Source organism: Glandiceps talaboti, chromosome 14 (genome assembly GCF_964340395.1).
Source record: "Glandiceps talaboti chromosome 14, keGlaTala1.1, whole genome shotgun sequence".
NCBI lineage: Eukaryota > Metazoa > Hemichordata > Enteropneusta > Spengelidae > Glandiceps > Glandiceps talaboti.
Window position 1 is genome coordinate 9,306,997 of NC_135562.1, and position 135,637 is coordinate 9,442,633.

Consider the following 135,637-nt stretch of genomic DNA (forward strand, 5'->3'; position numbering starts at 1 on the left):
AAAAGTAAGCAAATTCATTTAAAGCCTTTAAATCCCTCAAATGGGAAAAATTGACGAGTTTGATTTTATCTCAGCTGAATTTCTTTACTTTTGTTTATGCTTAGAGGACCCCAAAAAGTCCCCCAAGTAATTTTTCTCCAATTCTGCAACCTCTCTGAAATAGAGTTATAAAAATTGGCAAATCTGGTTTAGAAGAGGCCTGTTGTACACTGTGGCAAGGCATTCTGGGGGGGGGGGGAGTTGGGAGCTCCTAATATCTTCAATCATTTCCCAAACAATACTGTAACTTTTGCTTAACTTGAGATTAGTTTTTGTTCTTAATTCCCACAATGCCTCGCACCACATTGTACTATACAGCCTGAATTGGGGGCCTCTTCAAAGTCAAATCTGCCAGTTTTGATTATATCATATTTTCGAAAGATCTTAGATGAAGATGAAGAAATTAGTGAAAATAGACCCTAAGCATAAAGAAATGCTCTCCTGCCCACACCTTCACAAAGTGCCAGGATGTGCTCGGATGAATTTCAGGGTCACGATGAGGTCACGTGAATTCATGAATGAGACATATTGCTAAACACTAGTAAATTAGTATGTACCCAAATATATGACAACAATGACGATTGTAACGAATTTGAACAGCGTTTGGTCACAAGTTATTGTTCATAATACTTTTGGCAAGTATATATATATATATATATATATATATATATATATATATATATATATATATATATATATATATATATATATATATATATATATATATATATATATTGTAGTTTGGAATTTCCGGCAGAAATAAAAAATTCGATATGATAAATTAAATTAAAAAATAGCGATCATTTCAGAAACACATTTGTGAGATTTAGCGAGCTCCCTTTACAAAAGTTAAGATTTCGATGCAGAAAATTAACCATTCTCAAAAATTACCTTAGAAATGTTTTCTGGGGACAAAAAATTGGCAAGCGAACAAAATTCAAACGGATTAATGCAAATCAACACATTGAGGCTACATGTAGGAATATGCAGAGAAACATGAACGCGTTTGATAAATTCCAGAGATGCTTTCTGTAAGTCATATATGATAATTATTGTATACAAACGTGCATGTGAAACAGTTTTGAATTGAATTGATGGCAATGACTGATTGGGACAATCATTTTAAATAAACTTATTCGAGATCTTTCAATAAATTTTTGTACCTCCGGGACCCTGTCATTTTGGGGCACGTCTTAAACATAGTTCCACTTAGTCTTGCGTCTGTCATGGATACCCATTCTACGTAATCAGCAGCTAAAAGATCAACTTTAGTACAAATTTGATCAATGGCTTTTGGATCATCTAACTGAAATCCATCATGGTGTGTTGGTTTGGTAAACAGTCCCGCTAACATAATACCAAGATATGCACCATGGTTGGCAACAGGTTTGACTATCTTACATGACTTAGCAAGACCTTTCATGACATCCTTTGATATAATGAACGCTTTGTCGTTACAATATGGAGGAAACACCTCAGATGGCCAAGCGTCTTCCGATACGTAATCGTCGCTCTCCTTGTCACGTGATGGTTTGGCGTTTTCAACTACTTTCCCTAGCATAAATTTAGTTGTTGGTCTGTTTTCTAAATCTTTGATAACATTCGGGAAATCGACATACATTGGTTGCCTGGTTATCATCAGGTATTCTAAATCAAGGCAGTTCTGATTTGCCCACGTGATTGCCTGGGCATTATCGGGTTTGTTGGCGTAAAGTTTATCTTCGTTGTCAATAATAATCACATCAAGGAACATTCTGTGTTCATTTTTCAGGAACATCATGACATTTTCATCCGTGGTTTTATCCATCATGAAGTATACCAGAATTCTCTTCTCGCTGACAATCCCAGATGTGGCCCAAGTGGTTCTCAGCCATTTCCGTACAACGTAGTCCAAAGTTCCTGTGCGAATGATGACCAATAGGAACACCGGACTCTTTAGTTGATTAGCATAATGACTGCAACTGTATTGGTCTGTGCGGTCCCAGTTGACGTTTTGAATGGCATCTCCCGGAGGAAGAGAGGTGTGTGGGTCATGTTTTTGGTGAAGAGGAGGTTCACACAAGTTGTTGGATTTGAGGTGATTGAGTTGAATCCAATATCTGTAATACATATTGGTCCACATATGATGTGAGACTAATGCTTGTCGTACCGAACAGCGATGCCGATACATTCCATGCATGTCATAATGATTGTGAGGCAAAGGTGCGCCACCAACGCCTGCAACTAAGATACCAACATACAGATCTTCCCATCTGAATGGCTTGGAGTGACGTGATGCTTCGTAGACTTTCAATGCTAGGTCACCAGACATCAAATATGCTGGTCCAGCATTGTACGTTGGGTACGTGTCGTGTGGCCATACATGTCTTGGAGTATACCATTTGTTCTCGATCACTCTCAAAGGTTCTGATCCTACCAGAGCATCGCCAAGATAGAAGTTCTTTCTTGGTGCGTCTTTCAAGTATGCCATCATGTTATCTGTGTGTAGGAAAACATCTTCATCAATCTTTAAGACGTATTTTGCCTTCGTACAGTACTCGGCAGCATAACGGTATAACATTAATGTTTTGAGAACTAAGTGATCATAACTCTCCATGAATGTTTGTTGAAGAATGTCGCCATATTTCTCGTTTTCTTCATCAACTGCTGTCTGAAGTTCGCTGTCACCAGATGGAATAGCCAGTAGAAATAGAGCAACCATCTTGGGTTTATCTGGGTCTGGATAATAGCGGCCCCATGTTTCACGGATAGAATTGCGAGTTGAGGAATTAGCTGGAGATGAAAGTATTCCAGCAAAGAGGACCACTTCATCCATTTTACTGCATGCATCAGGATGGTTGAGGCGAAATTCAAAGCTATGTGGTTTAGAGACAGCGCCATCAGTGATTGGAATAAAGTGGTTGTTGACATTTTTGTTGTCATAAGTTAGATCTGAAAAAGACGAGCTGTCTTTGTTACAGTCTTCAAATTCCGACCATTGCCATTCCCGCCAGTATCGGTAAAGGGTCAACACAAGGTCATCATCCTTGGGACATGCAATCACTACCAAGAATTTCAAATCACACATTGAACGTTCGTCACCACTTGTGTCAAAACCGACATGATTGGTCATCTTGAAACCATTCTCCTTGGCAACCATTCCAAAGAACACGTCATCCAATGGGAAGAGAGCCTTCTTTTTCATAGTAGGAAAGATATCTCTGGTGATGTCCTGTGCCATGAGATAAGCAGCGCCATTTGGATGTTTAGGGTAGACTGATTCTGAATATACCTCTTGGCTGACATAAACCTCACTTTTTGGATCTCGATCTGGTTTGCGTGTCTCTTGAATATTTCCTACGATAACTCGCATGATTGGCAAAGTATCTATGTAGCGCATGATGTTGTCTAAGTTAACGATCATATGATCTTCTGTTTTCATCATCCATCGAGCTTGTATACAGAATAAGTTGACCCATTCGAATCCTTTGGTTGTCATAAGCGTCCTGTGTTTACTGGCTTCCTTCACGTTCACTATTACAACATCCTTGTATTTTTTGTTCTCCTCGACCACCTTATCATTAACGTCATCATCAGTTGACAAGCCAACGATGAAGACAACATGAACTCGTCTCCCTGGTAACTTTCGAGTGTACTCTCCCCAGGTTTCCCTGATTGCCTGACGACGATCCCCATGTTCTGGATCAGAGATAGTAAATATAAGTAGATTCACCCTTGTGTGAATCTCTTTTTCAGAACACAAGTCACTATGGTTACTGATGAATTTGTGGTTTTTGTTGCTGTCGACGTCTGGTGCTGCTGCTAGGAGAGGCGCAACATTGGCAGGTGGGATTTCTTCTGGCGGCTTATCATTGTCTAAGCTCTGAGGTGCTGTACATGTTACGTTCTTTACTCTGGACCACTCTAACTTTATCTGTTCAGGGCTAGATACTCCCCATACAAACTCGTTTTTCTCTTTACAGATTCCAGACACGTCGGCCATCGGATGATTTACGTAGCCTGGTTTAAATCCTGGATGGAGCTGAGGGGTGACACTCAATTCTTTTAACAATAATGCAAGATAGATGTCCTCAATAGGAAACCTTTTAACTGTGAAGGTTTTGCTGTAGGCATCCAACACGACGTCAGAAGATAACAAATAGATAGGTGCCAATAGGTAGGGTGGGTAAGTCGCTGACGGCCAGTCATCTTCCGATACGTAAAACTTACTCTTTGGGTCTCTGCTAGGGCGGCCTGTACGTATCAAGTTACCAAGAGCAATTTTGTTGTCATCTTTCTCGCTTACGTAATTGACAAGGTAATCATTTATTAAGACCATTCTATCAGACACTTTCAGCATGTACCTTGCATTAGGACAAAACTCTGCAACCCATTGCAATGCACCAATCAGTTTCAGCGTTTCATTCTTTTCACTATCAACGACATCAAGTTGCAAAATATCTCTGTATTCTTTGTTTTCAGTGTCAACTTTTGATTGGTCTCCTTTATTAGGTGTGTGGCCAATGAAAAACAATATAACGACGTCGTTATATTTCTCTTTCAGTGCCCCCATCCAAGTTTTTCTTACAGCAGCTCTCAGCCTGTATTGATGTGGGGCTGACGTGACCACGACCACAAGAGGAATTTCGGGAATGTTTGCACAAACATCTGGATGGTTGAGTAGAAATTGAAACTGCCTTACAATAGGTTTACGAATTTCCGTTTCATCAGCAGGTAATTGTGCATCTTTTGCAGGAACAGAATCTTTCTTGTCCTTCGATTCAAGTTGGTTGCCATCTACGTTCACATCATTGTCAACGTCCATACGGTCAATTCTTTGCAACGTTTCTACTGATTTTGTAGATCCGGCCAATTCTTCCTCATTATTCCCTATATTATATACCATCCAGAATAAATTAAGAATACACAGAAGCAACAGAAGTTTGATTATTTGCTTCACTCGTTTTGACGACATGATGACAGTCTGACAGTCTGACCTATAAGTATTGAGTTCAAACACGTTAGAAATGTCTTTTGGATGGTAGGAATCTCATCTCATTGCTTCACCTGTAACAAACAAGAAGAAAGAGAAATTACTGACGGGGTACTTTGTCATGGATAGTATAAAACATTTGATTTCACTATCTAAAATCGTTAGCAGCCCCTATATTCAAACGTTCAGCTTTAAACTGAAAAAAAGTAACGTTTTATTTCTGTTTCAAGTTACCCTAATGTATGGACTCCTTTTTAGACATAAGATAAAAAGTGAACTACAACGAAAGAGGTATAGTCTTTCATTGAATAATTTTTTTGAGTTGCACAATTCTGCTAAAAGTGAAAGCAAGGGTATTCAAACATGGAGTTCAACCAAAACTGTGTCAGATATCTTTCATAATTTCGTCTTATGTATTTTGGACAAATTTGAAGTGATAATGTGGATGAGAAATTGGTATCTTTACTTTGTAAATATTTAAATTTTCCTATAGCTGTCTGAGAGATAACTAGTACATGCACATTGGCTGCATTACGCACGGTCATTGTACACGTTATTGTCAATGCTAGCACTTTCCAAGTGACATGTAAGAATCTCTGAGAAGTGTTCTACGAATTTATACACGAGTGTGGGCTCTGTGATTTATATAGCTTCGTGGAAAGCTGCAGGGCGGTATAGCTATAAAAAACAATGCCATGAATGATTACGTCACTATTGGCGATATATACAATGATTTAACCCCCCCCCCCCCATTCTCATTATTGACCGTGTGCCATTGTTCATGTTAGAACCAATGTCAACTTTATCGACTCGTCAAACTGTGTTTATTAGAGTTGTGTAAAGCATAGCCCATCCACCAACTGGTGACGGTCCATGTGTAAAATAATCAACGTGTTATCATAGACTCTCCACACCAACTGGTGAGGGTTCATGTGTAAAGTAATCGACATGTTATAAAGTTAAGTTGCGTCATATACCCTCCACCAACTTTTGGTTCCGGTTACTAGACCCCACCTAGTCAGTCCTAAACTTTTTAACGTGCTCGAGAAAATATAATCGCAAAATTGTGAAATCTCCCAAGAAATAATAGATGCGGAAACTGACATCAACTTAAAAAGACAATATAAAACTGTTCTTCCACTCTGTAATGGCTGTACATGTGATGAAAAGAAACGAATACTGTAACACAGAGACCATATGGAGCACATACGTTATATATATATATATATATATATATATATATATATATATATATATATATATATATATATATATATATATATATATATATATATATATATATATATATATATATATAGTTTTGCAAAACTATTACGCTCTGCCACTGCGGTATAGAGCACCGTCTTAGCAGATTGATACTTACCGAGTTATATATATATATATATATATATATATATATATATATATATATATATATATATATATATATATATATATATATATATATATATATATATATATATATATATATATAATCTACCTACCCTACCTATTGAACGTACATTTTTTCAGTTGGGCCCTATTGTTTTTGGAATGTGCTTCAGAAAAAAATCTAAACTTTTACTGTTACTTAGTTCAAGAAAACTCACCCCTCCTCAGTTCAAATAAACAAAAAAAAATCAGGGATCATGCAGGGGTTAATACCAGACAGATTATTTGAAAGCGTTTGTCACTTGTTTTTTTAACAATTACACCGTAATTACTCAAATATGTTCTATTGTCAGGGGAAGGGCGTGGCACTAAACTAGAGAGTGTAGATTTGTGATACAGATGCAATTGAAGCGAAGGGGTAGATAATTGGAAATGTTAAGTTTTTGTTGGCATGGTTATTCTGATCCCAAACATTGGTTTGATATTACAAAACATATTAGCTGTGCTGTGTATAATTCATAGGCAAAATAGAAACAGTGGTAAAAGATAATTGAAAAACGAAAAGAGAATGCGACGCTCTGTGGTCTCTTAGTTAGTCAATAGTGTTTTGCCCAAGGGATAAGAATCTTCTTGTGTGTCGTGTAGTTTTTGATGTTCTTATCCGCAAAAATGCTGTTTGTACAGTCTTTCATACAACTAAAACATCGTTACTTTTTTTCTTCGTTCACCATTGTTTTTAAGACTGACGCTGCGTGTATTTTCACCCTATCACAAAAAAATAATGGGTTCCTTTTGTACGCGAAAGTGATTACGTAATATAGTCGTACACGTAGATGAACAACGACCTGGTTTATCACCTCGTCAGTCAGTCTGTCTGTCGTTGACATAACACACAGACGACATCGACACTTAAAGTGAGAAAAATTTTACCGAAATATTTCCATGATCTATTTTTTACTTGACACTTTAAAAAATATTTCCGTTCTCTATTAGGGACGTGATGTGATTACTATACACGAGTTCCCCAAGCCCGGTGAGGGCTAATAAACAATTAGCACAGTTCGTCTTGTATTTCAGGTGCGCCCCTTTATAAAAAGGTGAGCTATTAAATGGACAAATGCCACGTAGGTTGTATGTCTCTGAAGCTTGCTTTCCCTGGCACGTAAAAAGCATCCTTGCAAGTTATACACACCACACGGTGTGGAACTGCAAATAAAAAACTATTTTCAAGTTTCAGGTCAAAATCGAAGAGACCACCAAAATAGCTAGACATAATTTTAACATCGGGCAAAAATATTGAACTTCGATTACGGTAAAGTGTACATTAAAACTGCACCAAAGGAAATAAAACTTTAAAAATCTCATTTCGACACCCACGCGGATGGTACATGCACGCAAGTGAATACCTACTTACGTAATGTCAACCAGCCATGTTTTGTTACTATTCTTTAGCTCTGTTGTTCCCCTTCGTTCAAGTTTTTGTGGCAAGGTTTTCGCATATCGCTCATCGATTAGTCAGTACTCCTACCTTTCCCCTGAGACATTTGTCAAATTCGTTATTGGTTTTCTTAGTTATGAATAAAATAAAAGTGTATTACCTCGTATAATTGATGTGGTAAACGTGTACCCAGAGGTGAAGTGGTGTGCCTTCTTTCCTCAGCTGTACCTGGCCGAGAGACAATATTCGTCACGGTGTGCTATTCATTACGTATAGGCGTGGTTCTTTATTTACGCCACTCTCGGTTTCGCACAGCACACGTCATCTAGTGTATGGGGGCGCTGTGACTCAACCAGCTCGCTGTCGGACATGGACGTCACCATTGAGTGATGTGCTCAACTTACCACAAAATTGAAGATAAGAATATTAGGAACAGAGAAACATATGTGAACGATGTATGGAAAGGAAAGATCACCAAACTGCCACAAGCAAAACGAAGAGACATGATAGAATCCTACAGGTGTTCCAGATGGCTTCAGAATCACTTCAATACACTTTATTTCGAAAGTTTTTCATAGGGTCAAATTTTGATTTCTCAGTCCAGAAAAGACGGTATGACATCAAAATTTTGGCAATGAAATATAGGGTTATTTAGCTGACGTTACTCTAAAGGCAGTACACTATAAATATTGTGCCAATAGCGTTGTAGCACAACTGGGGTAGTATAAACAATAACAAATGTTACTTTTCAGAGAGTTCGATTGGTAGGACATCTTTCTGTCTTGGTAAGATAAACAGTTGTGATATTTCCACACTGTTGTTTTGTTATTGCTATGGATGTGTCCATGGTTGCTATGCACATTTGTGCTTATATCTGTGTTTGACTATACCTCATTACTGTTATAAAAATAGCGCCAATGATATTCCTGCTCAACTGTATTTGGATGTTGCTATGGGCATAGTCTTGTTGCTAAGCATATTTGCATATATATTTGAATTTATACATTTTGACCAAAAATTAAATATTTTGACCCAAATCACACATCAGTGATGTGATCATTTTGCTTTGAACAATTTCCCAACTGGATGCCATAAGTAATGTCCCCACCAAATACCAAGGCAGTCGGTCAGGTAGTTTTTCGCACACACACACACACACACACACAGATGGACAGACACTGTACCATGCCTATAGCACCACGGAACTTCATTAGTTCAGTTGTGCTAAAAATGTCATTACTCCACAAATACAACACAACAAGGTCTACTTTTATAAGTTTCCATTAAGAAGACATTTTCTTTATTGTAAGCTGATATTAATAATAATTTATGAAATAGAGAAAATGAAAAAAAATCTCCAAATTGATACAAGGAAATGACAGTTCTATAGCCAGCAAAAGGAAAGTCAAATTTTCAGCCAATGTTAGGATCATATACCCTCCTGGAGTATCTGTCCTAGGATAAATGTAAAGGGTAGACACACTTTCAAGCAAAGAAAAGGAAAATGTTAAGCCAAAACAAGAGAGGAACAATTATACAATTATACAGTACTGTTTGACATTTTTTGAGTAGAGATTGACATTTCACTACAGTCTTTTAATTGGCCAGTAGAATCATTACTGAGCTCATCTCCATGTTGATTGACAAGTGCCAGAATTGAGTGATTGACAGCTGCCATTTCAACAGCCAATTGCATTGGATCTTGGCCAGGACTTGGATTGCTTCTTGTTTCAGCTACTATGGTACAGTCACTGGGACTCACACACTCTGCTTTCACTAGCCCACCCGCACTGCCAGGACTGGTCAATCTTGTGTTACCATTGACATTAGATGCTGCTTCTAATTCAGCTGTGAACCAAGAACAAGAGTATGGATTATTTACATGACTCATGACATAAGATATGTTATGTCGCCCCGCTGTCCCAGGGATTGACTAATGTGCGAGGGCGCCCAATCATGGCGTACCTTACAGACGAGTGAATAATGTATGTGAATAAAATTAGCAGGGTGAGTTACAGAATTATAACATCATTTTTCTATGCATGTATTTGACATCAAATATTCCAAAATCGTTCATGTCTGACCATAGTCCTCGGTATAACATTTACAGTGAAATGGGCCATCTAAGGTCAAACATGTCCATCATTTGACCCTTTATGACCTTGACAATAACGGGTCAAACTCATCCATACCTGGGGTTCTGGGTTCTCAATTCCTAGCAAGGGTTTGAACCATCCTATAAGTTATGTTTCCTCCTGCATTGACACTGAACCAACATGCTTTTCTCACTGAACTTATTCCAAAATAATACTCACTAACTACGAAAAGGGGTTTGAATTCCCACCCTGAAGACCCCTTTAAAACAACATCAAGCCCAAGTAAAGATTTTTATTGGCACTCTACGGTGTTTTTGTTAAGGGTAGTTAGTGGTTACCACAGTTCCCCTGTCATTTTACCAGGGTTCTCCACCAAAATTACGATACAGTGTATCGAAAACTATACTAGTTTTGCCACATTTCCCTTTCTGTTATCTGGGGTCCCAAACCTTACCAAAAACACCGTTCTAGTTTGTAAACAAAAAAAAATATACAAAACTGAATTTCTCAGTTTACCTATGTGTTTCCTTCTTCTCTGGTCTTTCCTTTTATTACAGAACCAATTGTAAACCTTGGATGGTGTGACTAGTTTATCTGGTGGCAGTTCATATCCTGTAAATGGATAAGAATTTCACAAGTCTTAACACATAGATTGATAGCTTAATGTTGTACAAAACACAGCTAACTTCACATCATATAAGTCAATATCAGTATATTGACCATGTTAACAGCAAAGTTTTAGCGTGTTTATCAAACTAAAGAAAATAAAACTGTGAAAAAATTGCATAGGTATGAAATTATTCTATGTGATGTCATACTACACATTTAGAAAGTCACAGGTTGACATGACAGCCTGCCATGCAGCATGCTTACTACTAGTACAACCCTGCCAAGATCGATCTGTTGTAACCCCATGAATCAGGCCTGTCACATGATTGACCAGTCATGCCCAATGCAGACAAGAGGTTAAGTCTGCACCAGCCAACATGGGTCATCTCTCCTACAGGCCTGACAGGACAGGGCAGCTGCTGCCCTCACAACTCATGCCTGGTATAGGCCTGGCAAGATGGGACAGCTGCAGCTTCCATAGGTTTTGTCTGGTGCAGGTCTGATAAGACAGGCCTGTTGCAGCTCCCAAAGGTCATATCTGGTGCAGGCCTGACAAGACAGGGCTGATTCAGCTCCCACAGGTCATATCTGGTATACGCTGATAAGACAGGGCTGCTGCAGCTCCCCATGTCTGGTGCAGACCTGAGTGACAAGACAGGCCTACTGCAGCTCCCAAAGGTCATATCCGGTGCAGGCCTGACAAGACGGGGCTGATTCAGCTCCCATAGGTCATGTCTGGTGCAGGCCTGACAAGACAGGGCTGCTGCAGCTCCCACATGTCATGTCTGGTGCAGGCCTGACAAACCCTGACTGTTGCAGCCCAGTTGTAAACCCTAAATATTTTAGTGAAGATAGCAAAACACACATGACAGATAGTGGCAGACTGATTTATATGAAGACATACTAAATCTTGGATAACTACATTTGTAAATTACAAGCATCAAGAGAATGAACATAATGACTGATTATGACTGTACACTACCTGGTATTTGAATGACTGAGTTGCAAGCATCTGCTATCACTTCTCTCTCATAGTCATCAGGGTACTGGTTTTGTTGGAAGTACTTTTCCAATATAGGAATACATGCATCCTTCCACACAAATCTCTCTCGTTTCTTTGCAGCTGGGTTGCCCTTATCATTTTTTTCACTCATAGATGTATTGTCAAAACTTTCCTCCAGTGATGATATTTGAGGGGTTGATCCATGGAACCAGGTCATACCTACAAAAACAGTAACTCTATTAAAATACACTCATCTGTAAAATATATATATGAAATAAACCAAAATGATTTGCAATTGAACCATGATTTTGAGAAAGAAATGTTACCTGGATTTGACCGAACAGGCAACTTTTTCTCTTGTATATACCAGTGATAGAGTAACCTCTGTGTATGTGACTTCATCTCTACACCCTGTACTAAGAACAAAGAGATGTAACTCTGGCTAATTCCAGTCTTTTGGGAGACATAACTTTGAGATAATTTTCTTTCTGCCATGAATTCCTTGATTTCTTCTTTTACTGCCAGTGTACCTTTCCTGTTGAAAAGAAAAGAAAAATATTACAACGAACAGGTTTTCACAAACATTTATATTCTCTTCAAAATGTAAATGCAAGTAAACATAAAACATTTTTTGTTGTGAAAGAATGAAAGTATGTCATTACCAATTATTGTAAATCTCTGTTCTAGGTATTACAGTGGAAAACATGCTATTGGCAAACTAAGACAGACATAAACATATTTTGTTGCATGGAATTGATTACACAAGTGAGTGATAGCATGCAGTGTCTTCAACTTGGTTATGTGGATATAATCACCTGTAATCAAGATAGTGTCTACTTTGAACGGGGTTGAATTTGCTGCCATGTGATGTGACAAAATTTGCTAAATGTAGAAGAAATGCTGTCCTACTGTGACCTGTCAGTTCAGTTCAGTTTATTTAGCAGGACTAGTAACTGACTCTATGTTCCTTCATGTATTTTACTACACATTTACCAAACTGACTTCTTTTACGAGAGTATCTATAAAGTTTTCAGAAAGTAGAGATTAATGTAGTTTTGTAAACTTAATCTACACAAAATTCTCTAATAATAAAATTAATCCAAGAAAGGCTTAAAGGGGTACAAGCTGAGTTTATACGCTTTGGGTAAAAGTATGTAAATTAATTTTGCTGCATTCAAAAGGTACTCATAGTATTCTATGTACTGAAATGTACATAATTGCCACTTGCAACTGACTGAACGCAAACCTGGTATCAAAATATCACTTATACATGAGCAAATGATGCAACTGTTTACACATATGAAAAAATGTAGCAAAAATTCCTACTATGCAATCAACTGTTCTAACAATGCCAGATGACAGTTGTAATGTTATAGAAGGTACAAAATGTATGTAATGACATTAACAGTGTACTAGGAGAGTTAAACTGAGATGTTATGTAAGTACATTTGTATTTTCACTCGAGTAAAAAAACATATAAACTCAGTTTGTGCCCCCTTTAATTCATTGACAAATTTTTGAACATTTTCAACACACCTTATCAACTCGGTTACTTCTTCATCTTTTGGTGTAGGTATTTGATTTTGGTTGCTGACATTACCACTATTTGTATTTTGCCATGAACTGCCATTTCCAATATCCTCACCTCTACTAGGTACTGTGTCTTGGAAAGAACTGCTATAAGTACATGAATTAGGTGTCACTTGTGAACTAGCATAGCTAACCTGTCCATGGGGGTTATTATGTGCGGCAGTGCTAACAACAGTTGCTGTATTAGTATTAGTAATGTTGCCATGGTTTTCAGAGGTGTTGCTATAGTTACTATTGTTTCTATTTTCATACTGTCTGTTGATACGGTTGTTATGACTACTTGGTCTCATAAATGATTGCCTAGTTTCAAATTCAGTGTCCAACATTTCCATGGTATCCATAGCACACAGGATTTCATCTTTACTAATTCCACTTTGACGCAGTCTTTTCAGTAGATATATCTGTTCAATTGTATATCGTGGCTCCATATCTGTGTCTTCACCAGAGACGAGTCAAGTTGATGAAACCAAAAGACAATTCTGAAGAGAGAGAGAGATAGAAAGTATAATGTTACACCTCATCATTCTTACAATTGCTGTCATTGGTCAGAATTGAATCACATGACCTTCTTTACATTTAGACTATTGCTTGCACTGTAGTATTGTCCATGTACACATTGACTACTGACAAAACTATTTCCAAAGGAATGAATTTCAACCACTGCATATCAGAACAAAGTTCTCAGGTGCTGTGTGTACGTGATGTCAATGCAGCTGCTACAGGTACATGTAGAGACTTGAGCAGAATTCATGCAGAAGTTGAAGTACAAATGAGTAGCAGTAATTGACTTACAAATTACTGTAAACTTAGTGGTCTGAGCTGCAAATAATGTCATGTTTACACTCAACATATTGAAATTTGGAAATAAATCATGATGAAATGGAACCTTTCCATCAATGATGCTTGATGCACTTTTTGGGTGACATTGTACACTGGATGAGAGTCATAATGAATGGTCAGTATTATAAAAGTATAACATAATTTATGCACTCTGGCAATATCCCAACTTTTGGCCCTCATGCTAGACTGTAAGATAAGTCAAGTTACTCCGCTTTCACGGCCAGGTTGACTAATGTGTGAGCACAGCACACCTTACATATTACTTCCGGGTAGCATTCTTTAACCAATATTTGATGGTGTCCTTGCCTCAAGCTTGGATATGACCAATTCTTTTGTAAAGCGTGGTTTGGGCTGGCATTACCTGGCAATGACATTGCCCTTGCTGTCATTCATAGACTCTGGGTTGATAGTTTAAGAAAATCTAAACTCACCTCAAGTGCAACCAATGACATTGCTTACGAGATGTCAATGAAATTTGGAATTTATTGTCCAAACATTTTTTTCGTTTATCAATAACATTAACATAAATTATTGTTTCTTTGCTATAATTTATGTATATATTCAAAACCTTGGTTAAAGGACCATTGTAAAAAAAACCTTAATGGACCAGTCCAAATGTTAAAACTGGCCACAGCCCTGGCCATACACGGCCTCACTAAAAATGCCCCATAGAACAGTACTGAATATGTGAAAAAAAAATATTTCACCAAAACGTTTTATGCATTTGACTGCATGTTGTGGTGGTATTGCCGAGTACATACGACATATTTGCATAACCATTTAAATTGCAACTAAAAAGTATCAAGTTTGAAGATTGAAAATGAAAATAGAGTAGAACAAAGAAGAAAATGCTCTCCATACTGTGAACGCATGTTACGTTATCTTTACGTTTGAGCCAATGTATTGAAAGTACAATGACTGATCGAACGCAGACAGGGCAATTTATTAGTGTATTTCTTATACACTGTACACTGCGATAATCAATAACACTGCCTTGGTTATATTTGGTATTGGCCAAGTTAAATAAATCTGAAAAAATTATACGCAAATTTCGACACGGTTCGCGATAATGTGATGACTTCAGCACTCTGATAGAAATGCTACTACTATTAGTATTGCCGAGGGCTACAATAGAAAATCTGTACGTAACCTGTCTATATTTGCTATTACCAGGTAATACTGCCATCCCTCACGAGAATAGCTTCAACAAACACTAATCGATAATAGGATGCTCGGATGTATAGTTTGAAATTATCGATAGTTTCGACACAATTAAAAATACAAACCTGTTACGTTGGGTTATCAAAGCTAACCTTAACCAAAATGGCGACTGTTGTTGGTTAATAATTGGTTATGGTAAACACTGATTAATATTCATGATATTGTTGGTTTTCCCTGGTGAGTGCTAGCAACTTTTACCACTGCCTTTATGGGTGTATTTGATGTCTGAACGACAAGTAACTTGTCAGGAAATTGCATTTTACAATGGAATAAACATGCAGTAATTTTTTTACGATGGCGAAAGGGGATATTTTCTGTTTGCAAAGAGATGCAGACATTGTAAACACGAGATAACTAGAGCACACTGAAACAAACTACATGTACTAAGTTATAACTACTTATTTTGAGTACATGTATTCGCGTACAACTCAGTATTATTAAATTTTGAGTACCTCCAAACAGATAAAATAAAATGAGAAAGGGGTAGACAAACAGAAAGTAGATTCGGAAAATAGAGAAATGTCTGTTAATATTCGAATATGACAAGTTCTAGCTGATTGAAGCCGGGTAAGGCTTTATCGAAAGTACGGATCGCAAATGACGTGCTATTTTTGTGTTCTGCTAGCTAGCTGCCATGGCCAACATTAGTGACTTACCAAGCTCTGTTAGTTCAGATATTTCGGATAACAGGTAAGATAGAAAGATGAAATATTGAATAATCCACATTTTGGGAATTATCGGTCAAAATCTTCATATGTGAAATTTTTCGCCGCACGAACAGACGATATAGCAAGGAGCATTTTAGGTTTGGCATTATTCGTACTATAGCTGTAGTGCATGTGAACGTCCACGTTTTTGGCAATGCAGAAAACATATCATTAAGTTATGTGTTTGAAGGCCTTTCCGTGCCTACACGTACACTGAAGTACCCAGTCCACAATAAGTTTACACGACGTACCACAGCAATGTCAGTCAATCCAGACACACGTGGACTGAAAACTTTGTTGTTGGAATGTATAACACGTGTTCACTTATGTCCATATTTGATTTCATATGATCTAGCCAGCTACCTCCATCTCATTGTATCTGCAATTTACAAATACAGATATCACGTTTTCATTCTCTTTACGACCCTTCCCTCTTCTTCACAATCGTAATGTCTGTCATGCATTACCACCTAAGTTATACCTCAGTAACTAAATATTGCCAGTTTTAAGTTTACCAACTCTCCGCAAAATATTTGTATTGATATAGTCACCAAGGCTAGAGGTACATCCCTAGGAAAATGTACCAAAACAGCATGTTTTTTTCATTTAACTCTAGTTACCAGTTATCTTAAACCTTTGGAATGGCAACAATTTTGCCAAGGTTTCCCACTGCAATATGTAAAAGTATAAATTAAAGCAATGCATTTGAATGGAATCCTGTTGACAATACAAGCAATGTCTCCCCTTTTATTGGGGGGGGGGGGGGGGGGGGGGGGGCTACTCCCCTATACATAATGCATGTGTTGCTCTTTGGTCTATGGGGTCTTTTTTTTTAACCTGAAGTCTAACACAGGATCCACTATTCCTTAGTATGAAACTTCTACAAATCTCAAATTATTGCATTGATTCTTTGTAACAACAATGAAAACATTGAAATGCAAATCTAAAGAACCCAAAATAAACGTATTTACAATGTAAATTTTCATTGTTTTTATGAGCAGCAAACAATTATATAACTATTCAACAGAATTTGAATACAATGGGGATGTTTATACTAGTTCACAACAATAAACGTGTCACCTACCCATGGAAAATTTGAACAACTTTGTAGAAAAATTGAATTTAATGAATATAAATCGATGTTTTTGTTCTTGATAACTAGATAAAATCTGTGAAAGTTCCCTAGGTATTTGTGGATGACTCACAATAGAAAAGGGGTTTGGAAAACAGCAGTAATAGAAATGACAATACAAGCAAGTACAGGTAGTAGTATACACTGGGAACTCTGTTCTTTATATGCACTCGTGTTCCAACTTGTAACTGAAACTTACATCACACAAGAATGTACGCGCACTCCAACTTGTAACTGAAACTTACATCACACAAGAAATTATGATTTGATCGTCTGCCGTATCGTCGGGCTGCGTGCTGATTGGTTGATTATGTATGACATATGACTATATAATGAATTCATCAGAAACGGCAATAATGTTAACAACAACAACGTATAACACAAAATATGAATCAATGAATGTAATTCATGACAGTATTTAACCAAGGCTCCCACCTAAACATCTGGTACAAGCCATCTATGTACGTTTTATCAGACTTCCACCCCACCCGGTACCCCCTACTCCTGAGTCACTGGGGTTTCAAAATCATGGTAAAAAATATATTGATATAAAAAATTGCATCAGTTTTGAAGTACTTCTTTTAAATGATTGATGTTTGTAGTGGTAACAGTGAGGACAATGAAATGGCTAAACCACCACCATCACCACTGGGGAAAGGAAGGAGGAAAAGAACAGCATCAACCAGTGACAAATCTGAAAGGGTGTATAGAACTGTGAGACGAACCATTTACACAGCAGGTATGTATCAGGGGATATGATCTGAAAGAGTATACAATTGCCAAAGTGTGTGTGTCTGTGGGTGGGGGTCTTCTTTCATGGCGAGCCACCTTTGACAAACTGAAGATTTTGCAGCAGAAAAGTGAAAATGAAAAAAATGAAACAAACAAACAAATGACTAAATAGATACATAGATAATAAATAGGTATTTATGGCTGGTTGAAATGTGATGCCATGTGAGACTTGAAGGCTTCAAGGGATTCTACTGTAACTGGACTGGTGATAAATTATTCTATTCTGTGATGGTTCTAGGGCAAAATGAGTATCAATTAATCTTGAACTGTGGAATGTGGTAGCTTTTACTGTGAAGTTGTATGGTATATCTTGATGGACATTTAAGATTCTGGGTCTTATTTATGGCAACTCTTCCTGATGAGATATTGTCATCTTATCAAGTAACATGATTATTAATTAATTCTAATATCCAGTTAAAGAGTATTTTAGAAATACAAACCATTTACCAGTAATCATGTTTTCATGTTATTCCCAAAGATGATTTGTTGTGATATTTATACGTAGTCAATAAAAAATAGTACAAAAAAGCTATATTGAAGTTTAAGTTTTATATTCCAATACATTTCAGTCATTTAAATTATGATGTATTGTTGTCATTTCAGGACGACCACCTTGGTATAATGAACATGGAGAATTGAAGGAAGCATTTGTCATTGGTAAGGATCATATACATACATGTAACAGTTTCCGCAATTCTTATTTTGATCTGAATGCTCAGTAAGTCAGCCAGTATGGTTAAAACTACATATTTCAAAGCTGGAGAAGAGTAAAATTTTAACAGTGATAAGTTGAAAAATATGAATAATTTTATCATCTCTCTTATACATATATGTCTTTGAACTTGAAAATGCTGTGTGAATGGCTAATGATTACCACTCATGTACATAGGAATAGAGGGAGAAGAAACTGTGATGTATCACAAGAAATGGTTGGGTGCCAGTGGTTTGTCAAATTGAGTTAGAAGACACACTAATTTTCATGACACAAATATAACATTGGTGAGGTATCTCTTGTAGGTTTATGTGGTGGCAGTGCTTCAGGTAAAACAACTGTAGCAAGGAAGATAATAGAAGCGTTGAATGTCCAATGGGTGACAATACTGTCAATGGACTCATTCTATAAGGTATGGAACTTGAAGAATCAAAATCCCTAAAGAGTTTTGTGTATAAAATGGTGTAATGTATATAGACTTGATAAAATTGGTTATATTTTCTGTTTGTCTGTTTAAGTACAAATTTCTAAATTCAGCATTTCACTAGAAGATTGTTAAAAGGAAATTATCAAACACAACAATTTGGGTTTTTAATTCTCGGTACCAGAAATAGAATATTATTGCCTAGGTGCATCATAAAAATTATGAACATTTGATTTCTTGGTTGGCACCATAACTTCCGCTCATATGCATTACTATAGGTGTGCTTGAGAATAAGTCAATGTTCTTCTATTTTGACCCTCTAGTATGTGGTAAAATGCTATTGCAGGTACTGAGAATAAGTCAACCTTCTTGTTCTATTTTGACCCTCAAGTATGAGGTAAAATACCAAGAATTGATTACTTTTGATTAACAGAATAATTGGATGGAACCCACTATGCTATGATAATCATGAGAAAATTTACTTGAACTGCAGAACAACTTGAGAATTTCTATGTTGAAAACAGGATAAAAAGACTTCATTATTGAAAAGAAGTGTAATTGACAAAGATGTTCTTGAATTTAAACTATTCTAAAGTTGCGTGGATGAATTGGGTTTGATTTCTAAACATATGGAGTGTATTTACACTATTTGGTAAAGAAAACTTTGATACAAACAAACAAAGTACATAAGTTTGACTGGTGAATGTTTGAATTTTAGGTTTTAAATGAGAAGGAACAGGCCCTTGCAGCAGAGAATGAATACAATTTTGACCATCCTGATGCTTTTGACTTTGATTGTATGGTGACAACATTGAAAAAACTTAAAGAACTCAAACATGTAGAGGTGAGTGATATGTTCACAATAGATCTGATAGTGTGTGTGTGTGTGTGTGTGTCTGTCCATCTGTGTCTGTGTCTGTCTCTGTCTGTCTGTCTGTCTGTTTGTTTGTCTGTCTGTCTGTCTGTCTGTCTGTCTGTCTGTCTGTCTGTCTGTCTCTGTGTGTGTGTGCCTGTGTCAGTGCATTTATGTATATTATATGCATTCCATGTTTGTATGCCTTTGTGTCTCAGTTTCTGTATTTCAACCTGTCTGTTTTATCTGTCTGTCTCTGTCTGTCTGTCTGTCTGTCTGTCTGTCTGTCTGTCTGTCTGTCTGTCTGTCTGTTTGCCAATGTGTCTGTCAGTATGTCTGCCCCTGTCTGCTTGTCAGGGTACCTGTAAGTCAGTCTGTTTGTGTCACTCCTTATCTCAGTTTGTCTGTGTCCATCTAATATCTATCATGTGTAGTTGATAAGATGAGAGTTTAACTTACAAAGATGTAATTTCCATTTCTGATAAAATGTAGGCCAGATACATAGCATGATTTTATTAACCCTCTACCAGGTATTAGACATACAAGACATTTAGCTGTAATTACTTTACTTGATTGTTTCATTTGTATGATTTATGTAGGTTCCAGTGTATGACTTCACAACACACAAGAGAAGGAAAGAAACTGTGAGTATATGATTTAAATAAGTATTGCCATACAAATTATAGTCTGGATGCCAAGTGAGTGGAGGTGTAAATCGTATCGATACAATATAGGGACTAGACTATAGAAATATTAATACTTTAATGCTGTATGTATTGATGTTTGGAAATTCCACTATTTTCCCTCCAGGTGCCACTCCTTTGCTGTGCAGAATTTATGTAGTCCCCTTATAGAAATACTGTTAAAACTAAACTAGCTGCAAACTGGACATTTTTTCCATCAAATAATGAAAGATATATTTACTAAAAATTGGTCAATTACTTATAAAAAGACATTGTATCAGTTAATTAGTGGTCAATATTACCTGTAGGTAGTATTGTGGCAAGTTTTAATCTTGAGCAAAAGCAGGATTTTGAATCTGTCACCATGTTAAAACTGTACTAGTTAATCCTGGAGTATCACTTTTTGATCAGACAACCATATTCACTGAAAATTGTTAAATACCAATAATTAGACATTGTACATGTTAATCAGTGGTTGATATTGTCCATAAGTTGTATATAAACCGGTCAAAATCATGATCACATTGAGGGTGCTGATGTTTGGGTGCAAACCCAAAAAATTAATTTGATTTATTATATATATACATGTAGCTACAAAAATATGTTCACCCACAGGTGGTACCGTACTGTTCATAGTGTACCGTATGATAGTATGAATAAGTTATTGTACCAAACAAAACATTGTCAAAAAAAGGTACTGGTTTATTGAAATTTTAAAATCACAATATAATCATTTTGCATAATTTACTAATTGTTCCTTTTGTGTTCTTGTCATTGTTCTCTTCATTTATACAGATGTCTCTTTTGTTTCAATTTGTAGAAAACAATGTATGGAGCCAATGTTATTATATTTGAAGGTATTTTATGTTTTGCCAGAAAACAACTCATAGATGTAAGTACAAATTTGTTTGATGTAGTAAACACTGAGAGATGTATTGTTCTCGGTTTCGAAAAAATAGTAGATAGTGAAATAAAGTCATATAGCATTAGTATTTTGAAATGATTGTGATATTGTGATTAGCACGCTAGGGCTTTTTAGTAGTGAAGCAGTTTGGTGGATTTCAATGTTTGGAGCTGGAAGCCGTTCGACTCCCATAAATTCACATAAGTAAAGTTGCCTTGACAAATGTGATTTCTGACTGTGTCTGATAACTTGAATTCTTGGTACCTGAAATAGAATTGTCCACTAAGGCACATCATAAAAATACTGAATATTCAATTTCCTTCTTGTCCCCTAACTTCTGCGCCATGTGCTTCACATGCACTACTATAGGCATGTGTAACAATTAGTCAACCTTCTTGTTCTATTTTGACCCTCTAGTATGAGGTAAAATGCTATTACAGGTACTGAGAATAAGTCAACCTTCTTGTTCTATTTTGACCCTCTAACATGAGGTAAAATGCTATTACAGGTACTGAGAATAAGTCAACCTTCTTGTTCTATTTTGACCCTCTAGTATGAGGTAAAATGCTATTACAGGTACTGAGAATAAGTCAACCTTCTTGTTCTATTTTGACCCTCTAGTATGAGGTAAAATGCTATTACAGGTACTGAGAATAAGTCAACCTTCTTGTTCTATTTTGACCCTCTAACATGAGGTAAAATGCTATTACAGGTACTGAGAATAAGTCAACCTTCTTGTTCTATTTTGACCCTCTAACATGAGGTAAAATGCTATTACAGGTACTGAGAATAAGCAACCTTCTTGTTCTATTTTTACCCTCTGACATGAGGTAAAATGCTATTGCATGTACCAATAATTGACCAATGATTTCAGGTACATGGTTAGTTCCTTTTCTTGAAATTACAGAGTAAATCTGTGATTTGATAAATGAGATGAGAAAATTGACAGACCACAAGCGTTGTTGTTTTACCAATGAATCTGAGTTAATTTATCTAATAATGATTCAGATACTACTTTCTCTAATGCAGTTTTTTCCCTTTCTTTCATCAGCTGATGGATTTGAAGGTGTTTGTAGATACAGACTCTGATATACGTTTGGCAAGGCGACTAAAACGTGACATATCAGAGAGAGGTCGAGATATTGTTGGTGTTCTGAAACAGTATAACAAATTTGTGAAACCAGCATTTGAACAATTCATAGAACCAAGTATACAGCATGCAGATATTGTAGTACCTAGAGGTAAGTTGTTACAATGTATACAGATATTGTAGTACCTAGAGATAAGTTGTTACAATGTATACAGATATTGTAATATCTAGAGATAAGTTGTTACAATGTATACAGATATTGTAATACCTAGAGGTAAGTTGTTACAATGTATACAGATATTGTAGTACCTAGAGATAAGTTGTTACAATGTATACAGATATTGTAATACTTAGAGATAAGTTGTTACAATGTATACAGATATTGTAATACCTGGAGATAAGTTGTTACAATGTATACAGATATTGTAATACCTAGAGGTAAGTTGTTACAATGTATACAGATACATGTATTGTAGTACCTAGAGATAAGTTGTTACAATGTATACAGATATTGTAATACTTAGAGATAAGTTGTTACAATGTATACAGATATTGTAATACCTAGAGGTAAGTTGTTACAATGTATACAGATATTGTAATACTTAGAGATAAGTTGTTACAATGTATACAGATATTGTAATACCTAGAGGTAAGTTGTTACAATGTATACATATATTGTAATATCTTGAGGTAAGTTGTTACAATGTATACATATATTGTAATACCTAGAGGTAAGTTGTTACAATGTATACATATATTGGAGTACCAAGAGGTAAGTTGTTACAATGTATACATATATTGTAATGATAGATAATAGAAGAGCTGAACGTTAGTTGGCATAGATGCGTAGTATGCCCTTGTCTACACAGATGATTTTTAAAAATCTTGTATGTTTGTTTTTGACGTTATCAATCAATTGATAGATCTCTAAGTCGTCATTGTAATACAAACATCTATTTTGTCATTTTAGGAGGTGAAAATGAAGTAGCTATGAGTCTCATAGTACAACATGTACATAGAGAATTAGAAAAGGTGAGTTGTGCAGATGCAACATGTTTTATATACTACGGTGTCCTTTATTACAATTTGCCTTTCTTGTAACATCCCCAAAGACAAATATTTTGTTATTGACCCACAGTGTGTCACTTACCTGATACCACCTACTTGGCTATTTTGTCATATTACCTGTGTACTACAACAAATGCTCTTAGACAAGGAACCTTATTAGTACACTTAATACATAATAAAATGGAATTTTGTGTCAGACGCCAGAGAGTCTACTCTAAACCCCCATTATACCTGAACTACATTTAACCCGACTCAGAGTCAACATTAACTGTTCATGTTTGTTTTATGTTAGGTAAGACTAGAGTCAAGTCAGAGTTGACTCAAATGGCTGAGTGAGAATCCCCTGTTATATCTCTGGCATGTTGATAGTTTCCTTATGTGACATTTTTATATGGATAAGAATAATGAAATGAAAGAAAACAAAGTGAGAGAACAAAAGACATCTGAGCGTCATGTCAATTCATGTCAATGACAATATTTATTTTATTTCTTCACATTTGCTGCTGATGTTATCAGAGAGGATTTAACTTTCGGTGAGTATAAATATTATCACATTTTACTTGTAAGGTTTGTGTTGTTCACATATGGCAATTTAGAGAGCAAATCCGGCTTAGTCGAAATTACATTTGTAAAGTACTTTTGGATTTGCTTGTCACCAAACAAATGAATATGTTGACTAGGTTACAACCAATGACACCCAAGTAAAGCATTTTCTATATGTACCACAATCACTTATAGCATCCATATCAAGTACAACCCATTACACCTTTGTTTCCATTTATTGTGTATTGTATCTGTAGTTTTTGCAGGTTGTCTTTTATTTCTATGTATTTGTTTTGGGTCCACGTTTATATGTGTTCGTCACCTGTGTGAATCACCTGACTTTTGTCAAAGTTAAATGATAAAAAAATGGCTTGTCTAAATACAATGATAATAAAGATGTTACACCTTGTATTGTCTTTCAGGGCTCATCTAACAGATGCACATCTTGGTCAGCCTTTACCTGACAGTTACCATGTAGTTGAAACTACTCCACAAGTCCAAGGGCTACATACATTCATCAGGTATAATTGTGTGTGTGTGTGTGTGTGTGTGTGTGTGTGTGTGTGTGTGTGTGTGTGTGTGTGTGTGTGTGTGTGTGTGTGTGTGTGTGTGGGGTGGGGGGGGGTGGGGTGGGGGAGTTTGTGGTGGTTAGGTAGATGGGTGTCTGTCTGCCTGCATTTGTTACAATCATCGTCAATTGAATGGTTAACTTCACATAAACACATTTGTCTGTCCCTGTTTGTATGCCTGTGTCTGTCTGTCTGTCTGTCTGTCTGTCCCTGTTTGTATGCCTGTGTCTGTCTGTCTGTCTGTCTGTCTGCCTGTCTGTCTGTCTGTCTCAGGGATCTCCTCACGCTGGACGGCACCGGACGCTAGCGTCCGGGACTCAGTCTTGGCGACCACTACTCAAAGTTGCCGTCCACCACCTTCAATAGGTTACCATTCGACACCCCACACACACTCACTTTAATAATTGTACTTTCATTTTCTGCCCACATGGGCGTATCGATTTAAAAGATAATGAAGTATTAAAATGTCTTTGAGAAACGAACAATGCAGACGTGAACTGACAACAGCTGACGCTATACGTTGTACATTGATATCTCGTATACAGTGAGTACGTGTGAATTACATGGCAAACACGATGCTACAGACTTTCGACTACCATTCTTCAGCGTCATAAAAAAAGTATAACAGCCTCGTATACCTTTTATAAAGTGTTGACGTTGTGTCCGATCATTAGTTTTGTGTTCAATTTTACTCTGAAAACACTTTTAGTTAGTAGTTTGACATCGTACATCGCACGACGATGACAACATGTAATTTCCAAAATGGCGGGTGGTGACGTCACAAACTATCGCGATGTCTCATGTATCACGAGATTTCGTCTAAACGCAATGCGTATGTGTGGGTATACGCAACTTTTTAGAGCAATCGTCTTTGGATATTTAGTATGAAACAACTTTAGCTTTTCTGAGAAAACTAATCAAAAAATGTGATTTAAAAAAATCGATGTACAAAGATTGAGATTAGAGTTATAAATCTGTAGAGAAATAAAAGTTGGTTTTAACTTTTTTGTTAGCAACTTTGATCACACACCATGTACTTTGAGTGTACCATTAATTTATTCATGAATATTAATTAGTGTCCGGGACTACTCTCAAGCTGGGGAGAACCCTGCTGTCTGTCTCTCTCTCTCTATCAGTCAGTACAATTCATAACATGAACATGTTTTCTTTATTACAGAAACAAAGATACCCCTAGAGATGAGTTTATATTCTACTCCAAGAGATTGATGAGGATTCTTATTGAGTATGCATTGTCACTCTTGCCATTCAAGGTGAGTTGCAAGAGTTTGGTAGATTTTAAGTGTTAGATAGAATTGTTGTGTAGAATCTGAGAGATCGGTAGGTCCTTTGTGAATGGTATATTCTTTGTGATATTGTTAGGTTCTCTGTGATTGGTAGGTTCTTTATGATTGGTACATTCTCTGTGATTGGTAGGATATTACTGTATCAGCTTTTATGGTAACACAAATAACACAATATGATTAGTGTTTGTTTTCCAATATATTATAAGACACTATCTTTTTGTTGTTACAGACGGTTTCTGTGCACACACCACAAGGTACAACATATGACGGCAAAAGATTCAGTGGACAAAGGGTAAGTAACCGATACATGTAGACACCCAGAGTACACGTAATATCTCCACCAAAAACCACTGCAAACGATTCAGTAGTTTTTGATTGTAAGTTGTTTACACACACACACACACACACACACACACACACACACACACACACACACACACACACACACACACGCGCGCACACACACACACACACACACACACACACACACACACACACACACACACACACTCTCTCTCTCTATTCATACCAAGTGAATTGTCATGAAAGCAATGAATGATTTGTGTTCACATTTATGATTTAAACAGGCTTTAAACACTCTCCATACAATCTAAAACCCAATATAAATGTTTGAATGTCTATTATTACAGATATGTGGGGTGTCTATATTGAGAGCTGGTGAAACCATGGAACCAGCACTCTGTGAAGTTTGTAAAGATATTCGACTTGGCAAGATATTGATTCAGACCAATTTAGAAACTGGAGAACCAGAGGTGAGTACAATCTTACACATGCAAGTATTGTATTACAATGTATAGAAATCACCCTCAACACCTGTCTCCACTCTGACTTTTTTTTCTGCACAGCTTACTTTCTTCTACTTGTATATACTCTAGTTATTGCAAAATCTCACATTTGTTCAAATTGATGGTATATTTCTCTAATTTTGTTTCCAATGAACTAATTTACTGGTGGTATTATAATCTGTGTACTTTCACTTGTACACATATGTGTAGAGTTATTGTAACATCCCATATACAGAAATAACAGAAAAAAAAAACCCTGTACTAACAGTGCATACTGTACTATGTATTGAAAGTATTTATAACCAAAAATTGCCCATGGGAATATTGCCATGGTCTATTATTTAGGTTGTTATGGCAATTATACATTCCTTTGTCAATAATGTAAGAGGTATGCAAAGTTTATAAATAAATAAATAAATAAATATCTGGCATTCTTTGTTTTCTGATGTCATTGTCTAAACCTAGTGACTTACAATCAAATTTGTTTCCGTAAATAATTAAAATGCATTAAAGGGGGAACATCACTTCAGGAAATAGAGACATTGCCAATGGATTTTGGCGAGTCATTTCATGATGTGACATCATCTACAATTACTTGTGATTTCAGAGAAGTTGAGCTTGTGCCTTTGTAGGGCATCTTTGCTATATGCTGTTGCATCATGGGAGTCAGTAGAAATAATATATTCAAGTTGCACATTGAGTATTCATGAGTCCCGAGTGCCTATACCCTAAAAGTGTAAAACAGCGCAAAATCAACTTGATGTTTTTCTGAAATCGCAAGTAATTGTAGGTGATGTTAAATCATGAAATGACTCTCCAGAATCCAGTTTATGAAAATGACTTCATTTCCTGGAGTGATGTTCCCCTTTAAATCTCTATAGATAAGTTGGAATGACATGTACATTGTACTGTGTACTTGGTATGTAAAACGTGATCAGTTGTCATTTTAGACTCCCTAAGGCTGATGTCTTTTGTCTCTTTTGCCAGTTACATTATTTAAGACTCCCTAAGGACATGAGTGAAGATCATGTGATATTGATGGATGCTACCGTGGCAACAGGAGCTGCAGCTATAATGGCCATTCGAGTACTGTTGGTATGTGTCAGACTTGAGAACTCATATTTTTACATATTATGTGCTTAATAAATATTGTGTGTGTGTGTGTGTGTGTGTGTGTGCGTGTGTGTGTGCGTGCGTGCATGCGTGCATGCGTGCGTGTGTGTGAATTCCTGAATGATACCCCTAGTGGTCAGTATATGCGATCTTTTGTCTTTTTAGGACTGAACAACATTATATTTATTTGCACTATTCAAGATCAGTATTATTACCTGTCTCATTATTCTGTTTAACTGTAAACTAATGTGTACCTTGCAGGATCATGATGTAACTGAAGAAAACATTTTACTTTGTTCATTGTTGATGGCTGAGTCAGGTAGGTTACGTAGTCTCTGTTGTGGAGAATGATTTCACAATGTTGTTCACAATTATAAACATATTTGAGTCATACCTTAGTTCAACCCTATCAATTGATATGTTAACAAGCAAGCATCTATTGAAAATGTTCCTGTATCACAAATATTGGGGCAGCAATATACATTGTTTAAAAGTTTCTTTGACTTTGTGAAATGATTTAAAGTATTTCTGTCTGTTTTAGGTGTCCATTCTGTTGCCTATGCCTTTCCTAAGGTTAAGATAGTGACCACAGCTTTAGACCACGATGTGAATGACCAGTTTCATATTGTGCCAGGAATTGGTAAGTTTATTGCTTGTACATTTTGATGTGGATATTGAAGGGAATACGCCATATTCCAGTGATAGGGAAGTTAAAATGGTTTGCCCACTAGGAGTGCTGTTCACAAGCCATTAGGTGGCAGGATGTGTGGGCCAGAATACAGTAAAGTATTGTAGCATAAAGACACATTACAACTCATTCTCTATTCTGATATGACAAAAATATTAGCCTTCACGTTGCCAAATCTGGTGTGCCCTCATGTGGCTTATCTGAGAAATGGCTGGAAGTTCAGTAACGGTAATATGGTGTATTAAAATGTAGTGGAACTATCATTATAGGTCTTTGAAAACCTATGAAAAATGTTATTTTGGGTTTTTCAAGGCACTTCTTTTCTAAAACGTGAAGTGAAATCAGCTTTTCTGATGTATGACTTTCTCTAGAGCTTGGCATTATGGCATTTTAGATTTCAATTGTCAATGCTGGGAAAGTATGTTATTCTATATAACGGATACAACTATTTTTGGTATGGTTGCTCTTTGATTGTTGTTGCAAATAATCAGTGCTTATCACACTCAATGATACATGATTCTTAAGGCATTATAAGCACTGTACTATTTGAAAATTGACAAAAACATTTTTTTGGTGTTCAAAATGATCTACCGGTATATTTTGTTTTTTTTGCTAGCGGCCACTTTCCATTTTACAAATGTCTTTGATTTTCACCCTAATAACAATCACTGTAAGACATCATCAATAAATAACATATCTATTACTTTCATTCTTTTCAGGTAATTTTGGAGACCGATATTTTGGTACTGAAGTTTCTGACAAAACATATACTATATAAATGAACAGCTGTGGGTATAATATTTGTAATAAAGATATTAGCAGAGACGTGTCAATATCAAGATATGACCACATGGTTAGAGTACACAGTGTATGTGGCCAAGACTGTCATGTGTGTATTATGTACAAGAATAGCTTTGTTTTTTACAAGTTTGGCAAAGGGGTACAGTCTGTAACTTGAAACAAACAAAGGAAGCAAAAAAAATCATAACTTTGTTTTCTCAAACCTGTGTTTATAGCACCATTGAACTCAGGTGCAGCTGTGCTATATAGGCATGGCAACGTGTCTGTCAGTGTGTGTGTGTGTGTGTGTGTGTGTGTGTGTGTGTGTGTGTGTGTGTGTGTGTGTGTGTGTGTGTGTGTGTGTGTGTGTGTGTGTGTGTGTGTGTGTGTGTGTGTGTGTGTGTGTGTGTGTGTGTGTAAGCAACTTACAATCAAAAACTACTGAATTGTTTGCAGTGGTTTTTGATGGAGATATTACATGTACTCTGGGTGTCTAGTTAGGAAATGGTTCAAATGAAAACCATTGCAACCACCACAGGTGTGTGATTTGGGTCAAAAATGAGATATTTTAATTGGTTAAAAAATCATTTTGAATCATGTAACTTTTATAATCAGAATCAATATGCAATGTTTTAATTCAAAATTATTTTGTATGTTCTCTACATCATACAGTAAATGTCTTCATCTACCTCACATAATCTGCTTTATTTTCAGTTTTAAAATATAGCACAAGAACAGTTTATTTGGTATATAGAGCCAAGAATATTCTTTTCTCTATCCTGAAAGACCTAGTTTGGAATAGGGTTAGACAAGAGACTGATGAGTCTCTCTGATCTATAAAAATAGTCATCTATGAGAACTATAGAAAAGGTTGATTCAAGTCAAGATAATCCTAAGTAATCCTTATGGTCCTCTGATGAGATTACCTGGGATTGAGAACATGGGATTGGATTATAGGCCTTTAAAGCTAATCTTGCCATGGCCACTATCTTGTATATGCATGGACTTAACCTGGAGAGGGATATACAAGGTATAATGGCTGGAAATAATCAAATGATGACATATTGAAATGTGATATTTTCATTATCACATATATATGATAGTTTGGTCCAGATAAAAAGAATAATCCTATGTATTCCTTACAGGCTCACTCATGAGTGTGGGAACCTAGGATTGAATCATAGACCTTTAAATAAAGTCTGTTAGCTGGAAATATTAAAATAATGAATTTTGAAATGTGATATTTTCATTTATTACTTATATGCATTGAAATATTTTGATGAAGAATTATGGGAAGAAAATTATGGCATTTGAATTGAAATCATTTCATATTGATGCAGACATGGTATATTTATTCTCCTTCTGAGTAAAATCTGAAATGAAGCAAGGCATTTATGTTTTTCTACTTATAACTTTGGGCATTTCACATGTAGAAACAAAGAAGACATGTTATTTAGAAGGGCTGACTCTTTGTCTCGGCACATGAGATTTGGAATGAGATTCATAAATGGTCAGTTATTCAGTCAATTCATTTTGTTTCTGTCAGTAAGTTGTTTTAATTGCTAAAAAGGTACATTCTTGAAATGTAAAGATCTAGTTTAACATTATTCTGCCAGAAAACACATTTTATAGTAACATTTTGAGTCTGATGTGTTACAACAATGTTTTTACTGATATCAAATCCAAAATGGCTGAAATGCTATTTACTGCTAAGAGAAGCACTCGGGTGTGAAAGTTTGGTAAAATTATTTATGTCAATCACTGATTGAAATTAAGAAGTGTTTAAATGTATTTTGTAGTCTAATTTTTTATGAGGTATATAGATAGTGTGAAATACGGTAATCAAATTAACAAGTTTTGCTAGCAAACAGTACATTTTAATGTTTCTAGTGTGTGATAAATGTACATCTTTGGTAGTGCAGGTGGACCAGGCATTCCCTTATACCTTTTACAGCTGAACCCACCACCACCACCACCACCACCACCACCACCACCACATAAACCAAAGACATAATCTAACCCCCATTCACCTGGGAAGGAAATGTGGGTAATAATTGTAAAGCACTTTGAGCACCCAGACTGGGTGGGAAAGCGCTATATAAAAACAACATTACTATTATTAGTAGTATTATTATTGTAAAGGAACTCTACTGCCTAGTGTAAACCACTGTTCCAGTATCCAAGTTTTCAGACCAAGTCTTTCTGTGGCATTAGTATGTAACCAATGTGTTTTAGTTTTTTGTATGAATTTTCCTGGGAGTACCAAGACAGCTGGGCATTATGGGATGGGATCTGTAATTGTGTTGTCAAGGTAATGGAGGAGCGTGGGGGTGGGTGGATATGGAGGAGAAGAGAAGATTGGAAGCAGAAGTATGGTTATATTTCCTTAGTCATGTAATGCTAAACTGTTTAGAGGCATTTAAGAAGACACTTTTTTTTGTGAATTTAGTTTGTCTTTTGTCGTTACAATCCATACTTTGATATGTTTATATATACGAGGTACCTGTATATGTATACAATTACATACAGATGTAGATGATATTATGCGGTTATTTTTGAGTCATAACTTCACCGGGCATTTTTGTTGGTGGACATCTTGATAGATTTGATCTTATCATATATTTTAGATTACCAGTATTCTGGTTAGTATTACTTATGCTATGTACCAGGGTATTTTAGTTTTACTGACAAGTCACTCAATGATAATATATAGCTTGCAGTCATATATATGTATATTTGTAACACTGCCCCTTTTACTTCTATAGATGTAACTTATACCTCAAGTAAATCACAGTTTAAATCTATATCCATCGTAACTTTAGACACTGTTGTATAAAGTATGTAAAGGAGAGAGTAAAATAAAAATAAATAATAGAAAATAAAGTATACATTCATGTGTATTTATTTGACTGACTAAGAACAGCACCCAGTTTGTTATTTTTCATACTGTGGTCCACATCAATTGTTTTTAGTTTGTTGTGTGTTCTCATGAACATATACAGTGTGTACTACTGTAGTCTTCAAATCATGTGTGTGTGTGTGTGTGTGTGTGAGTGTGTGTGTGTATGCGTGTGTGTGTTTGTTTGTGTGAGTGAGTGAGTTAGAGAGAGAGGAGGAGGAGGGAGAGGGACAGAGAGAGAGAGAGGGAGAGACAGACAGAGACAGGTGATTGAGATGAATTTGTAAAGGTAACTTAGGGGTGAGATATGGTACACATATATATATTCTTTGTTCATTCAAATAATACACACATGAATCACTGATGCTGAAATTATGACTTACAAATAATCCTCATACATAGATTTTTGGCAGTAGTATGGAAATTCCACATGCGATCAGCCTTCCCACCGGCTAATAATAAAAACAAAAGTATCGGTGTAATGAAACAGCGCCCTCGGTGCGAGGTCAAAGGTTAATACGAAGATGGCTGCAAACAAGCGTGTAGTTTACGTTGGTGAGTGTTTTTGTTTTTCGTGACTTTTGTAGAGGAATAGAGACTTTCACGAGAATTCGTTGACGTAGTGATTTTGAGCACTGTTTCCAAATGCAAGTATTCATCATTCGATGTAACAAACACTCCGATCATGCCAAACTCAATAACTTAATGATGGATCCAATCGATTCAGTGCATTGCCATTGGACTTGGTTGGAGGTAGGAATGACTTTCTTAGAAGTTAGAGTTACACCCGTAATATGTGATTATGTCATAGAAGTTTCGACTGACTGAAATTAAAATATCTAAGATGGGGATATCTTCTGCAAAATATGAATAAATAAATAGATAAATAACTAACTAAAAAAGTAAATAACAATAACTAAGAATAAGTAGAGAATATATATGTGTTCATTTTATCATCATAATCATTCCTACTCTTGACCCTAGTAACAATGATTTTTTCTTCTTCTAATAAAGGTGGTTTAGCAGAGGAAGTTGATGAGAAAGTACTCCATGCTGGATTCATTCCATTTGGTGATTTAGTAGATATACAAATACCATTAGATTATGAAACAGAGAAACACAGAGGTTTTGCCTTTGTTGAATTTGAAAGTGCTGAGGTAATTACCTTTATTTATGTAAGTCCTGTGGATCTGACCACTGAGGTGGTATCACAGCCACAGTCCAATCTGATTAAAATCAGATGTAGGAACATGGCTAGATTGCGTTATTTTTCCTTCATATATTGTCGTTCTTTGGATTTTGCTGTTCCTGGACGGAGTGAGTGCTTTTTCTCAGAACAGCAAACAACAATATACTAGGGAAATAGAACTAGATAAAGTAATTACCGGTAAGGCTTACGCCTACAACAGGTTTTCATCACATTGAGTCACAGTCCTTCTGCCATGATCTGACCTATGACCCTAGGGTGTATGATCTGACCTATGACCCTAGGGTGTATGATCTGACCTATGACCCTAGGGTGTATGATCTGACCTATGACCCTAGGGTGTATGATCTGACCTATGACCCTAGGGTGTATGATCTGACCTATGACTCCAGTAATGAGTATATATCCCATAATATTTGCATATCAGAATTTCATATTAAAGTTGAGTAGTTGTATGATATGCATGTGCAAGTGAAGTGCCTTTTTTTGGTTGACAGACATAAAACACTTTTTATGATCACTGTTTCAACAGGTTGTGACTGCCATATGTATATAATGTCAGGGTTCACTTTAGGGAAAAAAGTGTCTTTTGTAAGCCGTATGAATTTCTGCTCAGAAAGATTTGTTTGCATATCCCTAGTTACTGGCCAAGTGTTGGTAGCTGGGGTCCTCAAGATATGTACGTATGTGTGAAATGGACAACTGACTGAGTCTATGATGTCAGTATGTACTTTTCAATGTTAGATACCCAGGCCTACTCTTAGTGTAATTTGAATATCATTGTAAATATTGAGAAGGAAAATATGAAGAAAATCTTGTACATCAGATAAAGACTGGGCAAATATAGCCGTAGTGAATAGTCATACTGGTTCTTCAGTGGTCAGACTTCATTTATTGAATCAAAATACTTGTAGTCATGGTCCTTTCTTTCTGTTATCTAAGTTTGTTTAATTAATGTTTATTCTGTAATCTTGTAGGATGCTGCAGCTGCTATTGACAACATGGTAAGACAAAAGAAATTTAGATTATTAACTACAGAGGGAGACATTTTCAAGTAAAGCATATTTATACTGTCATCATATTTGGTTCCAAATTGAAGGTTTTCCTTTCTTATTTGAACTGGTGATCTTCACACTAGGCAGTTTTTAAAAGTGCTGAAGTAATGAGGATTACCAGTTTTCCAATGAAAAATGAATTACATTTGTGGATAAAAATATGACTGCCTAAATATATGACAATGACATCGAAATGAAAAAAAGCTGACCTTCAACAAAATTTTGGCGAAGAACAGTGATTTGATGCATGCACCACCATTATCGAATAGACTGAAATGTAATGGCTGAAGAAACTACAGTCATGAAATGATACTTATGTCAATAGTTGCGATATTGTTGAAGTTACGTCCCATTTTCGTAGAGTAATGTAACCTGAACCATTGTTTTTATTTATACATAATACATTCAGTGGTAATGAGTAGTACGTGGAACAACAATTGGACCTGTCAGACTAAGAGTAATGTTGGTAGGAAATTACTTATCCTGTGAAATGTACAACACTTTCATCAGATGATGAAGAAAAGCATTGATTTGGTGATGTTATGTTTTTAATTTTATAGAATGATTCTGAATTGTTTGGTAGAACTATCCGAGTCAATCTTGCTAAGCCTATGAAGATTAAAGAAGGAGCAACTAAACCAGGTTAGTGGACTATTAACCAATGTGTGAGGGTGCCCAGTCACGGCATACCATGCAGACTATGGAATGTCTAGCTGTAGCGATTAGAATGTATGTGTCTGATTTGTATGTAATTACTGTCCTGGTCCAGATATGGGCATCTGCTCCAGAGTATTGGTTGGTTTATTTGTCTGGCACCAACAGGTTCCAGGTAACACTTTCAGGAAACCACACCTGACTATCAAGTGTCCAAATTTGCAATTACACAAACAGTTACAAAAACAAGCTTTTGCAAACTCAAACTTGTGATTGGAAATAACCTGTTTATGAATGGATCCAAAGAGATTGATCAGCTTGGTGTCATGGTTTATGGATGGTTTTCTGAAAAGTGTTAGCTGGAGTCAGTTGGTATCTATTTATTGGCTACATTGGCTGCTGGTTATGCCTGGTTATGTATACTTAATGATTTGGGGTGGTATTAACTGTTTATGCTAGTTATTACTGGTTATAATTATTTGGTAGCATGTGTTGGTAATAAATGATTATTTATTTGGCAGTATGGGCTGATGATAACTGGTTAAGGAAACACTCAGGAGCTACTTTGAAAGAACAGGAGAAGGAAGATGAGGAAGATGATGATGGAGGCGGAGACAGAGGAACAAAGAGGAAAGAAGATACAGATGAAGTAAGTGAAAAATAGCATTCTATGGGGAGAATTCAGTCAGGAGGATTCTACAAGAAGGGTTATATAAGGAGCACTCTCTAAGGGATTATTTTGGGTCATTGGTCATTTCAAAGATGAAAAGTGCTTTCAACCATGTCACAAGGGTTAGATTGTGTAATGGTTTTATTTTTAATTTGCATGAATCTACCTCGAAGAGTCTAAGTCATTAAGATTCATGACTTGCTTCAATAACAACATGCACACTCAATTTAAGGGTTTGACAACCATATCATGTCACCATAAGCAACTTTCTGTTGGGAATATGCCAATTGACCTTGACCTTAAACTTCAAGGTCAAACATATATATGCTAATGTTTGTGTGTCTATGTGTTCCTTTGAGTCATCAGGCCCATCGGACAGTCAAAAACATGAAGGTCAAATATAGACTTGCTTATAATTGTGTCTTTATTTTAATTATTAGGTCCATCTGGCAGTCCAAAACTTGAAGGTCAAATGTTCTTGACCTAAACCTTCAAGGTCAAAAGTAAACATACTAATTTTCATATGTCTGTGTGTTTATTTCAGTCATCTGGTCCACCTGCCAAACGATCCAAAGCCAATCCACAAGTTTACTTTGATGTCAAAGTTGGTAGCAAAAGTATTGGTAGAATTACAATGTTACTGAGATCTGATGTAGTACCAATGACAGCAGGTAAGTTACTGAGATCTGATGTAGTACCAATGACAGCAGGTGAGTTACTGAGATCTGATGTAGTACCAATGACAGCAGGTAAGTTACTGAGATCTGATGTAGTACCAATGACAGCAGGTAAGTTACGGAGATCTGGTGTAGTACCAATGACAGCAGGTAAGTTACGGAGATCTGGTGTAGTACCAATGACAGCAGGTAAGTTACTGAGATCTGATGCAGTACCAATGACAGCAGGTAAGTTACTGAGATCTGATGTAGTACCAATGACAGCAGGTAAGTTACGGAGATCTGGTGTAGTACCAATGACAGCAGGTAAGTTACGGAGATCTGGTGTAATACCAATGACAGCAGGTAAGTTACCGAGATCTTGTGTAGTACCAATGACAGCAGGTAAGTTACTGAGATCTGGTGTAGTACCAATGACAGCAGGTAAGTTAAGAAAAATGGAACCTTGGTTTGAAATCTGTCTTTTAGAGCATATGTAATATTTGTTACAGCTACCCAGAACATACTAGTGATGCGTAGGTAAATGAAATAATTTGATATGTGAGCACATAAAGAAGCACAGTGACTGTGACTGTAAATATGGGAAATTTAGTCCCTTTTACATTTCAATGGCAGAAAATAATTTGATAAATATGTTATTTTTTTCTGAAAAAAAAAAGACTTGCAACATTTTCATATCGTTTATCTTGTCAGTCTTCATTGCTATTAAACATATCTCTATCTTTTTTAACAGAAAACTTTCGATGTCTGTGTACACATGAAAAAGGTTTTGGTTACAAGGGGAGTTCTTTTCACAGAGTCATTCCACAATTTGTATCCTTTACTATACAGTATTAATTCATATAGCATTGTAATATCAGTTATTGTGTGTGTGCGTGTGTGTGTGGACATACGTACGTCTGTCTGTCTGTCAGTCTATATGTATGTATGTACGTATGTAGTACCTGTATGTATGTATGTATGTATGTATGTATGTATGTATGTATGTATGTATGTATGTATGTATGTATGTGTGAGTATGATGTATGTATGTATGTATGTATGTATGTATGTATGTGTGTGTATGTATGTATGTATGTATGTGTGAGTATGTGTCACAATGCGTGTATGTATGTATGTATGTATGTATGTATGTATGTGTGTGTGTATGTATGTATGTATGTATGTATGTGTGTGTGTGTGTATGTGTGTATGTATGTATGTATGTATGTATGTGTGTATGTATGTATGTATGTATGTATGTGTGTGTGTGTGTGTATGTGTGTATGTATGTATGTATGTATGTATGTATGTATGTATGTGTGTGTGTGTGTGTATGTGTGTATGTATGTATGTATGTATGTATGTATGTGTGTATGTATGTATTTATGAATGGATGGATTGAAAATAATTTGATAAATTAAGCACAATAAATAAATTGATATGTAAATTATTCTTAGCAAAGGACTAAAGTAAATCACATAGAAACAAATAGTCGTTGGATTGAACCAGGAACATGTAGTCATTTCAGCCATTTCTGTCATCTTGACCCCGGTTGTGTTCAATTTATTATCCAGTTATCATTTAATAACTTATTATTGAATATTGTAAGATTTCCTGAACTCTAATGAACTAGATGTGTCAGGGAGGAGATTTTACCAATCACAATGGCACGGGAGGAAAATCTATTTATGGCAAAAAATTTGAAGATGAAAATTTTGTTTTGAAACATACTGGGGCAGGTAAGTTACAAACACAACGGTACTAGTATGATGTGAGAGATATAACGACCTATGTAATTGGTGGAATGAACTACACTGACTGCCAGTGTATGATTGCTAGTTATTGGTGGATTTTCATATTCCTCTCACCAACCTTGCAAAATAGTGTCCCAAGAGGGTGCCCCACATGAAGAACAGTGAGATCTATAATATAATCACAGATATGTAATATTTAAAGCATTATCACTTCATTCAAGAATATTGTCTAATTCATCTTGTACTTTATAGAAATACATGGTGTTTAGACTGTGAATATTGCCATGTACTGATATTGCATTACTGTATACAACTAATGTAAACTTCCTTCATTTCCATCAGGTACATTATCCATGGCTAATTCTGGACCTAATACAAATGGATCACAGTTCTTTCTTACAACAGAAAAGACAGATTGGTACGTAATACTATGGTTTCTAATGCACTTTTCGTGTAATCAAACACTTTTGTATGTTACATGTACTTGCCTATTTATGCTTCTCAAGTGTCAATTCTTCTGTGGTTGTAGTATTGAATTCAACTTTATTCCACCACAAAGTGAAAATAAATTTTGAGCCACATACTTAGTTCTGTTCTTGGTAGTAATTATCATTGCATAATTCCTTGGCATTTCATCTTTAGTCATAAAATACTCTAAGTAGTATTTTGCTGAATCAAGTTGTTGCGTGTCTTAAAGTGGTACAAGCTGAGTTTACAAACCTTTTCACTCAAGTGAAAATACGTAAATAAAATCTCACGTAAACTCTTCTAGTATAATGTTAATGTTGATGCATGTCTTCTATAGCATTATAATTGTCTTCTGGTGGTGTGAGAACAATTGAGTGGAATTTAGGGAGTGCCTTGATATTTTTTCGTACATATAAAAATTACATCATCGGATCAATTATAAGTTATATCTTAATATCAGGTTTGAGTTCAGTCAGTTACAAGTGATGATTAAGTGTGCTTGAATAGATAGAATACTGAGAACACATTTTAAGTGTGCAGCAAAAATTACACCGAAAAATGTATAAACTCAGCTTGTGTCACTTTAATTATATGCCTTCTGTGTGATATGTAGTTCTTCAAGTCCATCGTATTTGTCTTTGATTGTGGTGACAAACCCCCTCTGATATGCTTATTTTCCAACTAATTGAAGAAAAATATTGGATAATAGCATTATAACAAGTTTAATTTTGAAAGAAAAGAGCCGGTTTTGAAAATTTGAGTTTGATTTCAAGTACCCCCCAGTACTACAGAACCTGTGATATTTAACTTGCATGGATTACTTTAGAAAAGCTTAAACTAAATCTTATGTTCTCTATGTTAACAGGCTGGATGGAAAGCATGTTGTGTTTGGAAAAGTTATAGATGGAATGGATGTTGTACGGAAAATGGAGGCTACTGGAACAAAGTCTGGGAAACCATCACAGAAAGTTGTTATTACAGAATGTGGTGAACTTGTATGATTTCTGCATTCATGGCATCTTCATGTTGAAACCGGTTCGACTCCTGTCCAAACAAACCTGTGAAGACCTGCTGTGACTAGTTTAATCTGGTTGAGTCATGAACATATAAACCTTGATAAACTGCTTTGAGTTAATATAAACCTGCCAAGACCTGATGTAGCCAGTTTGAACTGGTTAGAGTCAGCCTGCAGCAAAGATTTGTTGTAACTGATTTTTGTATTCCATATCTTCCAGCTGGTTTATACCTTGGAAAACTGTTCCTGGTTGTTAACTGCCATTGCTGTGGTGACACTACAATGCTCAAACTAAGATGTTCATCTACATTTATTAAGTGGTGTAGAAAGCTACACAGCAATGCTTGACAAAAGAGCTACACACTCTGTGAGCCTGTTTGACAATTGATGGAGAGTCACACACACACACACACACACACACACACACACACACACACACACACACACACACACACACACACACACACACACACACACACACACACACACACATCTTTGTTCTTCCCGGCTAGAGTTGCATTTTGTATTCACAAATGGACTCTGACTCTGAGGCTGGTATTAATCTCCTGTAGTTACTGGTCATAGGGCAGGACAAAATAATCTGGTGGCTGTTTTTATGCAAATTTGACATAAAACAAAGAAGTTTGGAGTCTGAATGTTACTGTATCGCGAGTGTGCACTCAAATCACACGAGGGCCCTTGTCACTTTATTTGGGGAGAACACTGCATACCACACACCATAACCCGCAACCAGCGACACTTATCCATCAACAATAGTGCACTTCATATAAAACACAATCAGTTGTCATTTTTTTGTCTGAATACTTGTATTTTTCATCTGTACTTTTTAACAAAAAATACATAACATAATAAATTTTCTACAAAACTCCAGTTGTCTCTAGAAGTTCTTTCACTTCGTGTATGCAAATAAATACGAACAGTCCTTCAATGGCAGTAGAAATAACAAATTGTGGTTTTACACATATTTAAATTAATGTATCATAAATACACAAAAAGGAGACTGATTTTCTCTAGCCTGTGAGGGCGCCCTAACATGGCGTACCTTACATAATATATACAAAAAAAGAAAAGACTAATTTTTTTCTCTAATTTGTAAGGTATGCCATGTCAAGGCGCCCTCACACATCAGTCACCCCCAAGAGCAGGCCAATGAGGGCTGAGCAACATGATGTATCTTAAAGTCTATATTTCCCCATGTACCAGGAATTCTAGTCTGTAAGGTACGTCGTGACAATGCACCCTCACACATCAGCCAACCCCTCCCAAAGGTGAGAGGAGGGCAGAACGTCACAATGTATCTTACAGTCTACAGAAATTCTTGCATTACTTCACATTGTATACAAAATTGAAACATGCCATATCAATTCTTGATGTGATGTTCAAAAACCAGAAAAGTGTGAGTGTACATGGTTTTGATAGTAACTATTTTCAATAATAACTTTTCAAACTAAAACAGAGGAATGTTCAATCATCTTTGACATCAATTCCAACTCTTCCCCATGTCTATGATTTTAATGTGCTTCTCAAAACTGCACACATTGGTGAAACTCATTATCAAAACAGCTGACAATATTTGTCGGTAAAAATCAAACCCCATGGAAACAAAGTGAGTAAATGTACCGATAATTTCTTGATAACAAAATATTTACTTGTTCGACAAATTGCCGAGAAATTATTATAAACAAACTCTTCTCAACATGCAATTTCTGGGACATCTGAGGACAATGGGTGCCCCATAGGTACTAGGTGATTTGAATACCCTAAATTGAACTGAATGATTAAAATGAAATACAAAGTTAAACTCTGCAAGCAGGTACTCCAGACTGTGATTTGTATAGTCTGTACATGTCCTTATTTTAGTCCAATGTCCTAAACCAGAAAATGTTTCAAAGTTTTAAATTTCAAACAACATTTCCAAATTACAATTATGAGCACCATGTCTTCTGTAGTCCATTAGTAACAGCTTTACTGATTGGTCAGGGTTGATGCCACAGCACCTGCCCAACCAATGGGCTATAGTCTTTTAGGTTTACTTCCATCACTCCTTCGTTTCCTCTGAGGTTTACAGATATTTTGCAGTTTCTTAATACCATCCTTGATATCAGGTTGTACGGGCCTTTCTACCTTTGACAGCCACGTTAGTAACGCAGTAACACCATGTTCAATGTCGGAGAAAGCTAGATACAAGACGCACCTAGCTACGCTGCACTGTACTATCCACGGCACGCCATCCTGTGTGAGCACTGCACACATCATTTTCAACAGTTCAGCTACAGATTTCTGGTTTTCCGTGAGCCCGATACGACTAACAGCGCTTATGATATCAAAGACCATAATGACGCTACTACAGTCAGTGTTTGTATCTTTCATTTTTTGACTCCATTCTTTCAATATCGGCCACAAAGCTTCCCTGATCAGCCAGTTATTACTCCATTCCCATCCTTGGTACAACGCGAGTATCTCTAAAGCTTTGATGATTTCAAACCCTAGCGATGTCAGAACACACTGGTCGTCATTCACTAATACAAGTTTCTTGCTTCTGAATTCATTGATCATTCCTTGGCAAAGTTGTTCTGTGTTTCCCTCACTGTTTAGCTGCCATCCACACATCAAGTGTACATATTTACTCATAACTTGCAGCTGTTGTTGGTCGGACACTGTACTCAGTTGTTTTTGCATCACCAGTTCTAATGCACTCAAGACTGGCTGTATGTGTGTAGACTCTTTCTGTAGAATCGCTGGCCAAACTCCAACAACAGCCAGTAGTATGTGAAGAGCATCTGGTCTCTGTTGTAGAAAGATATCGTAGCAAAGTACACACACGGACTGTCTGCAGTTCAAAAGTCTAGCAAGACCGGTATAGATTCTGCAAAGAGCCAAACACTGCATCAGAGCCGTTTGCGACATCACAGCTTTGTGTAAACTCTGCATCAGGCAAACTTGAACCTCACGGGGGAAGATTTTCAATTTATTCACCAGTGCCTGCACTATTTTCTCTTCCTGTGGTGATATGACTGGTGTGTGATTGTTATTGTTCGTCATACACTTTGCAGCAATGACAGGCATCAAATCCAGACCATTAACAGCTGTATACTGAATAACAGCTTGTATTACAGAACTAACTGCCTGGATCCCTACCATACAATTGATCTTATGTAGTAAATTTTGTAGGACTTGATCAGCTGTAAACAGATTTGAATGGTTGAAACAAGGTTGTGCTTGGCTGGATAATTGTTGCTGTTTTTTCTTTTTCTTCTTCCTCTGTTTTTTCTTCTTCTGTTTAGGATTTTTATTGCATGCAATATCTCCCCACAATGTTCCTATCGATTTAGTGGCATCTATTTTCCCGGTTTTCACAGGACTCCTTGGCGAGTTGAACTCGCTGGATGGAACCCGAGGTAGTGCAGTGTAATCATGAAACTGTTGATCATCCAACAATAAGTCACTGTCTTCAAAACAATCAGCTGGTCTGGTCTTGACTGGAGATTTGATGTCATTTCTGTCTTTCTCCTCTGACTCTGCCTGTTTAATAACAAGGTTTGTTTGCCTGTTGTCACCATGACGATAACTTTCTGTCTTGCTCCCTTGATCAACAGCTGTAATATGCTCTATCACAGTTTTTGTCTCTTTATTTTGGAGTTCCTGTGTCTTCATCATGTTACAACCCCCAGTTTTGTTAGTTTGCCGATTGGTGTTACAAGTTTTCTCTGTTTGCGGATTGGAGTTAAAAACTTGCAACAGGCTTCTTGCTGCATTTGGTGGATGTGGTGTAACTGAAATTGCATCCTTTGGCACCACTGCTTGAAAATTACATGGTGAACTCAAGAGGGCAGTCTCATTTTTAACAGTTGATTGTTCAGAAACATCTCGCATCTCTTGTGGAGGTGATGTGGGTGATGCTTGTTCTCCTACGCCATTAATGGTTTCTTCTGTTGGTGATAACAGAGGAGGCATTGGTGTCTGAGGTAAGGGTGACACTATTAGTGGAATAGGGGTGACTATATCACCTATTGGTGGTGGTGGGAGTGGTGATAAAGGTGGTGCTATGTCATTTTGTAAAAAATCAGCAATAACATCGAATGGTGTAGGACTTAGTGGTGGTACAGGAATGACTGTATCACTTGCTGTTGATGTTGCTATGGCAACTGTTGATTCACAAGTTATTGAGGACACTGGATAAAAGTCAAATTCATTTTGGTTTCCTGGACTGCATTCAGTATTTTCTGGATTTAGTACTTCTGATTCTTTAGTCTTATCTGAACTTGTTGAATTGTATCTAATAATGACTGGGCTTGTTGGACTGAATTCATTTTTCTTTCCACCGGTTTCACTGGATGCAATGTTCACTTGGCCTGTTGGACTGGATGCAATCTTCTCCTTGTCTGTTCGACTGGATACAATCTTCTCCTGGCCTGTTGGACTGGATGCAATGTTCTCTTGGTTGTTTGGACTGGATGCACTGTTCTCTCGGTCTGTTGGACTAGATACAATCTTTTCTTGGCCTGTTGGACTGGATGCAATCTTCTCTTGGTTTCTTGGACTGGATGCGATGTTCTCTTGGCCTGTTGGGTTAAATACACCATTCTCTTGCTCTGTTCGACTGTATTCATTTGTTGATCCTCTAACAGCCTTAGGTGAGCATATTGAATTGGGTTTACTGACAACTGTGCCTGTGGGACTTGTCACTGTACCTGATGACTGCTTCGTCTGTTGTCTTGATTGCAAACTTCTGTCTGAATCTGTGGAATTCTTTGTACTGTCATTTACAGGATTACTGATGGATGCTTTGGGACTTGATTCTAACTTGTCAACTGACAACGTCAACTTGTTATTGTTAGAAACTAGTTTTGTTTCCACTTTAATGTTTCCATTTAAATTGCATCTTTTCTGCGTCTTCCGCGGCCTTCCTCTTTTCCTTTTAGTTGGCGGTTGTTCAGATTCTGACATCATATCTTTACTCAGTTGTTCACTAGCTGATATGTTTACAGGACTCCTCATCTCACTGCTTTCTGATTTGACCTCCCTAGCTCCCTCATTCTTTTCCCCAGTTTCAATATCAGAACTGCCTACTGTTTTTTGTTGACTGTTGAATCTATTGCTACTAATATCTTTGATGTTTTTCTCATTGTTAGATGCAGCCTTTTTTCTAACTTTTCTGTTCGTTGCAATTGTAAGGCTACTCTGTTCTGCCAACAATTTGGCTCTAGACCTTGTAACCCTGGTTGTGGTGTTCATCTCCAAGGTTTCACATGTTGCCTTCATCGCTTGTGTCTCTTTAGTCGACGAACATGACAGTGATCTTGTCAGCCTAGACATTCTTGTATTCTGTGAAGCATGTTCTTGTTCTACATTGTTCTGTGGTACAGAAAATTTTTCCTGCATGTCATCAGGTTGTGTTAGTCTTGTTTTGCTTACTGACGACATGCTATGTGGCTGTTCTTTGTTCTCCAGTGGTAAGATAAAATCTTCCTTCACTGCGTCAGATCTGGTTAACATTGTCTTTCTTAGTGATTGCAGGCTATGTAGTGGTTTTGTTTTCTCCTGTAGGGTTGTACAATCTTGGACTTTGTCAACTTTGTCAACTTTTGTTGTCTGCATAACGAGTGTTTTCACCTTGTCTTGTGCTAAAATACTATTTTCTTGCATATTCTTCAATTTTGTAGTCTGCAAGACAGGTGCTGGTTTTATGTTGTTGTCTGGTATAGTATAGTTTTCTTTCAATTCCTCAGATTTTGAAGTCTGCAAGACAGGTGGCGGTACTATCGTGCTATGGTGTAAGGCACAGTGTTCTTGCACTTCCCCTGACTTTGATGTTTGCAAGTCAGGTGAGAGTACTTTATTGTCCCCTAGTATGGCAAAATCATTTCGAAATTCATCAGACTTTGTCAACTTTGCTGTTGGTTCTGTCAGTGTTACTCTTGTTGACTGCAAAGTATCTGGTGGTTTTACAGTCTTATCAAGTGTGGTGTCATCTCCTTGCATTTCATCAGATTTTGTTAGCTCTGTTTTACCTGTGGAATGTAAGGCATGTGTTGATGCTTTCTCCTTCTGTGGTATTCCACAACTGTTCTGTATTTTGACAACATCACTTTCTGTTGAGTTTATGTCTCTCTCTGTTCTCTTTTCATTTTCACATGCACTCGTCCTCTTCTCTGAAACACTTTCAAATATTGACATCTCTTTTATCCTGTCGTCAGGCATCTGTGTATCTGCCATTTCATTGTCCTCAGAACTTGAACTTGACAGAGTTTTTTCAGTGTCTCTGAGTCCAATATGATTTTGTGACACAGTTGATATAACCACATCACTATCACTGATAACTTGCTTGTCGTCTTTCTTTGCATTTTTAGAATGTTCACATTTTGTTTTCTTTCTTAGACTTTCATCATTGATGTCTCCTGTCTCAGGTAGCACAGAGAGTATTTTTCTTTTCGGTGTTGTGATATCCAGGTTTTGTTTTTGTGATGAGGTAGTTGCACAGATGGTATCAGCATTATCAATTAGGGGTGTACCCAAATCAGAGTTATAGTGTTTGTTGATGGCAGACTTTTCATTACAAGGATAATGATTTGATTCTGTTTTTGGGCTAGCTTTCTCAAAGTCATCACTACTGGAAGAGTCTGTGCCAAGATCTGATCTTGTACTTTGATTTAGATCAACCATGTTTAACTTCTTGGGAGTCGAAGTCATCAAATGTTGAACAGCTGTTGTCATGGTTACACTGTCTTTCAGGTCATGATGCTGATTTGGTGCCATATTAGGTGTACTGGATTCCTGGGTTGGATGTTGATTGGGAGTTGTAGTTGGTATGTCACATTTTGGGGTTATATGCATTGTTTGTTTTGCATCAACATCAGACCCGCTTTGATATTTGTGCACAATACGTTCCTTTGAGTTCACAGATTCTTCAGTCTTTTGAGACTCAGATAAAGTCTGTTCTGTCACACAATCAGATGCGGCTTCATTCCTTTCACCCTCTAATTCAGATGAAGTCTGTTCAATTACACAATCTGCAGCTTGTTCCTCAACCAAGTTCTGTAATACATTCTGATCCGTACCACAATCAGACTGTGGTGATGCAGGTAAAGGCTCACACTGTAGATCACACAATAAACTGCTTTCATCTTGCTCACTATCATCCATTGACAAATCATGGTATCCCTCGTTCCCATGACTACTGCCTCCTAACACATTGTCAATTTGTTGGCAAACATCATCAAAGTCTGTGTCACTTTCACACTCTGATGCTGCAGGTGACATCGGTAAGGGCATTAACTGAGAAGGCAGTTCACTTGCTGAAAACTCTATCACAGAAACAAGTTCTGAAAACAGTGTATCTGTACTTGAAATGCATTGGTTTGACTGACTGGAACCTGGAAAGTTTCCAAAATTTCTCTGTAATACCGGATTCAGATTTCCAAAGTTTGAGTCTTCCAACTTGTTCAAAGCTTTTTCTGTTTTCGATAGTTGCCTTTGAAGTTCTTTGTTCCTTTTCTTCAATTCTTCAATCTGCTGTTTTTGTGAGGTAACAGTGTCTCTCAATCTACTGACTGTCTTTTCTTGTTTTACAGCTGCAGTGTTTGCCTTGTCAACTTCTTGTTTTGCATTTTTGCACTGACTGATCAGTTCATCCTCCTTCTGTTCCTTCTCCTCAAGACGATTTTCCAATTGATGGAACAAATTTTGACACGCGGCATGTTCGCCCTCTATGGTCAGTTTCTGTCCTAATAATCTTGAGTTCGTTGCTTTCAATTGTCCGATTTCTTGCTTCAAACTTGCACTCTGCTGCAGAGCAGATTCTAGTTGTACCTGTAACACTTGACAATCTTTGTGTTTTATATTCAGTTCCTTGTGTTTCAAATTCAGTTTGTTTGTAGCATCTTCCAGTTTCTTGGTTTGTGCATTGTATTCCTGACATTTGTGGCTATACTGTTTGATGAGTCTGTCTGTAGAGATGATTTTCTGTTTGATCGTGGTAAAACTGGTTGTGTGTTCTTCATTGAGTCTGTCTAACTCTCTTTGGAGTTTGACACAGTTTTCACAGTCTGTTACTTCCATATCCATGGTGTCAATGTACTTGTCTTCGTCAGGCTTACTGGTCTTCCATTTTCGATCTCATTTTAACAGGATACTACATTTCATTATCAGTTCTACAAAGTGAAATAAAATGAAAGGTTAGAATCAATATTAACAGTTTTTGATAAAAGTGTACTATGGAATACACTAACTCTAGCAGTTTGCTGTGCACTTGACATACAATTTTTTTTTAAACTGCAAAGAATGCTATCAAAATTTATAATGCGCCATGTGTGCCCCCGACCTATGTATAGTATACGACAACCAGGTACATCAAAGATGGTGACGGATCAACTCGTCCCAATTTCAACTCGTCCCATTTCAACTCGTCCCACTCAACTCGTCCAATTTTCAACTCGCCCCAATTTCAACTCGCCCCATTTTCAACTCGCCCCAACTCTTTGCAATATAATTTACCTGTGCATATATGAAATCGAAGCTAGTAGTACTCAGTTTGGAGGGTCTGTGGTATCTCGTATTCCACTAATGAAGTACCACTTGCGCTGTAAACACATACTACAATACTTAGTTGCGTTAACTAGGGAGAGGAGACACGTCTCCAAAACCCGTACGCGCGGAAGTCGTAAGCGTGTCAGTCACTAATATTCTCCCTGGTTATTATCATTATTATTTCTTATTTGGGTTGTAAACATTAAGTCCTAATGTGAAAAGTGATATTCCATGACTGAGGAAATTTAAAGTTGTTGTGCTAGTATAAGTTCTTTATATCTACCAAACACTTAGCCAAAACACACACTACTTTCTGCTACGAAATGTTACATTTGCTACGCTTCGACAGGCTACGTAGGTAAAATCATGTAAATGTTTCGGTCTCCGTACTTCGAGTCCATGTATCGTTTAGATTTATAAACTTTTCCTAGTGTTGTTGGGGCGAGTTGAAAATGGGACGAGTTAAAAATGGGGCGAGTTGAAAATGGGGCGAGTTGAAAATGGGGCGAGTTGAAATTGGGGCGAGTTGAAATGGGACGAGTTGAAAATGGGACGAAGTGAATCGCAATCCATCAAAGATACATGCACTATAACCAATCAGAATATGTGCTCTCCCTGTCTTGCTGCAATAATTGTAGCTTTGTTTTTATTTACAATACTTTTTAAAATTATATTTGTGTATTTTAGTTTGTGTGACTCAACATTGTTCGTTTTACAGTTTATTTTCTTACGGGGTTCTAGCGGAGGACCGGGAGCGACGTTGCGAAACCGCTACAGCATGTGTACAGTACTGCATCTCCGCCCTGACAAGCCTTACCTACACTAAAATCTATTGCATCTGTGCGTGAAAACGCTCTAAAGTACGAACATATGATACACTACTCGCAGCAACAAAACAAAACCAGTGATCGTGATGTTGCACCGGCCATGCATACCCAGGGCCTAGTACTGTAGTACGATTGCGATTCACATCGTCCCATTTTCAACTCGTCCCATTTCAACTCGCCCCAATTTCAACTCGCCCCATTTTCAACTCGCCCCATTTTTAACTTGTCCCATTTTCAACTCGCCCCAACAACACTAGGAAATGTTTATAAATCTAAACGATACATGGACTCGAAGTACGGAGACCGAAACATTTACATGATTTTACCTACGTAGCCAGTTGAAGCGTAGCAAATGTAACATTTCGTAGCAGAAAGTGGTGTGGGTTTTGGCTAAGTGTTTGGTAGATCTAGAACTTATACTAGCACAACAACTTTCCTCAGTCATGGAATATCACTTTTCACACTTTTAGGACTTAATGTTTACAACCCAAATAAGAAATAATAATGATAATAACCAGGGAGAATATTAGTGACTGACACGCTTACGACTTCCGCGCGTACGGGTTTTGGAGACGTGTTTCCTCTCCCTAGTTAACGCAACTTAGTAATAGTATTGTAGTATGTGTTTACAGCGCAAGTGGTACTTCATTAGTGGAATACGAGATACCACAGACCCTCCAAACTGAGTACTACTAGCTTCGATTTCATATTTGCACAGGTAAATTATATTGTAAAGAGTTGGGGCGAGTTGAAAATGGGGCGAGTTGAAATTGGGGCGAGTTGAAAATTGGACGAGTTGAGTGGGACGAGTTGAAATGGGACGAGTTGAAATTGGGACGAGTTGATCCGTCACCGTATTACAGTACTAGTACTTCTACTGTGAACGTTCACATTACGTTAGACTACACAGTTCACTGCACTGAGCTGCATGCAGTCGATCAAATGAACTAACATGTGTATTTCTTCAACATATTTACAAATACTAGACATTTAAACCTCGGTATGACAAAAAGTGTGTACTGACCATTAGGTGTAAGGTCATCCAGTCTTCAGTTTCACGAGAATAACGATGATAACTCGGTGTTTGTATTGCGAATAGTCTCACGTGTGTATGGCGACCTTCCATATTTGTAACCTTTCACCCGTGCAGCCGTTGTGAACAAGAATTTTTTTTTTTTTGCATTTTAAACTTTGAAAATAATATCCATTATGTATTTCTCCCTTATATCTTAGACATAGAATATATGTAATGGGAAATTATTAAAAGAAAATATGAAACATTTACTGATTTTTAAAAATATTGTTTGGTTTCACTAAGTATTTCAGTGTACGAGGACAAAGATTCTTGCGCAAATCGACTGCGCAGTAATTCGCCGGTAAGTTTGGACTTTGCTGTGGTGTGCCTACCAAGTCATCGAGAGTGAAAACACAAGTTTTTTTCAAAAGGTGGGATTTTATTAGTTATTAATTGTCGATAAACATAGCGTATACCAACAGCAAATGCAAGTTATCGGGTTTCAAATCAGCGAATTAATGAAGACTAAACGCCAGCCGCATCTTAGCATTGGCACATGTATGGGGATTGCTGTTGCATGGGTCATTCATTCCTCCTCTAGTACAGTTAGCTCTCAGCTGCAGCATACAGCTCACTTACACACGTATCCCCAGTTTCACATTTTTTTTCGTACTGTAAATCAATATTTTTTCGATAAACAGCCAAATTAAAGATTGTCTGTCTAGACCTGTTCGTCGGAAAGTTGGCAATGGGAATCATTGTCATATTTTCTTGAACTTGAAGTATATTCATTTCATTTCGGATGTCCCCCTCATTGTATATTATTGGAACGTTCCAAAATTAACTATTTTCTCACCCCCCCCCCCCATCTCAAACTCAGCTATTCCCACAGATAGTAGTTTACCACAAATTCTTAAATGATATAGTTTATATTCCTTTTCATAAGATGATTTTTTTTTGAAAATAATATGTATAAGGGGATCAAATATGTATATTTCTACCCAAATAGTAATCTAGTTTTTCTTATCTGAGATAGCATACACAGTGAGACTAATATTAATAATCTCAATAAATATGTTATTGATATTCGTTAGTTTTTAAAAAAGAAAGAAAGATTGAAGACATTTAATTGGATTTCTAGAAAGCGTATTGGTGTATGAATATGAATCCAGACTGTCTATTTTGATTGCATACATGTACATGTACCAAAGACAACAGAGGGAGACTGCATTACAATGCCTATTGTCACCTCTCCCTCTATTGTCTCTGGTCATACAAAGGAAATCATTTTTTATAGCTATAGTGATAATGCCTCTCTGATAATGCCTCACTGCTAGGGGTCATTATCAACAAAGCTGATAACTGGTGAACTGCAAGGTGTCATTTGTTACATCATTAACAATGAAGGGGAGGGTGTGCTGACAGCTGTCAACATTGTCAGTGATGTTATACATGTATCAGTGTATAGACAGTGGAGGGGTGAGGGACAGAAAGCTGTCAACGGGTCTGAATGTGTGATGCCAATGCTATATCAGTGTCAAAGTGCTTGCAGACATCTATATATAAATGACACCACACTACTTCTAATATCACTCATACTTTGTGTTCAACTAAAGAAGGTTATCTATCGACCATTTCTTCCTCGATTGTACAGAATAGCAAGTATGCCACCAAAAAGAAGGAAAACCAAAAGTACTGGAAGTGAACAGAATGACAGTCGTCCAAGCAAGAAGGTCAAAGGTCAGTGAGCAGACTATACATTTGTATTTACAATCCACTACATTTCACAACTCATAAATTGCAAAAATTTACAAAATGTATAAAAAGTTTGTCATTAAACATAAACATTTATCATTAAATGTCTATGATTTATATACGACAAATGTTTTCAGTTGCACATTTTTTAATCGTTAATTACAAACATGGACCTGGTATACTTTTGTGTTGCTTCACATTTTTTCAAGTAAAAAACAGTAGTCTGTATATATGTAAGATATGGCATTTGTGCCACACTCTCAGCTACCACTCTCTTGTTCTGTTTATTGAAAAATGCAACTAAATACCCATTTGTCATCCATATGGCCACATAGAGGGATATGGACCAAATTGAGATATTATTTTTTATCCAAATTGTAAATACTTTCTTCAAACTTATCTTATAATTGTATTTATGTTGCTGTTTACCATAGAAAGATCATAGAATTGCTGAATACTAGTATCTATATACATCATGTAGCAATAACGTGTATTTTACTATGATTCTGAGTTATTTGTCACTTTTTGGATGCACACAAAAAGTACCTCATAGAATCATTGCTTCAGTTTGCCTGACTATTATGCTACATATCTGACAGTTACTGGCAATGATAAGACATGTTTCAGTTAGCAGAATATTGTGTCTAAGTCTTCACATAATAGAAATATATCGCAGAAATTCTTCTTCTTCAGATTTGGCTAATGTCCATTTAATTAAAAGATGAAACTTCCAAGTAACTGGGGTCTCAGTACAGTTAGTATCAGAGCGCCTTCTTTGGAACTATAGCTTTCTCTCAAATTCTTGGTTTCTGACTTTATCGTGGCTACATGCTATAGAGCGCCCCTGTCTCAGTATAGCATTGTTATCAAATTGTAATTTTATCAATTTCAGTGACTATATCCCATCCAAGCCACTGCAAAAAACCTGGTAAAGTGTTGGTATTCGGAGAAGGTGATGTTGGCCAACTTGGTCTAGGTGAAGACATAATGGAGAGAAAACGACCAGCTTTAGTAACGTTACCTGATGGTGCTGATGGTGATGCTATCCAGGTAGAAGCTGGTGGTATGCACACAGTTGTTTTAACCAGTGAGGGCAAGGTATGTATCTCTGTAATGGTGATGGTATTGCTACATTGCAACCATTGTGCTGTCGAAGTCAAAATCCTCATTCTCCCAAGGGGGTATTTATTTGTACACAACTAAGTACAGAGAGACAGACACACCTTACTTTCTCCTGCTGTATTTTATGCTGTACCACACTCCTAAGGTCTTATATACCCAATGACAATATGATACCAATTATGCATCCCTAAATGGATTTTTGGTTTTAATGTATTTATAATAATATGAAATGGCAAATAAGAAAAAATTAGAAAGATCAAATAATGCATATAAAATGGCATGTAATCAAAAGAATACATTTGTTATGTGATTTTAGACTAAAAATTGTATTTTTAATATCTTATGATGTCATGTTTCAGATCTTTACGTTTGGTTGTAATGATGAAGGTGCCTTGGGTAGAGATACCAGTGAAGACGGGTCAGAGTATGAAGTTGGGGTTGTACCACTTAATTCGAGGGTGGTGCAGGTCAGTGCAGGGGATTCTCATACAGCAGCTCTAACCGATGATGGTAAAGTGTATGCCTGGGGTGCATTTAGGGTAAGTATTACCGTAATCGATAGGAGGGGGTTTTGTCATCTACAAAGACCTTCTCAAAATTGTGATGCAAAGAAATAGAAATATGAAATAAATGTTTTGAGTTAGGATTAATATTAGGCCATGTGGATGAGGATTTGATATTTATTTTGGATTTTTAATTTATAAAACAATTTTATCATGGAGTCCTACTTGAAAAATCAATATGAAACAACATATGCCAAGTCCTTGTTTTTAACTCAAATTGCAAAAGACTGATAAAGGTGTAAAATCATTATTATTGTACGTACAATAATGTACACGTCAATTTTTACACAGTAGCAAAGCCTTGTAGATGTATGGTCACCAGTGTGCCCTCTAAGCCAAATTGACATGCCACTGACGCACACAATTTCTAGTGATGCACCAAAATTTGGTGTTCCCCTATCTCTTACTATGTGGTGACTCACAAGAAATACATGTACCAGTTTTTATCATTTTGACTCACAACAACAAAAGTTGGCTATCACTAGAGGGCACACTGATGGTTACACGTACAGTATATGTATATGGTAAATCAATTTATTTCAGTTTTACCTCATGGTTATAATATGCATACTTTGACTTTGCTCAGTGCCTACTAGGTTAATGTCTTTCACAAAAACCCACATTTAATCACCTTTCAAATTTACCTTATACAGGACAGTAATGGAGTGATTGGACTAACAATGAATGGCAAACAACTAGAACCCAAAGAAATGTTACCAAATCACAGAGTGGAACAGATTGCATCAGGTACAGATCATCTCTGTATGTTGACAACAGAGGGCAGTATATTCTCCATGGGGTCAGCTGAACAAGGACAGTTAGGAAGGGTTGCAGAATGCTTCTCTCACAGAGGAGGACGTAGGACACTCAGTAAGTAAATCAAACATTTATAGGTCCCAGTCTTATTACTTTGTGATAATTATTAGGTATAACACACAACTAACCACCAAGAACCGTAAGATTACAAGCTGTGCTCTTTGAAAGGTAGCAGTGAAAAGTTTATGAAAATCACTTCATTACCTGGAGTGGCATTCCCCTCTAAAGATAGTGATGACAGAATTTATGAGTACCTCTGTGATAATCTGATTGGTTAAAGAGTTTGATGGTTTACATTATATTTATGTGACATTTACAGGGTTGTCCCAAATATTCATTTGACATAACTGCCTAATGAAGTCCCCCATTTGATTATATGTTCTAAAAACTTATATTTTATTACTTTTGTAGAAGAGTTGTTGGAACCGGCTGTCGTACATTGTCGGAGAGTGAAGGGTAAAGGAAAGTTTAAGTTTGACAGTATCTGGTGTACATCATATAACACATTTGCCAGAGCTCCTGATGTTGGTGTTTTTGGTTGGGGACTTAATAACTATCATCAGCTAGGTAAGTGTAATATTTAGTGAAAATGTGGATATTGTGGAATTTTGGTTGCTAAATAATCAGATGCTGTCTCTCTGTTATGACCTTGCGGTAGGTGTCGCACGTTAACGTATTGGTGTGTGTGAACAATAGGCCATTCAGGAAATTGAGAATACAGCGCCCTCACTCAAATTGGGGTATCATCATCTCATAGTACCGTTTCTTAAAGAGCTTTGTCCCTTGGTATTCTGTAGAAGTGTAAATCAGGGATGTTTTTCATATTGTTCAGATATCGAGGGAAACAGCAGTGCTGTATGATTAACCGAGTAACCTATACCGTGTATACCCCCAACGCACACACAGACAGGAAGTAGAGCGCCACCATGGTAAATTTTGGAAATGCCTATTAGAACATGTAGAACCCACTACACCTTTTCATATAACTACACTCGCAACTGAAGTGCCTAGTTCCATGAATATTGACAGACACAGAGTGGGGATAGCAAGTTCAATGTATTATTCTTTATTCTATTCATGTACTTGTATTGTAAGGCCAGTTTAGGATAATGTGTGTTTTCAAAGTTTTTTATATTATCCAATCCTTACTCATCAGCCATGCCCTTTTGTGGAAAATTCCGACTGTTGAGGGCAGCATGATATGATTTATCTCATAGCCTAGGTTTTATGTTAATTTGGACATTTGCAGTTGTGTTCACGTCTAACTTTATGATGTCTTTTCATGCTTTTTGTGCTACAGGTGTAGAAAATACAAAGACTTGGTTTATGCCACAGTTGCTAACTTCCTGTAAAGATCTCAATGTTAGCTGTATTTCAGGGGGACAACACCACACAGTTTTATTAGATGACAAAGGTAAGATGTCTTTGTTGTAAGCTTTTTTATCAGGGGGACAACACCAACAGTGGGACAAACGGTATATTGCCAAAGACTGTCGTTTTTCATGCATAAACGCTGTCAATATGTAATTGCTGAATCATACAATTTTACCTACTACTGCATACATATGAAGGTTATTGTTTCTCCATATACCTAGCTTTGTTAATTTCTTCCCACTGTATCTTTACATAGATGGTACTGTTATTTCTTTGGTGAATTTCAGTTACATTTGAGAAATGTTTTGTCTCTTTTCAGGTTCAGTATACTCAATGGGGAGGATAGACTATGGTAGGTTGGGTTTAGGTGAAGACCCAGAAGAGTCGCATATACCCCAAGCTGTGACTACAATCACAGACAAAGTGGTTAGTATAGGATGTGGTAGCTCAGTCAGTGCAGCTGTCACCATCAATGGTGAGTTATACCAGGCTCTAGACAAACATCATTTACTTAACGTGAATGGTCAGAAATAACTGTTAATAACTGATATCTTTTGTACCTTCCAATTTACTCAAAATCTGACTGACAAACGTAAAATATGGTCATTGCATTTTAACCATCTTAAAAAGTAACTCTCTCTGTCTCTGTCTGTCTGTCTGTCTGTCTGTCTGTCTCTCTCTCTCTTTCTCGCTCTACCCTCCGTGTGTGTGTGTGTGTGTGTGTGTGTGTACAGCCATATATCTGATATCCACTTCAAAATTTCAAAAACCCTTTTCCATGTCAGATTAATTGGGATGTACATGTATGTAAGTCACAGTACAGTACATGTATGGCTGAACAGGAGCAGACCTTTATCATTTGGAAATGGCGGGGGATATGTCTTTATTGGAAACTCACTCTTGTCAAGGTTTTTGTAAATGAAGACTTTTCTACAAGATTGGAATTATTTAGTTCTGTTGAAATTCTGTTTAGTAATTGTGATAGTGTTGATCTGAATTGAGATCGTTGATTGTTTTTTTACAGGTACTTTGTACACCTGGGGTATGGGTAGCAGCCTACAGCTAGGTACTGGTGAGGAGGATGACGAATACAGTCCTGTTATTGCCAAAGGAAAACAGTTAGAAAACAGGACATCTGTAATGGTGACAGTTGGGGGTCAACACACTGTACTACTTGCTGCTGACAACTGAGACTAGACAATTTGAAGAGAGCAAAAAAAGTACCCAAGATTTTTTAAAATTGAGAACTGCATATATGTGATTGTATATTCAAACGACAATTTAATGTTTAAAATTTAGAGGGTTTGGTGACATTTGACATTTAACCTCTAACCCCACTGCAGTTTGTTTAACAGTTTTTAGCTTATTAAGGGTCAACAGTTTGTGATTCTATATCTGTAACTGAATGTAAGATTTTGTGATGGCACACAGTAGTACATATGTTGGACTGTGTTGGTTTTTGTTTTGTTTTTGTTTTTTAAACTACACGTCATAAGAGAGATTCAAATGTTGAAGTAAAAGCTGAAATATTTAAATTAACTAAAATAGAAGAAAGGGTGTTTATGCCATGCAGTCATAATTTTGGTCAATTACTGCATTTTTTGTAAGTTATCGTGTTATGTATACATCATTTGTATTTTCGTATATGTATCTTGTGTTATCCAAAGTGTGTAGGCAATAGTTGTTCACATCATGACCAACTTTACAGTTTCAGAGATGAGGCAAAAACAGTTATGGAACATACACGTAGACCAGGTCAGATCAAGTAGGTAGGAAAGAGGAAATCTGTTTAGAATTGTTAACTTGATTTCAGTAACTCGGACATAGTTTGCCAGACTGTCGAAAGTATTTTATCAGATCAAGGTGGTTGAAATGCAGAAACTCGTCTAGAATTGTTTACTTGATTTAAGTGACTCAAACATATAGTTTACTAGATTGTCAAAGTCTTATCAGAGTTGTTATCTTGATTTCAGTAACCCAGACATAGTTTTCCACATAGTCAAAGTCTTGTATCACATTTCTATGTCAGAATTTACTATTTTCAATGTGAATGTCATATAAAATAATGTATGTTCAAAATATTCAATAGACAAGTTTTACAACTGTAAATAATTGTTGCGTCTATGATTTGACCATTTTTGATAGAAAACAACTTGCAGTTCATCTGACGCTTTAGTAAACTAGGGTCGTCATGAGGAGAATATATTGTTCATGGTTCCAAGAATCAATAGGACAGTAAAATATAGTTACTTTGGAATGGTAAATTGGAAACGAATGTGATGTCGCATTCGTGTGCAATTTACCGTTCCAAAGTAATTATTTTGTACTGACCTAGGGTCCTCCTGTTGTGTGCTATGAATTAGGATATACATTTGTACACATAGCACATACAAGTCAAGTCGAATACATTCAAACAAAAATATCAGATAGTCAGGTCTCACGGCTATCGTTGTCGACACTCTCCCGATCGCTTGCTATTTGCTTGTCCATGATCGATGAACAGAAGTTGCCACAATAATTAATATTTCAGTGTACAAGTACGTTGACTTTAATGCCAACCTGACTAGTGTTTTCCAATTTCAATCAAATAAAGTCAATTTTACAAAAACTTTGATATATTTGAAGTATAGTTTTGAAAGCCTGTATCCCACAAAATACATTCCATTAATTTATTAAAAACATGCAAAACAAAACGGAAAATTTTAAAATCATGACTTTTTTTGATCGTAATTACTATATATCTCTGTTCTACAATTATTGCAAGACGTGAACAATTCACAACAACGGCGTCATAAAATGTTGAAATTCCAGTTGCAATTTTTTTGTTTCCAAAAAATCCCAACATTGATAGTAACCCCGCTAGTCTTTACCCAAGATTTGATTTGATTCAAAGTGTAATAGTTTACTCTGTTGAGAAAAGAGCACATTTTTGTTGAGTGAATTTTACTACAATACCAGAGTTACTCTAGAGTTTCAATTACCAAACCAGAGTGACTATAGAGTTTCAATTACTACCAAACCAGAGTGACTGTAGTTTCAATTACTACCAAACCAGAGTGACTGTAGAGTTTCAATTACTACCAAACCAGAGTGACTATAGAGTTTAAATAGGCAGCATGAGGTTTTTTACATCTCGCAAGTTTTTAGTTACAAATCACACAAAACAAAATACAGGCCTTGATAATAGTACAAGCATGTCAGGTGATACATTTTATCTCACTGTGAACACAAATCAACATCACTGTCTGATGAAACAAGGAAGATTCAAACACAAAACTGTTTATTTGTGTTCACAGTGAATTAAAATGTAACATTTCATGTGCTTGTGAGCTATCAATGCCTAATCTTGTTTGTATAATTTTAAACAAAAGATGTATGCGAAAACACCATGTCACCTAATTGAAACTCTATAGTTTCTCTGATTTGGTAGTACCTTATTTGAAGGACAGTGGTCCTGAGTGATGTTATAAAACTTCGGTTTATTTACTCTGCATCAGTCACTTTAACTCATTCTATGTACCACAAAGTTCCTTATATATTAACATTATTTTGTAACAAGTGATACAGCTCATTTCATGTTACCATTCAGTGGATCTGTTTGATACAGCCATGCAGAAATCAAGAACTGTATATTCTACACTAAGAAAGCAATTTCTTGCTACATTTTGCGTAAATGAAATAAAATGTAATGCCACTAGACGCAGATACGCAATTATCTGTGTTGTGAAGATTGCACGACACTTAATTTCGTCTAGACAAAATGTTACAGCAATGTGTTCACTCCATCTTGTTGTCTTTGAAGTGTAGCAGGTACAGTTTCTTACTGGTTTCTGTATGTTTATATCTAATAGCCGTTGAACAGTAACTTGAAGTGGGCTGTAGTAGTGTCGGATGTGAAAAGATTGTATCAGTCAACAAAGCAGTTCGATTTTAGACAATATTGAAAGGAATATATATTCATACTGTACACGTAGAGTTTGATGTTTAATAGTTTGCCTGTCTCTTTATTCTGTAATTTCACATGTGCTGAAGGAGATATTTTTATGATAGGAAATAGATGAACAATAAATCATACATTGAACATTTTTTATCAAAATCTCCCTACTTTTTGTGGAATAGTTTTTACTGAACCAGTACAAGGGCCTAAGGGCTAGTGATTTCATTGATGTGTGTGTGTGTGTGTGTGTGTGTGTGCATATGCATACAATATAATACCCAGCCTTTGCATATAGGAGCCTAGTCTCGGTTACCCAGCCTCTTGTCGTTGAGGGCCTAACCCCCAGCAGAGTCTGGGAAAATACAAGGATGCTGGGTAACCGAGACTAATAAGAGCTGGGTTTCTGCTAACATTTGGGGTCAGTTTTTTTTGTGGGTGTGTTTTTTTTGTTTGTTTGTGTATTTTTACCACAAATATAGTTGCCATGAAGCTAAAGGTCACAATGTTAATATGCGTGCGTACATTGCACACAATGATAGTGTTTGACATGTGTGCAAGGTTTGGTTGAATTTGAGTCATGGCTGTCTGATGTATGGCTGTCCATGAACAGACTGACATGGGTTATTCGTATAGCCCCCATTCCAGCGTTGCCCGTTTGGGGTAATAACTTTTAAGTTAACAATTTTCAACTATTTCACACCATGGTCCTGTTTGTGAATGCAAACTTACTGACAAACACAGAGAAAAGTACAAACATACGCAAAATGTAAGTGTAAGGAAACTTTATTTACAGAATAACACAAAATATTGACAATATTGTACACTTGCACATTAAGTAGTATAGATACCAGATGTGAAATAAGATTGACATGCTAATTAGCCAACATTAATATGCAAATAAGATTTCAGCTAATCACAATTCACTTTGTGGTAGGGTATGGCATCAGTGTTTTTGTTAAGGGTGATAAATTGATCAAATCTCTGAGTTCATCACAACTTTAACCAGTGTTCTGAGCAACAAATATTGTACAAGATGTTGGGAAAATCTATGCAAGTTTTAGCAACTCCTCCTCCGTTACTAGGGCTACCAAACCTTAGCAAATGCACTGTACATAAAACTGCAATATATACAAAACTTGTCATGTTTTATGTGAACAGCAGTCCTTCTGCTAATGTACAAATTGCCGTGTCAGTGCAGTTAGATTGTATCTACTATACAATTGCGTAGCAGATACAACCTTACTGCACTGACATGACAAAATAGCATCTCATTACATGACATGGAATTTAAGTAGTTTATTTTTGGCTTGGCGATACAGATACCAGAATGTTTTCTTACATACGGAGAGTAAGTAGGTAAAATTTACAAAAGCTACCCATGCCTTCTTGCAGGGTCCATCCCCCCCCCCCCCCCCCCCCCCCCCCCCCCCCCCCCCCAATTATGGTTTAAATGAAAACGATCTACATTTGACCAGATATCCTGTGTCAGTTTCTTGGGTTACTGGAGCCTTAACAAAAACACTAAACTTAATACAAAAATTTTGAAATTACATGTTACATATCTTTTCTGTAAAAATCAACAATATACATTTTATCATTATATAAAGATAAAGAAACTATTTCTCTGAGAATGTATGTGATTTGAAAGTTGAGAAATCTTTCTTTTACGAAGAATGATTCTCAATAATCTATATCAAGTTACATGTCTGAAATTGCTTAGAGGTGACATTGCTATTGCAAACGGCTATAAACCAAATTTTCAAAGTACAAGCCTGTCACAAAGTCAGTCTGGTAACGTGACATTGTGCCACGCTATCAGTGAAGTGATAGCCAAGTGTGGCATGAGACCTTGAACCTTACAGACTATCTGAATGTCTGTAGATATCGCATTTCTCTACTCTGTCCAGTACAATTTAGATTGATGAAATACATTATTCCATCATAGTGTACTAAGTATGGAAATCTATGCAAATTTATCAAGGTATCACCTCTGTTACTGTAACCCAGAGACTTGGCCATCTGACTTGACATACTGGCTTGACTGTATAGCTCAGAGACTTGGCTATCTGACTTGACAAACTGCCTTACTGTATAGTCCAGCGACTTGGCTATCTGACTTGACATACTCACTTGCAGAGACTTGGCTATCTGACTTGACATACTGGCTTGAAAGTACAGCCCAGGGACTTGGCTATCTGACTTGACATACTGGCAAACAACATTGCCAAGCTAGAGAACCAAGTCTCTTTTCTACTTGTTTCATCATTGTGAACAATTCAGATATATTCTTCTTAGGATAATTTATGTGTCAGCAAGGATAGTGGCTAGAGTAGCACAGTGTTTCACTGAGATGTTGAACATTTGTGATCACACTGATGTGAAAGTTGATAAATTCTTGGTAACTGTAATAGCTTTTTACCTCAAGCTAGAGAGTCAAAATAAAACAAGGTCGACTTATTCTTATGCGTGCCTATAGTACACATGCGCCTGTAATGCATGGCAAGCGCATGCAGCAGAAGTTGTGGTATCGACCAAGAAATCAAATTTTCATTATTTTTATGATGCTCTTATTCTATTTCAACTACCGAGAATTCATTATCGTTTTGCAATGAAATATACTGATGTCTGAATAGACATGTGGACGGTGTGGTGTGTACACTGTAACCTACTAGTTAGAATAGATCTAGACACTGATATAGTTTACTGTATAGATTGTAGTTGTTCTGTACAAGACTTCATATTTACACAATGTCTATGTAACATTTGTACTGACTCTGCCATCTGTCAGTATTCTGGTCCTTCATTGATGTCCATGTCTTGATCCTGTTGAACAACGACAACAACATTGTTGATAATTATATTCAAATAATAAAAATAATTTATGGATAATGGTATTTTAGTCGAATAAATAAATAAATAAACACAGTTCAATTCATTCCCTATCATATAGGTGGTTTTGTCTGTCTGATTTTGGACACTTTATTTTTTTATCAGAGTGTTGTTTCCTACTAGGCTTATTCATTCCTTTTTGAGTCCATTCCAGGATCTTAGTTTGTTGGTAGAAAAGTTTTCATGGACGTTGTACTAGCACTTTACATTCTAGATAGTTTACTACGATAGCTTGTCGGTAGAAAGCTTTCCATGGTTGTACTATCACTTTACATTCTAGATAGTTTACGAGGATAGCTTATCTGTAGTAAGTGTTCCATGGTTGTACCAAAACTTTTCACTCTAGAAAGTTTACGGGAATAGCTTGTTGGTAGTAAGTCTTCCATGGTTGTACAAACACTTTATCTTACCTGATTGAGTTTCTTAAACTCCACAACCTGTGCAAAGATGTACTCTAGAATATGTTTGGCATCACGGCTATCAGCAGGCAGTTTACTTGATACACCCAGGATATCTCCACACTCACGTACATAATATTCCAAGTCATCATCCGTACCTACGATAGAATGAATGATCACATTTATGTTATAATGAAACCTAGGAGAGTATTCACCCCAACATGTTGTTGCCATGCTCTGGGATATTATCTAGCAGTTCCAAATTCTGAGCACTGATTTTGTACTTGTGTATTTTTTGGTCAAATCACTCGGCCTTCATCAGTTGTTATTGTACAAGGTTATTAAAGTAACATAAACTTGAATATGACGATGTTTTTATTATGGGCAGTAAGCAATTAAAAATCTATTGAGGTTCCCCAGTCACTTTATACAGCTGTACACATAATATTGAACTTAAATCCAATCAGTTAATTTTTGGGTCCACACCCTAAACTCTGTGCCCAAAGTGATCATGATCTGTTACTGTACATCTTATAGATAAAATTGACCACAAAATAACATGTCCAATGTCGAATTATTGGTATTGTAACAATTTTCAAGGAATATATTGTTGGTTGTCTGACTGAAAAAATAATACTTCAGTTACAGCTAGTGTTGCTTTAATACATTGATTGATTTTCATTGTAAAATACGTTTTGCCAAGTGACATCAGAGAAGATAGTACCGGTACTTACATTTGTTGGTAATTTGTGCCAATCGAACTTTTTCTGACGAGAACTGTTCATCCAAGTCAAATAAATCAAGTGATGGGGGCGGCAACTCACGGAATGTAGGAGGAAAGACCTTGAAGACACAAAGAAAGACGAATCAAGAAATGAAGACTTCTTACAAGAAAATGTCACTTGAAGGATGCTGGGTCCAACCTTCAAATTGATAACTGCTTTAATGCCAAGATACATGATGCAGTTTTGTAGGCAATTAATCACATGCTATGAGGCAAGCAAGCATGATTGAGAGAACACACAGGGCAACAGGTCTTTCCAAAATATTAAACTGAGGCTGTGTTGATCCTATACTCTAACAAGGAGACTGTCTGTTGGAATACTTACTGCTGGTTGTAGTGGTGGTAATGGTGTTTCAAACTGAGGCTGTATTAGCGTTAGTGATTCATGTTTGACACCAAGCTGTTCATATGCTCTGAAATAAACACAAAATTTATAGCAGTCAAACAATTAATTCTCATTTTTTACATGATTTAAATCCATTATTATTTATAGCATATTCATAATTTTGATTCAAATATTATCAGGTATTTAACTGCATGGCTCATATCAATCCATCTATGACTCAAACTAGAGTACTGTACATAATAAACGACACCATTTTCAGGTATGACATAATAAACTACACCATTTTCAGGTGTGAGTCAAATAATATTAATAACAACTGGGAGTTCTTGTGAGTTATCACATATACTGATATAGCCCTGAGACTTGTCTCCCAGTTTTACTATCAAAAGAAGTTCTCTACACACTCTTCAGATAGCAACACCAAGAAAATTCTATGGGCAACATAACATATTATGGGATAGGGGAACAACAAATTTTGATCTGAAAAGAAATTATTGTGTGTCAAGGCTTAGTGAGTCAGAAGTCAGATTTTAATTTTTTTCCCAATAATGACAACTTAAATTTAAAACTAGCTTTCATTATTTCATATTTTGTTATATTTCTTGAGAGTGGACGTAATATATTGTACTTACTTGATGACTTTAGGTACAACACTCGTATCCATCTTATACAGTGATGTGTTAAATAAGGTATTAAAATCTCTTGGACTATCGTCACTTTCTTGAAGACAAACACGTAATCTTTCTGCTAATTTGGCTGTGTCTGGTAACATATTGTAATCTGAGATCTGGACATAAAGCGAGAAGATAATGTAGTCAGATGTCAAAGGTCACGTATAAAGAATCTAATTCCAAGCTAATTTGGTTGTCAGGCATGAGTAAAGCACATGCAATAAATTCATATATGTGATGTCACAGGTTACGTAAAGAATCGAATTCCATGGCTAATTTTGTGTGTCTGGCATGATGAGTAAAGCACATACAATAAATTCATATATGTGATGTCACAGGTTACGTAAAGAATCTAATTCCAAGGCTAATTTGGATGTGTCAGGCATGATGAGTAAAGCACATACAATAAATTCATATATGTGATGTCACAGGTTACGTAAAGAATCGAATTCCATGGCTAATTTTGTGTCTGGCTACATATTCTCATTTGAGAGATCTACAAATAAAGAAATAGATCATTTCATATGTGAAAAGGATATATTAAGAATGTCATTCCAAGGCTAATTTGATTGCATATAGTAACACACTAAGTATTTCTGCCTTGCATCTACAAGGGAAAAATCAACACACTATGCATTCAGTTTATGCATGACCACAAAGATTATGTTAAGAATCCAATTCCAACACTAATTTCACTGCCTATAAATATTGCAGTCTGAAGATATGTAAAATACACAAATTAGGCATCTATTCCTACTAAGTGTTCATATCATAGTAGGAGAACCTGGGATTGAATTATGGGCCTTTAAGAGTGCCTACCTCTGGGTCTTCAGCATCAATGGCATTCAGGACAATGTCATCTGTTGTTAACCATTGGAATATTACATCTTGAATCTTGGCGTTCTCTTCCTTATCAATGTACTGATCACTTAACATATGGACAGATCCCAAAACTGCCAGTTTACCCTTTGAATACTGTGAGGTACAAAATAATATAACACACTGTTACTTTGTGTGAAATGCATACAAACAGAATTTGAAACAAAGCCTCCTTATTTTCAGACTCAGATTCACTTCTGTTCAAGTAGAGCTAAATATGCTTGAATGAAATATGAAACTTTGATTTGAAAAGTGCCCAATACAAATCTGGACATTTACGTTGTTTTTTTTAGTCTAGTAAGTATATGTTATTTGCCAAATACCGTTCCATATCTTGCTGCGAGAGGTAATTTTTCTGGTATAACGGAGAGCCGTTATACCAGAAAAATTACCTCGAGCAGCAAGATGTGGAACAGTATTTGGCAAATAACATACTTATACGTCACCTGCGACTATGAATTCATTTTTGAATGTCTAAAAATGCTGTTTCATGTTAAAATAAAATCACTTCCGCGTTATACTGTTGAGCGTAGTATCATGCACCTCTCTGGTAACTGCAATGCGGTTGTTTACATGTCAGCCTTAACTTTATCATCCAATTAGAGTGCGCGTTTGCTCAGTAGTATGACGTATTGTTTACTATTTGCATATCACTCAGCGATATATTCAAACTTATAACCATCAGCAGAAAAATGAGTGCGTCTTTGTTTTGCGTACTGTATTCCATTAAATGTACATAAATGTTCGTGATATACTTTGTTGTTCTAGTTAAGCAAAAAATGCACACTCTGTGGTGGTAATTTTGATATCCTTCATAAATTTAGGAATTCATGTTCACGATCGCGTGACGACCGTGCGTTCGCTGTATCTGGACTATCGCCGTTCTGCATGGAATTTTTGACATTTTCCCTCTGACACAAAACATACAGTTCAAAGACTTGTTACAATGTATACAACGGTGATATTTTGTTCGATTGACAACAAATTTGGCATTGGAAATGCTGGTTATAGCTCGATCTCTAGTTGTCTGCTAGATTTGTTTACAAGGGGATGTGCAGTGATCACGTGATACAACAAGCAAAAATACGGCTGTTGGTGAAAAATACGCCTGTGTATCTGCAGGGCTCTCAACCAATCAGAATGCGAGATTGGTGACAGGTGACGTATAACTATACATAGTGGGCTCAATTTTCTAGGATCTCTCTCTCCACATATAGTCAAATGGACTGAAAATCTACCTAAATCTCCTGCTGGGGATAGGGTGAACAGTGCAATGTCAGTAGTAATCCATCACACACTGACAGGCAGTGGTAATTCATTCAGAATATTTGACTATTGCAGGAACTCCACCTCCAGTCAGAAAGTCAGTCAGGTGAGGAGGACGCGATGGTAATAGAAATTAACATTACAGCCCAGATATGTGTTTCATTGATCACTGTACATGTTGAAATGTCCTCCCCTGGATCATGAATTTTTGTAGCGAATAATTTGTTTGTTTACCTTGGATGTATGGAGTGCAAGGATTGGTCTATTCAGTGGAAAACAAACGCTACCCGTTGATAGGACAGCTGTGGCTGGCTTAGCTACATTTAGTGTTGCACCAAATGGATACACATATGTGAGTGCCCTGGAGAAACAAAACAATGGTTGTCTGTCAAAACTGAGAAATTCAAATCAATCTCTATACTTAGTTATAGGAGAAACTGATCAGTTCTTGCTATACAAGCAAAATACAGACGTGTGGTGAAGCCATTGCGTGCTATGAACATTTCTCATCAATATTATCTATTTACGCACATTTACACTACTTCATACCCCCCCCCCCCCATTCTCCACTGATCTATTCAGTGAAAATCAGTGTTTTTCCCACATACAGTCACATACACACACAAATAATACACATAAACACCTACACACCTACAAACACAGTGATACTCACAAACACATGGTGACACACAATAACTTACACATGGTGACACACACCCACCCACCCAGACAAGCCCACATACATACATATACATACATACATACATACACACACACACACACACACTTAACCAACTTCCATGACATTGATAGCATTTATAAAAGTTCTTTCAACTATTTACAAAAGAAAAAGAATGTAAACAAATGTTCTCTGATTTGTAAAAAAAATCACTAAGTGACAAAAACTAAACAGTTTATTCACTCACTGTGAGTCATTTGAAGCATCATCTTCATTTGTACCTGGTATATGTTTACCTGCTGCCTGACTGATGGCTCTGAAACACAAAAATGGATAATTTGTGTTATTAACAACCTAAAACAGGATTATCCAGACAAATTAAGAGAATCTCTCCACATCAAAAGAAAGGGGGTGGGGGGGGGGGGGGGCAACATCATGAACATGGCAAGGGTCATACCAATTACATCATCACTACAAACCACGTCATCGTCACCAGTTTGCCCTCTAATGATAGCCAAATTTTGATGTTGTGGGTTAGTATGATGACAACTGGCATTTCTTGTGAGTCACCACATAGTACCGGTAAGAGATAGGGGAACACCAAATTTTGGTGCATCACTAGAAATTGTGTGCGTCAGTGGCATGTCAAATGGGCACACTGAATTCGACACTACACCATGTAGCAGTAAAGTCAGCAAACAGACAGTTTGAGAAAGTCTGTTGACCTGAACAGGCGAAAGTACTTAGAACCCTTGGTCATGCATGATACAAGAACTGATTATTACTATTTCCAGATAGGAAGCCAAGCAGTTTATAACTGGTAAATAATAACAACAAATTGTGAAACATTACTGTTACTAGGAACAGAAATTATCTGACATCAGACAGAATATGAAAATGATATTTTATCACAATTTAATGTAAATATTCCTTACTTACTCAACACTATATTTGAAATGAGAGCACTTCTTCCTGGATGGAAATATTTGTACTAACTTACCTATTAAGTACTCCATTGGAGATAAGTGCTTCTTTAGGATGGAAATATTTGTAATAACTTGTCCTTGCTACCGTATCTATTGTAGAGAAAATTTGGTATGATGTATTGGGTTAATTCACAGTAAAGTAGATTTTGAGGAATGGAAAAGATTTATGAGTTGTGTTCCAAGTCTATTTCCTTTTAAGCAGACTAACAAAAGTTACATTTTTCTGTACAATAATACACCCTCATTAGGCCTTTAAAAAAATTGTGTGGTTCTGATTAGGTTCAATCTTAGAATAGGTGGGGTAGGTAGATTTTTGTTTTCATTTTTTAACATTTTTTTTATATACAAATGTATGTGTGAGTGTCTAGTTCAGGTAGTTACTGATGTTTCCCATATGGTCTCTGTGTTATTGGTTTCTTCCTATCACATCCATTACAGATTGGAAGAACAGTTTTATATTGTCTTTTTAAGTTGATGTCTGTTTCTGCATCCACTATTTCTTGAGACTTCACAATTTTTGCAATTTTATTATTTCTCTCTCGAATACATACAAAAACTTGTGGGCAGTGTAAAACTAGGTGGGATCAGGAAACTGGAACCAAACAATTTTTTTTAGGTCTCAGAACAAAAACTGAATAATATTTTTGTGATAATTTAACAATATATCACTAGCGCCCTCACAATGTTTTCCTGTGATATATTTCCTATGTTTAGTGTATGTGCCCTTTCTCCTAAATAAAACAAACTTTGCTCTCAGTATCACTCACAATGTATATTCGTTGTCACCATACGTGATATTTTGGAATGACTAAAAACATCTGCTGTGTCTCTCTCTGATATTTTCACCATGACTTACCACTATTGACCATAATACCATAATCCTCCAATAGAAAGTTGATATTTGTATCAAATTTAGTTTCACCACCTTCCCCCATCAAGACCAGTACACTACCGCCATTCTCCAAGTATGTCTTGATACAATCAAACTGTGGAGAAAAAGTATTACAGCTTGGTAAGTAAAATACATACAATCATATAAAGTTCATCAAGTATAAAGGAATCTATAAAATTCCGATAAATATGGTACTGCAGCAGTTGGTGTTGATCAAGACTCAAAACTGGCAATTTTTTATACAGTTTATGTAACAATCTTTATTCATCCAAATATCGGAAACTTGTTGAATGGTTGCCACATGAACAGGGTCCTAGTACCCTATCATTAAAGAAGCAGGAGAAAACCAGAGTGTCCTGGGAAAACCTGTGTTATTTGGCAGGATCAAACTGAGCATCACCCTTCTTACATACACACAAGGTTTTAATTAAACCCGGCCAAGACTTAGTGAGTTTGAAACTCAGACTGCGGAAGAGGCATACAAGCTAACCACCTGGCCACCAACAACCCCTTAATTTTTTTAATGAAAAGTAACACTATAACTTTGCTAAAAAATTTCAACATAAATGAAAGAAATTGTTTCATAAAAACAAGTACCTTTCATAAACATTTATAGTTTGTATCTTTATTGATTGTGATGTATCTATTGTATATAAATCACATCATTGTAAACAAACTATCCTGGAAATTTCCTCCATCCGACTGAATGATTTGTACGATATTTTGTTGAGCCCCCAGCCACGACTCGAAATTAACTTTTTTCTTTGGGCAGTCCTAGTGGGCTACCAGTTTCAGTAACTGGTCACCCAAGGATTGTGACCTGTAGTCCGATATTCCTGAACTGAAAACAGATTTCCTCTATTGGAAATGCTCCCCAGTATTTGTATTATTAAAATACTTTCATTCCATACATCTTCCATCTTCATCACATAATCAGCAGTAGTCTGAGTGGGCTACCGGCTGCAAACTATGGTAGTCCCATGACCATTATTGGTAATCTGTGGGCATGGGACTACTGTTAATTTCTAGCCCTGCCAGCCAATAAAACCATTTATAAGATGCACAGCTGCATTGCGTCTTCTAATGAAAAACAACATTTTTCATTTTGGGTTGGAACGATAACAGCTGGTTTCTCTATAGTTACTACACAGTAAAGTATAAGTGAATATCATAAATATCATAAATTTGATGTGCATCCCAGGACATTGTTCAACTGTAAACATTTTATTTACAGATTCCCTACCTCAGGTGCTGTAAATTTCTCTCTTGGTCCTCCAATTACAAATACTCTCACTGATGCAAGTCTGGCTGCGGTTATTTCCTCTTTACTCCTGAAAAAAAAAATATGTTTGATTTGAAATCCACAGAAAAAAATGTAACAAAATGAGATAAAATTAATACATACATGTAAATTTTTGTACACTCACACACTCCTGAATAAATATATATAAATTATGTTTTGATTTGAAATCCACAGAAAAAATGTCACAAAATGAGATAAAATGAATAGATATATATTTACATGTACACACACACACACACACACACACACACACACACACACACACACACACACACACACACACACATGCACACAGACAGACAGATTTATCATTGTATAAATACTATAAGCTTAATAACTTATTGATAAGCAGGGCTTGAAATTAACTTTTTTCTTTGGTAGTCTTAGAGGGCTACCAATTTCAGAAAGTGGTAGTCTAAAGATGGTGACCAACAGTCCTATATTCCTGAACTAAAAACAGAGTTCCTCTATTGGAAATATGTGTGTTATTAAAATACTTTATGTCTGTAAATCTTCCCTCCTTTAAATCATCGCATAATCAGTGGTAGCCTGAGTGGGGCTGCCAGCTGCAAATTATGGTAGCCCTATGACAAGAATTGGTAGATTGTGGACACAGGACTACTGTTTATTTCGAGCCCTGATAAGGTGAGAGACGGTGTGTACGAAAATTTCTGTCAAGCCACTTTGTGAGCAAGCCTGCTTACCTCATATTTCAATCAATTTCATAACTTCATTTGTACAATCATATCATTTTATGACATCATACTTACATCACGATTTTCCAATTGGATCGCAACTTTCTGTGAAGACTTTTGAAGCCATTTTGTATTGTAAATAGCTCACGTTTTGAGCTATCAAAGAGAATTGTGTTTCTTTGCCCCTTCTCATCCATGTCCTACAAAAAGGAAAGGCAAGGACAAAATGAAAAGCAAATATAATAGTAAGTAGATGTTTGGGTTTCGGTAAAAAGGTAGAATACGTCTTTCGTCCACATGTTCTTTAAATTTCATGATCGATATGTGTGTAAGAAATCGTAAATTCTACCAGATTAACCCCTATGTTGCTTTGTCAACGTTTTAAACTCTTACAGAGGATTTATTTGCAATTGTAAAAAATTGTAATATCAATTTTGATAATTATCATGCTGAATGAGTTGTTACACATGTACTGTATACAGCATTGTCAATGTCAATATGGTTTTTAAAATTTTGCAAACTGTCACCATATAGTTTACAAGGAATGTACTGGGTCGTCATACTGCAAGCTTTAAAAATATGTTATGGATTATTATTGTCAATACGGTGGCACTGGTAGTAATATATACCAACAATGCAACATCAACATGCTTGGTATAAAAGTTAGCTTGGGTTGTTGTCATAGAGACAGTAGTTTATTTCATGGAAAATCCGTATAATTCCAAACAATTATTTGCTAAGAAGGTCTCGTGATGTAAACATTACCGTGAAATGTGACATTTCTATATTTTAAGGTTGGAAGACAACAATAACACAAATTTCAGCGATTACGATAGACGTTCAACGAATTTTATTTTTGTGCATCATGATTGATATTGATGCAGTCGCGACCTTACGACTTTGAGTGAAAAGAAAGGAAATGTTTGTGTTTGTACATCACTTACGAAAGGAGTATTTTAGGGAATATTCTTATTTCACTGAACCAGTGACAAAAACTATAAAATTCACACATTATACACTTCTTAACACTTCTGACAGAATAATCCACTTACCTCTGCAGTGGGCGCCATGTTTCACTTGGTAAAGAATTTGTAGCTGTGCATCCTGGGAGAAAAAGTAACTTGCTACAGTGATATAGAGACTTTGATTGGTCAATATTGGTGTATCTGCTGGGCGTACGATAAATCCGCCAATCAGAACAGCTGTTAGTGTGCGCGCTTTCAATAACACTGATTCTAGGAAAGTATAATTAAACTAATTTTAAAATAAAATAAAAGTACTGAAACAGGAAACAAATAATTGATACGTGTAAAATAACAAATGCATAATATTAGTTTATTCTTAAGTTTTGGTACGCAAATTATACGATATATATTCCCAACGTGACGGAAAAAACAAATTATTATGTTATTAATCAAGAAGGGACTGACCTTCGGAAACATGGTAATGTCAACGTAACTCGTGGCCAGGAAGTAGGACAACACAGTGGAGATATTTTGCCGGTAAGTGGGATTTCTTAGTCATCAGTCCCGACTACGTTTACGCCGTATTGGTGTCAACAAAACAATACTAATGAAACAAGCTCAGTGTAAGTATGAAGACGGTCAACTTCGAACAATGTACAAAACGAGTATGTGTTTGTGTGGTGTAATCAAACTTTGCCAAAGCCGCCAGAATGACCAAAGTTCATAACAGGTTATAATGTACATTGTAAATACCGATGGTAGTATGTATGTGGCGTGTTATTGTGACGTAGGCAACTGCGATTTCCACCGTCAGTAGGATTATTTGAATGGAATGAAAACAGATGGATTTATTTCAACCGTTCATTCACCACTGTACATATAGATCACACAAGCGTTTCAATTTTTACAAATTACTGTTTTCAAATCACCTGAGGATTGTTTGACAGAGTTTACACTGGCTACGCCCACTGATGCATCTTCCGCCGTTCTCACACGTTTTTCCCGGCGTTTTCTCATGATCAGGTTAAGTTTTTTTTAGTGGTAATATTTATCCCTTTGCGCATCTGTTGTATGTGGTGAATTATTTTTTTCTTTACTCCGCTTTTACAGAGTTTTTGTACAAGAGACATTTTGTTGAAGTCGTAACTCCTCAAACAAGAACCAGCTGGTAACATTAGTACCCCTCCCACAAGTCTGTCATCGCGTGATCTTGAGTAAGTATATATTCATTGCATCATAATGTACCATATATATGATACATTATCACATACGTGTACACTACAGTATCATATCGCATTGTATATCAAGTGAAGAAGTGAAATTAGTTTTAATAAACCCTGACATTTGACAGAACAAATGTTGAAATTCGTTCTAGCATATTAGATAGCAACAGAACTTGGCACACTGACCTTGATTACTGAATATCCCAATCTTTTTCTTTTTACCTAATTTTCAAAACTGGTTAACATTAATGAAAAAGGACATTGGGAAACCTTATGTAATCAATCAATCAATCAATGTTACAGTAGCAGTGAGCTTGTGTTCATAATTAACAATAACTTTATAGTCTAAACAGAGTATTCAAGTTATGACATTGGCACATTCAATTTATAATTATTAACAGTACTTTTGTTAAAAGTCATAATATTTACAGAAACCTTGGTCATCCCTTTAAAAAATGCCAAAGAATATGGATGTCGTATAGAATTGTGTTATGACGTTAGGTTGTACAATGTATATACCATATGTTAGTGTTATGACTAGCATAATGTTGGCAATAAAAAAGGGAACACAATAAGTCAAGGTTATGCACTGGTAAACAAAAGCTAAGCTGAGCGAAAACAGTGACAACTTCTTTTCATTTCAACCAAACTTGTGGTGTTGTATTGACTGTGACTGTCGAGCATACATAATCACCCAGTAATGAATACAGTAACCTCAAAAGATTCAATTTTTCGTTGTGGGTCAAAATGATTAAAAAAAACAGGGTTTAATGTCTCGCAGTAACCCACACCCCCACCCCCACCCCCTTTCAAGTCAAGTTAATGTAAAAGATAATGGCTGTGGCAGGATTATGGGAAACCATGTTTCAGTGGGTCACAAGAAATTTATGTTGCAGCGGTACATACAACAACTTGCCCACAGACAAGGAAGAAGAAATTTCTTCCTTGTGTGTGACTTGGCTCACTGGGCTCAACACCTGACAGATTTACTATTGGGTTGACCAGTAAGTAATTACCCAATTTATAATTGTTCACATAATAATGGACATCAAAGTACTATCAATGATTATTGAAGAGGTAATTAAGCTAATTAGTAAGACTGAACTGTAGCCAGTTTAACATTAGGTGTATTTTTGAACAATAAAAAAATAAATGAAGCTTTTGTTTTTTTAAATCCAGATTCATGATTCTTACTAATTGAAGACAATAGCTTTGAAAGGTACATGTAAAATTTGGTAAAAAAAAAAATATTTTCATATAGATTTTTATCTTCAATAAAAACAGTCATGAGTAAAAAATAATGAACTTAATTTGAAAATACAGTATTCCAGTGTTATTCCTGCTGTGAAATGAGATTATTATTAAATAAAAAAAGTAAATGATATTTATTGAAATAACGTAATGGATCATTATATGAGATGGTAGGAAATAGGTAATTTGTTATCAGATTATTTGACTGTTACCATGGTGAAGACTACATAAACAATTATTTGATAAATTAGTAGGCCACGCTGTCAATGTATGGCATTCATCATATGTAATCATTTTGTGGAATCAGGAAGATAAGGGTCGGTTGACAGCAAAAACAACCGGCTACTTAGCAAATCTTTGCCGGCTTCATTTTCAGGAATTTGTTTTAAAAATTCTTTATTTGAATTGAATTGAGTTGAAATTTATTCCCCACAAGAAATAAAATACAAAAAAGAAATAAATGATAACATCCAAAAGGAAAACGATTTCAAGTTGTGGGTGAGAGACTAGAAAATAGTTTTCGGAAAACTAATCAAGTCTAGCCACTCAATTTCAAAAGCATCGAATTGTATTTCAGTCAGTATATTTCTATTGGTGAACAGATTCATGGATCTAACTTTGTAAACACTAACACCTACATTTCACATTTTTACTGACTACTTTGAAACGAGCTACATAACTGGAAATTACTACTAGACCAGCATTGAGATGTTGTATGGTAAACATGTCAATCCTAGGTCCTGGCATTAGGTGCTGAATTGAATTGAATTAAATTGAAAATTTATTCCACCAAAGAAGAAAAATATATTACTTTGAAAGCAACGGAAAGAACAATTCTGGTGAGGGCCATGGAAATAGTTCACAAGGAACTAATCAAAGTCCATGGACCAGACATGCAAATAATTAAGACAAATTTGGGTGGGTACGAGTTTCACAATAACAACAGAAAATACAATTTTATGTAACTAAAGAGATAAAAATATGTTGGTGGCAAAAATAAGTAAATACACGGAAGCTCATGGAAGCAACAAAAAATAGTAAAACTAAGAATATGTAACAAGCATAAGCTCTTACATACAGAAATAAAATTACAATGGCAAATTGAAACGAGACAAAAGGTAAAGGTTATTCCCTCAGAAGATTCTGCCTTAAGTTTGTCGTAAAACTATGTCTGTTGTTTATAATTCTTACTGCCAATGGCACAGAGTTCCAGGTTTAAATAGATGCGTATTTGAAGTTGTGTTGACTAATTGAGAGGTTAACCTTAGGGATCAGAAGATTACCTCTACTGTTAGCCATCGTATCACACAATATCATTGGAGCCAAGGGGATAATAGATAGCGTCATTCTTTTATTCAAGACTAAATTTTTATATACCTCTGCCACATAACTATTTTCCACACCCTAAAATTTCAGTACTCATTTGGAACTTGGCCTTCAAAATAAACTAATCAGTTGCTGGAGCAGACCATATTTTATCAGCAATATTTATTTTAATGGGTAGGAAATGACTATTTGATTGGATTACCAGAGTGGTGTGTTACCATGGATGATAAGTAATAAGGAACTATTTATGATAACTTAAATTGTACCACTTCAGTAATAATTCTATCAAATAATTCCACCCCCAAAAAATCATAAGCTATATCCTGACCCCAACACTAATAATATACTTGTTATGATAATTCTATCAGCTAATGTATATGATATAGGTGTATTGGTATAGTGATATTGTAGAAGTTGAATTGTATTGTAAACAGTTAGTGTTGCTAAGAATTTGTTACTCTGGTAACGAATAGTGTGTTGTCTAAAGCCGATATGATTGTGCCTCTAACACACAGAAATTTCTAGAATTTGATGTTTCTCTATCCCACACTACAAATGTATGTGGTGACACATAAGAAAATACACAATATAAAATTCTGTCATGAGAGTACACTAGCAATAGAAAGGGGTGGGGGTTGGGGGTTGGTAGGTGGGGGAGGGAGAGATGGTAACTTGCTGAGATTTCTTTGTAGTGGGTTACCTCGACAACATCTTGTTCAATTTGCATAGATTTTCGTACCTTGTACTATGATTTTAGTGGGGACCCCAGTAATAGACCTGGGAACTCATGTATATGTTACATATTTACCACCCATGACTAAAATACTGATAACTAAGCAATAATTTGACATGTGTACTTGTTACTATGAACAACCATGTCAAATGACTCAGCACTATTTCAGTTTTTTTTTTTTTTACAGAACCTGGTTTTCACAATATGGCCGCTGTTTACATAAATGTTAAGTGAAAATAAACAAATGTGATGACAGATCTAAATTTAGACAAACAATGGAACACAGGCCTATATTAGTCAGTGTAGGTTTGCTAATAATTGAGAACTTTGGTAATAAAGATTGAAAGTCTGGTCATGTTTGCATAGTTACATATTCACTAAGGCTTCACTAGAATTTTGAAAAAATCTCTGTACAAAATGGGGATACCTGGTAAAATGTACTTGTACAAATGAAAATTGAATGGTCTCATCAAAACTCAACCCACAGATTTCCAGAACTCTGACTCACTTTCACTACATTACATGTAACTGAGGATCACCAGATGAGTGGGTGTACTTCATGTTTAAATATAGCTTTATTGCAAAATTCCTGTCAGTTGGGCAATGAAGTCAAGTAGTTCCATATTATTTACTCATAATTCTTTGGAAGACAAACTTTGTGCGTGGAAACAACCGTTGTTTACCTGTGCAATGTTTTTGTTATGGGTAGTACTAGTAAGTAGGTAAAATCTACCCGAGTTCCCCAATCATTTTACTGGGGTTCCGGTATTACGGTGTTTGCCAGTTATACTGTATTACCTACATTCTGTCATTGGGTTCCCAAACTTTAGCGAAAACACTGCCTGTAGCAGTGATACAAATTACATTATGAAGTGAACTTAATTCAAATATAGTTGTTAACCCAGTTAAAAAAAGACAGCATAATAACAGAATGATAAAATGTGTCATTGTTATAGATACGATGTGTGCTGGTTTATATTTGTCAGCTTAAACTACAGATTCCCCATTAAAGCCAACACTTAAATAATGAAAACCAATTTGTAGGAAACCCCAGTTTTATGATCAGTGAAAGTGACAAAAATACAAAATATTGTGTGTGATGTTGACCTGAAAGTGGAGATAAATAACACTTAAACAATATCATAACAACAAAGGCATAGTAGAAGAAAATAGATATGACAACGGGTTAGCTGTGAAATATTTAAATAGAAAACATATAATTTTACTGGTATGCGGTAACCATTGGTAACCATTGATATAATTACGGTTGTAATTTTGATGTGTAAGCGTGGGAAACGGGATCAGTGTACGGATATACTGCCAGGAAGAACTGGCAATGTATCAAGCGTGTCTTTGAAGGTCACTACAAATGACGTAGGTAGTCAGTGTGACCTTGAGGGGTCAATTAATTGCGTGACTGAGGGGGCAATGAATTGCGTCACTCAGAATTTCGTTATTGAGCGTCTACGTTATAGGCTTTAGGTATATTGTATGATAATCTTGTAGCTGGCTTGTCATTGTGTTATCATGGTTTGTCATTTTGTCATTGTGTTGCCCAAGTCGTTTGTATGTTTACATTCTGTCAGACCACAATACAAAGTCCAGTCTATTGTGTCACAGCCTATGACATGAATTCACATATGTTACCATTGTTCAAGACATTCTTTTTGTGAGTGTTTTTCACAGTATGTAGGTGAAATCTCCCGGAAAGTCTATTTATTCCCATTTTTAAAAGGCAACAAGTCAGTGAAGTCTACCCAAGTATTCTAGTCATCTTACCAATGTCTACACCTACACTGTTCTAGAGATGTTATAGAACTAACAGATTTCAATGGCTCTCCACACCAAACTGCAGTTTCAAATACTGGTAACTGTATATTATGACTTTCGTGAACAAAACCAACAGTAGCCACTTACAGACATTGTTGTTGCAAATATTTTGAATGTGTGGAATAATGTACTAGCATGTGGCGGGGAAAAAAATCTTGAATTACGCAGTGTGAGTTATTTGTGCTGGCTATTTATCACTCTGTGACACTTGTAAGCTTAATTCTCCAAGACAGCTGTAAGCAGACTGTACGGACCATAGATTTATAGGATATTATTTATCAAGCAATGTATAACAATATATATTGTTTTTTTTTGTTGACAACAGAGGTATTGAGTTACTACTCTGGCAATTGAGGTCTGGCTTTATTAAGACAGACACACACTAAAACTATTGTTGCTCGGTGTGCTAGATTACACAAGTAGTGAATAGCAATGCCTCTGTTGTGGGAATCTGATCCCGGATCTAATTATACCCTGTGAATAAGATTGTGTTCAAAAAAATGTACAGATCACGGAAGTCGGCAGAAATGTCACCCAGTCGGTGGTGCGAATACAATTATACCATTCAGGACTGTAACTTATATGTTTTAGTTCGTGGCTATCTTACTGAAACCTCCATTGCCAGAGTAGTAAGTAGACTAGCTTACTTACAGTTCTTTTGTCAGTGGCAAAATTTGAAAGTACAGTAATGATTTGTAGTGATCTTGTGACCTCTTTGAGGAAGGCTGCCTAGTTGTGACACCCTTGATAGATTACAATGTAAATGTAAACCATTTTTGTCCAGAAGTATGTCTGATAAGATAGCAATATTATTCTTTAAATACTCTTTTTAAAGTGGTCATATGGATGAGGATTGGTTATTTATTTCGGATTTTTAAATTTATAAAACGATTTTATCATGGCTTAGTATTTGAAAAATCAATGTGAAACAACATATGCCAAGTCCTTGTTTGTAACTCAGTAAATTGCAAAAAATTAATGAATGTGTAAAATGTTTGTTATCATACGTACAATAACAACAATTTTACACTTTTTTAATAGCTTTTTACAGTGTATTGAGTTACAAAAACAGACTTGGTCTGTGTTGTTTCATGTTGATTTTTCAAGGACTAACCCATAATAAAATTGTTTTATAAATAAAAAAAATCCAAAATAAATACCATATGGCCACTTTAGAATACCGTTTGGAAAAGTTTATTGACTTCTCAAGATAGTGATCAGCTATCTGAGAATGCATACATATTTTAAAATTTGGTTAGTGCTTTTGCAGTAGTCTGAGTAACCTTACAACCAGAGGGGTAATCTAATAAAACTAAAGTATGGATGCCAGCACATTGCACCAAATCATCGTGAATCTCTGTAACAGTAGGAGTAACAGCTACATTATGTACAACATACATTGTATATATACATTGTAAATCAAGAAAAAAATCTGCAAAAATAAAAGAGTCAAGTCCACAAACAAAATTTCGCTTGTCGTATTTTACATAAATGGAAAGTAAAAAAATGCAAACTTTGTCAAATTATTCTCAGTATGAACATGATTTGTTCTCATCAATGAATAAAAATGTGAAGGAGGCTTGAATATTTAGTATCTTACTTGTTATATGATATGACAATATTTGTGTTAATAATTATATGTAAGTGGAAAGTGTTTATGTTCACAATACTAAATACAGTACATGTAATTGAGTTCAAAAACAGCTGGTATTAATGGGGAATGCCATGCCAGGAAAATAAGGAATTTTTTACAAACTATGGGTTCTGAAGAGTCATTTTATGATTTTACATCACCTACAATTACTTACAATTTCAGAGAAATATCAAGATTGTGTGCATTTGTAGGGTATCTTTGCTGTAGGCTATTGCATCATGGGAGTCAGCTGAAATAGTATACAATATTCATGACTCCTGAGTGTAAAACATCTCTCATGAATATTCATTGTTCAACCATGAATATATTATATCTGGTAGGGAACCCTGGTAAACTGATTCAAGAACTGAGGTATATTTTACCTACTTACTACATTTTAACAAAAACACTGGTAGTGGTAGGGAATACCAGTAAAGTGACAAAGAGTTGGTTAGATTTTATATATTTACCACCCTTTGGAAAAAAATTGCTGGTAGGAAAATGAGTCAGAATAACTGATTTTCCTAACCTACATTTAACAAAACACCGAATACACAGCCATATACCATAATTTCATTCCATTGATCAAATGATCAAAATTCTGATAGAAATATGAACTATTTTTGTCTACAAGAACAAACTTACTGTCTGCCTTTGTAATATTTTAATGCAATTTTTTTTCAGACAATGCTTTTGTTACGTAGCATTTATATATGGCTTTTGTTATGTACAAATGCCTGTCTGACATTCACAATGGTTTGTCAGAAAGCATGAATTGAAACACATACCTATTTTTATGAGTGAGATAACATTAGAAGTAATTGGATATGAGATCCTTATCAAAGCTGACCAGTCATCCCCCATTGAGTGACACAATTGCGGCACACACAGAGTCAGGTACAAAGACATACACAGAGCAACTTTTGATGAAGTCACACAACTGTACTCAACATCTACATCTGTGTTTATCTATCCGTCTCTGATTTATCTTAGTACCTGACTGTGTATATGCTTCTGTTGTGTCACTCAGTGGGGATGACTGGTCAGCTTCGATAATGATCTCATATCGAATTACTTCTAATGTTGTCCTTGTGTCCCCAGCAAAGTGTTCATGGTATTTGGCAAACTGTTGCAGTTTGTCGTTTTGCAGCAGCACCGTCAGCAAACACACATGACTGTACTGATAGGGGCAGCCGGCTGAACAGCATGACGCATCTTACACATGTGTACCTGATATTTTGAGTTCTTTGATTCACAAGAATTACAAGAATTTTTGTTGTTTTTGGCAGGTGAATTTTCAAGATGGGGAGATGATATTTACCCAAACTACAAAAAACATTATATGTGAGAGTTGAGATTTAGGTAGTGAAGTTTGGAGAAGATATGATGTGATACTGTAAATCCAAGATGGCAGACACAACAACCAGTGTAAGCATACCAGATGCACAAACCTGGGAAAAGAACAAGAAATACACAGTAAGTTTATTTCAAGTGGATTTGTGTAGACTCTTAGAGTCCTTGTGGCCATAACTTCAAGTGGATTTGTGTGGACCTGCTCAAAGACTTGGCTATCTGACTCGACATATTGGCTCCAATGATGAATGACATTGCCAAGCTAGGGGGTCTGGTGTGAACCCTTAGAGGCTTACATTAAAGCACCACATTAGATGAGAACTAAAATGTAGATGTGAAAAATAGTTGTCTCACAGAACGATAGAAAAAGTTGATCGTAAACAAAAGGATGTTCATTCCACTGACAAGATAGCACTAGTGTGAGACTGGGGATTGAATTCCAGGTCTTTAACTTGTTCCTAATAATGGAAATTCAACATGATTTTAAAGGCAAAAATGAAAATCTCAAAATTTTGAATACTTGCAAATGAATTGATAAACAATGAATATTCATGACTCCTAAGTGCTTATTACCTTCAGATAAATATTCATGAATACTCATTGTTCATCTGATACACATGCATGTCTACTATAATGACAGGGCAACAGTGGACCACTATGAGAACAACGAAGGTGAAAAATAGTTTCAATTTGGTGTTTATTGGTAATCGCATGAAATGTGTGTGATGTGAAATCATGAAATGACTCTCGAAAACCAAAAATTTATGAATTTTTTTTTAGCTCCGCTGTCAGCGAAAGCTGAAAGCGTAGCTTTAGGTATAGGTGGGTATTGAGGTATAGAGAGTAGAGTGAATCATAGGTGTCCGTCAAACTTTTATATTTTTACTATCTACTCCATAAGTGACAGTCGGAATTCTTCGATATTTGGTGTGCATGTTCCCTGGGGGGAGGCTATTCAGATTTGTTCATGCCAAGTTGATCTGTGCCATTTTCAATTTTTTATGATTTTTTTCATAAAATGTCATTTTCATCAACTCCTTGAAAACCTCTTATTAGATTGCTTTGATATCTGGCGTGTTGATGTGCAGGGGGTAGCTTACTCAGATTTGTTAATTTCAAGTCAGCACATCCTCATTTTTATTTTTTATGATTTTTTTTTTTGTAATTTGAAAAAAAAATGAATATGTTAATGAGCATAATGACCGACGCCATATTGGAAATCAGTCGACGAGACTTTAAGTAAACTGCCACTTTTCAAAAGACACTATTGACGTCAAACAAGCAATGTAATATGTGCTATAGTCATAATTCTACGCATTGGGCGCCCAAATGACAAGCGTTTGTTCGAAACAGGGTTGTAAACTTCAAATCCAATTCTGCACCCTTCTACATTATCAGCCAATCCGCAACATCCTCATTTGCATACTCTATCCTGATTCGACCAGAAGCTGAAGGTGACCTCATTCGACCGAGCGATTTTCCACAGCAAGTATCTTGAGTATCAACACGGGACGTTCTTAGTACTCACTAAAATCACACTTCAGACCCACTATAAAAGTGTGATGTTTTCAGATAACATGTAACTTGTGGTTAATTCTATATTGTCGTGCAATTTGGAATGACAGTGAACCAGAATTCAGACAACTTGCATAAGGAAGGGCATGCCAGGCATGCGGTTGAAGTTTAAATATGGCCGACAGTTCACATGTAAAGTTAAACGACATGAACGTGTCTTGCCTTTCCAAAATGCAAATATTTGGCAAGTAAAAATAATTAAAATAATTACAACTTTAATTTGGCTTCAGACTTTGCATTATGTTTTGCGTATCTTTCCCCGTTTTACATGTAAATCCGAAAAGGTTCTCTCTCATCATGTCATCAGTGTCAGTGATCATACCGCGCGGGGTAGTCCTCGGGTGCACGAGTCTGTATTACTGACTTGACTCTAAACACCGGAGGGGGAGGGACAATTGTCAGAATCGAGTCCCGAATTCCTCCGTATGCAAGCAGGACTACGTGCGGGGCTGCTTTGAGTACGAGCGAAGTGAGGCATGTTGAGGTATTTTGTTGAGAATTATAAATATTGCGAAATGTCAAGTACAAGGTTTAAATACAATGGAATGATGAAAAAAATGGCAGAGTCTGCTGACAGGCGCCGGTCACAAAAAACACTGTGAATTAAAATATCAGACGATGTACATGTATGTATTAATCGCCGACAATCCACCCGTATGCACGAGGGACTAACCCGGAAGCAAGTCGTTGTCAGCCATACGTTACAGTGGTAACATCGTCCGAGAAATCGCTGCGTTCAGAGTGTCATTATTCACAGAATTGTTGTTTTCGAGTGAAAACCCGTCTTGAATTGTATAACTCTAACAAATGAAGACATGTCAAGTTATATTTTGAAAGTTGTATCGCTAGTTTGAGACGATTTTTCTCACGTACTATAGTACTATCGAGGCTTACTTGGAAGTAGTAGGACCTTCCAGTTCATCGGGAAGTTTAGCCAGTCCGATAATTCTTTCTGGTTTAGTTTACAATACTTTTGATCACGCAGATTTTGTTGTTGTGATGAAAAGAAATTTAAAAAAGACCATTTCAACCATTTCGTTGTGTTTTCTTTGTGAAAGGTAACCGAACATGAACGAGTGTTACCGCTGTAACGTATGGCTGAGAATGACTCTCGTCCGGGTACTTGAGATTGTCGCCGTACGGAAACTAAGATGGCGATTAATACATTTCTTCCCTATATATATCTACCACAACTAGAACAAGTTGAATGTTGTTGACTTTGTAAATTTGTTAGAAAATTGAAATTCAAATTGCCTCAAAATTATTTTAGATCCCTAGTTTATTTCATTCTTCATTAAAATTTTCCAGGGTTACAGCTGTAAGACACTGGAATTACTTATAGCCAACCTCAAAATCCTCTTTTTTTCTTTTTCTTGTGTGCATTTCCCAGTCATTTTTTTCTGAGATTTTGTGCAATTTTTCATAACAGTAGATTTTTGTTATAAAATGGTGACTATGGTATAAAAGTACAATACATTACCAACTTCTGTGTAAAATGTGTTTTATAGTGAGACATCATATGAAACCACTAACCACTTTATTGCATCGCTAAAACAAAACTGCATACTGACTCGAAGAGCTGAAGACCTGAACCACTTCTACATGTCACCAAAATAAAAAATAAAATAAAAATAAAAAACAGCGGAGCTATTCTGACCGATAGGTCGCTTGTTTTATTTCCCAGGGGTGAGTTCCCCTTTAATAACTTCTATCAACATGTAGTTACAACACTTTTAGTGTTTGTCTATCTTAGTTTGCTGATTTCGGTAGTAATAAAAGTAAAAGATACACAACACATGCATAGTATAAAAGTGAATAGCCTAGAACGCCTCAAAAGACCGATGACTTTGATTTGAATACAAAGGTACTATATGTAGTATAAATGAATAAATGTCTTCATATATCAACTGGTGCCAGATGTTAATTATGTCAGACATTTGACAGTGTTGAACTATTCATCTACAGTGAAGTGACCTATGTACATTCAATGTGTCTACAATATGTTATCAGGTCAATTTACTGTCTGGTTGATACTGCTGTCTTTAACAGTGTGTAACCCTTGACCTTTGACTTTGCTGACCCACTAATGGTTGATGTTCCTCTGTCCCTAACATGGCGACACACACACACACACACATACATACATACATACATACATACATACATACATACATACATACATACATACATACATACATGCATACATGCATACATACATACATACATACATACATACATACATACATACATACATACATACATACATACATACATACATGCATGCATGCATACATACATACATACATACATACATACATACATACATACATACATACATACATACATACATACATACAAAGTTATCACCATTTTGACCCACATCTATCAAAAGTTGTTGTCTTTCGTTAGAGGACAACACTACTGTAGTCTGTATGATACGACATTCGTACCACGCTATGGTTTAGAAGCCTATTAGGACTGAACAACATGACATATCTTTCAGTCTGTCACTGCTCCTCATCTACATGATGTACAAGTCTTGTTTGTTATGAGGATATGAATGTCTAGCTATATTTCATCATATACATTGTAATTAGAAATGCTTCCCCAGTGTTTTTCTTTGTTCATACAAGGAAAATACAAGTGACCTCAGGGGTTTTGTCACTGTGTGAGTTGAAGATGACTGCAGGCGATAAAACTCTTCAGCCATGAGGAAAAAATTGAATGTTAAAAGGTCAATACGTGTAAAATGCAAATTAAAAAAATGTGGTAGTCAGAGGCCATATCAGCTAAATCCTACAAAGGGAAATTGAACCTGGTTGGATGTGCTGTTTATCTGCACTTGGGGCTTTTATACTCGGCAGGTACATAAGTTCACACTCACAGACACCATGTCCAAGTCAGGTATACTTTAGTCTCAAAATCCAGGCCTGAAAACATACAAACAAGTCAGTACATGGATAATGCAGAGACTTGTTTTAACACAAACATCATGACTTGCATGTTGTGTAATCGGCCATTCCAGACTGCAAACAGGAAATTGAGATTACAGTGCCCTCACTCAAATTGGGGGTACCATCACCTCATTGTACCATTTCCTAAGAGCTTTGGCCCTTGGTATTCTGTAGAAGTGTAAATTAGGGATGTTTTTGTACTGTTCAGACATCGAGGAAAGCAGCAGTGCTCTATGATTAACCAAGTAACCTATGCTATGTATATCCCCGATGTACACACAAACAGGAATTCGAGTGCCACAATGGTAACTTTTGGAAAGGCCTATTAATGATGTTGACTTGATAGGACAGTGTACCTTCATTTAAATAATCTAGCTAATTTTGTCTGTTATTCACAGGTTTACAAGGTAGTCGTCAACCGTGGAGGCAAAACATGGTTTATATTCAGGAGATACAATGAATTCCATCGTCTTCATGAAACTGTAAGTTTTTGTCTCAAATTTTACGACACTCGTAATCCAGCCTTCGGTTTTCTAAGATAGACACAATCTTTTATTCTTCAATGTGGTAGATTACACAAGTGGGTGATAGCGGTTCCTCTGTTGTGTGATTCTAATCACCCTGTGATCAAGATAGTGTAAACATGGAAGTCTGAAAGCACTACACTGCAAGTTTATGGAACTTGAACTCCCTACTGAGACTTTAATTAAACCAACATCCATTCAATATTTTATCACAGTTGTACCAACATGTTGTGACAGTAGTTTTAGTTTGTGTCTATTTTAGTAAACTGAAGGCTGAACTATCAGAGTAATATCATGGAATATGTTATACTGTATTCTAATATGCTCAGATCCCTGCTAGTGCTAGTATGGATTTCTTTTGGGTTTTGGATTTACACAATGTATAAAGCAACTTTGCAAAAATATTTGTACTTAGAGGGTAAAAAATAATATGAAACAACACAGACCAAATCCATATTTGTTACTCAAGAAATTGCAAAAAAAAAACAAAAACAAAAAACCACGTTTAAAAGTGCAAAAAATGTTGTTACTGTTTAATACAGGAAGTGATTTTTTTTAAACTAAGTAAACACAAGTAAACACAGATAAACACAAATAATTAATTATTTATGCATGGTGATGTTTCAATATTTGACGAAGCAACTGATATATTCACTGACTCTGGACAAGATGTGATAATAATCTTTACTGCTCGGATATGGATTTTGCAGATCGAGTTTGTGCGGCGAAAGGGTCCGACTTTCGGAAGGCCCATAAGCTCTGCAGCCGAGACCTGCAAAACCCATATCGGCTTTATCATATACCACATGTAGTGGCATGGAAACATCATTTGAAGAAATTAACGAAGTCAAATCACTGGGCGAAAAGATGTTGATAGGCGCACCACTTGCAATGTTTGGGCAAAGTGTTGCTGGGGCATGATACGGAAAATTATTGCCCGATTATTCAATGCATGTGCTGTCCATTGAATTGCATTGGAATTAATATTGGGTGTATGATAATTACTAGCATCCACCCAATTTATTTACAAATCAATTCTTATACATACAGTAACAAAGTTTTACACAGCTGTTAGTGTTTTGCAATTTATTGAGTTACAAACATAGACTTGGGGACTATTTTGTTGCAAATCATTTTTGTAGTAGAAACATGTAGTACATTAGTTTTATAAATTAAAAAAATCCAAAATAAATACCCATTTTAGGATTGAGTATTTATTTTTGGATTTTTAATTCATAGAACAATTTTATCATGGCTTCCTATTTGGAAACCAAATGTGGGACAACATATGCGGAGTCCTTGTTTGTAACTCAATAAATGGCAAAAGATTAATAAATGTGTAAAATGTTTGTTATTGTATTATTACTTATTACATATATTTTAGCTTTTTGCAATTTATTGAGTTACATACACAGACTTGGTCTATGTTGTTTCACATTGATTTTTTTTCAAGTAGGAAGCCATGATAAACTTGTTGTATAAATTAAAAATCCGAAATAAATACCCAATTTTCATCCATATGGCCACTTAAAATAGACTTTTTTCAGTATGAATCATTTTTTTTTCTTCAAATGAGTCATCTTGTTAACTTCGGTAAGTTGACTTTGTGCATACAGTTGATACTAGTAGTCTATCCTTGGATACTATAAATAATGACTGCGATATACCCTAATTACTCTGTGGGAGAGATTGTTAGTTTCCAGTCTTACAAACACGCTAACCTTCTCACCATTCAGTACATAGTACCTTCTAACTATTTCTTGATAGTATATCATTATCACTACCTCAAGGCTCATGAGGATATACACATTTGCAGAATCATTGTAATTGGTGATATTTTTCATTTTTTGAGTCATAGTCATGGTCATACTTGCAAATTGTTCCAAGGGGGACTGTACATGTGGTTGTTTGGGAGATGTAAACGTGATACTCTCAAGACTACGCTTGTGCTCAGACCTCCAAACAACAGACTAGCAATGCCTATTGTATTTAAGTGTTAATTTGGCCCGTAATCCCTGTATCTATTGTCGCAGTCATCCAGGAAGCGTACCCTTTGTGTCACCGTGTCTAACACGAAATGTAATCATTGGAGAAGGTCAAAGATTAATATGCGTCTTCTGCAACTGGAAGCAAACAACTTACTGAAAAAACACCAATATGGTCGTGCATTCAGGAGAATTATGCTCTGATGAAATTTTGTGTACCGAACAACCCTTATTTGTGAATATATAATGAGTGATTTTTAGCTAGAATTTTTAAACAGGAATTACTTCATTGGGAGATTTTGCCATTTGTTGCTGTGTTGTGGAATTGTTGCTGATTACGTTAAATTTGTATTTTTAAAAAATGGATGCTTCTTGTAGAGTTGGGATAAGAAGTAAATAGTCCTTTGACTTTACGATCTCTGAAGTTCGCAAACCTTTCTCTGTCATTTTGATTTAAAAGTAAGTTTCTCAGCTGGTGTAGATTTGACTTACATTGTAAATCAACAAATGTAACTAGCCGACTCATTTGAACTCTCACATGCCGGCTCGGTCTCAGGTAAAAGGTTGTTTAAACGTGTGCCAATATACTGATTTCTCGTGCTATCAATCGACAAAGCTCAAGTAATGCTCAATAAAATGAATTAGGATGTACTCAGAATTACATGCTTGTTGCGATCATCAGACAACAAACTATATATAATATATTGGTAAATATATAACTAAATGTGCAATGATTTTTCGTGCAATGGCAAATTTACAAAAACAATATTGTGTAGAGGACTCCAAACACGAGATTGGTGTGTTATCGGTGAACTTAATTTATTTCATACTGCCAGTGATGTGCTGGTTCCTTTTACTCACTACAGAGTTACTCATTCTCTTCTCTTCATTTCTTTGTTCTTTATACAGCTAAAAAAACAGTATTCCGAAATCAATGTCAAACTTCCCGGTAAGAAGATTTTTGGTAACAATTTTGACCCAGAATTTATACGACACAGAAGAGAAGGTTTAGATGAATTTATACAAAAATTATTGTTTCACCCTAAAGTCCTTGAACAGTAAGTATGGTTTGTTTTGACATCATCATTTATAGTGATGACATCATCAGTTATTGTGATGACATCATCAGTTATTGTGATGACATCACTTATTGTGCTGATGTAATTATTTATGTTGACATCGTTATTTGGTGTGCTGTTGTCATTATTTAGTGTGCTGACATCGTTATTTAGTGTGCTGTTGTCATTATTTAGTGTGCTAACATCATCATTTATTGTACTGACAAGTGACATCATAATTTATTGTGCTGACATCATTCATTGTACTGACATATGTTATACTGACATCATCATTAATTGTGATGATGTCATTATTTATTGTGCCGACATCATTTATTGTACTGACATCATCACTTGTTGTGATGACATCATCATTTATTGTGATGATGGCATCATTTACTGTGATGACATCATCATTTATTGTGAAGACGGCATCATTTATTGTGAAGACGGCATCATTTATTGTGATGACATCATCATTTATTGTGATGACGCATCATTTATTGTACTGACATCATCACTTATTGTGATGACATCATCATTTACTGTTATGACATCACCAATGTAGATACTCATGATAAATTAATACCCTTTTTTTTCAGCCCCGAAGTAAGGGAATTCTTATCTTTGGACAATCCACGAAATGTGTCAACGGATTCAGATGAGAATGTATTAGACGATGTTGACATGAGTCCAGACAATAATGTTATTAATCTTGCAGGCACTGAAAAACCACAGTAAGTACCATTCGTGTCGTAAAACGTCCAGATAATAATGTTATTAAACGTACAGGTACTAAAAACCACTGTAAGTATTATACATGAATGATGTCATTAGTCGATGTTGACAAGTCAAAAAAAATAATGTTATTAACCGTACAGGCACTGAAATAACACTTTCAGTATCATTCATATCATAAAACAATCTTGACACAAGTCCAGAAAATAATGTTATTAATCTTACAGGTACTGAAAATCCACAGCAAGTATCGATAATTCTGTTTTGATAGCGACCCAGCGAGTAGTTTTGTCCCGACCCCAACTTTGTTTATCATCTTCTACAAATTTCGTAGTTTACAGAAGTAAAGTTAGTCAAACTTTGTTCAAATTTTGACTGTTTGTTCTTTTCATCATTGTCAACAGAGTGAGACCCAGTGAATTTGATTTCCTTAAGGTGATTGGTAAGGGTAGTTTCGGTAAAGTTTTATTAGCCAAGCACAAATCAGAAGGCACAGTCTACGCAATCAAAGTTCTACAGAAACAGGCAATCATGAGACGCAATGAAGTAAGTTACAATCTTATACTACCTTGCCAAGTATTACTGCCACCATTATTGTTTGAGTAGATAGATAGCAGCAGTTTCATTCTCTGAACACAGTGGCGATGTAATCTCGTTTATGTTGAGTAACTTTCTGTGTTTGTTGTGGTAGGTAGTTATTCACTGCACAGACTGCACTGAGAGCAAGTTCTAGATGTGTCTATCCAAAAACATTTATTGACATGTTACAAGTTTCAATCCAATTAATGCTTCTTGTCTATGAGATAGAGTTGTAAATATCTGCTTAAAAGCATGTTCAGGACAACAGTGAAATTCTGAACACAAGAACAGTGTATCTGCGTCACTTCAGCCTATTGTAAATATCTTTCTGTCAAAACGTAAACAAAACGCTGTTACCAATTAATTATACTCCCATCTATCTGATCTGCTAAAACAACAACTATGGGCAATACTAAAATGCCAGTAGGACAATTTACAAATTACATTGAAAAACTGTTTGGATTCTTTGAGGGAACACTTAGGATTCTTGTCACTGTACAACATCTGTTCCAAAACCTTAGCAAAACATCCTGATGGCTGTCAGTATCATATATCATTGTCCGTAGAAAGACAAAAGATAGTTGTATTTTGCCACTAGATGGCGCTGTTCATGTATCTTCCGCCATACATTTGACACAACATTTGTCATCGTTTATTGGCAATTTGATTGCATTTTTAGGTCAAATCAAAACTTACTGCTCCTTCTTTCTATGACGTACTGTTTAGGAACTCATGAAGTTCTTTCATATCCATTTATTTTCTGCTCCTTGTACTGCAATGTATTGAACTTGTTCAACCCTCTTTTTCCAATATCTGTTTGTGGCCTCACATGACCCTTTCTTGAAAACACTCGCAAAGTTGCAGAATGGAATATTGCATATTGAAAGAATTGTATGTTGTGCATGTTGTTTAGAGCTGAATATCAAACAAACTCTGTTGTTAATTTCACACACTGTGTAGATTGACAAATTACTTGTATTGTTTCACAATTAACAGTTTTATTAATTATGTCTTTTCTCTATCTCATAGGTGAAGCATATCATGGCCGAACGCAATGTTCTAAAGAAAAATATCAAACACCCATTCCTTGTTGGGCTCCACTATTCCTTCCAGACCCCAGATAAATTATATTTTGTGTTAGATTATGTAAATGGTGGAGAGTTATTCTTTCATCTTCAAAGAGAGAGGTATTTTCCTGAGCCCCGTGCAAGATTCTATGCAGCAGAGATTGCCAGTGCATTAGGCTATCTTCACTCACACAATATCATTTATAGGTAAAGATATTGAGTCATTTGGTGTTTTATGATTGGTTGTTTTGAATTATGATGTTATGTGATTGGTTGCTTTGAATTTATGATTTTATGTGATTGGTTGTTTTGAATTTATGATGTTATGTGATTGGTTGTTGTGAATTTATGATGTTCTGTGATTGGTTGTTTTCAGTTTATGGTGTCATGTGATTGGTTGTTGTCTAGTAACTATACGCATTATGATCATCTCCACCATATAGTCAAGTGGATTTCTCTAGCACAGCATTCCATTCTTACAACCGACAGTGGTAAATTAATGCTATTGGAGTGTTGATATAAACGTGTCGACATATCGCGCCCTTGCGTGACGTACTTTCAAACTGGAGGTTGAGTTTGTAGTAAACTGAACGAAGTATCCAATTACAACTGCCTGTCAGTGTGTGATGGATTACTACTGACATGCACTGTTCATCCCTTCCCCAGCAGGAGATTTAGCTAGAATTTCAGCAGAATTTGTCCATTTGACTATACATGGAGAGAGATCATAGATAACAACCACACTATAATAACTAGACTCACTCACCATGTTTCACAACCTTGGGCAAATACTGTCACTTTTATTTGTGTACTGTTAAAATGTATTCGTTTCTGTTTTTTGTTTGTTTTACAGAGATTTAAAACCAGAGAATATCTTACTTGATGCTCAGGGTCATGTTGTTCTCACAGATTTTGGTCTATGTAAAGAAAATATTACAGCAACGGGAACAACGGGAACATTCTGTGGTACGCCAGAGGTGAGTTAATTGTAACAGTTGTAGTGTCAACTAGTTAATAACTAAGGCTATGTAAGCAAATTAATTGGATTAATAACACTTGGCACAGCATGTTCGAAGTACAGAGACTTGTAATTTCATTCCATCATTTGATGAGAAGTTTTATGGCCAATTTACATAATAGTTCACATTCACAAACAAATTTCCATGCCTCCCCCCCCCCCCCCATGCATTTCAAGTACATGTAAAGAGGCCATAAAACTTTTTTTTTTATCAAACAATGGTGTGTAATACTAGACTCTGTTGTTCCAACATGCTGTGCCAAGTGTTGTTAATGCAATCCATTTGTTTACTTTTGTTTGTAACAGGTTCCATTTGTTCACAATCTGATGTTGGCAGTTGTAACTCCAACAGCAGACAATCATATCTTATGAGGGTAACAAACTAACTACTATAGTGCACAGTGAATGGCTTATAGCGTAGGAGGGCCAGATAATGACTTATCAAATTTCACAATTATTTTATTTCCACATGATAGTATCTGGCACCAGAAGTCCTTCGCAAACAGGAGTATGACAGATCAGTTGACTGGTGGTGTCTAGGAGCTGTACTTTATGAAATGATGTATGGATTGGTAAGTTTCAAATCTGATTTCAATTATAAATGGGTATGTGAAATTTTAGTGTGTGTCTGTCTGTGTGTGTGTGTGTGTGTGTGTGTGTGTGTGTGTGTGTGTGTGTGTGTGTGTGTGTGTGTGTGTGTGTGTGTGGCGGGGAGGGGGTTATGGGAATTGGTTCTGTTCATACATTTGTATATATGTGGAATGTGGACAGCCATATCTCTGATATGCATATGTCATTCAAATTTGGCACAAAGGTGACATACTTGAGTGGGCTGGTCATATTTTACAAAAAGTAACTATTTCACTCATTGATTATCTTCAAAACTATTTGTTCTTACATTCAGCTTTCACTTATAAATGGTGATTTATATTTTACTTGTAACTTATCGTATTGTTGTTGTTGTTTTTTCAGCCACCATTTTATAGTCGTGATACTGCCGAAATGTATGACAATATTTTATACAAACCTCTTAGACTTAGAACCAATATTTCAATGGCTGCCAGAAACATTCTAGAAGGGGTAGGTAATTTTTTGGGAGTTGTCTCTTTGGAATACTAATCTGTAGTGGATATACTTTCAATCATTCCGATTTAGCTTTTCAGCTCTTCATTTTAGCTGTTCATCATTCCATTTTAGCTGTTCATCATTCCATTTTAGCTGTTCAGCATTCCATTTTAGCTGTTCAGCATTCCATTTTAGCTGTTCAGCATTCCATTTTAGCTGTTCAGCATTCCATTTTAGCTGTTCAGCATTCCATTTTAGCTGTTCATCATTCCATTTTAGCTGTTCAGCATTCCATTTTAGCTGTTCAGCATTCCATTTTAGCTGTTCAGCATTCCATTTTAGCTGTTCAGCATTCCATTTTAGCTGTTCAGCATTCCATTTTAACTGTTCAGCATTCCATTTTAGCTGTTCAGCATTTTGTTATAGCTATCTATCATCTGAATTATACGCCATATTCCAGTTACTCAGTTCTCAGTCTTTTTTTCAAAGAGGTGCCACAAGAGGGCGCCCCACATCAGGTAGAAGGAGGACTTTGTTTGGATGTGAAATGCCAACCACATGGCATTGAAAGAAGCAGTCAATAAAACAAGAGATAACTCTCAATTCCTGGCTGTGAATACCATTGATCTTACTTTTGAGAAATGGAGATTTTCAAAGAAGGCCTGTATATTGTATTCAACTATTGTGGCCTTCATCTTGTGTTCAAATAGCACACCTAGTGTCCAAACTACATAATCTTTTGTTTATAATCGGAATATGCCATATTGGTCACGTCAATACTTTATTTCTTAGTTTTACAGTATTATTTGTATTCCTTTGTCCTTTATCTTTTATATATTGATGAGATGGAGTCCATACTAATTTGTACAAATTAATGCAATGCTTTTTCCTTTGTCTTAAAGCTTCTCCAAAAAGACAGACAGAAACGTCTTGGTGCTGGTGAAGGTGATTTCTTGGACATAAAGAACCACTCCTTCTTCCAAGCCATGAACTGGCATGAGTTAGAAGCCAGAAGAATAGCGCCCCCATACAACCCAAATGTTGTAAGTTTGTAGTATGCAACTCATACAACAATGGGTGCATTTCAGGATAAAAACCGTATGTGATCTGTTAGCTGGCTTGTCCGCGACTCTGATCTGTAGCTGCGCTTACTCTCATAGTAGACAAAGAGTTAGAGCAGTTGCAGATCCAGTGCTGCGGATAGGCAAGATAATAGAGCACAAACGGTTATCCTGAATGCGCCCATTATCAGTTAGTAAATAGCACCCTCGCTCAACTCAAACCTTTGCGATCCATTAGCTATACTGCCCACTGTGCTGATCTATAGTTGCACTTACTCTCATAAAAAACGAGAGTTAGAGTAGTCACAGATCCAGCGCTGTGGATAGGCTAGCCTGAATGTGCCTATAGCGCCCTCGCTCAACTCAAACGTTCTCTGTTAGCAAGTAGCACCGAATACAATCCAAATGGTGAATTTAAACGTCACTTATACTTATAGATGTGAAAGTAGATCAAAATTGTTGGATAAAAGTGAATATATACAATGTACAAGTTTGTCAAGAATGTCTACACTTCTACTTGACATGATATATTGATTGGCAGGTGTCACCGTTGCTACAACTATTGACGCAGTGAAGATCATATACAAGTATATTCATATATCCACCAACTGCTTGTGTAGGGTGGGCATTTGAGTCACATTGTGTATATGTGTGTGTTCGTGTCTGTGTGTGTGTGTGTGTGTCTGTGTGTGTGTACACATTTAATAGAAAACTTATTACCATTTGTATGTTATAATTTATGTAGATGTATGCAAAAAATATGACCAATGAAATCTTTTGATTGTCTGTATTTATCTATTTCAGACGGGTCACATGGACTTAAAGCATTTTGATCCAGAGTTTGTAAGGGAGCCTGTTCCGGGATCTGTTGGCCGATCCTTAGATCCAAGTGCCATTAGTGCCAGTGTACAAGAAGCAGATAACGCCTTTGTTGGATTCTCTTATGTACCTCCTGCTGCACTAGACTAAAGGTCAAGGGGTCACCTGGAGAAGGTCAAGGGTCACCTGGAGGAATCAGAATTATTGTGATAAGTTAATTTAAATAAAAACCTATATATATTTCAAATCATTATCACAGAATTGAACTAATTACCTCAACTAAAGACAGTTTATAATAATATAACACAATGTCAGGGAATTTCATAGAAATCCTTTTGAAAAGCCAAGTTAAGTCAGGATGATTGCTGTCTTTAGAAATAACATTGCAGTGTCGTAGCCAGCCAGCCATGTCTAAAAGGGACAAGGTGCAGTCACTAGCCAGCCACCCTTCCAAGTGACATGGAACAGTCTAGTAGCTAGCCACTCCTAAAAGTGACATGGTTTAGTCTAGTAGGCAGCCACCCCTACACATGATATGCTACAGCCTAATAGCCAGCCACCCCTACAAGTGACATGGTACAACCATCCATCCCCATGGTTTATCCCTCTGGCGAATAATCCTCTGTTGTCATGACTGTTGCTAGGCAGCCATTTTGAATATCTTCATGCGTACTCAGAATCATACAAGAGTATTATATATGTTGGCTTATTCGGTGAAAAACAAGATCCTGAAAAAAGGACATTCACTGAAAGGATATTCAAAGATTTATCAAAAAATAATAAAATTCTTGTCAGAAACTGGCACTGTATGAACCGTCAAATAAAACCTAACTTGTGGGGAATACACAAATTTGGGTTGTTGTCCACAAAGCACAAACAAACTAGCTTATGAAGTTTTGCTAAAACATGAAGTGTTTGTTTCAATATTATATTTTATGAATTCAAAATTGAAATATCTTTCTAAAGTCCAAGAGAAAAAAATATAGAGTATATTAGCAGATTAGCGTAGTTGTGGGAGGGAAAATCAAACAGTTTACTACAACTTGTTGTATTTCTATTTTTGTTTTCTTCACCAGTTCTTTTGTGACCTTTGACCTCATGTCTGTGTCAGTGTATATGAACTTTGAACTTATGCTGTTGTTGGCCTCATGAAATTTTTTTCCCCTGAAGGTTGGAGGTTGTTTCACAGCCAATGTTTGAAAATGAATGTGAATGTGAAAAATCTAAGAGAAGGCAAACTTAACAAAGGTAGTGTTCAAACTTACAGAAGGAGGGTGCAGAGGATGAGGTCAAGTGAGGTCAAACTTATAAAGAGAGACGTCAAACTTTAAGGGTGTTGTCAAATTTACAAGTGGGGAGGGGGGGGGGCAACAACCTAACAAATGGTGAGGTCTAATTTACATAGGGAGAGGCTAGTAAAATAAGTTGATATCTAAGTAGTGAATTTATTTGATAAATACATAGCTGGTCTTTCTTCTGTATTTCTAAATCCTCAACGAGCTTTGGGATTGACTGATGTATGAGGGCGCCCCATCAGGGTTGACTGATGTGTGAGGGCGCCCCGCCATGAAGTATCTCACAGACTATGGTGTGTTATACTTTGTAGTAAAGGTGTCTCTTACTTCTATACACTGATTGTTATGTAGACTATACATTTTGCCATACAATATCACTGTTAGTGATGTAAAGTACTTTTTTTTCATGCAGTTTTATTGTAGTGTAAATTTTACTCTATGTCGTGCAACATTTCTGATTTATGATGTAATCTCTCTCATGCAATGTTAATGATTGTGATGTTACTATACTTTCTGTCATGCTATATTGCTGACTGTGATGTTACTATATTTTGTCATGCAGTGTTACTGATTGTGATGCAATCTATACTTTCAGTCATGCAGTGTTACTGATTGTGATGTTACTATACCTTCTGTCATTCAGTGTTAGTATATGCTCTGCAACTCGCCAACTGAGTAAAAAATGTTTTCGTGTCACAGCAAACAAACCCAAACTCGAACCAAAGACAAGACATGTATGTATGTAGAACATAACCATGGTTGTTTTTCACTCTGAATGTAACATATGCAAATATAATTTGTCATTCAGAAATATCATTTACAAAATATGAAATCTGTAGCACTTCAATCAGAACTGTCTTCATATATAAATGATAAAAACACTTTCCATCATTTTTATATATGGGGACCATATATATTGACCAGGTGCTGTCAAGTTAATATGCTAATTTATCAGTGTAGATATTGACCAGGTGTTTAAAGTTAATATGCTAATTATGTCTAATATCAGGGGATATGGTGAGCTTTATTACCACAGGGGGTCTGTATTTACAGATGTGCCAGTATCCATTCATTAATGGTTCAGAACTGTATCTGAAAGAATTTGAATATTTCAATTTGTGAGACGGTTATGAGAGAAGGTAGAAGTGTCTTTGTTTTACACTGTATAACTAATTGTCAACCCTGTCTCTCGTCTTCAGATCACGATTATCTAAAATAAACCGAAGAATAGTCTAATTTGTCAATTAAATAACAGGCTTTCTTTTCTTTTTTTTGTCAGGTCAGAAATTATATTTTCTTTAAGAACCTTTATGAGTCCAATAATTTGATTAGTTGTTTGTTTAGTAATTTTGTTTGTCGTAACAAAAACAGAAGCTGAACTCGTCCTATCGCAGAAAGAATTTAGATGATGTGTATAAATTTTTTTGTTTCAAAACTGAAATTGTGATAGTGACGTTTATTTTTTCTTTAAGGGAGAAAGTGTATCTTTTGAGTATCAATTTTGTTGTGATGTAAAGTCTAAGAATTTATTGGTGAGGCTTTTTGCCCACATTTACTTCGCATACAAATCATGTCGAAATAAACAATGTCAGATATGTATACATTAGAGGGGCACAGTCTGTAACTTTATGGGTGTATACTTTAAAGGGACACAGTCTGTAACTTTATGGGTGTATACTTTAAAGGGACACAGTCTGTAACTTTATGGGTGTATACATTAAAGGGACACAGTCTGTAACTTTATGGGTGTATACTTTAAAGGGACATAGTCTGTAACTTTATGGGTGTATACATTAAAGGGACACAGTCTGTAACTTTATGGGTGTATACATTAAAGGGACACAGTCTGTAACTTTATGGGTGTATACTTTAAAGGGACATAGTCTGTAACTTTATGGGTGTATACATTAAAGGGACACAGTCTGTAACTTTATGGGTGTATACTTTAAAGGGACATAGTCTGTAACTTTATGGGTGTATACATTAAAGGGACACAGTCTGTAACTTTATGGGTGTATACTTTAAAGGGACATAGTCTGTAACTTTATGGGTGTATACATTAAAGGGACACAGTCTGTAACTTTTTTGGTGTATACATTAAAGGGACACAGTTTGTAACTTTATGGGTATATACATTAAAGGGACACAGTTTGTAACTTTATGGGTGTATACATTAAATGGACACAGTCTGTAACTTTATGGGTGTATACATTAAAGGGACACAGTCTGTAACTTTATGGGTGTATACATTAAAGGGACACAGTCTGTAACTTTATGGGTATATACATTAAAGGGACACAGTCTGTAACTTTATGGGTATATACATTAAAGGGACACAGTCTGTAACTTTATGGGTGTATACATTAAAGGGACACAGTCTGTAACTTTATGGGTGTATACATTAAAGGGACATAGTCTGTAACTTTATGGGTGTATACTTTAAAGGGGCACAGTCTGTAACTTTATGGGTGTATACATTAAAGGGGCACAGTCTGTAACTTTATGGGTGTATACTTTAAAGGGGCACAGTCTGTAACTCTTTGGGTGTATACTTTAAAGGGGCACAGTCTGTAACTCTTTGGGTGTATACATTAAAGGGACACAGTCTGTAACTTTATGGGTGTATACTTTAAAGGGACACAGTCTGTAACTTTATGGGTGTATACATTAAAGGGACACAGTCTGTAACTTTATGGGTGTATACATTAAAGGGACACAGTCTGTAACTTTATGGGTGTATACATTAAAGGGACACAGTCTGTAACTTTATGGGTGTATACATTAAAGGGACACAGTCTGTAACTTTATGGGTGTATACATTAAAGGGACACAGTCTGTAACTTTATGGGTGTATACTTAAAGGGACAGTCTGTAACTTTATGGGTGTATACTTTAAAGGGACACAGTCTGTAACTTTATGGGTGTATACATTAAAGGGACACAGTCTGTAACTTTATGGGTGTATACTTAAAGGGACACAGTCTGTAACTTTATCGGTGTGGTGACTATTTTTGTGAAATACCCATATATTATTCCAGTGACTCAAATATGTTGAATCATATCTAGCAATAATATGATTAAAATCTGATTATGTAAAAAGTATGATTTACTATACTTTACATTTGTCGTATGTTTAAACGTCGAGTGACTGCCTTCCTCTTCAATACTTGTCAATGGACAGTAGACATGAAGGTATGGTAAATGCAAATTGAGTCTTCACCTTGATCAGATTTTAATCAGCTTGGTTTAGTAACTGGTAGAACGCAGGTATTGGTAACGTTCTGACATATTTTTGGGGAATACCTAAAAATTCAAAATCTCTAGTGTCTGCCATGCCTGTGTTCATTTTCGAATTTCTGCCACACTGGAATATGCTGATATGCTCCAGAATATTAAAGTTTATTATTAATAATGTTTGTGTACTTTCTCCATAAAATGTTACCCCAGGTCAGTTACAGACTGTGTCATTTTATTGCTGGGAAATTTCAAATTCAACCATAGACCCGCGTAGTAAGTAGTGCTGACTTCCATATTATGCAAAAATAAAGCTATCTGTTGTTATTTCATATTACAAGTTAGCACTTGAAAAAACTAAATATGTGTATAAATCGGTTACCGTGTCAATGTTTGAATTCAGAAAGTACTTCGCTATTTGTTTTAAATGTAGTTCCAAATCTAATCATGGCTTCCAATAAGTGAGATGTGATAAATGGAATAAATGAAGTACCAATAACGTCTACTCAAAACGAAAATCGATTCAAACCGGCCAGCAAAATTTCAAAACCATTTATCTGAATCTTGTCAATGTTGACATGGGTAAACAACAACAATACAATCTGCATTGCATTTTGATCAGTAGTTTTATAGAAGAGAAAGGGTAGTTTCTATCCTTCATTATCTTCAGGTAAATATACAGAATTGAATAAAAACAACTCTATGTAAACCAGAAAAAGAAAAAAAAAGTCTTGGACTTATAAAAAAGCAACTACTGGTCTGTTTCTATAGATTGGTACTATTACAAAAATGAAATAATTTCTTTATTTCTGAATGAAATAGTTTCATTATTTCTGTATAAACCAGAAAAAAGAAAATAAGTCCGAGTGAACTTTTGGACTAACCAAAAAAAAAACTACTAGTCTGTCTTTTCAGACTGGTACTATTACAAAATGAAATCATTTCATTTCCTGCTCCAAGGTATTAGTATATATGATGTAAATGTGTTATGTAAATTCTTCCCCAATTATTGTATTTCATATCCAGTGAGTAATGTAAGCTCTTATGTCCCTTATTGAATGGAGTACTCAGGGTATGATGATATATCCTTAGTTCTTGGAAGACATACACAAGTCTTGGTGAGCAATTCATTTAGACAAGAAATTGACATAACAAGATATTTCACTATGCAATAAATATATTTGATCATAGAAAGAGGCTCTTCTCATTTTGTCTGTCTGTCTGTCTGTCTGTCTGTCTGTCTGTGTCTGTGAATTATAGGTTCACACAGTTGTATGTGCATACCATAACATACATACATACATACATACATACATACATACATACATACATACATACATACATACATCCATGCATGCATGCATGCATGCATGCATGCACGCACGCACGCACGCACGCACGCACACACACACACACACACACACACACATACATACATACATACATACATACATACATACATACATACATACATACATATGTACATACCAGAGCTCAGAGATATTGTGAGGGGCATAACATCTAAATAAAATTTAAAGCTAAAATTATAGTATTAGATTTAACTTTTGTTCCAAACACAACTTTTAAAATGTGAATTTCAATTTGAAGAAAAGTTCAAATTATTCGATTTTTGCACCGATAAAATAATCTTCACAGGATATAAGAATTTGAACTGAAAGTGTTTGGAGTTGTCTTTGTAGTTTTGTGTAAACTCGATGTGATTGCTATGTTGACCTTTGACCTGGGATAGGTGGTACGACGACTGACAATCGGAAACACTGTGACAAATCCAAGGTCCGGTCCCAGTTGACTGCCAAATCGTATCATTCATATTCATCTCCAAGTTGAATAACCGTTGTACTGCATGTGTTTTGGACCATTTTGAGCACCTCGAGTAACAATTCAGTATTAAAGAATGAGTGTAAACTATATTATCTATCCATCTTATTACTTCATACTCCTGAAAATGAGTTCTAGGTTTATCATAATTTTCGTCGAAAATATTGATTTTGAGATGGTCAGTCGTGACCATTTTGCTTCACAACAAGACATCCTCTGACTTGTTCAGAAACTATGAGTCTATTTGTGTTTGCCTTTAATATCATTTTTTAAAATAACAAATAATGTTTTGAAAGAGGCAGAGAGACAAAGAGACGGAGACAGACAGACATACAGACAGACAGAGACAGACAGACAGACAGACAGACAGGCAGGCAGACAGACAGACAGATGATGTATGTATGTATGGATGGATGGATAGATGGATGGATGAACGGATAGATAGGTTAGTTTAAAATTTCTGGTGGTTGACAAGAACACATTTCTTGTGGAGGCGGTATGCACAGTCAGCTATGCGTTTTAACAACAAATGCCCATATAGTATTTATACTAAGCACAGCAAACATCGATAATGGATATACAGTCATGTTAGGGAGTGTACAGTTTTAACTTCCGGGGGGGCGGAGGATTTTCAGGGGGGGCACCAATTTTTCTCAAGAAAAATTAGGGGGGGGGCTAAACAAACATTTCACTATTTGTTAGGGGGGGGGGCACAAAAAAAAGACCCTAAACCGATAATGGCTATACAGTCATGTTAGTCATGAACAGTAGATAGCTATGTGGTATCTACAAGTTAGACAACAGAAGTCTGACAAATGTAGTTGACGTTGGTGTTCTTACCATGATTACCACAAAACCGTGACAGTATAAGCATAAGACTATTAATAGCAAACTTCGTACGCGTGTCGGTTTATAACATAAAACCACAACACAATGTTGGAGGGTGTGAGACCATGTACTTCCATGTAAAGTTATGTCGTTTATATATCATTCCGAAGTCATATCTGAATACCTGGTGACAGGAAATACATCAGTCGCAAGTTGCTAGACATGCAGAGTATATAGTTGCCATGATAAGTAATTGACACAAATGTAAGCACCAAGACCTATAAACTAAGATACAAACTGAACCCCTCTTACAACGAAAATCACGAAACCTGACACAAAACGTCATCTGGCTCGACAAAAAGTCTTACCAATATAGCTACTTTGTTATCGTGGAGTCCGACAAACGTCTGAGAGATTGTTAAATCTTATATTCTGGCCTGACTAAAAAATCTTAATTAACATTTCCTCGTGTTATTGTCTGACATGACACAAATTGAAGAACAATTATTGTTACATTTTAGTGATTGACAAAATTGACTCTCTCTCAAAAATGCGACATCATTAGGTTTACCTTCATGTATTGCCATTGTACATTTACATGTAACTGAATGGCAGCTCACCGACGGCGCAAAGAAAGCGTTGGTTAAGATGTATGTTGTGTCAGACGATTAAACAAGCAATTTTTTATTTAAGATTTTTTCCCGCCAGATGTTAAAATGTAGCAATATTGCTAGTAGTAAGATTTTTGTCCAGCCATGCAACGTTTTATTTCCAGTTTCGTGATTTTGTATTGTAATAGTGTTGATGTAATAAGAAAAGTTTCGAGATAGCATGAATGCGGGTTCACCTCTGAACCTATATTTGACAGTTGTGTGGATTATTGCAGCGTACTCTGCAACGTACGCCGTGACGGGGCGCCCTCACACATTGGTTAACCTCTTTCAGGGATAGAACAGGCTGGGGAGGGCTGAGCGACACGATGTATCACACAGTCTATATTCAGCATATTCATAGCCAGTGTGTGATCTTAAGGGAAAATGACTACTGGTCATAAGGACCGACATGTAGCAAATGCTGCTGGTCCTTAAGGAAAACTGCTGGTCCATATTCAATGCAGTTCATATTCACGACCTGTATCTACATCACCCCCACCCCCCACTTAGAGATCAAATGATTTTGAACTTTAATATGATACAATAAACGCATGCGCTGAATGCGTCAAATGAGTCTGAATGTCTAAGACGTTCTGATTAGTCAAGACACAAATAATTAGAGAAATTCAGCCAATCATGTGTTTTCTAATATAATTTCATAAAGTAAATGCTGTATGCTACATCATATGTAGAAAAACTGTCGGTCCGAACGGAAATCTGTTGGTCTCGGGCCGAAGGACCGGCGATAATTTCGCACACTGTTCATAGCATAGTCTTTAGTTCATTACCTTGCTTTTCTTTTAAAGCATGTGACCTGTTTCACCGTAGATGTTTAATAACACCATGCTAGTTATTTTGTTGGTTGATAAATTACCCTGGTACACATATATGCTTTAGTAACCAGTGTTGGTTTTATTCAGTTGTCGTCACGAAATTTACATATATAATTAGAAACAAATAATCATGTAAAATTGACGAACGATTGAATGTCACGAACTGGTGGTGGGTCAAGTCCAAAGCTCAAATGGCTACATCAGTGATTTAATAAGCAGTAGAAGATCATTCAGATCTGACATTTCTATGAAAAAGGAAAAAAAGAACACCAGATTGCGATATCATCACTATAGATTCATAGACATCAAAAATATGTAAAATATAACACTTGCTAAATAAATATTATTATTCCCTTAGAATATCACTTCTTACTTTGCTTTAAAATGCGGAGACTTTTCACCTCCCTCCCTCCCACCACCCACCCACCCACCCACCCACCCACCCATCCATCCATCCACCCATACATCATATACACAGTTACACATTTAATACAGGAAAGGGGGAGAGGAATGGATTGCTACCTAGAGTGGGGGGGGGGGTCGTTGGAGATAAGAAAGTGAACGTGGTGGTAGTGGAAAATATACTTACACTTGCTGTAGTAAGTCGAGTGATATAGCTAGAATTGATCACCAGCAATGTCTCTTCCTCGTCTGCCATGCCGACGTCTACCTTTCCTACGACGATTTTTCCGTCTTCGGCCGAGCATGCGGACTACCTTCTTCCCCGCCTCTCTAATGACCTTTTTACCGCTTCCAGCAGCCGCTTTTCCCACCAACGATCCTAAAATCAGTTCGCGAGGGGCTACGTCGTGCGCGTAGTAAGCCGTGTCTATGTCATTTAGTCCAGTTTCTTCAGCATCCCTCTTAATGTATTCCCCCAACTGGTCGTCTTCATACCCTACAAGTAACATGAAAATATTACTAGTTGTGTTTCGTTAGCATGGTATAAACTTTAAAATGTAAGAATCAAAATCGAAGTTCTTCGACATGGCCTACCAGGTGACTAAGATTTTCATTTGATTACAAGCTTCTTTCAAACTATTATTTCCGACAACGATACATGGACGCAGGATATATTTTCACAGGATTGGTTGTCGGGTATGTTTGTCCGCTTTTTGTTAACGGGATAGCTCAAATAGAAAGGGACGGATTTTGATGTTAGGGAGCATTCGTTTTTTACGGGGAGGGGGGGGGGGGTCGGTGGAATTTGAGGTATGAATTAAATATAAAAAGCAACCCCCCCTAAAAATTACTTTTCTAAAATTTGACCCCCCCTAAATCCATCAATTGTAAAATGTGACCCCCCCCCCTATAAAAAATTTTCACTTGATTTATAATAGATTTATGAAACACTTGACTTATATGAGTGTTTGTTCGACATATCACATAATGGACCATGAAACCTAGTCCATGTAGTTCCGTGACTTCCAAGTAGTACACTGTCTGCCTGATCTTGTTGTGTGAAAGAGTTCATTTTCAATGTCACTGCTATCACTTTCAGAGTCACTTTCCGAGTCACTTTCCTCTGATTCACCCAATTCATGTATCACTACATGTCCATCTTCTGATTCACTGTCTTCGTCCATCTCATCCTCTTCATCGCTCTCCTCCTCCTCTTTATCCCTCTCATGGTTCACTCTCAGACTCAAAAATTAATTTGAATGAGTTCTGTTGTTTTCAAAGAGTTTTTAAAGAGTTTTAAAAGTGAGGTATGTCATTATATTGCCACAGCCTGAAAGTTTTATTTTTGTGATTCTGTGTTTTCTTTTTTTTACTTGTTATCACCTGATCAGACAGAATAAAGACATGTTTGTATTCTGTTTTGTACATTTTTTTGTCAATTCTGTTGTTTTTTGCTATGATTCCATACAAATCTGTTGTAAAAATTGACCCCCCCCCCCAAACCATTGGATATAAAATTTGACCCCCCCCCCTAAAAACTGCTTTGTAAAAGTCAACCCCCCCGAATTCCACCGACCCCCCCCCCTCCCCGTAAAAAACGAATGCTCCCTTACGTCGTGGTAAAATTGTTTTGTAAATTACTAGTATTCGTTTACATTTTGGTGGAGATCAAAAATCAGAACCTATTAGGAGAGATATTAATGCAGCTTTTTTAAATGTAAATATTTATAAACTGATAATTGCATAGACCTTTCAGACAGACAAACAGGTCTTTTCAAATACAGACAGACAGTAGTACACTTACATACACACACACACGCATACATACATACATACATACATACATACATACATACATACATACATACATACATACATACATACATACATACATACATACATACATACATACATACATACATACAAACATACATACATACATACATACATACATACATACATACATACATACATACATACATACATACATACAATACATGCATGCATGCATGCATGCATACATACATACATACATACATACATACATACATACATACATACATACATACATCCGTACGTACGTACGTACGTACGTACATACACACATACATACATACATACATACATACATACATACATACAATACATGCATGCATGCATGCATGCATGCATACATACATACATACATACATACATACATACATACATACATACATACATACATACATACATACATCCGTACGTACGTACGTACGTACGTACGTACGTACATACATACATACATACATACATACATACATACATACATACATACATACATACATGCATATACACACACATACATATATACATACTTACCATAATCTTCGTCATCACCCTCATTGAATTCTTCAGACCGAGCTAATATGGACCAGTCCAAAGTTATTAAGCACACGGCCACGCATGCCACGAACAGTTTCTGGTACAACATTATCTGAAACAGAAAGTTATGCCGAGAGTGCAGCAACATGTACATAACCGAAAATTTGAGTTACCAGCAGATACCTTAAGACTCAATGATTGAAGCCTGCTGAGGAAAGTGACATCCTAATATCATGATTGCATTCACAGATAACTGGCATACTCTCACATACAAGCTATTGCAATATCATATGTTATAACTTCAACAATGGTACAAGCACCTACCACGTGAAAAATCGAGGTCGTTTCCCAGTCTGATCTGCCCAACAGTTCAACACAGTATGGCAAATTGAGATGAATCTGTTAATTTTTATGGTGTTTTATAGAAGAAAAGTTCCTGATAAAGGAGAAGCTGTTATGTTTATGGCATGTATCCCTCGGAAACTGCCAGTTAATGATGAATATTATACAAATTGATATAACAGGCCGTCGGAATTAACATTCAACGAATTTTCTACATCCCCTACTTTGTTTATATACTGGTGGTGCATGAGTACACTTCTGGACACATCGGTATGATTTTTTTAGTGAATGTAAAGATTGCTTACAGAAAATATTTAAATGCCAATTTAAGAAGTGTCCATCACAAACAAGGGATATACATATCTTTATGGTAGACGCCTGGCAACACAAATAACTGGGAAAGCCGAAAAGGAAGGTCTCTCAATGTAGAAAGGTAGTTTGATGTATGTTTGACGTTTCATACAAATCAGACATAATGTTGATTTGTTTAAGAAATATACTGTTTTGACTTGTTAGAATCAAATCGTTTTAAACAGTTACCTAAGGTTGGTGCCTATTTCAGGTTTTCTCAAAATAGTTAACCCAAATATACAGTTTAATTATAGTGTAAATATGAATATGAGGATAACAAATTATGTTGTGTGTGTGACAGACAGACAGACAGACAGACAGACAGACAGACAGACAGACAGACAGACAGACAGACAGACACAGACAGACAGATAGATAGATAGACAGATAGACAGACAGACAGACAGACAGTATTCTAACAGAATCTAAAGTTAGCGATAACATGTAATAATAAGTAAATGCTTTGCTATTTAAAGCCTCAGTTGCTATAAATGGTTTGTTTGAGGAGTTAAAAAATCTACAAGTTTTAAAACACTATCATCGCCCTAAATGTTCTCGTAACTAGGCAACTAGTAATACTATGGTAACCTTACAGGGAGAAAGATATGATATCAATAATTCAAACACTTCAATTTCAATTTTAATTTTTACATCCCATCACACCACATCACATCTTATCACATCACATCACATCGCATTGCATCAAATCTCATCGCATCACATCACATCACATAATATCATATCACATCAGAAAGATGTGTTTAACAATTTTCATTAAATAGAATCCATTCAGATTCTGTACGAACACACAGACGAAGACTAGACAGAGAGACAGACAGACAGAGAGACAGACAGTCAGCCAGACAGACAGACAGACAGACAGACAGACAGACATACAGGGCTCGATTCTTTTTTGCTATATAGAAAATTTGAAGAAAAAAAATACATGGATAAGGCATTTTGAAAACCGACTGAAAAAGCTATAAAATGAAAATATTGTATCCTCACGAAAATATCACTAAACTATTTTAGTGACACTTAGATATATATTGATAATTAATTTCTGGGACAATATTGATATACGTACTGACAAAATGTGGGTTTAAAAAAATACAGGTAGTTTACCTTACAAAGAATATTTTAAACTTTTTGACTCTTGCCAGTTTTGACATACGGGGCAGACATTTGGGGTTATTCCAAGTTCTAGGTTGCAGAAAGAGTACAGCTAAAGTATTGTAAAATGTTTTTAGGTGTAAAGTCGTCAACACCTGACGTCTGTGTACTGGGGGACTGTGGCAGATTTCCAATTGCTATTCATACAATCAAAAAAGTTTTGTCATATTGGTATAAACTCTTACAAATGCCCCCAAATAGAGTAGCAAAGCAGTGTTGCTATTGAACTCGATAGAAATAACAAGGTATCGTGGGCAACACAGGTCAGATGTCTTTTATTTGAATATGGTTTTGGAGAGGTTTGGTATTGGCAAGGCCCTGGTGACTTTGATATCTTCCTATGCCAATTCTTGACCAGAGCAGTGGATATTTTTAAGCAGGACTGGTGGGCAGAGGTGTGTTCTAAGGACAAACTGCGTTTATATAGAAATTTTAAATTTTTGTTCCAGTCAGGAGATTACATTATGTTAAAAATGGAAACTAAATTCAGGCGAGCATTGGCCTGCCTTAAAAGTTCTGGTCTCGAACTGGCTGTGGAAAAGGGTCATGCTTTGGGTATTGATCTCGAAGATCGCACTTGTAAAATAGGTATGTCAACAAATATTGAAGATGAATACAATTTTACTCTAGTTTGTCCCCTGTGCCAAAATCTCAGACAAAAGTACTTACCAGAATGGTCATATGTAAATCCTACTATTGAAACGTTTTATTCACTCATGTCGTCAAACAAAGGTCCAGTAATACTAAACGCCAAACTACCTCTCTACATTGAGAGACCTTCCTTGTCGGCTTTCCCAGTTATTTGTGTTGCCAGGCGTCTACCATAAAGATATGTATCTCCCTTGTTTGTGATGGACACTTCTTAAATTGGCTTTTTAAATATTTTCTGTAAGCAATCTTTACATTCACTAAAAATCATACCGTTTTGTCCAGAAGTGTACTCATACACCACCGGCATATAAACAAAGTAGGGGATGTACGAAAATTCGTTGAATGTTAATTCCGACGGCCTGTTATATGAATTTGTATAATATTTATCATTAACTGGCAGTTTGTGTTTCTTCCGATGGATACATGCCATAAACGTACAGCTTCTCCTTTATCGGGAACTTTTCTTCTATAAAACACCATAAAAATTAACAGATTCATCTCAATTTGCCATACTGTGTTGAACTGTTGGGCAGATCAGACTGGGAAACGACCTCGATTTTTCACGTGGTAGGTGCTTGTACCATTGGTGAAGTTATAACATATGGTATTGAAATAGCTTGTATGTGAGAGTATGCCAGTTATCTGTGAATGCAATCATTATATTAGGATGTCACTTTCCTTAGGCTTCAATCATTGAGTCTTAAGGTATCTGCTGGTAACCCAAATTTTCGGTTATGTACATGTTGCTGCACTCTCGGCATCAATTTCTGTTTCAGATAATGTTGTACCAGAAACTGTTCGTGGCATGCGTGGCCGTGTGCTTAATAACTTTGGATTGGTCCATATTAGCTCGGTCTGAAGAATTCAATGAGGGTGATGACGAAGACTATGGTAAGTATGATGAACAACCTATACGTGTGTATACATGTATGTGAGTAATGTCTGTGTGTGTGTGTGTGTGTGTATGTATGTATGTATGTATGTATGTATGTATGTATGTATGTATGTATGTATGTATGTATGTGTGTGTGTGTATGTAAGTTTACTACTGTCTGTCTGTATTTGAAAAGATCTGCTTGTCTGTCTGAAAGGTCTATGCAATTATCAGTTTATAAATATTTACATTCAAAAAAGCTGCATTAATATCTCTCCTAATAGGTTCTGATATTTGATCTCCACTAAAATCTAAACGAATACTAGTACTTTACAAAACAATTTTATCACGATGAAAGAAGCTTGTAATCAAATGAAAATTTTCGTCACGTGGTAGGCCATGTCTAGTAACTTCGATTTTGATTCTTACATTTTAAAGTTTATACCATGCTAACGAAACACAACTAATAATAATTTTATGTTACTTGTAGGATATGAAGACGACGAGTTGGGGGAATACAGTAAGAGGGATGCTGAAGAAACTGGACTAAATGACATAGATACGGCTTACTATGCACACGACGTAGCCCCTCGCGAACTGATGTTAGGATCTTTGGACGGAAAAGCGGCTGCTTCAAGCGGTAAAAAGGTCATTAGAGAGGTGGGGAAGAAGGTAGTCCGCATGCTCGGCCGAAGACGGAAAAATCGTCGTAGGAAAGGTAGACGTCGGCATGGCAGACGAGGAAGAGACATTGCTGGTGATCAATTCTAGCTATATCACTCGACTTACTACAGCAAGTGTAAGTATACTTTCCACTACCACCACTTTCATTTTCTTACCTCCAACGCCCCCCCCCCCACTCTAGATAGCAATCCATTCCTCTCCCGCTTTCCTGTGATATGTACCTGCGTATATGATGTATGGGTGGGTGGATGGATGGATGGATGGGTGGGTGGGTGGGTGTGTGGGAGGGAGGTGAAACGTCTCCGCATGTTAAAGCAAAGTAAGAAGTGATATTCTAAGGGAATAATGATATTTATTTAACAAGTGTTATATTTTACGTATTTTTGACGTCTATGAATCTATAGTGATGATATCGCAATATGTTTTTTTTTTCCTTTTTCATAGAAATATCAGATCTGAATGATCTTCTACGGCTTATTAAATCACTGATGTAGCCATATAAACTTTGGACTTGACCCACCACCAGTTCGTGACATTCAATCGTTCGTCAATTTTACATGATTATTTGTTTCTAATTATATATGTAAGTTTCGTGACGACAACTGAATAAAACCAGCACTGGTTACTAAAGCATATATGTGTACCAGGGTAATTTATCAACCAACAAAATAACTAGCATGGTGTTCATCTACGGTGAAACAGGTCACGTGCTTTAAAAAAAGCAAGGTAATGAACTAAAGACTGAATATGCTGAATATAGACTGTGTGATACATCGTGACGCTCCGTCCTCGCCAGCCTGTTTTGATAGGATTAATCATCAATTGATTGATAGGGGCATTCCACCATTTATAGTCCGCATTTTACATTATTGGTATAGTAAACAATTATGTTTTGTACGTTGAGCTTCCGCAGTGTCAAACCCCTCCAATGATAGTAATGTTGTGCGACAAGGACAGGTAGCATTATTTCTCCTAAGCTTTTTACTGTATATGTCGATGATCTTAGTACGAAGCTTCAGTCGGCCTGCGCTGGATGTTGCTTGGTAAACACTCTCAAAAACCACTTATTCTATGCAGATGATCTAGTTTTGATTGTCCTTCAGCGAAAGCATTACTTAAATTAATAGGTATTTGTGAGCATTATTGAAATAACCACGATATTCTCTTCATACAACCAAAACATAATTTATGGCTATTTTCCCAAGGTCTTGAAAAACGGGTAGAATTCCCTGCTTATTGCTATATGGAAAACCCCTGCAGTTTGTGAATATTAAAAATTACCTAGGTTATTGTGTCTTCGTCAATGCAGATATACAAAGGCAGCTTCGTTGTGTATATGCTCGAGCCAATTTGATCGTACGTAACTTCCGTTATTGCTCTCAAAATGTGAAATGTACCCATTTTAAAAGTTTCCTGTATAGTATGTATTGTATTAACGTGTGGTGTAATTATACCGCTAAACAGATATCGACATTGAAAGTGGCCTATCATAATGCGCTGCGTTTGATTTTTGATCTTAAACGTGATGTTAGTATCAGTCATAATTTTGTAAATAATGTAAATTGCGGACTATAAATGATGGAATGCCCCAATAAATCAATTTTCTAAATAATGTCCAGTGAGTAATCTTATGAAAAGCCTCTGTAGCGTACATGAAACACAAATATACAAGTGTATTATGTCTCTTGCAAATTTAACGTCCACAATTTCTTTGAGTACAAAAATACACATATCTGTAGAGTGATTACTTTTAAATCCAAATTGTAGATCACTAATTTCAATTATAGTTACAATACGTGATAAAATACACAATTCCAACAATTTGAAATGGCCATTACCAATGCGATAGGCCTATAACTACCCGCTGATGTAAGGTCCCCAGACTTGTCATTGACATTGGGACAACTGCGTGCATAAACATGTCTGGTAAGAAACCGTGAATGAAAAAGTTAGTAAAACACAAGCTCAAAATAACTGTAAGAATAGGGTCAGCATAAATCAGGTGCTCCGAGGCGATGCCATCATTACCACATGCTTTTCCTTTTTCAAATTTATTTGCACACTCTTATCTCTTTGGCAGTAACCACCATTGCATCATGAAAATCGACTCTGTCAAACGAGGACAAAACAAATGCTTTATCACAACTGTTTTTGACTGAATTAAGTAGACTCTCATAATGCTTTTTCTACATGTTTGCTATATTTCCATGACCACTACTACCACCCACACTGGTTGGAAGAGTGGAATGGCCACCCATCGTAATATGCACTGAATTCTAAAAACTTACTTGAACCCCCAAGTGTCAAATTATTGGCCTCGGCATCCGCCCTAGTTTTGCTCTCATCTCTTTTACATGATCTAAGGGCATGTTTAAATTTAGCACGGGTTTTCCACATGCGACCAAACAATGTGACTGATTTGGGTCTACCACCCACATTTTGAAGGCATCCCGAGCAGCATTATGAAAGTTACGCACATGCCCATTCCGTCCGGCAACAACATTGAAACCAGATTCATTGAACGTTGAAGATGGAATAGAATTGTTGGCAGCTGATTTAAGATATGTAACGATATTCGTGTAAAACATCTGTAACCCACGCAGGTGGTTAACGTTCGTACAATTCGGATCACGACACGCACAAAAACTTCTCTGGACATTTCAAGATTGCGTAATAAATGGCCAGTAAGATTCTTATAGGCTACATGTTAATTGATGTGATCGACTGACATTAAGTCTCGAGAAAATTATGTTTCAGTAACATTTGATTTGGTTGTCTTGTCTTATTGATTTGGCCTAACTTAAGGTAAGATTCTTACTTGATTTTGAAAGACAAATTGCTTGATTGAATTGTACTCCTGCCTGTAAATAACCTAGGTTCAGTTTTTTCTCAGTTGTTTCCACTTAAACCTCAGCATTTGTCTAAGCTTAAACAACTGAGTGCATTGCCTGCGCTAGCTACAACAGGGGTATTTATTTTTTGAGCAGATAACCAACAATACTATAACTGAAAATTATTAAAATACCAATAATTAGACATTTTACCTGTCAATTAGATGTCGATTTTATCTATAAGTAATAATAATAATAATAATGCTGGGTTCTTATATAGCGAACAGCACAACGGCCCTTTAGTCTTCCTCAACTCCTCAAGCCATTGCAGCCATTTAAGCGCATATTCATTAAAGCCTTCACATTGCACCCTACAGCTAACGACTGAGGCACAGTCGTGGTTCAAATCTTGCCCAAGGGACTTTAGCCACTCAGAAACATAATAAATTTGATTGGATATATTTCACCAAACTATGTGAACTTATACATATAAATGTGTAATGTAATACTGTTCAGGATGTACAATATTACATGGGAGTAACTCATTATGCTCACCAAAACAGTTTCTAAAAAACTTTGCAGTTACAGGTAGTGTGGCTTTAAAGAAGGGTATTGCTAATTCATAAGGATTCTTAGCTTAGTCTAGTACGTCGCTGAATCTGTGACTTTGTGATGTGATGTGATGTGATGTGATGTGATGTGATGTGATGTAATGTAATCTAAAACAACGTAAATTGTAATATAATGTGGTGTAGTGCAATGTAATGTACGATAATGCAACGCGTGACATCACATCGCATAGTTTCAAAATCTAGTATTAAGTAGTAAGTGTTGTGCTATTTTGTGTTGTGTTGTGTTGTGTTGTGTTGTGTTGTGTCGTGTCGTGTCGTGTCGTCTTGTCTTGTCTTTTTTCGAAGTGACAGTATAACACGATAGTGGGAATGTAGGAATTTCACAATGATAGCAGCCTGCTTACTGTGCTGTCGAGATACATCTTTAACTGGTCGTACCTACGAGGTACGACCAGCCAAAGATGTATCTCGAAAACGCAGCAAATAGGCTACGATAAGTAAGTTTGGTAAATGCAAATGGAGTCTTCACCTTGATCAGATTTTAATTAGCTTGATTTAGTAACTGGTAGAACTTAGGTATGGTATATAAACAGCATTCTGACATATTTTTGGGGGATACCTACAAATTCAAAAATCTCAGTCTATCTCTGCTGTGCCTGTGTTCAATCTCGAATGTTTGCCACACTGGAATATGCTGATATGCTCCAGAATATTAAAGTTTATTACTAATAATGTTTGTGTACTGTCTCCATAAAATGTGACCCTGGTCATTTACAGACTGTGTCATTATATTGCTGGGAAATTTCAAATTGAACCATAGACCCGTGTAGGATCTATGATTGAACAGATTGTTTTATATTTGTTGAAATATATACTTCCTTACTATGTGCTGCCAGTATGTGATGAAGTACAACTTAAAATGCATGTAAAAGAAAAGCATGAGTTTCTAAAAAAAATCATATTTGAAAAAAGCAGAACTCTTTCAATTAATACACAATGCCATCATCTATGGCGGCATTATCCTGTAAACATCAGGCAGGAGACTTTTAAATGTACACCAGTGGCCCTAACTTTTAAACCGCCCCCAGTGGCTAAACATTGTAATGTTTTGTCTTTCCACTACTTAGCATATGGCATGACTGCTTCCTAATTGAATGCTGATAAATGCAACATAGTAAATAGTGCTGACTTCCGTATTATGCAAAGGTTAAGGTATCTGTTGTTATTTCAGTTTTACAAGGAAACTAAATATGTGTATAAATCGGTTACCGTGACTACTTCCTAATCAAATGTTGATGAATGCGACAGCGTAAAGTAGTGCTGCATATACCCACACAAGTACATTAAACGAAACTGTCGTTATTTCAGTTTACAAGTAAACACTTGAACATACTAAATGTGTGTATAAATCGGTTACCATGTTTGAATTCAGAAAGTACTTTGCTATTTGTTTTAAATGTAGTTCCAAATCTAATAATGGCTTCCAATAAGTGAGATGTGATAAATGGAGTAGATGAAGTACAATAACGTCTACTCAAAACGAAAATTGATTCAAACTCACCAGCAAAATTTCAAAACCATTTATCTGAATCTTGTCAATGTTGACATGGGTAAACAACAACAATACAATCTGCATTGCATTTTGATCAGTAGTTTTATAGAAGAGAAAGGGTAGTTTCTATCCTTCATTATCTTCAGGTAAATATACAGAATTGAAAAAAACAACTCTATGTAAACCAGAAAAAGAAAAAAAAAGTCTTGGACTTATAAAAAAGCAACTACTGGTCTGTTTCTATAGATTGGTACTATTACAAAAATGAAATAGTTTCTTTATTTCTGAATGAAATAGTTTCATTATTTCTGTATAAACCAGAAAAAAGAAAATAAGTCCGAGTGAACTTTTGGACTAACCAAAAAAAAACTACTAGTCTGTCTTTTCAGACTGGTACTATTACAAAATGAAATCATTTCATTTCCTGCTCCAAGGTATTAGTATATATGATGTAAATGTGTTATGTAAATTCTTCCCCAATTATTGTATTTCATATCCAGTGAGTAATGTAAGCTCTTCTTATGTCCCTTATTGAATAGAGTACTCAGGGTATGATGATATATCCTTAGTTCTTGGAAAGACATACACAAGTCTTGGTGAGCAATTCATTTAGACAAGAAATTGACATAACGAGATATTTCACTATGCAATAAATATATTTGATCATAGAAAGAGTTTTCTCACTTTGTCTGACTGTCTGTCTGTCTGTCTGTCTGTCTGTCTGTCTGTCTGTCTGTCTGCCAGTCTGTCTGTCAGTCAGTCTGTCTGTCTGTCTGTCTGTGTGTCTGTCTATGTGTCTTGTCTGCCTCTGTGTCTGTGTGTGTGTGTGTGTGTGTGTGAGTTATAGGTTCACACAGTTGTATGTGCATACCATGACATACATACATAAGTACCAGAACCAAGATATATGGATTACAGTGTGTATGTGTATGTGAGGGGCAAAACATCTAAATAAAAGTTTAAGTTATAATTTGATTTCAACTCCTTCAATTGGTAAATAAAGTAACGAACAGAATGGCATAATATAAATCAAAATACAGTTTGTGGAATCAACGTTGATGTAGATCAAGCATCACTGAATGACACCGCTTCTGGATTATCTGTCCTTACATTGATGACCGAGGGTTCCATTGAGTCAGCAAACACTGACTCAATGGAATTGAAGTGCAAAGTAACACGTTTTCAACATGTTCCAATCCCTGGACTAAAGGAATCTATCCACAGAATGCACGTGTGGTAAATGGCCATTGCCTGACATCAGCATGGTTGGTGTCCATAGTACACTATCATTTTGAGAAATGGAAAAATGTTCTTATAGTAAATAGGTGGCACTAATATAAAGTAAAGTGTCAACAAAAGAACTATTTTTTCCTCAATGCTGACTTTATATTCATAGCATTACATACTACTACATACTGATTTTAAAATTGATTGTATGGGCTGAAACGATTTTTACGATGTAATTTTAGCCAGTTTAGTTAGTGGGGGGAGCAGTCTGAGGCTTAACTGGAAGAATTTATTTTTCGTACATTGAACTGTTGATCTCGTCCCTAATGCTAGCTAAACGATTTTACCATTTTTTTTTAGATTTCGATATATAAATGGATAATGATTCAGTTACAGTTTCATAATAACTGTTATACTGGTTCAAGTCATTAAGTGGTTAAATGTTTATTAGAGGATACTATTATACAGTGCTACAGATGCATAATTATCTGAGCCTTTTCCTGGCTCTTTCCTATACATATGCTAATATATTAAATTCAAATTTCGTATCGGTTTGTCTAAATCTTCATTGAAATGAAAAACTGAACTGCAGTCTTCGTTTCTCATCTCTAGTTAAACCATAGACCCTCCACTGGTGGAGGATCTATGGTTAAACATACATTTACCAAGTGTTATTTTACTCACTTAAGATTTTGATTTTGCCATTTCTATATAACATTCACGGATTATTCTAATCAATAGGGAAAGGATATTGTGATGGACAATGTAATTGGTACAATTACGACTTCTATTGTAGCTGTCTTCATAGTTGCGTCTTTGTCGACAAATTAATTGTCACTCTTGAACAAAGAAGTCACAATACCCACAAGTGGCACAGATCGTGTGATAATAACTGGTATAAGTGCAAGCACCATTTTCGCCCAGATCTGCTAAACAACGGCATAATTTTGCAAATAGAGAAGGCAGTGTATACATCCATTATTAAGACCATTGGTGTGGTCCTCTCGTTTATTCTTGAATACTTCCTGTTCAATAGGGTGCCAAATGTGGCCTGTGACAGTGTTGTTGGTGCAGGAAAGTTGAACAACAAAAATGATGATATAAAGAAGATTTCCAAGGGATATAAACTAAAACACGATTATGAACACCCGTATACTACATTTTGCAGGGAACGAACGTAAGACTAGTAGTGTATATAAAAATGTGTGTGGGGGAATATTTTTGTCTCACCAGACCATAAAATGTAGCAATATTGCTAGTAGTATGATTTTTGTCTCACCAGAGCATTAAATGTAGCAATATTGCTAGTAGTAAAGATCTTTGTCTCACCAGACGATACAGTGTAGCAATATTGCTAGTAGTACGATTTTTGTCCAGCCATGCAACGTTTAAGTGATTTGCATTGTATTAGTTTTGATGTAATAAGATGACTAATCTCCGAGATAGCATGAATGCGCGCGGGTCGACCTATTTTGACAGTTGTGTGAAATATTGCAACTAGTCTGTAAGTACGACGTGACGGGACGCCCTCCCCCATCGGTTAACCCCTCAGGGATAGAGTGATGGCGTAGCGACAGGATGTATCAAACAGTCTATATTCAGCACGATCTTTAGTTTATTATCTTGTATGTTTTTTTTTTTAAATCGCATGACCTGTTTCACCGTAGATGTCGCCGGCGATCACGTGGAACAATACAAACGACAAAATTGCAAAACGATGGCAATACAGATAAATAAAGCATCTCGCCGCTATCATCACATCAGATTATAATCAGATTGCGTAGATGTTTAATAACACCATGCTAGTTATTTTGTTGGTTGATAAATTACCCTGGTACACATATATGCTTTAGTAACCAGTGCTGGTTTTATTCAGTTGTCGTCACGAAATTTACATATATAATTAGAAACAAATAATCATGTAAAATTGACGAACGATTGAATGTCACGAACTGGTGGTGGGTCAAGTCCAAAGCTCAAATGGCTACATCAGTGATTTCTGAATTCGTAGAAGATGTAATATTCAGATCTGACATTTCTATGAAAAAGAAAAAAAAAGATAATCATATATGCGATATCATCACTATAGATTCATAAGCGTCAAAAATACGCAAAATAGAACAATTGTTAAATAAATGTCATTATTCCCTTAGAATATCACTTCTTACTTTGCTTTATTAAAATGTGGAGACTTTTCACCCCCCCCCCCACCATCCATCCACCATACATCATATACGCAGGAACAGGAAAGGGAGAGGAATGGATTGCTATCTAGAGCGGGGGGGGGCGTTGGAGGTAAGAAAATGGCGATAGTGGAAAGTATACTTACACATGCTGTAGTAAGTCGAGTGATATAGCTAGAATTGATCACCAGCAATGTCTCTTCCTCGTCTGCCATATCGTCGTCTACCTTTCCTACGGCGATTTTTCCGTCTTCGGGCTTTGACCCTACCAACTACCTTCTTCCCCACCTTTTTAACGACCTTTTTACCGACTTTAGCAGCCGCTTTTCCAACCAACGCTCCTAAAATCAGTTCGCGAGGGGCTACGTCGTGTGCATAGTAAGCCGTGTCTATGTCATTTAGTCCAGTTTCTTCAGCATCCCTCTTAATGTATTCGCCCAACTCGTCGTCTTCATACCCTAAAAGTAACATGAAATTATTACTGGTTGTGTTTGGTTAGCATGGTATAAACTTTTTAATGTAAGAATCAAAATCGAAGTTATTGTTTTCCTGTATACCTACATAATATGTAACCTCTGGAAACTGAGAGACATGGACTACCACGTGACGAAGATGTTCAATTGATTACAAGCAACTTTCAAACTATTACTTCCACCAATGATACATGGACGCAGGTGCATGGGTGTTGGTTTCCCGGATTTTTGTTAACAGGATAGCTCAAATTGAAAGGGACGGATTTAGATGAAACATCTCGGAACAATTGTTTTTGAGTAAAGTACCATTCGTTTAAATTTTGGTGAGATCAAATATCATAACTTATTGGTAGAGATATTAATGTAGCTTTTTTAAATGTAAATAGTTATAAACTGATAATTGCATAAACCTTTCAGACAGACAAGCAGGTCTTTTCAGATACAGACAGACAGTAGTAAACTTACATACATACATACATACATACATACATACATACATACATATACACATACACACATACACACATACACACATACATACATACATACATACATACATACATACATACATGCATGCATACATACATACATACATACATACATACATACATGCATAAACCCACACACACACACACACACACACACACACACACACACACACACACACACACACAGACGTTACTCCATACATATATACACACATACACGTTCTTCATCTTACTTACCATAGTCTTCGTCATCGCCCTCATTGAATTCTTCAGACCGAGCTAATATGGACCAATCCAAAGTTATTAAGCACACGACCACGCATGCCACGAACAGTTTCTGGTACAACATTATCTGAAACAGAAAGAGATACCGCGAGTACAACAACATTACATGTGCATAACAGATTTGCCAGCAGATACCGTAAGACTGAATATACTGAAGTCTGAGGAAAGTGACATTCTAATATCATGATTGCATTCATAGATAACTGGCATACTCTACATACAAGCTATTGCAATATCATATGTTATAACTTCACCAGTGGTACAAGCACCTACCACTTGGTACACCAACGAAGAACAATCGAGATCGTTACCTAGTCTGATCTGCCCACCAGTCCAACACAGTATGGCAAATTGAAATGAATCTGTTCATTTTGATCGTGTTTTATGGGAAAAAAATCTCGGAAAGGGAGAAGCTGTTATGTTTATGGCATGTATCCCTCCGGAAGAACACAGATAAATATTATATATTAAATAATAAATATTATACAAATTAATATAAAATGCCGTCGGAGCATCAGCGAATTTTCTTACCCTCGACCCTACTTTGTTTATATGCCGGTACATGAGTACACTTCTGGAAAAAACGGTATGATTGTTTTAGTTACTGTAAAGATTGCTTCCAGAAAATATTTAAACGCCAATTTAAGAAGTGTCCATCACAAACAAGGGAGATACATATCTTTCTGATGGACGCCTGGCAACACAAATAACTGGGAAAGCCGAAAAGGTCTGTGAATGTGGAGGTAGTTTGATGTCTTTTAATATAAACTGATTGACGATTTATAAAAATCAGATATACCATTGAATATACATGATTTATAATGACAATGACTAATTTTTTTAAGCAATACTGTTTTCACTTGTCAGAATCGAGTCTTTTTAAACAGTTACCTAAGGGCAGTGCCTATTTCAGGTTTCCCCAAAATAGTTAACCTAATATACAGTTTTAATAGTGTAAATATGAATATAAGAATAACAAATTACCTTGTCATTTCGTGTGTGTGTGTGTGTGTGTGTGTACGTATGTGTATGTGAGATGTGAGAGAGAGAGACAGATAGACAGACAGACTGACAGACAGACAGACAGACAGACAGACAGACAGACAGACAGACGTAGACAGAGCGAGATAGCGATTTCTAATACACTGATATACTGACATGATATACTGCTCAACGTATTGATAACTTTGGCTTGACAAGGAAGACTAAATTATTTCGTAACTAGGAAACTAGTAATACCATAGTAACACGACGGGGCGCTTTGATATTGATAATTCAAACACGTTAGCTGTCTTTAAAATATTATTCTTGCAGCAGCAGCAATAATAAATTATTTTCAACCAGCCTTTTTATCTATTTTCAAACAAGTGTACACACTATATATAGAAATCTAAACAAGGTGTACAGTTATTTTTAGTTTCTAAGCTTCAAGTTTGAATTATTATTTCGAAGTATTACTGTAGAAGACAGGAAACCCACATTTTGTTACGTATATCAATATTTTCCCCAATGGATTATCAATATATTTCTAAGTGTCACTAAAACAGTTTAGTGATATTTTCGTGATATTTTCATACAATATTTTCATTTTGTAGTTTTTTTCTGTCGGTTTTCAAAATGCTGTATCCATGTGTTTTTTGCTTCAAATTTTCTTTATAGCAAAATAGAAATCGAGCCCTGTATGTATGTATGTATGTATGTATGTATGTATGTATGTATGTATGTATGTCTGTTTGTTTGTTTGTCTAGTCTTCGTATGTGTGTTCGCACGAAATCTCAAAAACTACTGAATCAATTCTTAGACTTTTAAATGAAACTTGCTACACGTCTTTCTGAGGTGATGTGGTGTGATGTGATTTGATGTACAGATTAAAGTTAAAATTGAAGTGTTTGAATTGTTAATATCAAAGCCTTCTTCCCTGTCAGGTTACCATGGTATTACTAGTTGCCTAGTTACGAGACAATTTAGTGGCGATAATAATGCTTTAAAACGTGTACATTCTTCACTCCTCAAACATACCAGTAAGGCTTTAAATAACAAAGCATTTACATGTTATCGCTAACTTTAGATTCTGTTTGATTACTTCAGATATCATATCTAACAGAGGGGGTGAAAACAGAAGTTTAAAAAGCGTTTGAATTTAAATATATGTTAATTGTCATCGACTGATATATAAAGTCTCGAGAAAATTATTTTTCAGTAACATTTGAATTGGTCGTCTTGTCTAATTGTTTTTGGCCGAACTTAAGGTAAGATTTTTTTCTTGATTTTTAAAGACAAATTTCTTAATTGAATTTTACTGCCAGATAATTACTTAGTAGACTGAGACATTGTCATTTAGGTTCAGTTTTTTTTTCTCAGGTTTTTCACTTAAACCTCAGTATTGGTCTAAGCTTAAACAACTGAGTGCATTAAGCCTGTACTGGCTGCAACTGTGGTATTCAGTTTTCAATCAGTCAACAAACATTATTTTAACTGAAAATTGGTAAAATACCACTAATTAGACATTTATGTCTGTCAATTAGATGTCGATTTTATCTATAAGTAGTATAGTAACAGGTCGAAATCGTGATTTATTGGTGCACTGATTTTTGGGTGCGGACCCCAAAATGGATTTGATTGGATATATTGCACCATACTACATGTACTGATACATAAATGTGTTTACCCACTGGTAATATAATACTGTTCAGGATGTACAATATTACAGGGAAGTAAGTCATTATGCTCACCAACACAGTTTCTAAAACTTTGCAGTTGCAGCTACTGCGGCTTTAAGCAAGGGTAATGCTAATTCATACGGATTCTTAGTTTAGTCTAGTACGTCGCTGAATCTGTGACTTTGTCGAACTCGTGTTGGAATTCGAACGAGCGTTGCGGTGTCACAGATCAGCGACGTGGACAGACTATATTGGGCTCTGGTAGGAATGAGGGCGGTATCACGGTACAGATCTTCAATTTGTTATGTTTCAGATAAAGATGAACCCGAAGATTATTGTTGCATTGTTCTTGGTCAGCTTCATAGCTTTGGAGTTGGTTAGTGTGGGTCAATGTGAGACAGCGGACCTTGAAGACATAGGCAAGTAGATCGATGTGATGTGATGTGATGTGATGTGATGTAATGTATTAAATGTAATGTAATATAATGTAATGTGGTGTAGTGGAATGTAATGTAAGGTAATGTAATGTGGTGTAGTGGAATGTAATGTAAGGTGATGAAAGATAATGCAACGCGTGACATCACTTCGTATATTTTCAACATTTATAGTATAGTGTAGTATAATAAAGTGTTGTATTGTATTGTATTGTATTGTATTGTATTGTATTGTATTGTATTGTATTGTTTATATTGTATTGTAGAGCGTTGCGTAATATGTTGCGCTGTATTTTCGCTGTGTTGTGCTTTGTTGTTTTGTGGTGTATTGTGGCGTGGTGTGTTGTGTTGTGTTGTGTTGTGTTGTGTTGTGTTGTGTTGTGTTGTGTCGTGTCGTGTCGTGTCGTGTCGTGTTGTGTCGTGTCGTGTCATGTTGTCTTGCCTTTTCTTATCTTGTCTTGTCTTGTCTTGTCTTGTCTTGTTTCGAAGAGACAGTTGAACACGATAGTGGAATTTCACAATGAAAGTAGCCTGCTCACTGCGCTGTCGAGATACATCTTTAGCTGGTCGTACCTCTTAGCCCTCGTGTCATAGGGGTGCTAGGAGGTACGACCAGCTGAAGATGTATCTCGACAATGCAATAAATACGCTACGATGAGAGAGGTTAAAGCGAAGATCATCCCTATATTTCAGATTTTGACGATGAAGACGAAGAAAATGATTTGTACTCAAAGAGAGACATCGACCAAGACGATCTCATGGATGAAGATGATTACCTACAACTGTTAGTCCCCCGTGCTATCCCACCCCCGGGAGCTCGTACAAGATCTAGATGCAGGGCCAGGGCAAGGAGCAGGGCAAGGGCAACCGCAAGAAGACGATGCAATGCACCTGGTGGTGCTCCAGGTGCACGTGCCGAATGTAGAGCAAAAATAGAAGCAAGGGCGAAGGCTCGATGTGCTTAATATTTTATGGTAAGGTTCTTAAGTTTGGAAATTTATAGTGGTGTGTGTATTTTGATGGGGGTTGGCGATCATCAGACGACTAAATTTTGATTATCAAGGTCGATACATACACTTAATGTCTGTATGTATATATTGCGTAACAAGATGATCGGACTAAACTATTCCTTAACCATCTTGTTACGCAATATATACATATATACATATACGTATACATATACATATACGTAAATCTTTATAGCTGTTTGTTCGTCTATGTATGTATGTATGTATGTATGTATGTATGTATGTATGTATGTATGTATGTATGTATGTAATACTGTCTGTCTCTGTCTGTCTGTCTGTCTGTCTGTCTGTCTGTCTGTCTCTCTCTCTCTCTCTCTCTCTCTCTCTCTCTCTCTCTCTCTCTCTCTCTCTCTCTCTCTCTCTCTCTCTCTCTCTCTCTCTCTCTCTCTCTGGCTGTGTTTACCTGTGTGTAAGGGATAGCTAATTTTTGTTTATCTCTCACCACAGATGATTATTGTTGTTCTGCCTCTACTGATGATCTGGATATCTCGTAGACGGATCGTGCTAGCCGGAAAAAACTAACCACTATTGACGATTTTACATTTATCTTCATTGGGTTTATTTGATTTACTCTTGGATACTACGTTTACCTTTAACATGTCAAATGCATGTTAGTTTTAAATGTCAAACCGAGACTAAAAGATGCCCGGATGTAAGAGTTCTGTTTTCAAATACGATATAATCTGTTGATTTCTTTGCATGCATCAATGAATATTATTAGTCATTTACTATGTTATTTAAAATACCAGAGTTTAGGATTTGTGATGAACAAAATATCGAAATAAAAAGCTTGTACAAATACACTTCTGTTATGTTTGTTCAGCATAGATATACCAGTCACACACAATCCTATTCGATTTTAGCTTGAGCAGTACATGTGAATGGAAATAAAAAATATGTTCCAATAAATATCAGAGCGTCGGTTTGAGTTTCCTGCTTCAGTGTGGCAGATTCTTGTGTACAACTGTGGTGCCCCTGGTTTCGACAAGCTAAGACCTACACAAACTAAGACTTCTTTGTACTACAGTCCGAGCACCATTATCTGTTTATCATTCTTTAAATGTTGCGATTATTATGTATATTATGTACAAGAAATCCCTGGCTTGTATTTCAATTGCCATGTAACATGTTTGGTATTGAAACAAGGCACCTAGAATTCCACGAGTATGATTTAATATACATTTATTGCCTCGCTATGAGGCCACTAATAAACGTCTATTAACCCGAATGCTGTTATGCTGAAAGTGGAGGGAAATATATAGTTGCTACATAACACCATGAGGGGTAATATGACGTCTACTAGTGTCCAAATAAGGCCAGGTGATAAGGGTTTCATAACACAACACATTGATGTTACTATTGGTCACTAATCCTTTCCATGTAACACGGCCGAGATAAGCCAATAACTGAAGGCTTTTTGAAAACGATGTGTTATAATTTGCATTTAGATCATTCTTGAAAGAGTTGGGGAGCATCTTGAAATTTCTCTTCATTTTAGTCGTGCGCCATTTGCTTTGTGGTCTTGTATGTGACGTGATTGACTTGTGATATAACAAAAATAAAATATATCTTGAAAAAGAAATGCTTATGATGTATGCTGGTCCGACGTCCGACGCTGAATAGATATGAACTGAAAAGATTTGGATTGGGTTGTGATATGAATAAAGAACTCAGTAAATCATCATTTTGAATGGGTATTATGACAAAACTTTTGCTGACTTTCTGCCACTGAGTTATCTGAAAGGACACGTGGACATTCATCCAAAAAAGTAAAACCACATTGCCACCTGGATAGTAGGAAATCTATATTCACCAACCGTATAGTAGACACTTGGAACAATTTGTCACAATCAGTAGTTAGATTAACTGTTTTGAACAGCACATAGACAGTGTTTTGGAGAGGAAAGATACTAATAACACAGCTAAACTACAGAACACATACAAGTCTTCAAAAGGAATCCTAGATCTGGACATATAAGCCTGTAAACGAAAACGCCCAGTAGTAGTGAGTAAAACTAAATAAATCAAACTCACTTTACTTTGTAATTAGCCATTGACCATTGAGTCATAAGTTGATTGCAGAAACAATCAGCACAATCAATGATGGTTTCTTGCAAATAAGCATGATCTCTCTTGTTGTACGGTCTCAAAACCAAATCGTCCCAAACCAACATGTTCCAACTTGTCCAACAGTTCAGTCCCATAGCTAACTGATCCCAAATTGTGACGTATCGTCCCCGACTTTTCGAGTCATTACTCTAGGCGTCCCTCCCACTTGTATTGATTACTGCTATCAACTTAAAGGAAAAGTCCGGTCAGACTTATTTCTGCCTTTAGTACACTTGTATTGATTACTGCTATCAACTTAAAGGAAAAGTCCAGTCAGACTTATTTCTGCCTTTAGTACACTTGTAGTGATTACTGCTATCAGCTTACGTGTAAAGGAAAAGTCCAGTCAGACTTATGCACACTTCTATTGATTACTGCTATCAACGTTTATATAATTTCTGGTGATAAAATAGTACCTGGGTTATTGATTACACTTTAAAATCTTGTAAAGAAACCTAACTATACATGATAATTTGTTTGGATATTGTTGCAATTTTCTGCATGCCTTAATGGGGAAAATAACCTCCGTTATGACAAAATAACTACGCCAATCTCTTTATCTTGACAAATTCAAAGTATTCACACGTTCTGCCTCTCGTATATGGTACCCTTCAATGTTGGAGAAAAAGAGGAAGTAGGGGACATTACTAGATTAATACAGTTAAGTTTATAGCTCCAGGATTGCAACATTTGATGTAGATTGATTGCAAAATTGATTTTCAATTTGATTGCTAAATTTGATTACGGCCAGATGAAAAAAGACACATACTGACATTATGGTAATTAATATATGGCATTTGAAATGACTATATGTTTATGCCAGTGTCTACATGCTACATTGCACTGGAGACAAAGCTGTCAAGAGTAAATAATCACTTTACTCCATGGATGTTATTTATTATATACCAAACACACGTAATATGTCTTCACGATCCTCGTCAATTTTGGGATAAATTAAAACGACTCGGACAAACGAAAAGTAAACCAATTCCGATGGAAGTATATGATGATCTGGGAAATATTTCATGTTCAACCAAGGACGTTCTCAACATTTGGCGCCAAGAATATTCCACATTGTATAAAAACTATTAATGCTAATTTTGACGATAACATTTTTGAGAGAATGAATGATCATAAACAAGTGTTAGAAGGACATATGGATGATCCATTGTATGAATGTAACTATTTATTGAATAGGAATTTTACTTTAGGAGACGTTAGAAAAGTAGTTATAAAGGCAAAGAAGGGTAAAACAGTAGGAGTTGACAAAATTCCTTGCGAAGTGTTGCAGAACGACGAGGCCATTTCTGTTCTACATCAACTTTTTCAATTGTGTTTTGACTCTGTTAAGATCTCTGATGTGTGGAGAAGGGCCATTATTTCACCCATTCCAAAAGATACAACAAAGGATAACAGAATCCCACTAAATTACAGAGGTATTAGTCTACAATCTTCTGTAGTTAAGTTGTATAGCGCCTTGTTAAATTCGCGATTGCTATGCTATCTCGAAGACAATAATATCCAGGTTGATGAACAAAATGGATTTCGAAGAAATAGATCATGTCAAGATCATATCTTTGTTCTGTCATCAATCTTAAGGAATAAATTAGTCAATGGTTTATCTACATTTGTTACTTTTATCGATTTAAAGAAAGCTTTTGATTATGTAAACAGAGACTCTTTAATGTATAAACTGTTAGTAAACGGAGCTGATGGTAAGATGTACAACAGTATTAAAGCCATGTATCACAATATTAATGCTTGTGTAAAAATCAACTCTTTATACACGGATTGGTTTGAAACGAATATTGGAGTTCGTCAGGGTGATAACTTGTCCCCCACTTTGTTTATTTTATTTATAAATGACTTTGCAACTGACTTGAAATCAATGCAGAAAGGTGTCAAGATTGGTGAAGATATTGTGCCGTTGCTGCTTTATGCTGACGACATTGCGTTGATATCAGACTACGAAGTAGATATGCAGTCAATGCTTGATTTTGTCTATGATTGGTGCTGTAAGTGGAGGTTATCTGTAAATGATGTAAAATCGAAAGTGGTTCATTTTCGTAAAAAAAATCATGTAAGAAGTGATTTTGAATTTCATATTGGTAGAAATATTTTGCATTATGTAGATCAATATAAGTACCTAGGAGTAACACTGAATGAACACTTTTCGATTACATCACCTAGTCTTGCGGATTCAGCCAGGAGAGCCCTTGGTGCTGTAAACTCGAAGTTCAAAGTACTTAAGAATATGGGTTTTAGTAGCTATTCCAAGCTTTTTTTATTCATGTGTATCCCCTATACTTGATTACTGTTCAGCGGTTTGGTGTTTTGGAAAACATGAAAGATGTGATACGATACAAAACCGAGCCTTGCGATATTTTCTCGGTGTTAATAGGTTTACCCCAATACATGCATTGACTGGCGATACTGGTTGGCATTCGTGTAGAGTTCGTAGACACATTTCGATGATTGGATACTGGAATCACTTACTTCAGCTTGATGAAATAGGCTAACCAAGAAAATATTTTGGTGCGATTTTAGTCTCGGAAATTCTAACTGGTCTTCAGAATTAGGCACTATATTTGCTGATTTAAATATAGATACTGAAACTGATTTTCTGTTGCCAATTGATCTAAAAAATGTAGAACGTAAACTAAGAATTAATTTAGAGCATGCTTGGTCAGAAAACAAAGTTCATGGAATTGGTCATATACAATTGGCCACGGTATTTAGAAATACAATTATATTATACCAGTATATTGATGGTGGGAATCGAGGGATCTGATTGGTCTAGACATCGAACTAGCGCGTCTAAAACGAGTGATAATGCACTGCTGGCACGATAATGCACTGCTGGCACACGTCCAAATTTTGTTTGTTTTGGCTACGGTCGAGCGTTGAGTTGTAGTTCGCTGTGATACTGATAGTGAACTCTTCGAATTGTCAGACAGAGGAGGATTTTCTCTCAATGAGACAATATTTTATGAGAAATTATTGAAGGAAATTTCGAAAGCAACCAAGTCATCGCGTATTTGTTCAAATCATCACCTACTACATGTACTAATTAGGTCAAGGCATGCACGAAATCGGTCCCAGCCTCGGCGCGGCTAGCTGGGGCGGAAACATTGGTGAGCTGCCCTGTCCTGTCATAATAATGAAGCAAGTGAAAGAGCTTACACTGGCCGACTTACCATTAATCTAAATAGAAATTTGTCTGGGATCCTGTCCTAGTATCAGTCATCAATCCGAGAGGGAAATCCTCAAACCCGAAAATCTAGTGACGTAACTTCCAGTAATATAAATACATTGTAAATATCAACCTGTCTATCACTGCACTTCACCGCGTCGTGAATTCGGCCGGGAACGATCGAAGCATGCTGTATTCAATAAACCACTTCAAGTTTATACCTTGAGTCAAACAGGTTGTTTATTCATCACTGTGCACTTTTAATGAGCCGATCAATGTACAGATTATCCCTAGAAACGATTCAAATATTGGTCCATGACATTAGCACATTTGCTGAAAGTGTACTGGACAGAAAAGGACAAACGATAATGCTTGGTCTAAGAAATTTAGCTGTTCAGAATTCCAAAATAGAAACACAACATAGTATGGATATGGGATGCCCTAATGGCATTAATGGACACCAGTCTGTTACTTTGAAACTGTCGGCAGTTATTTTATTTCATGATTTCTGTATTGTAATGTCCTATGCCTATTGATGTCAACAAATAACGGACGGGGTGGATGGGTGGGTGTGGGGTCCACCCTGTTTTGAAATTGGAAGTACGGGGGTCATCATATTGTAGAAAAAAAATGGTGGTCAAACTGTTTTGTGTTTTATAGAAAGAGCGAGTCTGATACTTTTTGTCTGTCCGATGGAAAAGTCCAACCCCCCTCTCCCGGCATAGTACACATCAGAGCACTGGTAAATGTATCACGGTGTTATGAAGTCTAAGATTAAAGTTATACCTGAAATTGACTTTGAGTTGGATGTTCTCTACTTAATAACCATAGGAATACTGAACAGAGTCCCATGTGGCACGTTCCCATTTTGGGGGGATGGCTGAAAACTGGCCCATCGTTCTCCGTCACTTAGACAGTAACGTTAATTACGCTACCGCTTTTCATGACTACAATCACGTGTTGGCCAAGCTAGACCCGCATGAATAATTGCTAACGCTAAATAAAAATAGAATTGTGTGGGTTTAAAATAATACAATATTACAATACATCATAACCTGACGTATACCGTGCAATAGAGCAGAAAAAAATACGTTTCCATACAAATTGATGGTAGGCTGTTTGATCATTTTTTTGAGATGGACAGCGATGTAAGATGCGCATAATGCTTCTGTTGACAACTTGCATCAAGCAACAAACATACACACATTAATTAATTGTATCTGCTACATTTATCATCGGGACTATCACATTCCATTCCTTAATTAATTAATTAATTAATTACGAAGCAAATAAGCTTGACAACTGTTTCAAAATTATTTATTAGATCAATGAAAAATGCATATATTGCAAGACAATATAATACAATCAAATTGAATGGGAACACTCAGACAAGTTGGTTGATATATTGTAGTTTTTATCGTGTGGCGCGTTCAATGTATTTGACCTTTGACCTAATGTAGCTGTAACGGGTACATCGAAAATGATAACGTTCAAGACCATCTACTGCACGACGACAAGAAGACTATTTTCGCCTGTGAAAAGGATAGAAATAGATAATAAATGAGTGACAACGGTATAAGAATGAGGAGAGACAAACCTGAAAAGAGACAGACAGACAGACAGACAGACAGACAGACAGACAGACAGACAGACAGACGGACAGACAGACTGAGACAGACAGATAGATAGACATACATATAGACAGACAGACAGACAGACAGACAGACATATAGACAGATAGAGACTGATCAACAGACAGACAGACAGACAGACAGACAGACAGACAGACAGACAGACAGACAGACAGACGGGCAACTGTATGCAGACAAAAAGGCTGGCAGACATGCATACATACATACATACATACATACATACATACATACATACATACATACATACATACATACATACATACATACATGCATGCATGCATGCATGCATGCATGCACGCACGCAACCACGCAACCACGCAACCACGCAACCACGCACACACACACACACACACACATACATACATACATACATACATACATACATACATACATACATACATACATACATACATACATACATGCATACAGACAGGCAGACAAACAGGTAGACAGACGGGCAACTGTATGCTGGCAGACAGACAGACAGACAGACAGACAGACAGACATACATGTACATACATACATACATACATACATACATACATACATACATACATACATACATACAGACATACATACATACATACAGACAGACAGACAGACATACATACATACATACATACATACATACATACATACATACATACATACATACATACATACATACATACATACATACATACATACATACATACATACTTGTGAAAATATTAATAAGTTAACCTCTAGAATAACTTCAGTGCTAAAAAATGGTTGTACGTCAACATTATTGATGATATTTGGTTTAATATTGTAACCATAAATATAATCATATAAATAAGGTGGTATTTCAATGCTCACGTGTAGCATTCAGTCAAAAAATCGCCTTCACTATTTTCACTATATCCTCATTTTCATTACACCCCCCCCCCCCTCATTCTGGTAAACCAACAACTCTTTACGGTAACGTTACTCCAAGTGCGTCCCCTCAATTATGGTTTTTAGTTGTTGTGTTAGTGGTGAAAAATACTCTGTCTTACGAGAACTATATACAGTTAGGAGTAAACACAATCTCATAGAGGAATCATTTATCATATCAGCTGCTAGTTGTGAGTCAGTGATATTGCTTTGATAACAAACCTACAATCCAAGAATCAAATGTATTTGAATATACAAAGCTGTGGCAATCTTACAAGAAGTATGAAACTAAGTTGTCAGGAGAATTTTTAAAAATTGTATTTTATGATAATGTAATAATGATTTTCATTGGAGTTTTTCTGTTTTCCAGATAAAGAAACAGACCATTATTATTACACCATATTTGCAAATCGAAGAAATAACTCATTCTTTGATTAAAACTAAAGTATTAGCCCCCTATGAGATTCGAACTCACGACCCCTGGTTTACAAGACCAGTGCTCTAACCACTGAGCTAAGGAGGCTGTGTTAGAAGAAAGTGCTGAACATATCTTGATAGTTACATAGTTTACTAGTTAATATGCATACAAATATATACATGATGTATATTGATTACACATAGTGTAAACACAATTTGACCGGGTGAATGTGAATCTGTGTACGTGTCAGTTTGACAGTTTCAGCATTTGTATTTATATATGTAGGCCAAAATATGGCGAATAACGTAAAATATGATGTTTAAGTTGATTCCCATGGGTAACTTTTACAATTAAATTTAACAGCACGCGAAAAATTAAATTTGAACTTGAACAAAGCATAATTGTAAATGTCACAAAAAGTATGCGTATAGCGGCTGCGCAGAATTACCATAAACTAAAGTCCATCATACATACGTACATACATACATACATACATACATACATACATACATACATACATACATACATACGTACGTACGTACGTACGTACGTACGTACGTACATACATACATACATACATACATACAGACAGACAGACAGACAGACAGACAGACGGACGGACGGACGGACGGACGGACGGACGGACGGACGGACGGACGGACGGACGGACGGACGGACGGACGGACGGACAGACAGACAGACAGACAGACAGACAGACAGACAGACAGACAGACAGACAGACAGACAGACAGACAGACAGACAGACAGACAGACAGACAGTCAGTTATCAGTTTGTGCAAATTGTCATTTAATTCATGTCTATTATGTTAATTTCATATTTAGTAGATAGGGCCTAAAAACTTGTGTGGTTCCGATTACGCTCAATTTTAGAATAGGTGGGGTAGATAGATTTTTCATTTTTTTATTTCACTTTTTCAGGTAAATATGGTCTCTGTGTTATTAGTTTCTTCCCATCAGATGTACATCCATTATAGATTTGATGAATAGTTTTATATCGTCTATTTAAGTTGAGGTCAATTTCTGCATCCACTATTTCTCGCGAGACTTCACAATTTTCGCAATTCAGTGATTTGATTAATTCTCAAATAAGTAAAAAAATGTTTACAGTCTGCAGTGAAAAACTAAATGGGGTTGGGTAACCGGAACCAAACAATTTATCTTTAGGGACTAAGTATTTGTTGTGCATGTATTATATTTGGTATGTGTCACAATTGCGTAAGTGTTATCCATCGCTCTACTGTACAGTGTGTATGATAGGGCTGAAATGATTGTGTAAACGATATGGTTATAAATCATATATGACCTCATGACACTAAGGTAAAATATCACTTACCTGCAGTACAGTGACATATTTATGCTTGAATGTTTACATGTAGCTATAACAAATACCGAAAAATGCTAAGTTGTGTTTAATATAACCTCACGTTAGACTTACTTAAAATTGGTCAGCATCCATCTAGCTTGGTGAGGCTCATTGGTTTCTGCAACTTCTTTGGCACGATCCAGGACCGTTCTTAGCGGCTCAGCCAAGGGACCGCGAGCCAGCATTCTCCCTCGAAATAACGGCCTCAATGGCAATGCACGCTGCTCTACTTCACGTGGAACTATCATATGAACATAATCATCGTCTGTGTCGTCATCATTCCCCTCTTCCTCTAAGTCTCTCTTAGAGTAATAGCCAATGTCTTCATCATCAAAGTCTGAAAGATTACCACACAATAGTTAAGTCAGTGATATACATAGACCTACATACATTTTACAGTTGCCTGCAACCGGGAAGGGGGAGGGGGTGTTGGGGGGGGGGGCAACTCCCAAAGACAAACATACGGGGCGGGTCCGCTGA

At 36.3% G+C, this 135,637-nt stretch overlaps 6 protein-coding genes and 1 non-coding gene across 9 annotated transcripts; 4 read left to right on the forward strand and 3 right to left on the reverse strand.

The window, feature by feature from the left end:
• Positions 1-9,236: 9,236 nt before the first annotated feature.
• LOC144445747 (homeobox-containing protein 1-like) lies at positions 9,237-15,290 on the reverse strand. The gene is made up of 6 exons (XM_078135390.1): positions 15,266-15,290; positions 13,086-13,618; positions 11,887-12,084; positions 11,529-11,785; positions 10,454-10,549; positions 9,237-9,689 (listed from the first exon to the last, which is right to left on the reverse strand). Exons 2-6 carry the CDS (start codon positions 13,565-13,567, stop codon positions 9,382-9,384), a joined length of 1,341 nt encoding a protein of 446 aa, XP_077991516.1. The 5' UTR covers positions 13,568-13,618; positions 15,266-15,290; the 3' UTR covers positions 9,237-9,381.
• Positions 15,291-15,844: 554 nt separating this feature from the next.
• On the forward strand, positions 15,845-29,366 carry LOC144445224 (uridine-cytidine kinase-like 1). The gene is made up of 18 exons (XM_078134766.1): positions 15,845-15,890; positions 17,642-17,778; positions 18,435-18,488; positions 18,849-18,955; positions 19,686-19,811; positions 20,420-20,464; positions 21,324-21,395; positions 22,459-22,648; positions 23,468-23,529; positions 24,082-24,098; positions 24,531-24,629; positions 25,855-25,948; positions 26,211-26,273; positions 26,632-26,754; positions 27,775-27,882; positions 28,162-28,219; positions 28,442-28,540; positions 29,308-29,366. Exons 2-18 carry the CDS (start codon positions 17,664-17,666, stop codon positions 29,364-29,366), a joined length of 1,491 nt encoding a protein of 496 aa, XP_077990892.1. The 5' UTR covers positions 15,845-15,890; positions 17,642-17,663.
• Positions 29,367-32,791: 3,425 nt separating this feature from the next.
• On the forward strand, positions 32,792-39,885 carry LOC144445489 (peptidyl-prolyl cis-trans isomerase E-like). The gene is made up of 10 exons (XM_078135054.1): positions 32,792-32,822; positions 33,282-33,424; positions 34,452-34,478; positions 35,090-35,171; positions 35,705-35,832; positions 36,398-36,524; positions 37,264-37,343; positions 38,146-38,251; positions 38,609-38,684; positions 39,600-39,885. Exons 1-10 carry the CDS (start codon positions 32,792-32,794, stop codon positions 39,733-39,735), a joined length of 936 nt encoding a protein of 311 aa, XP_077991180.1. The 3' UTR covers positions 39,736-39,885.
• Positions 39,886-49,761: 9,876 nt separating this feature from the next.
• LOC144445510 (regulator of chromosome condensation-like) lies at positions 49,762-57,792 on the forward strand. The gene is made up of 10 exons (XM_078135095.1): positions 49,762-49,841; positions 50,442-50,569; positions 51,793-51,878; positions 52,786-52,991; positions 53,375-53,554; positions 54,232-54,448; positions 54,806-54,961; positions 55,695-55,808; positions 56,088-56,243; positions 56,793-57,792. The coding sequence occupies exons 3-10, from the start codon at positions 51,803-51,805 to the stop codon at positions 56,957-56,959; spliced, it is 1,272 nt and encodes a 423-aa protein (XP_077991221.1). The 5' UTR covers positions 49,762-49,841; positions 50,442-50,569; positions 51,793-51,802; the 3' UTR covers positions 56,960-57,792.
• A 3,349-nt stretch (positions 57,793-61,141) lies between these two features.
• Positions 61,142-72,580, reverse strand: LOC144445509 (intraflagellar transport protein 52 homolog). Its single transcript, XM_078135094.1, has 13 exons — positions 72,546-72,580; positions 71,569-71,693; positions 70,739-70,826; positions 69,460-69,589; positions 68,618-68,693; positions 67,865-67,933; positions 67,173-67,299; positions 65,613-65,768; positions 64,755-64,909; positions 64,102-64,189; positions 63,727-63,835; positions 63,005-63,150; positions 61,142-62,528 (listed from the first exon to the last, which is right to left on the reverse strand). Exons 1-13 carry the CDS (start codon positions 72,561-72,563, stop codon positions 62,490-62,492), a joined length of 1,326 nt encoding a protein of 441 aa, XP_077991220.1. The 5' UTR covers positions 72,564-72,580; the 3' UTR covers positions 61,142-62,489.
• A 366-nt stretch (positions 72,581-72,946) lies between these two features.
• Positions 72,947-101,985, forward strand: LOC144446021 (serine/threonine-protein kinase Sgk1-like). Of its 3 annotated transcripts, none has more exons than XM_078135688.1 (13): positions 72,947-72,995; positions 73,569-73,672; positions 81,744-81,930; positions 86,735-86,818; positions 89,755-89,903; positions 90,506-90,640; positions 91,046-91,187; positions 92,250-92,494; positions 93,141-93,264; positions 93,782-93,877; positions 94,278-94,385; positions 95,273-95,413; positions 96,236-101,985. In XM_078135688.1, the coding sequence occupies exons 3-13, from the start codon at positions 81,862-81,864 to the stop codon at positions 96,398-96,400; spliced, it is 1,458 nt and encodes a 485-aa protein (XP_077991814.1). In that variant the 5' UTR covers positions 72,947-72,995; positions 73,569-73,672; positions 81,744-81,861; the 3' UTR covers positions 96,401-101,985. The 3 variants fall into 3 exon arrangements, with proteins under 3 accessions (XP_077991814.1, XP_077991813.1, XP_077991815.1); XM_078135687.1 differs by having other exon boundaries at positions 72,960-73,081; XM_078135689.1 differs by lacking the exon at positions 72,947-72,995 and adding an exon at positions 73,117-73,188.
• Positions 101,986-133,805: 31,820 nt separating this feature from the next.
• On the reverse strand, positions 133,806-133,878 carry Trnat-ugu (transfer RNA threonine (anticodon UGU)). The gene has a single exon. It is a non-coding gene; the product is annotated as a tRNA-Thr (tRNA).
• Positions 133,879-135,637: the final 1,759 nt, after the last annotated feature.

Bases quoted from the DNA above. Each gene is read 5' to 3' on its own strand.
- LOC144445747 (XM_078135390.1), bottom strand. From the start codon at position 13,567: ATGGAGCCACGATATACAATTGAACAGATATATCTACTGAAAAGACTG. The intron at 12,085-13,085 runs GTGTGTTGAAAA...TCTTTTCAACAG, and splicing joins GAAGTAACCGAGTTGATAAG to GAAAGGTACACTGGCAGTAA. The intron at 9,690-10,453 runs GTAAACTGAGAA...CTTGGTTCACAG, and splicing joins GAGAAGAAGGAAACACATAG to CTGAATTAGAAGCAGCATCT.
- LOC144445509 (XM_078135094.1), bottom strand. The intron at 69,590-70,738 runs GTAGGGAATCTG...TTTTCTCCACAG, and splicing joins AGAAATTTACAGCACCTGAG to TTTGATTGTATCAAGACATA. The intron at 62,529-63,004 runs GTAAGATAAAGT...GTTGTTCAACAG, and splicing joins AGTTTAAGAAACTCAATCAG to GATCAAGACATGGACATCAA.
- LOC144446021 (XM_078135688.1), top strand. From the start codon at position 81,862: ATGGCAGACACAACAACCAGTGTAAGCATACCAGATGCACAAACCTGG. The intron at 89,904-90,505 runs GTAAGTATGGTT...CTTTTTTTTCAG, and splicing joins CACCCTAAAGTCCTTGAACA to CCCCGAAGTAAGGGAATTCT. The intron at 90,641-91,045 runs GTAAGTACCATT...CATTGTCAACAG, and splicing joins GCAGGCACTGAAAAACCACA to AGTGAGACCCAGTGAATTTG.
- LOC144445489 (XM_078135054.1), top strand. From the start codon at position 32,792: ATGGCTGCAAACAAGCGTGTAGTTTACGTTG. The intron at 34,479-35,089 runs GTAAGACAAAAG...TTAATTTTATAG, and splicing joins CAGCTGCTATTGACAACATG to AATGATTCTGAATTGTTTGG. The intron at 36,525-37,263 runs GTAAGTTACTGA...CTTTTTTAACAG, and splicing joins TGTAGTACCAATGACAGCAG to AAAACTTTCGATGTCTGTGT.
- LOC144445510 (XM_078135095.1), top strand. From the start codon at position 51,803: ATGCCACCAAAAAGAAGGAAAACCAAAAGTACTGGAAGTGAACAGAAT. The intron at 51,879-52,785 runs GTCAGTGAGCAG...TATCAATTTCAG, and splicing joins TCCAAGCAAGAAGGTCAAAG to TGACTATATCCCATCCAAGC. The intron at 56,244-56,792 runs GTGAGTTATACC...GTTTTTTTACAG, and splicing joins TGCAGCTGTCACCATCAATG to GTACTTTGTACACCTGGGGT.
- LOC144445224 (XM_078134766.1), top strand. From the start codon at position 17,664: ATGGCTAAACCACCACCATCACCACTGGGGAAAGGAAGGAGGAAAAGA. The intron at 21,396-22,458 runs GTAAGTACAAAT...TTCTTTCATCAG, and splicing joins CCAGAAAACAACTCATAGAT to CTGATGGATTTGAAGGTGTT. The intron at 24,630-25,854 runs GTATAATTGTGT...TCTTTATTACAG, and splicing joins GGGCTACATACATTCATCAG to AAACAAAGATACCCCTAGAG.